We start from the raw sequence: 144,179 nt of genomic DNA, 5'->3' as shown, positions 1-144,179 counted from the left end.
TCACAAGCCAGGCCTCCATCTTCTGCACTGTTCTCAACATTATCTTCCAAGCTCCTACAAAACATCTGACAGAGCTCTTAACAATGAATGGATATTCAAGCCCAACGTTCCAAAGTCCTTCCACAGTCCTCCCCAAAACATGGTCAGGTTGTCACAGGAATACCCCACTCAGCTGGTACCAATTAGTCTTAGTCAGGGTTTCTATTCCTGCACAAACATCATGACCAAGAAGCAAGTTGGGGAGGAAAGGGTTTATTCGGCTTACACTTCCATACTGCTGTTCATCACCAAAGGAAGTCAGGACTGGAACTCAAGAAGGTCAGGAAGCAGGAGCTGATGCAGAGGCCATGGAGAGATGTTTTTTACTGGCTTGCCTCCTCTGGCTTGCTCAGCCTGCTCTCTTATAGAACCCAAGACTACTAGCCCAGAGATGGTCCCACCCACAAGGGGCCTTTCCCCCTTGATCACTAATTGAGAAAATGCCTTATAGTTGGATCTCATGGAGGCATTTTCTCAACTGAAGCTCCTCTCTCTGTGATAACTCCAGCTGTGTCAAGTTGACACAAAACTAGCCAGTACACTGGCAAATGCAGAAGTGGATGTTCACAGTCATCTATTGGATAAAACACAGGGTCCCAAATGAAGGAGCTAGAGAAAGTACGCAAGGAGCTGAAGGGGTCTGCAGCCCAATAGGAGAAACAACAATATGAACTAACCAGTATCTCCCCCCACCACAAAGCTTATGTCTCTAGCTGCATATGTAGCAGAGGATGGCCTAGTTGGCCATCAGTGAGAGGAGAGGCCCTTGGTCTTGTGAAGATTCTAGGCCCCAGTTTTGGGAATGCCAGGGCTAGGAAGTTGGAGTAGGTGGGTTGGAGAGCAGGGGAAGAGGGAGGGTATGGTGATTTTCAGAGAGGAAACTAGAAAAAGGGATAACATTTGAAATGTAAATGAAGAAACCTCTAATAAAAATAAATAAATCTGAGAGAAAGAGAGAGAGAGAGAGAGAGAGAGAGAGAGAGAGAGAGAGAGAGAGAGAGAGAGAGAGAGAATGAGAACCAATAGCCTGTTACCTTTATAAGGATGTTGTGGTCCTGTGAGTCCCTTTTAGTTCTTCATGTCCAGAATTCTCTTGTGGGGTTTCCTGAAATTCTCACCAAAACTGAAGATGTATAAAGTATAGTAACTTCAGTAAGAGCTAGCAATTGAGAAAGACACATGAAAGAGCAGAGTTTCTTTCCAGATTAGGCTGAAGCAGAGGGGTTTCATTTGTTCATCTTAGACAAAGGCCAACAGGGTGTCCATGGAAAAAAGGAGGGAAAAGAGTGAACATAACGACATAGCATATTTTTCTCAGAAAATCTTTGAGTATTTCTTCATTCATCTACTTCTCTGGAACTTACCTTATTTTTATGGGTTTCTAACAGTCTTAGAATTTGATTGCAAATATTTCATCTCAGAAGACTCAAGAAGCTTTGTGGGAAAAGCTTAATTTATGTGTTATCTGCATGAAGGGAAGCTCTAGATTCTTTAGAAGTGAATTAAAATTTAAGTTTATATAAAATTTAAGTTGATATACCTAAAACTGAAAATTTATTATAAGTCAAGCATCTTATTGAGTACTATATGTTTCTTAGTATGCTATGTCATCATAAAAGTCTTTGAACCTAATATCAGTATTATCCTAATAATTAGGTTCAGAATTGAGGTGACAACGCAAGAACTGAGAAATCAATGTATCTCAATGGCTTGCAGATAGATGGAAAGCTAGCAATGAAATGTAGAATGTTTCACCAGACTCAATATCACTCATTTTATATGGACATGGCAGACTTTTACCAAATACTACAAAAATCTATTTAAAAAACCCAATGACATTGAATATGTAGTCATAAACTGAAAGTTCCTTTTATCCAACATGTTTATTCTGCTGGTGTGATATTTTATGTACCAAGATAGGTACTAAAAACACAATAATCTGTATGCCAAATAGTTCCTGAGGGTACTGTTTGAGTCAGGCCAAGAAATAAAGCATTGCAGGTTAGTGTACACTATTCTCTTAGCAGATGATCAATGAATAACTTTTAACTGACACCATGGGTGATTAATATTTTATACAAATGCATGTTTGCTGGACATAAAGTGAACCCACGGAAAGTCAAAGCATAGCCTTCAACTAAAGAATCATGCATTTCTTTTAGAAACATGAATAGAAGCAATAGAAGCTTTAAACCAATATTGAGGATATATATATATATATAACCTATATATATATTTATAACCTATATACATATAGGTTTTAAAATACCTGGAGAAAAAATCATGAAAACAAAAAGGAGTGCACACTCCTAAACAACTGATAACAAACAAGAAGCAATGTCATATTTTACTTGAACTAAGCATTTATGTCTAGGCATTCTAAAACCCAACATAATATATATTCTTTTCAATTCAAATAACAATAGACAGTCAGTTTTAAACTCTAATAAAACAAGTGGAACAATATATGTTTGACTGTGTCATAAATTATAATTATTTCAATATAGAAAATTATTTGGTAAAAGAAAAACCACATATTATACAGGAGACATAAAAAGTAGAGATTAATTTCATTGTATTTTGTAGTAAAAAAAAGACTTGTTTAAGTTTTTTATATTTCGATATCAGGTATTTTTCTGTAAATATTCAAGCATAAAAATATAAGTGGGAAAAGAAACTTTACAGCAAAGAACCCTAAAGTTTCAGGAGTCTTGACTTTAGAAAAGAGTTCTCTACCCAAATTTGGAACCCTGTCTAGCTCAGGATTATTACCAGCAAAATGAGAACAGTACCTAGAAATCTGTAATTCTCACAGTGAGCAACATAATTCATTGTGCACTACCTCTGTTATACTTATTTATCGCTCTCTAACAGAAGAGTACTAAAAATTGTATCATGGTCCTCCCTTGGAGTTTTACTCAATTTTTATTTCAACAATCCTACCATGTCAGTTTATCTTTCTGTTATTCTGAAAAAAAACAAAAAACAAACAAACAACAACAACAAAACCCAAGAAATGTCTTAATTAACTTCAACAAAAGTTTTACCCATATTTCCTCCTTTCTGCCCATATCACATGTTGATTAAACATGATTCATACCATAATAAAATCGGTGTCTGTCTTACCATGTAAGTTTCTAAAGCATGAGATATCACACTGAATGGCAATAATACATTTATGTGTTATGATTTGCAAAGCCTATTGATGACATTTTCATATCTCAATTAGTAAAATCAAATTTACCAATTAGGATTAATCCCAGAGAAAGTGCTGTGCTTATTTTATGTCTTGCATGCACACATTAGCAGCTTGACAACACACCTAAAAGCACTAGAACAAAAGGAAGCAAATTCACCCAAGAGGAGTAGACGGCAGGAAATAATCAAACTCAGGGGCGAAATCAATCAAGTGGAAACAAGAAGAACTATTCAAAGAATCAACCAATCAAGGAGCTGGTTCTTTGAGAAAATCAACAAGATAGATAAACCCTTAGCCAGACTAACTAGAGGGCACAGGGAAAGTATTCTAATTAACAAAATCAGAAATGAAAAAGGAGACATAACAACAGATCCTGAAGACATCCAAAACACCATCAGATCCTTCTACCAAAGGCTATACTCAACAAAACTGGAGAACCTGGATGAAATGGAGAAGTTCCTAGACAGATACCAGGTACCAAAGTTGAACCAAGATCAGGTTAATGATCTAAACAACCCTATATCCCCCAAAGAAATAGAAGCAGTCATTAATAGTCTCCCAACCAAAAAAAGCCCAGGACCAGATGGGTTTAGTGCAGAGTTCTATCAGACCTTCAAAGAAGATCTAATCCCAGTTCTTCACAAACTATTCCACAAAATAGAAACAGAAGGTACTCTACCCAACTCATTCTATGAAGCCACAATTACTCTGATACCTAAACCACAAAAAGACCCAACAAAGATAGAAAACTTCAGACCAATATCCCTTATGAATATTGATGCAAAAATCCTCAATAAAGTTCTTGCTAACCGAATCCAAGAACACATCAAAACAATCATCCATCCTGACCAAGTAGGTTTCATCCCAGGGATGCAGGGATGGTTCAATATATGGAAATTATCAACGTAATCCAGTATATAAACAAACTCAAAGACAAAAACCACATGGTCATCTCGTTAGATGCAGAAAAAGCATTTGACAAGATCCAACACCCATTCATGATAAAAGTCTTGGAAAGATCAGGAATTCAAGGCCCATACCTAAACATGATAAAAGCAATCTACAGCAAACCAGTAGCCAACATCAAAGTAAATGGTGAGAAGCTTGAAGCAATCCCTCTAAAATCAGGGACTAGACAAGGCTGTCCACTTTCTCCATACCTATTCAACATTGTACTTGAAGTCCTAGCCAGAGCAATTCGACAACAAAAGGAGATCAAAGGGATACAAATTGGAAAAGATGAAGTCAAAATATCACTCTTTGCAGATGATATGATAGTATATATAAGTGACCCTAAAAATTCCACCAGAGAACTCCTAAGCCTGATAAACAGCTTCGGTGAAGTAGCTGGATATAAAATTAACTCAAACAAATCAATGGCCTTTCTCTACACAAAGAATAAACAGGCTGAGAAAGAAATTAGGGAAACAACACCCTTCTCAATAGTCACAAATAATATAAAATATCTTGGCGTGACTCTAACTAAGGAAGTGAAAGATCTGTATAATAAAAACTTCAAGTCTCTGAAGAAAGAAATTATAGAAGATCTCAGAAGATGGAAAGATCTCCCATGCTCATGGATTGGCAGGATCAACATTGTAAAAATGGCTATCTTGCCAAAAGCAATCTACAGATTCAATGCAATCCCCATCAAAATTCCAAATCAATTCTTCAACGAATTAGAAAGTGCAATCTGCAAATTCATCTGGAATAACAAAAAACCTAGGATAGCAAAAACTCTTCTCAAGGATAAAAGAACCTCTGGTGGAATCACCATGCCGGACCTAAAGCTCTACTACAGAGCAATTGTGATAAAAACTGCATGGTACTGGTATAGTGACAGACAAATAGACCAATGGAATAGAATTGAAGACCCAGAAATGAACCCACACACCTACGGTCACTTGATCTTCGACAAGGGAGCTAAAAACATCCAGTGGAAGAAAGACAGCATTTTCAACAAATGGTGCTGGCAAAACTGGTTGTTAACATGTAGAAGAATGCGAATCGATCCATTCCTATCTCCTTGTACTAAGGCAACTGATGATAAAGCAAGAAGCAGATAAGTTTCAGGGGTAGGTAAGAATGAGGCAATCAAACCCAGAATCATTGCTCAAGTACTTTAGCCCATCTGTGGGTTTCATAAAATGGAGAAATAGCATGGGCATAGAAATTCTGAATACTTTTGTTGTGCATTGTAAACAATAACATAACCAAAAAATATGTACAAAAATACTAACAATTGCTTCTAATTTGAATGACTATTGTTCAGCTAATGTTTAACAGTCTTGGCAGTAATGATGAGCCTTTACAGATGGAGCTTCTGCTATTCTTAGGAGACATAATCTCACAGAACACTCCCTGATCTCCTGGCTCTTACAATCTTTCTGCCACAGCCAACTCTGAAATACTTAAACAATTAAAGTGGGAGAAATAGTTTTCCCCAGGGAAGAGCACACCTATTGGTGATCTAATACTAAATATAATCCCTAAAAACATTCATACGAATGGCTTTAGAAGGACTAAACAAGATATACAGATATGCATGTAACAATAATTAATGAGAAAAGAGGCCTTGAATTTGAAGGAAAGGACCATAGAGGAGTACATGAGAGAGAGATTATGGAGGAGGGAAGGAGGAGGGGGAATGATAGAAGTATGATCTCAAAACTAAAGATATTTAAAAACTCCTTTCTGAATCTGTTGGTGGCCTTTTTGTCTTATTGACAGTGTCTTTTGCCTTACAGAAGCTTTGCAAATTTTATGAGGTCCCATTTGTCGATTCTCGGTCTTATAGCACAAGCCATGGCTGTTCTATTTAGGAATTTTTTCCCTGTGTCCATATCTTCAAGGCTTTTCCCCACCTTCTCCTCTATAAATTCCAGTGTCTCTGGTTTTATGTGGAGTTCCTTGGTCCACTTAGATTTGACCTTAGTACAAGGAGATAGGAATGGATCAATTCGCATTCTTCTCCATGATAACCTCCAGTTGTGCAAGCACCATTTGTTGAAAATGCTGTCCTTTTTCACTGGATGGTTTTAGCTCCCTTTTAGATGAAGTGACCATAGGTGTGTGGGTTCATTTCTGGGTTTTCAGTCCTATTCCATTGGTCTACTTGTCTGTCGCTATACAAGTACCATGCAGTTTTTATCACAATTGCTCTGTAGAAAAGCTTTAGGTCAGGCATGGTGATTCCACAAGAGGTTCTTTTATCCTTGAGAAGAGTTTTTGCTATCCTAGGTTTTTTGTTATTCCAGATGAATTTGCAGATTGCCCTTTCTAATTCGTTGAAGAATTGAGTTGATGGGGATTGCATTGAATCTGCAGATTGCTTTTGGCAAGATAGCCATTTTTACTATATTGATCCTGCCAATCCATGAGCATGGGAGATCTTTTCATATTCTGAGTTCTTTGATTTCTTTCTTCAGAGACTTGAAGTTCTTATCATACAGATCTTTCACTTCCTTAGTTAGAGTCACACCAAGGTATTTTATATTATTTGTGACTATTGTGATATTTGTGACTATTGTGTTGTTTCCCTAATTTCTTTCTCAGCCTGTTTATCCTTTGTGTAGAGAAAGGCCATTGACTTGTTTGCTTAGTAAGATGTTTTTCATAATAGTAAAACAACCCTAAATATTGAGGTGATAGAATTAGAAGGTAAGTACTTTGCAACATTAAAAGCTACAAGAGGGAAGTCTCTTGAATGAAATTGCTGCGTTATAAAGATGTCTGAGAGCTCTTTCCTTCTTCCCAGAAATAAATGGTGCAAGAGGAAAAAGGTCTATCAGGTCTATAATGCTATCAACAAAACCAAATACATTGGAGGTTACATTCCCTGTTTTGAGGACTTTTTTTTTTTTTTTTTTTATGAAACTGAAACCAATTTCTTTTTTGACTTTTTTTTAAAATATATTTTATTACGTGTTTTTCTCAATTACATTTCCAATGCCATCCCAAAAGTCCCCCATATCCTCCCCTCTCTCCCCCATTTCCATACCCACCCATTCCCATTTTTTTTTTTTTTTTTTTTTTTTTTTTTGGCCTTGGTGTGCCCTGTACTGAGGCATATAAAGTTTGCAAGTCCAATGGGCCTCTCTTTCCACTGATGGCCGGCTAGGCCATCTTTTGATACATATTCAGCTAGAGTCAAGAGCTCCGGGGTACTGGTTAGTTCATACTGTTGTACCACCTATAGGGTTGCAGGTCCCTTTAGCTCCTTGGGTACTTTCTCCAGCTCCTCCATTGGGAGCCCTGTGATCCATCCACTAGCTGACTGTGAGCATCCACTTCTGTGTTTGCTAGGCCCCGGCATAGTCTCACAAGAGACAGCTATATCAGGGTCCTTTCAGCAAAATCTTGCTAGTGTATGCAATGGTGTCAGCGTTTGGAAGCTGATTATGGGATGGATCCCTGGGTATGGCAGTCTCTAGATGGTCCATCCTTTCGTCACAGCTCCAATCTTTGTTTCTGTAACTCCTTCCATGGATGTTTTGTTCCCAATTCTAAGAATGGGTACAGTGACCCCACTTTGGCCTTCATTCTTCTTGAGTTTCATGTGCTTAGCAGATTGTATTATATATCTTGGGTATCCTAAGTTTTGGGCTAATATCCACTTATCAGTGAGTACATATTGTGTGAGTTCCTTTGTGATTGTGTTACCTCACTCAGGATGATGCCCTCCAGGTCCATCCATTTGCCTAGGAATTTCATAAATTCATTCTTTTTAATAGCTGAGTAGTACTCCATTGTGTAAATGTACCACATTTTCTGTATCCATTCCTCTGTTGAGGGGCATCTGGGTTCTTTCCAGCTTCTGGCTATTATAAATATGGCTGCTATGAACATAGTGGAGCATGTGTCCTTCTTACTGGTTGGAACATCTTCTGGATATATGCCCAGGAGAGGTATTTCTGGATCCTCCGGTAGTTCTATGTCCAATTTTCTAAGTTACCATCAGACTGTTTTCCAGAGTGGTTGTACAAGCTTGCAATCCCATCAACAATGGAGGAACGTTCCTCTTTCTCCACATCCTCGCCAGCATCTGCTGTCACCTGAATTTTTGATCTTAGCCATTCTGACTGGAGTGAGGTGGAATCTCAGGGTTGTTTTGATTTGCATTTCCCTAATGATTAAGGATGTTAAGAACTACTGTTTGTTTTTTATAAGTCATCCCACCTTTATTTGTTCTAGCACACCACACATACTAGGATATTGTTCTACCCCAATTTAAAATCTTCAGTATTTTCCCCACAGTGCCTGCCAACCTCATAAGAGCTGGCAATGTTACACATCAAGTGCTATTCAAATTCCAAAATTACCAATCCAGCCTTTCCACCAATTAATAATAAACACTATGCCATTATAATAGGAAGGAACTTATGAGAAAAATGTAAGAGAGCCAAATTTTCAAATACAATCTTTCCATGGAGTAGTTTGTCTTTAAGCATATCAGGTAAATTTATTATCTTTTCTTGGAACATTGGCAAGTTGTTGGAGCAGCACTCCTTCTTGAGCCCTGGGAAGTCTTCATTTGGTTCCAACTATGTCTACAAATACCTACTTCCCTTAAAAATAAAAAGTACACATATTGCATTGCATATTCCTTATCTAGCTATCAAATAACATAGAAGTTTTACTTCAGTTTCATCAATACCTAGATTAATAAGTTAGACAATTATTGCATGACTGCTAAAACAAACAAACAAAAACACAGAGATTACTTCCTTAAAAATTGAACCTATATATCATATGATTTAATCTAAACTCAGTTGAAACAGATAAACCTTGGCTCTGTCGATAGACAGTCTTATTCAGGGATGAACAGACCAAGTGGTTACTCAACACAAATGTGAGACCTGAAAACATATATAAATGTGACCTTATCCATACAGAGCAGGGTGTGCTGTATTTACATATTTAGGTGTGCGTGAATGTGTGTGTATGTAATAACAATCAATATAATGATTAAATGGGAGGATTTAGAGGAAGAAATGGGAAGTTGGGATACTGAAATTATATTAATCTTAAAAAATACCTTTAAATATAAAAGGAAATAAAAATGAAGAGGAGACACAAAATTAATAGATTCTACAATGTTTTTAATTTTTTAACACATCAAGAAACATTTCAACAGAAGAAATATTGTGAAGTAGAAAAGTACATGACATCAATTTATTTGTAGCATTTTGTAATGTAATACAGTATGTTCATCTACATATTAAATGTGAATGAACAATTAAAACCATATCCTCAAGTATATTTTATTATTTAAAATAATTTTGAATTTAAATGTGTTTTGTTGATTATTGTACAACATTCCTCAAGTCCTTTCAGACACTTTTCCCCTCTTCTACAATCAACTTTAAGTTCTTTCTGAAAAAACACACCAAAACCCAAGACAACAACAAAAACACTAAAATCAAGAAAACAAAATAATTACTTCCTTTGTATTATTAGAAAACAAAACACCACACTGTACTCAAATATGAACACACAAAAAAATGACTATGAAGTCTTTATAAGTTGGTTATCTACTCCTGACCATAAGGGCTACCCTGAACGTGTTAATACACTCAGTTTCACTCTATTAGAGAAAACTGAGCTTCCCTCTCCATACAAGTATAAGTGACAGTTCAGTTGTGAGCCTTTACTCTAAGAGCTACGTTTCATTCATTCATTCATTCATTCATTCATTCATGTGTAACAAAATAATATTTAATAACATGAAACAAAAATTATCACATCAAAGTTGGACAGAACAAACCAACAGTAAGAAAAGAGCCCAAGAGAAGGCAAAAGAATAACAGAACCACTTATTTTCACACTCTGGAATACCCTAAAAGCACTAAACTGGAAAACCAAAATATATATGCATGCAACAGCTACACAACTCATTGAAGATGGAGATTTTGAGCCTGTGCTTGGATAAAGCCTTCCCTCCTACGTATCGATATGCAAAAAGCATACTCTGCGTACTCTCAAAAGAGAATTGTAAACATTAAGCCAGCAACAAACCCTGCATCGACAATGGTTTACTGTCTGTAGGATACGCTAGGGCAAGTGTGGCACTAAGACTGGAGGAGTAACCAACCAATAATGGATTTGACTTAAGGCCCATGCCATGGGATGAAACACATACCTGACACTGCTTGGGTGATAAAGCACCTGGAACTTAATAGCCCAGTGTCTTAGGCTAAAAATAAACCCTGATCTGAAAAAGAAGTTGTGATAAAATGACTTCTAATGACATTCTATAATACTCATAGATCAATGCCTTGTTCAAACACAATGAGGGCAGATTCTTCCTGCAGAAGTTGAGAACTAACATAGAGACCCACAGCCAGACATGCAGAGAATGAGAAATTCACTTGTTACATTCAGCTATATATGATGTCTTTATCAAATCTTGCACCTTAGAGCTTCAGCTTCCACAGAAGAGGAGTCAGAAAAAGTTAAGAGCCAGAGGAGATAGTGGACATATAGAAAAACAAAAACAACAGCAATAGCAACAACAAACAAACAAAATGGTCCTCTAAATTAGCATGAGCAAAGTTCATATGAACTCACAGAGATTAAAAGAGTATGCACAGAGACAGCATAGATCTGTACCAGGTAAGCTAAGATCTATATATTATTTTGGAACCTGAAAGTGTATAGATGCTATAAGAATATACAAAAATAAATATTTATGGCCCTTAGTTAAGAAATGTCACCTTAGATGATGTGCCAAAAGGAACAAAAGAAAATATAGATTAATTAAACTTATTAAAATTAAAGCCTTTGCGCTGTCAACTAGAAACAAAAGAAACCACTAGATGGAAAAATATTTTCAAACACTGTATTTAATAATTGACTCACATCAGGAATATATAAAGTATTTGTTTAAACAAGAAAGCTCCTTGGAAAATGGGCAAGTGATTTTAATAGACGTTTCTCCAAGGAAGATGGAGAAATATGCAAATAGATGATAACTACATGGAAGGATTCTGAATATAACTAGTCATTAGAGATATGAAAATCTAAATCACAATTAGATACATCATAAATACAGGGTGGTGTTCAGGTCAGAATTTTCAGGGCTGAGAAAGTATTTGAGGAACCTATGTTTGAAGTGGACTTGATTTGGTTTACAGTTTTCTAGGTCTCAGTCTGTAATGGAGCAGAATGGTATGAGTCTGGTTATAGGTAGAGAGGGTGTCTATGTTCACAAACTCTTTCCTCACCCATTTTGGCACAACCAGTTCCACAGCCCACGTGGCAATGGACTCACATATAAGAAGCTCTTCTCCTTTAACTCTTGTTTTGTGGGAGTATACTCACACAAGTTCTCTGGAATGCTTAATAAGGACAGATTGACTTCTCAGTCTTAAACTGGCAAAGAGTTAACAATTATAGATGGATATAATGCAAACATTTATGGTGGTGTTTTGGGGATGGGGAAATCACTGGAACTTTATTATGTTGCTGGTGAGAATTTAAATTTATCAACTCCATTCCTGATTTTGAACACTCCAATATGAATATAAAAATAGAGTGTATGAAAAAAACCTATTTTCAATAAAAGAAAAATAAAAAGTTAAAAATTTGTGAATATTTTATTCATTACTAAATTCAAACCATTTGTACTTATATTCAAGTCTATTTGTATTGATTACCTGATAAAGAAAGGAAAATATTAGGGATTTTTTTTGTATAGCAAGATATTATTCTCCCTTAAAAGGAATGAAGTATTAAGACACACTATATTGTGCCCTGAAAACACTCTGCTAAGTGAGACATGTAAGTTAAAAGAGATAGTATGTTGTATAATTATATTTATGTGATATTTCTGGAACATAAAATAGTGGAGACATAAAATAGTTTCCCAAACCTGTAACATAGGAGAACTATAAGACTTATTTTGTGAGGAAAATCTATGAAAATTCCACTTGCCAGTGGCAGAATTATACTTCTGTCTATCCTGTGTTTTCAGAACATACAGCAGTGCACATCCCTCCACAAAAATAAAAAATTCTCCAGTTTTTAACCGTTGACATAGATATTGCCCATCTATTCAGAGTTGAATAGGTTTGACCAAGGTGAGCTATAGTCTTCAGAAATGCTAGATCTAATATTAGGAGGTCTGTTCATCACCAAAGTCTTTACTAAATACTTTAATCACCACCTTTAACAAGAGGGAAACTCCAAGAGTCCCTCTTAGATTCCAGAGTAGAAGTGAAAATGTAGAGAACTGAAGGGCTTTAAATTTGCCTGCGTCTGTGAAGGCACAGAGAAGCAGTGATGTCATCAAAGCTGATGTCACTCACCACTGACCACTTCATCCTTTACAGCACCTACAAGACAGAGAAGAAAAGGTAGAGTATCTCTCAGGGAAGACTTGTGACTTTGAAAGTCGTGCAAGGTCACTGGTAAGACACTCAAATGATAATAATTATTATTGAATGCATCTTGAAGGTAGGACACTCAGGGGAGCTTGTGGACCTTTGGCAGATGTCCATGTAGAAAGGTGGCAGATGGAGACTCATGGAATTGTTTAATTGTGCAAAATAAAATAGAAACCCCTCATAAAGTAATTTGTACCCAAATGTGCTCTTTGTATTGTTTTCAACCTGATTCAAAGTTAATAGTTACATATTTTCATTACATCAATTACTCTGGAAATAAAGGGAATGATGATTTCAAATATAGAGTTACATACATATGCCATCAAGTAAGTGTATTGAAATGAGCTAATTAAATGAATACTAAAGGGAACAACTGATTATAAACATTGAAAAAATATCAAATAGAGCTTCATCAGGCAAACATACTCAATCTAAAAAAAAAAAAAAGGAATATCTTTCTTTTGTTATTAAGCTATTGGCAAGATTTAACCACAGCTGCTCTGCAGGGAATCATTGACAATTGATTATTCTTCTTCGTTGCACTTCAAAAGGCAACCTGCTTAAAGTAAAGGCAGACATTGACTCAGTCAGAGTTTGCTTAATTATTTTGCTGTTTTCTTGGAGAGGTTTAAGTCGGTATTTTATAACACCAGATTCACTGGTCCTAGGGACAGAATTATCCATTCTATATAGTGATTCTAATTTTTCGGGAAAATCATGACCCATTGGATATCTTGAAAACAGCAACATTAATTTTAATTTGTCATATTGTAAGGTATAAATTGACTAGATGTTAATAGCATTCTTGAGCAATCAGTCCCACATGATTAACCTAAGAATTGCCAAAGCATTGTTTACTCTTCATTTGTATCTGAAGGAAAAAAAAAAAAAAGATGGGATGAGACAGACAGAGTTGGATTAATTTACTTTCTGTTCAGCATTAAAACTTGCCAGAATGATTCATAACTGTTTTTCCCTGATATTTATCATGACAAAACATCTTCATTTTGAAAGCAGCACATTGGGAAACAATTCAGGGCCAAGAGGTGTTCCAGGTCATGACAATTGAGCAGCATGGAAAATACCGTTGTGTTTTAGTCTTCTCACTTTTCCTCCAGTTAATAAAACGGGCAGAAGACAAGCCTTTGAAACCTTGTAAGAAATCTCTTTGAAAACCTGTTTGCTTTTTTTTTTCCTTAGTAAAGTCAAAATAACATAGCTTGTGGTTTTATCACCATCTAGTGGTGTTTTAACGCGACAGCAAGTGAAAAACGAAGTGAGACAAAGAAGCAAGGGCCTCACACACTGAAACTTTGCAGAGATTTTTTTGAGAGCCCTGCTCCAGACCCAATACTGATAAAGAAAGCTTTGGCACTGAAGAAGCCACTATGTAATGTGCTCCAATAGAACTCAAAATGTTTTACATCTGCTGGTAAGAAAGAGGAAAATAAGAAGTCATACCTTTCTTTCCTAAATGAGGTTGGAAAAACGCAAAAATATTAAGGTCATCTTCAAAAAAATCTAAATTGGTTTTGTTTTGTTATAGCAATAAATTAGAAAGCTGTAGATAATAAAAAATACAGGAGATTATCAAATTTTATTAAATTCCTTAACCAAGTTTCAAATGAGTAAGATTTTGTATCTAGAAGATTGCTGGTAGGTAATGTGTCCAAGCATGAGGATATGTGTTTCTGTCCTCAGTAACTCGGTAAAGAGCAAAGTGTGATGACAACTTCCTGTCACCCCAGTCCTGAAAGAACAAGATGAGCAGATACTTGGAATTAATGTCCAGGCAAAACAGAGAGCTTCAGAATGTCTTTCAAATATATGGTCCATCAGTGATTGAAGAAGATATTTAGTATCAACCTATGCTGTCCCTGCCTGTAGGAGTAAGCACAACTACACACACACACACACACACACACACACACAGACACACACACACACACAAAGTCATTTTTAAAGTAGAGAATGAAAGTCAAATAACCCCATTAAAAAATGGGGCTCAGATCTGAACAAAGAATTCTCACCTGAGGAATACCGAATGGCAGAGAAGCACCTGAAAAAATGTTCAACCTCCTTAATCATCAGGGAAATGCAAATCAAAACCACCCTGAGATTCCACCTCACACCAGTCAGAATGGCTAAGATCAAAAATTCAGGTGACAGCAGATGCTGGCGAGGATGTGGAGAAAGAGGAACACTCCTCCATTGATGGTGGGATTGCAAGCTTGTACAACCACTCTGGAAATCAGTCTGGCAGTTCCTCAGAAAACTGGACATAGTACTACCGGAGGATCCAGCAATACCTCTCCTGGGGATATATCCAGAAGATGTCCCAACCGGTAAGAAGGACACATGCTCCACTATGTTCATAGCAGCCTTATTTATAATAGCCAGAAGCTGGAAAGAACCCAGATGCCCCTCAACAGAGGAATGGATACAGATATTATGGTACATTTACACAATGGAGTACTACTCAGCTATTAAAAGAATGAATTTATGAAATTCCTAGCCAAATGGATGGACCTGGAGGGCATCATCTTGACTGAGGTAACACAATCACAAAGGAACTCACACAATATGTATTCACTGATAAGTGGATATTAGCCCAAAACTTTGGATACCTAAGATATAAGATACAATTTGCTAAGCGCATGAAACTCAAGAAGAATGAAGACCAAAGTGTGGACAATATGCCCCTTCTTAGAATTGGGAACAAAACACCATGGAAGGAGTTACAGAGATAAAGTTTCGAGCTGTGATGAAAGGATGGACCATCTAGAGACTGCCATATCCAGGGATCCATCCCATAATCAGCTTCCAAACACTGACCCCATTGCATACACTAGCAAGATTTTGCTGAAAGGACCCAAATATAGCTGTCTCTTGTGAGACTATGCCGGGGCCTAGCAAACACAGGAGTGGATGCTCACAGTCAGCTATTGGATGTATCACAGGGCTCCCAATGGAGAAGCTAGAGAAAGTACCCAAGGAGCTAAAGGGATCTGCAACCCTATAGTTGGAACAACATGATGAACTAACCAGTACCCCGGAGCTCTTGTCTCCAGCTGCATATGTATTGAAAGATGGCCTAGTCGGCCATCACTGGAAAGAGAGGCCCATTGGACTTGCAAACTTTATATGCCCCAATATAGGGGAATGCCAGGGCCAAAAGAATGGGATTGGGTGGGTAGGGAAGTGGGGGGGCGCTATGGGGGACTTTTGGGATAGCATTGGAAATGTAATTGAGGAAAATATGTAATAAAAAAATATTTAAAAAAGTAAAGTAGAGAATGAATACAGATGTTAGAACTGTTGATAATATAAAGAACACATTATAAATAACTATAGGGTCATTTTAATTTTATCATAAGACAGATTATAAGCAACATGCAATCTTTCAAAGCTTCCTGGCTCTAAGGTTAGCTGGAAATGGAATAAATTACTATCTACAGCTTATTTTCATATATCCATGCATATTTATATCTATCTAATAGTCATCATACAAAGCATGTTTGTACAGTTTATATACAAACTCTTGACCTGCACAGTAATTCTAACAATTCAATCTTATTTTTCTCATGCACAGTGAAAGAAAAATTGAGTACTGACAAATTAAAAATCTTTCTTGAATTTCATAAAGTAGTGTTGGGTCATGGACTCAAATTGTTTCCTTCTAACTTTTAAGGTGCATAAAGAAGCTCACTGGGGATCTGCTAGTGATGAGGTTTTGAGGCCTTATTGAGAAATTTAGCTGCAATGTAACATACATTATTGAAAAAAATCAACATTCACTTTGAGAAGATGTAGACAAGACATACCCACACATCGAGAAAATTATTGTTTCACCCTTTGTAGAATAGTTGTGACCTATTTCTGGAAAAATTTATCTCTATTATAGAAATTAAAATATAGAGTGTTTAATATATAGAAGAGTGAAGTTTTGAAGTATTCCTAATTTAGCATAGCTCTCAAATATTGGGATGTGCAGGGATGTGGTTCAAACTCCACATTTCTGGTCTGCAATGACAACCTCATAGCTGTCATTTAATGGGCTACACATAGAAGGATATCAGAATACTTAAATTTCATGAGGCTCTTTGTTGGTTTTTCAGATAATAGTTTTTAAACTGATCGTAGTTAATCTCTATTACGTTTTTGTTATATTATGTTATTATGGTCTCTGTTCTCCACAAACTTATAGAAATATTTTAGAAAAAAACACATGCACATAAATACATATTGTATAATGTAGCATTGTAAAATCCTACATAAGTATTATTCACATGTAAGAGAACACAGTGTCTTTTTTGGACAAATGTACCAGACATCCCAGCTTCAGGTTAGCTTACAAGTAGTGTTTTGGTTATTTTGTGAGTATCAATGACTCATTCCCTGTGAAAATTCAGAATGGCACTGTCTGTTGTCTGTAGAAACTAAACTGTTTGCAATTTTAGTGATTGGAAAGTAGAATAGGAAGTACAATATGCACTAGACTTTTAATATTTCCCATTATATTTGCTCTGATAATGAGAGAACCACAAAACTAGGGAGACCCTTCGAATCTTTGCTAAAATGACAAAACAAATGCAGCTGGATGTTGTCATTGCCAGTATCCCAGATACAATATGAATTCTAGTTCAAGACCTCACGATCCTCGCAATGAGTCAATTTGACTTAGATTTATGAAACTGTGCAAAACAACTGCCAGCACATAAAGATGGTGCCAATGATGTAGGCTTATAGCCTAGGTTATCTTGAATTAAACATAGAGATTTTTAAAAACCTGTGAATACTGACTGTGTGCCCAGAGTACTTACTGTAATGTTTGTTTACAAATTGCTTAGTAAATAAAGTAGCGACTGAGAAAGAACATGTATCTCCTCATGCCACACCACCTTCCAATCTTTAAAACATAAAATCTAGAGTCTTATAAAGTAGGTAATGATGCTACAATGCTTAAAAAAGGAATAAGATTTTGATGGGCCAGGGCTGTCATTGCTCTGTTGGTAAGAGATCTTATGACATAACCCTGACAATTTCCAGAAATCAAAGTGAGAGGACAAGTTCCTAAAAGTTGTCCTTTGACCTCTAGACATGCTTCTGACATTTGTTCATGAGCACATGAACATTCACACATAATACAGACACAAATACTTCATCATCATTAATAAGGATAAGAACATATTTAAAAATATTTGATAAGCTAAAGCAGTGAGAAGAAATGAACCATGATGAAAATTTCAGAGCTCATTGTTTTAGGATTACACATTAGATCACAGAAAAGTTTAGATTTCTTAATTGTTTGAGAGTCACATGTCAGTAATTGAAGGTTAAATCCATTCGGTGGAATATGAGTGCTAAAAGAACAGCTTTAGACATATATCTACAGGCAATATCGGATAAAAATGAAAGTTTGATGCAGTCTTCAATATTCTATAAAGCAGACGAGTTTAATTTGATGTGAAGTTATTTCAGAGGGCAATAGTGTAAGAGGCAGAGAAACCTGACAGGATAAAATCTTCAAGATGGTACAAACAGTTTAGAACTAAGAACACAGGAAATCATCAAAGGTAAAAACAATGTGTCTAAAATCTGTGGGATGATAAAAACAAAATTAGCAAGACCAAAAACTCTTCCTGAAAAAAAATTAAAGAACGAGGAGAGGAAGGCAGCAGGAAAGGACAGAGAGAACCACAGAAAGGACTATACAGTGAACAGAATTGGGAATGGAAGAGGAAAGGGGATGTTCAAGCATAAAGGGTTAGCTTACAGAATAAATATTTCCTGATCTTGAAAGAATGTTTGGACATTCATTTGAGAACTATAATTTGGAATTTGAAAACTGAAATGAATGTGGGATCCTGGCTTTTAGTGCTCTCCTAAATGGAAAGCAAAAATGTCCACGTAGAGAAAAAGAGGAAGATAAAGGACCTGCAAAGGAAACTGGGGGTGGGATAGAGGATGCTACACAGAATAATACTGGTAGGGACAACACTGATTCATGCAAAGTTAAAATAACAGTGCTTCAGTCAATACTTCAACTAGATCCTCATGCGCAGAATATAAAAGTATTTCTAAAACTGTCAAATATTCTCAACAGTAAGAATTCTAAATCGCATGGGTCAATTTAATTAAAACAAATAATCATTGAAAGAAATGTGGCTTTTTATCAAAATGTGTTTCCTTATGGTTTTAGTGATTTTAGGATCATACATAATAAATAATAATACATAATAAATCATCTATAGACTATAACTTTCAAAGTCACCATAAAGCCATTAATAACATTATTTCAAAGGTAAAATCAAATTTCAGAAAAAATAAATTGGTATCAATATACCAATGTTAACTTAAAATGTGTTTAAGACAGAATATGGTGAGTAATTTAAAGCAGCATTCTTCAAATTAGTACTTTATATTTTATAAAAGAATAACAATTGTCACAGTAATTTAGTCATTTAGCAAAGATAATGGTACATTAAATATTAGCAACACTGTAGTAATACACTACTCACATTGTTTCATTCTTTAAAACATACTGTAAACACACATTCAAATAAATTTTGTGTAGAAATTAGCACCTGCCTGTACCTTTTTAAATTTAAAAAGAGTTCTTGTGCATTAAGAGCTAAGGCATAAGTGCACAATATAGAAATAGTGTTCTCCAAACACTACAGGGCAAATGCACTTAAATATTCAAAGAAATCATGAAAGCATTCACAATACCTTCTCAAGGTCAGAGAAAAATTTGGATGGAGAAAGTTATAGAGTGGGCAAAATGGACCCATAATCCTAAAACTAGCTGAAGAGCCATTGGCATTTGGATAGGTACCGGTACAAGGAAAGTCAGTTTCCTTTAATGTGACCCATACATGAGGCAAGTCCCCACACCAAGACTAGCTAGGAAATGCAAACTGAACTCAATGGGAAAGAGCAAAAATAATATCAGTGTGCACTGTATAGGATGGGAGGTGGTAGTGTTGACAGAAAGAGTGGAACAGTTGGAGCATGAATATCTTCAAAATACATTGAATGGGATTCTCGAGGAATTAATACAAACATCGTAAAAATGGATAGATGGAAATCACTGTTCTTCTATCCACACAGTTCCAATACTTGGCACTGAACTTCACCCAAGCAAGAGTTTGGCACTAGGAAATGTGGAACATTTGCTCTTAAATTTATCCCTATAATTTACATGCTTTATAGGTAAAAGAAATTTATTTCCCCTCGGAAAATTTGTCTTTGAAATGTGGGAGAAACCAAATGACCTTTTCTCCTGTCACTGCTAATAAAACTTAAACCTGATTCATAGTACTCTCACCCCTCAAAAGCACATACCTGTTTTCAAACTCAGCTTGGTAATTACAACGGTAATATATACAACATATATTCATATGTGTTTTCAAATAAGTGATCATTGAGATCCCATGTCTGAACTTTGTCCTTCCTGGAGGCAGCATAGATTTTGCACCTAATTAAGTAGTGACTGCATGATGGATTAGCACACTCTCAATGATTTTCTGATTTAGTTGGCTAACTGAAAACTTCCACAGGGCAGAGTGCAATTTACTTGTGTGCCCCAATTAGCACTGCTAACTGGGGCACAAAATCGGCATAAAATTGAGCCCAGGTTTTTCCATCAGCCACCATTCAGAAACTGCAAACAGCCAACCCGACTCTGAGAGCAGTCTTCAGCAACCTTCCATCTCTTACTTGCCAAATCACACGGTAGTCTGTTGCTATCTGAGTAAGGATTTGTTTGTGGTTTACCATATAGTATCAAATGGGATTTAGTTTCTTAAGAAAACTGAGGATGGAAGACGTTAATACGGATCAAGAGGCAAGAAGGCATTGGAGTTGTTGGTATTGTTAACAGGTTGTGATTGTCAAAGTAGAATCCATTCAGTGACTTCTGTTGTAGATAGGGATATGCAAATGTGTAGGATATAATTTTGTACCTGATAGTGAATACCTGTGCTATATTTTCATAAACTAGTTGTTTGGAAGGCCCACAGAGCCCTGTAATGAACGTTCCTATCTACACTCTGCAGATTTTCTTTGACATCATTCATGGACTTTCAGAAGTCCATAGAGCCACATTCAAATAACAAGACTTTTTAACATATTTGTTTGCCAATTGAAAGTCCAGCATTTTTTAATCGAATATTTCATTTTCCTATTATTTATTCATTTAATAATAGACTTCAGTACAAACACATAGTAATGTTATCAAAAGGGCAAGGGTAATAAATGGCCTTATAAAGGAAAATCTGCCAACATTTCATAATGCAATTTGGGAATCCTGATAAAACATGACTGTGAATAAGACCTTTACAGACTGAGAACTATTCCTCATGAACCTATCTCAACTTCTCTTCAATTACACAGGCAAAGACAAACTTACCGTTGTTTCCCTAGTCCCAGCTGTATGTTGCCTTGTCTCTATGGTGAGGCATGATAGGGAAGCAGGAATATTTACAAGAGAAAGCCTCGTGCTCAAGGAAAATAGAAGAGCCTTCACATATGGCCAAGATACAATCAGTACCCTGCTCATTCTCTGACACCAACAGTCCAGCTTCACGTCAGGGCAAGGGTTTCATGGCATCACTTAAGCAACGTCATCTATTTATTCAAATAAATTGTAAATCTGGATGATTTCCCCTCAACTACAGTGTTCAAATAATGTCTTTAATCATTTTCAAAATTTTTCACTTTATGTATTTATTAAGCAAGTATGTAAATCAAGTTCAAGAAGAAGTCAGAGGATTTAAAGGTAGAATTGTAAAGAACATACATACTCACTGGTCCATAATGACAGCTAGAGGTAGAATAATGTTGTCTTGCCAAGAAAATATAGATTATATAAAGAGATGTAATGTGTTAAGAGGAGATGATCAGTTGTGTCTCATGGCTGTATTGATAGGTTAATATTTGTACTTTATGCTATCCTGACTATATAGTAATTTGCCAGTGAAATTACTCAGTTTGGATATCACATTTTTAGAGTATATGTTGGAGATAAAAGAAAAGAGACAAGAGTTGTCAGATGGAGAGAAAAAGAGAAAGAAGAGGAGAGAGAGGAGCGATGAAGACAAAGAAAAAGAATACTTTGTCAAAATTGGAAGAGAGAGGGAGTCCTGTAGATCAATTTCGGATATAATAACAACCAATCTATTTTTTTTAATCATACGGGCCACAAGTTGCTGATTAGTGGCTAGGGAGCACCATGGTTTTCTTGCCCCACCACCCATGCATTAGGAACATAAGCAAGTAACTACCTCAAGTTCTAAGGCCCAGATGTGGGTTTGTGTTTCCAAAGCAATTAGGTCCGAAAGTGTGCCACCTCCATAGACCAATATGAGGTTTCTTAGATGTATTTAACTATGCTTTAAAGACCCCTATTTGATGGCCTCTGGTAATCTCTGAATGGACACAGTATCATGGTCAACCTATATCACAATCCATACAAGTTTCAGTGATCTGTTTGTTTTTGTTTTAGTCACTCTGGTTTCCTTTTATATATTTAAAAACTCCATGTTTCATCTTTGAACAGCAATCAGAACAACTAGAATTCTCTGAAGGAGGAACTGTGTTATGTGTAAATCTTTTATAACTATAATTTAGTTTAAATTATAATTTAAAATTTATAGGCAGTAATACCTTCTATACAAAATAGGAAGACTAAAACATTTTCCTTTAAAAATTTTAATAAAAATTTTGTCATATCGCATGACTATTTTAAATTAGATATTTTCTATATATACATTTCAAATGCTATCCCGAAAGTTCCCTATACCCTCCCCCCGCCCTGCTTCCCTACCCACCCACTCCCACTTCTTGGCCCTGGCCTTCCCCTGTACTGGGGCATATAAAGGGGCCTCTCTTCCCAGTGATGGCTGACAAGGCCATCTTCTGCTACATATGCAGCTAGAGATACAAGCTCTGGGGGGTACTGGTCAGTTCATATTTTTGTTCCTCCTATAGGGTTGCAGACCCTTTCAGCTCCTTGGGTGCTTTCTCTAGCTTCTCCATTGGGGTCCCTGTGTTCCATCTTATAGATGAATGTGAGAATACACTTCTCTATTTGCCAGGCAGTGGCATAGCCTCATATGAGACAGCTATAACAGGGTCCCTTCAGCAAAATCTTGACTTTTTCCAATTGTTTTTCAAATCGTCTTAAGCCATTTCCTGCACAACTCCATCTTAAATTTGTGGTTCTTTTCTCTTCAACTACTTCTGATATACAAACACACACACACACACACACACACACACACACACACACATACATATTAGTTATATAAATACAGTCTAAAAGACAATTTAATATTTCATGTGAATGCGAATTCAGAACTGATCTCTTTGCAGTAGACAATCAACCAAGAAACTCATTTTCAGATTTTTTTTTTTACTTCAGTATTCTTTATTTGCCTGTAGTTCTTTGTCTGTGGATGGTGCTCTGTGATCTTTCTCTCTCAACATCAGGATGTCTATTGCTATAGCGTGATCACATGGAACTTAGTTACTATGTGTGTTACTAGGTTTTGTATATTTCTCTATTTTTTTTCATGAACTGTTTTTCTTTTACCTCCGGAATTCATTTTTATTAGATATTTTCTTTATTTACATTTCAAATGTTATCCTCTTTCCTTGTTTCCCCTCCAATAACCCCCTATCCTCTCATCTCTCCCCCGGCTCACCAACCCACCCACTCCTGCTTCCTGGTCCTGGCATTCCCCTACACTCTTGTTCAACCAGTGACTCTCCACAGTAATTACTCATGCTGTTCCACTTGTAATGCTTAAAATATAAACCAAACTTCCACTCACTATGAGGATTCAATGCACCTTGTTATGATTTGCAACAAGAAAAAAGTGTGTAAATGATGTCTGTCTGCATTTAGGTTGAGCGTTATGAACTGTGATTTGCAATTCTTATTCTTTACAGCCTATCTATACAGGTAAATCTCAGAATTAAAGCTTTCTTATCCATTTCTGGATTGGGCTAATGACTACATTTCTTTAACTTAGTTCAAGAAGATCTTTCCTAGGAAAGAGAGCATGTCATCTTCTCCATTGGCGATAATGGCAGGAATCCTATCAGCTTTTACAAATAATAATTAGCAGTAGTAATAATGGTACTATGGAGCCAGTGTTAGCTCTAATGACACCCTGAGTGAAACGAAGATCTGCCTTCCTCTCCATCCCTGTACTCAGTAGCTTGCTAATCAAGTGCTGGCAGAATGAACTGCAGTTTAAGTGGAATCATTATTTTGACTTAAATGTAAGTTCTTATGAGAAGACTGACAACCTTGGAAACTAGTCATTCATTTACGGACAAAGTAGGCCGGCCCCTTGCAGTGACAAGCTTGCTTCTCCTTCACTGACCTGCCAAGTGGCTAGAATAGTTTTCCAAAAGACCACATCTGGTAAGAAGAGACTCTCAATCATTAAGAGATAAATGCCTACCTGATCATAATCATGAGTGCACAAAAACTGAAGTTCATAAAGCCATGAATGCTATTTCCAGCATTTCAGATTTGGCTACCTTGAATCTCTGGAAAATGGCAAAAGAGAATTTATTTAAACTAAATATATACCATATGTATTAGTTCTTATTTTGTCTCCAAATTTGAGCATTTTTGAGGATCTAACATTCTATAGAGACTTATAGGAGAGTTAGAATTTATTTATTATGTAACATTCCAACTAGATATATCTTTTTTTTCCCTTTTTTCCCCTTTTTTTTTAATTAGGTATTTTCCTAGTTTACATTTCCAATGCTATCCCAAAAGTCCCCCATACCCACCCCCCCAATCCCCTACCCACCCACTCCCCCTTTTGGCCCTGGCGTTCCCCTGTACTGGGGCATATAAAGGTTGCAAGTCCAAAGGCCCTCTCTTTCCAGTGATGGCTGACTAGGCCATCTTTTGATACATATGCAGCTAGAGACACGAGCTCCGGGGTACTGGTTAGTTCATATTGTTGTTCCACCTATAGGGTTGCAGTTCCCTTTAGCTCCTTGGGTACTATCTCTAGCTCCTCCATTGGGGGCTGTGTGACCCATCCAATAGCTGACTGTGAGCATCCACTTCTGTGTTTGCTAGGCCCCCGGCATAGTCTCACAAGAGACAGCTATATCTGGGTCCTTACAGCAAAATCTTGCTAGTGTATGCAATGGGGTCAGTGTTTGGAAGCTGATTATGGGATGGATCCCTGGATATGGCAATCATTAGATGGTCCATCCTTTCCTCACAGCTCCAAATTTTGTCTCTGTAACTCCTTCCATGGGTGTTTTGTTCCCATTTCTAGGAAGGGGCAAAGTGTTCATACTTTGGTCTTCATTCTTGTTGAGTTTCATGCGTTTAGCAAATTGTATCTTATATCTTGTGTATCCTAAGTTTCTGGGCTAATACCCACTTATCAGTGAGTACATACTGTGCGAGTTCCTTTGTGATTGGGTTACCTCACTCAGAATGATGCCCTCCAAGTCCATCTATTTGCCTAGGAATTTCATAAATTCATTCTTTTTAATAGCTGAGTAGTACTCCATTGTGTAAATGTACTACATTTTCTGTATCCATTTCTCTGTTGAGGGGCATCTGGGTTCTTTCCAGCTTCTGGCTATTATAAATAAGGCTGCTATGAACATAGTGGAGCATGTGTCCTTCTTAGCAGTTAGCACATCTTCTGGATATATGCCCAGGAGAGGTATTGTGGGATCCTCCGGTAGTACTATGTCCAATTTTCTGAGGAATCGCCAGACTGATTTCCAGAGTGGTTGTACAAGCTTGGAATCCCACCAACAATGGAGGAGTGTTCCTCTTTCTCCACATCCTCGCCACATCTGCTGTCACCTGAATTTTTGATCTTAGCCATTCTGACTGGTGTGAGGTGGAATCTCAGGGTTGTTTTGATCTGCATTTCCCTGATGATTAAGGATGTTGAACATTTTTTTCAGGTGCTTCTCTGCCATTCGGTATTCCTCAGGTGAGAATTCTTTGTTCAGCTCTGAGCCCCATTTTTTAATGGGGTTATTTGATTTTCTGGAGTCCACCTTCTTGAGTTCTTTATATATATTGGATATTAGTCCCCTATCTGATTTAGGATAGGTAAAGATCCTTTCCCAATCTGCTGGTGGTCTTTTTCTCTTATTGACGGTGTCTTTTGCCTTGCAGAAGCTTTGCAATTTTATGAGGTCCCATTTATCAATTCTCGATCTTACAGCACAAGCCATTGCTGTTCTATTCAGGAATTTTTCCCCTCTTCGAGGCTTTTCCCTACTTTCTCCTCTATAAGTTTCAGTGTCTCTGGTTTTATGTGGAGTTCCTTAATCCACTTAGATTTGACCTTAGTACAAAGAGATAGGAATGGATCAATTCGCAGTCTTCTACATGATAACCGCCAGTTGTGCCAGCACCATTTGTTAAAAATGCTGTCTTTCTTCCACTGCATGGTTTTAGCTCCCTTGTCAAAGATCATGTGACCATAGGTGTGTGGGTTCATCTCTAGATATTTCTATCACAACTCAAATGATAATGGAGAGCCTAATAGGAAGAACAATGTATTGACACCCATTTTTTTTATTAAACTTCTTTAAAATGAACTTCATCTACTACAGTTCAACATGAATGAGGTAGCTATTCATTTTTCCAGTTTCCCATTATATTTCATAATATCTTTATAGTGTCATTTTTCCCACTGAATCATGTTTCTGAATAATATTTGCTCATTGGTACAAGTATCAATTCTATAAACAATAAGATGAAAATAGCTTTTCTACTGAGCTGTATGTGACTGATTGTTCTACACACCAGTTTTACATTTACACACATAGTCCTCAGCACAATCTGGTAACAATTATTCTGCTGACTATAAAAATTGAAGTTAATTTTGTAGTAATTTTACTTTTACTGAATCTCCAAAAATTTTAGTCAGTATTACGCCAAATTTGTAGATGGATAATTCCTAGGATGTTATCAAATTTAGCTTAGTTTAAAGGTATGTTTGAATTAAGCAGTTTTTCTCTCCTAGAACATTCACCCATTTTGATATTTTTATTGCTCTCTATAGGGGAATTTGACATCATCAGTTTTACCTTATCTATACATGTCCTTGTACATAGGCTAATGCCAGGTTACATAATTTTAGTATAACCTATTCTAAAATATTTCATAGTCAGAGACTCTTCATTCACTCTATTTTGGCTTCTTTCAAATTGGTGTTAGATATGTTTCTAATAATATCTTAATGAAGTCCTAAATAATCATTATTTTAAAAAACAATTCCTATCTAGAGATAACAATTTATCTAGAATAATAGTAAATCTTGAAAATCATAATGGGAGCTATGATAATCTGCCACTAAAATTATTATGAATTCTTCAATGACATCTGGCTGGTTCTCAATGTCCTAGTCAATGACACACTTCATAATTGACATTTTTACTACATGCTAACCAAATATTGGAGACTCTTGTACATTTTAGATAAATCATAAGTGATCATAATTGATAAACCTTCTTAGAGTTATGTAATAAATATGATGAGTAGTGATATATTGATTCTTAAAATAAATTACATAAACAATAATCAGTGTACCACACTGATTATTTTTACTCTTGGGTTCTTCAATAGTTGAAATAGAACAATGTTTCTCCAGAGCTCAAATTCTACCCCATGACATAGCAATTGCTGCCTTAACCACTTCTTAGCACAACTAGCTGATGAGGCATACATTCTAGGAGATAATATTTCTATTATAATAACGATCAATATACAAACCTACCTGCTACATTATAGCACCAAATACATCTATTTGTCTAATTAAGATATCTTTATGGCAAATTATAATAATTAATTATTTAATTTTTCTCATTTAGTTGCACTAAGGTATCAAAGTCATTATCAATAAAATTCCCATGCAGACAACCTAGGATTGAACCACAAAGTAATATGTACTTACTATTTTTGATTGAATGAAATTATAAAATATCTATTTCCTGGAAAAGTTAAAAATGTACAAACAAATGTTGCAAAGTCGTTATAATACTCAATTGAAAACAAAAAGAGTGATATATATTTTATTCAATTGTGATTCATCTTTCATGATTTTTTTCCCCAAATCATCACAGCTACCTAGAATTTTTGCTGGATAGAGGTGGTATATCTCATTATTATTTGTATGTAAGATTAGGTTTGCTGCCAGCCATGTCATTTACCAACCAAACATCTCTTGTCTTCCTAACCTGTCATTTTAGATTTCATTTGGTACATTGTTTTCTTTAAGAAGAGACAAACCCAGAAGTGCTCAACTACCAATTTCAGTTCTCTCTTAGAGCCCTCACTCCACACTCCCATGTCAAATTTCCACTCCTGTTCTCCTCCCTACCTCCTCTCCCACTGATTTCCGTCCCTTTATCCACTTCCCATGTATATCTTATGCCCCTTCAGGGTGAGGTTCCAGAGTCCTCCATTGAGCCCTCTTTGTTTGGATCTGTGGAATGTAGTAGCATGTTTATCCTGTACTTTATGGCTAGTATCCACTTTTAAGTAAGTACATACAATGAGTGTATATCTGGGTCTTGGTTTTGTTACTCAGGATTATAATTTCTGGTTCCATCCATTTGCCTGCAAAAAATTATGATGTCCCTGTTTTTAATAGCCAAATAGTATCCCTATGGTGTAAATGAACCACATTTTCTTTATCCATTTTTCAACTGAGGGACATTTGGTTGTTTCCAGTCCGGTTATTACAAATAAAGCTGCTATAAACACAGTTGAGCAAGTGTCCTTATGGTATAGTGGAACGTCTTTTGGATTTATGCACAAGTGTAGCATACAATAGCAGGGTCTTGAAGTAGAGCTAGTCTCAATTTTCTCAGTAATTGCCAGGTTGATATGCGGAGTGGTCGTACAAGTTTGTTCTCCCACCAACTTTGGAGTGGTGTTACTCTTGGTCCACATTTTCACCAGCATGTGCTGCCACTAGAGTGTTAATCTTAGCAATTCTGATGAGTATAAGGTGAAATATCAGAGTTGTTTTGATTTAGCATTTCCCAAAGACTAAGTATGTTGAGCATTTCTTTTAATAATTCTTGGCCATTTGAGATTCCTCTGTTGAAAATTCTCTGTCTCTGTATCCCATTTTTAAATTGGGTTATATGGTTTGTTGGTGTGTAATTTTTGTGATTTTTTTTTTGTATAATGACTTGATTTCCCTATACATCAATTGTTTTCTTATCACCCTCTGAAGTACTAAGTTTCTGCTACTAATACCCAGGATCTCTCTCTCTCTCTCTCTCTCTCTCTCTCTCTCTCTCTCTCTCTCTCTCTCTCTCTCTCTCTCTCTCTCTCTCTGTCTCTCTCTCTCTCTCTTTCGAGATATATATATATATATATATATATATATATATATATATAATTATCACTTTTCAAAATTTGTTTCCTTTAGATAACTCTTACATTTTAACTACTCAGTGAACACATTTTTACATCTTAAATAAAACCAATCCTTACTGAAACCAGAGTCTCAGGGACAGAATAAACTGGAGAGTGTAACTGAGACAGTGGTGATAATGTTAAATGTTTATTCTGTCAGCAATCTCTTATCTTATTTTGCACTGAAATGTTAATCATGCTGCACCAGGAAGGAGCTCAGATCTTTGCCTAACTCTTGAATCATACAACAATTATTAATAATTGGGCAGAAATTTCAGTTGAACCTTTATTTTTAAACTCAGAATAGAAATACATTTTCAGATTTCTCATCAAAACTCTAATTTTACAATGTAACAAAGAGAAAGTTGCTGAGTGCAGCAAAACATCTTAGTAGAAACCCAACTTCCTGCATCTTTATAGTTATTTCTATCTCGTATAAATTTTGACATATTTTATTTCTATTAGGTTTATTCATTTGTCTACATTATAAAATTTTGATCAACGACAGGAACAATTATGGGTCAGAATTTTGACTGTGGGATGGCAACCCCATCCCTCACTCGATGCTCTGTCTTTCTGCAGGAGGTGTGCTCTACAAGTTCCCTATCCCCATGTAGGGCATTTCATCTATGGTCCCTCCCTTTGAGTCCTGAGATTCTCTCACCCCCCCCCCAGGTCTTTGGTACATTCTGGAGGGTCCTTCCAACCTCCTACCTCCTGAAGTTGCCTGTTTCCATTCTTTCTGCTGGCCCTCAAGGCTTCAGTCCTTTTTCCCCACCCAATACAAGATCATGTTCCCCTCTTCTCTCCCCATCCTCTTTCCCTCACAGTTCCCTCCCTCCCTCCCCCCTTGTAGTTGATTTCTTCTCCCTCCCAAATGGGACTGAGGCATCTTTACTTGGGTTCTTCAACTTGTTGAGCTTTGTGAGTTCTGTGGACAGTGTCTTGGGTGTTCTGTACTTTTTTGTGGCTAATGTCCACTTATTAATGAGTATATACCATGCATGTCTTTTTGGGTCTTAGTTATTTCACTCAGGATGATATTTCTAGTTCCATCCATTTGCCTGCAAAACTCAGGATGTCCTCATTCTAAATAGCTGAGTAGTACTCCATTGTGTGGTGTGAACCACATTTTCTGTATCCATTCTTCTGTGGTGGGATGTCTAGGTTGTTTCCAGCTTCTAGCTATCACAAATAAGGCCGCTATGAACACCTACCCCTGTGGCATGGTGGGGCATCTTTTCGGTATATTCCCAAAAGTCGTATAGCTGGGCCTTTAGGGTCTGTGTTCATTCTGATATGATGCACACAACCCTAAAGAGACTGGAGGTCACAGGGTGTTTAGAAGTTAGGTAGGGTGGGGGGTGGTGGCATCCATGTGGAGACGAGGTGGGATTGGGAGGAGATATGGGATGGGGAGCAGATGGTGGGTGGATGCAGGGAGCAGGTAATCTAATATGGAGTGTAAAAATAAATTAAAAATAAAATTAAGTGAAAAAATGTGATAAAGAACCTGCAGCATCTTTTAATGAACACAAACCCGGAAGTCCACTACTGTATGTGTATTGGGGGCCTCACATCAGCTGGTGTATACTGCCTGGTTGGTGGTCCAGTATCTGAGAGATCTCAGGGGTCCAGGTTAATTGAGAGTGCGGGTCCTCCTACAGGGTTGCCTTCTTCCTCAGCTTCTTCCAGCTTCCCCCTAATTCAATTACATGGGTCAGTAGCTTTTGTCCTTTGATCAAGTGGAAATATCTGCATCTGACTCTTTTGGCTGCTTGTTGGGTCTTTTAGAGGGCAGTCATGATAGGTCCCTTTTTTGAGTGCTCCATAGCCTTAGTAATAATGTCGGGTCTCCCCTTAAGCTGGATCCTACTTTGGGGCTGTTGCTGGATTTTCTTTTCCTCGGGCTTCTCTCCATTTCTATCCCTGAAGTTCTCAGAGACCTCAACATAAAACCAGATACACTGAATCTAATAGAAGAGAAAGAGGGAAGGAGCCTTGAACTCCTTGACTCCAGGGAGTTTAGAGTTATGGTGGGGTGGATGTAGGGGAGGGGGTGGTAACATCTTGGAGAGAGGGCAGGAAGGGAGGAGGTATGGGATGTGAAACAGTCAGAGGATGGACCAGGAGGGCAATAAAATCTGGAGTTTAAAATAAATAAACCAATAAACAAAATATTTCTTTAAAATATGGATCCAATTGTCCAGACATGTGGCACTCTCATACTTTTCATCGGTGGAATATGACATTCCATATTTCTGGAGATGATGATTTAAACAGACACAAACACAGGGTTTTTTGGTTTTTTTTTTGTTTTGCTTTACAAAATATATTCTACATTTTTTCTATCCTTTTTAACCAAGATTTTACCAGTGCCATTTTTAGTAATTGTAGTTCTTTTAATATATACCTAACACTCTGAATTGTTCTTTGGTAGTGATGAATTTGAGCAAGTAAGGTAGTATGTGAACAATCTAGAGGCATTATACTTAGAATTTTTCAGGTCTTCATGATGAATAGACATCCTTTTATATATATATAAAAGGATGTCTATTTTTTATATATATCCTTTTATATATATATAAATATATATATAAAATATATATATATTATATATATAATATATATATATTATAATATATATATATGTATATATATATAAAATATATATATATACATATATATATATTATAATATATATAAATAATATATATATCCTTTTATATATATATAAAATATCCTTTTATATATATCCTTTTATATATATATATCTATTATATATATATATATGATAGATTCTACACTGCATCCTCAGCATGAAGTGAGCTTATATTTACCATGGGTATCTGGATGTCACAGTTCAAGAAAGCCCACAAAGCAATTCTGAACTTATTCTCTCTGCCAACACCTAATGTTGAGAAATTGAACTAAAAACTTTTTTTCTGTTCTTATATTTAGGATTATAATATAATTACAGTATTTTTCACTTCTCTTTCCTCCCTTGAACCCTTCTCATATACCCTTCTATACTCTTATTCAAATTCATAGCCATCTTTTCTAATTTTATCATAATATGTACTTATATATAATCATATATATAATCATATATATATATATATATATACATATATATATATATATATATATTCCTAAATTTAACCTCTTCTGTCTATATAATATAATATAACTTTTGTGGATGCTTTTTAGAGTATTTGGTACTGGAAAACCAATTGTTGTGCTATGCCCTATTTAAGACCACTACTCCTGCTTCCCGGTTCTCTCAGTTGTTCATGTAGGCAAAACGTCTCATGGGCATTTCATTATGCAGCTTAGCCTGATCATTACTATCTTCCTTGCCCAGTTCATATTCATGGCAGTCATGTTTGTGATACTTTGGAGTGTAGCTTCTGACATTACTTGGAGATACAATCTCATAGCAAACTTTCTCATCTTCTCTCTGTTAAAATATTTCCACTCCCTCTGCTGCAGTGTTTACTGACCCTTAGGTATGGGAATATATATATATATATATATATATATATATATATATATATATCCAATGAGACTGTCCTAACTATAAATTTTGATTGACTATTGTTTTCTGTAGAGGTCTTTATATGCTACAAAGAGAGTTTTCCTTGATGAAGGGTGAAGGTATAGACTTATCTGTGGAGAGTTATACTGATTTAGTAAAGTACTGTTGGTAGGTTCTTCAATAACTATGACAACAATGGTGCTAAAAGATTAGCTAGGTTTCCTATATCAGACATGTTTTTTCACTTGTTGAGTCAATCTTAAGTCCAAATAAAAAGCTGTTGGTTAACACCAAGGTATGTAAGCTACTATTACACATATAGGAATATCATGCCTTGCTGGCTGTTGATGTATTTTATAAGCATCATAGTTGTGTAGGACTGTTGAATGTTTCCTTCCTTTGAAATATTACACCGTGTTTTCTCAAAAGTAGATCTCAGGCAGAAATTATTTCAGTCAGTTTCTATTCAGAGAGGCCAACAAAGTGAAAAATCAGAGAAAGATTTGACAGAATGAGTCAGAGACAGGATAAACCCAACTTTAATGAGAACATACAGAAAAGAGAGGAGACTTAAGAGCACTGAGGGAGGGAGAATAAGTTTGGGTCTATACAGTTGAGTTCAGTCAGTTCTGCTGAGTAGAGCTAAGTTCCATGTAGTTCATTTCAGTTCATTCACTGAGTTTGGTTCAGTTAGTTCAGTTGAGTTTTGTAACTTCAGTTCATAGGCAGGTTTCTTTGAGGCTAAGCAGAGAAATTCAGTGAGAAAAGAGAGAACCCAGTTTGAATCAGTAGTCTTGAAGAGGAGTTTGGACCTGAATGTCTGAGTTGAACCAGCTATCCAGAGTTCTTAAAGAACTAGAAAAGTTGAGTTTATTCATGAGTATTCCTTCAAGATGACAATTACATCTGTTGAACAAAAATTACTTTTGTAACAGCTAGGGATCAATCAATAGCAAAAGTGTTCATGCTTTTGTTAGTTACTTAGAAAGCCTTGATGAAAAACTCAAAATATTAGGTCCTTTAGTTGTTTCTTGGCAAAAGCATTGTCAGCCCAAATGAGAGAAGTCCATTACAACTATATACATATATTTATGCACAGTATTATATGTTATGAAGGGTTGGATAAATAACCAATAGCATGATTGCTTATGACTTTATCACATATTCTTATTGTTATTTTACCATCTTCCTTCATTCTAATGTGTTCACTTCTTCCATCCTCCATAATGACCCTTCATTTCCCATTTTCTCAATTAGATCATTGGTTCCAAAGTTTCTATATTTAAAATATTTTATTAATTCTAGGAGAATTTCATATAATGTATTTTTATCATACTATCACTTATTCCTCCTCATAACTCCTCCCAGCTCCACCCCTAATACCCACATGGGGGATGAGTGGCAGGTCCTGCTCTCCCATACTCATCTGCATCTCCCTCAACGTTCAGAGTCCACTCTCTTGAGTACTGCAGCTCTCTAGGGGAAGGGTCAGTTCTCTTGATCTCATACCATCAGGGACAGTGCCCAACCATGTCTGGGTGAGAGATAGGACTCGCTCTCAGACATCAACATGTCTCCAGGCAGGGACCAACACTTGGCTTTGGTGGTAACAGACCCCTATTGCTGTAGGACCATAGACCCTGTCCCCACACCCAGTTTTGCTATAGTAGCAGAAAGTCAGAGGCTTCATACCAGACCAGGAGTCATTACAATGAACATTTCCAAGCAAAGAAATATGTATAAAAAGGGTATAGTGTGGGACACACTGAGGAACACCATAGCTTTCTCAATGAGTTGTTACTGTTACTGTTGTTGTTCTGGTTTGTGAGAGTGGTTGCAAGGATGGAGGACAGGGAGAGATGAGTGAAATTGGGGTGCACGATGTGAATATCATGAAGAACCAATAAAAATTTGAAAAATAAACTTGTTAGGGGAAACTATTATATTTAATTTTATCAATCATTTTATAGAAATAGGGATATTTTCAATTAGTTCATAAACAATAAAGAATGACATAAGGGAGAGTGGAAATTTATTAGGCAAATTTAAACAGCCTTTGCATATAAAGTAAGTAATATTCAAAATTAAGCACCATTAATTAGAAAGTGAAAATATTGACCCATTATTTTATATCTCACTGCATATACTTGCTGTAGTTACATATTTGTATGGTTATAATGGAATCCTTTGCCAATAATTCAAATAAGCTGGGCCAATTTCTGTTATTCCAGTGTTACAAGTGTTTTTCAAAGTGATGCAGTGAATTAAGGCACATTATGATACAAAAATACGGTTTGTAATATGGATAATGGAAACACAAAGGATAGAGGACTATAAAGAGAAATAAATCTCTTAAATAAAACTATGAAAACACAAACAGTAGAAGGAAATGAATAAAACCACTCCAGAGTGAAAAGTGGAAATAGATTCAATTAAAAAAGCTAAATGTAGAGGAAATATGGCTATGGAAAATGTAGGAAGTTGTTCAGGAATCTCAGAGGTAAGTTTCATAAACAGAATATAAGAAATACATACCACAATCTTGGATATTAAAGATATGATGTAAGAAATAGATACCCGAGTCAAAGAAAATGTAACATCTAATATATCCTGGCACAAAACATCGAGGAACTCTGAACACTGTGAAAAATCCTAATCTAAGAAATATAGGAATAGAGAATGAAGTACAAATCCAGGTCAAGGCCAAGAAAATAATTTCAACAAATTAAAAAACAAATCACTCAAACCTAAGAAGGAGATGTCTATCAAGGTATAAGAAGCATACAGAACTATAAGTAGACTGTACCAGAAAATAAGATTCCCTTGACCAATAATAATCAAAACATAAAATAACAGAATACATAATATTAAAAATTGCAAAGTTAAATAGCCAAGCAACACATAAAAACAGACTTCTGAGAATAACACCTAACTTCTCCAAAAATTATTCCATACTTAGACATAAAGCACATCTCAACAAATACAAGAAAATCGAAATAATCCCCTGTATTATATCTGACCACCATGGTAAACCTGAGTATCAACAATAAAGGACACAACAGAGAGCTTGAGAACTCATGAACACTTAACAATACCCAAATGAACAATGTCAGAGAGAGAGGGAACAAGGATATATTCTTCATATCCACTCAGGGCTCAGGGAAATTTGCAGAAAAATGTACAGAAAGATTGTAAAAGCCTGGACAGATGGTGGACACCAGGGAAACAAGGCCATCTAGAGTAAAAATAATAGCATATACTAGGGTTACAGAGACAGTGGCCATATGTAAGGGGCTCATAGAGGTCTAAGACAGATGGGGTCCTAGAACTGAGACAGGACATAGACAATGTAAAAGCAAACATCACCCTTATTTTCTCAGATGAAGTGCTGAGAGCTATACACAAACTGTGTGAATGAATACAGAGCTTGTGCTGAGCCCAGAGCATTCCCTTCTCTGCTCTAACTATTCATAGGCCTAAGACTAAAAGCTACTATCCTCTATACAATCTAATCTCCTCCATGCCTGGACCTTGAAGACTTTAGCTTCTAGCCTCCATCTTCTAACCTAGGTCTAGGGTCTAGAATGTTTAATCCTCTGAGACTTACTGATGAATAAACTCATGCTTTCCAACTCTTTCTGAAATGTGAATGATCGGATCAACTCATCTATGCAGGCTCACACTCCTCTTCAAGTTGACTGATTCAAATTGGCTTTTCCTGGCTGCTGACTGAATTGCTCTGTTTGGAAAGACTGCCTCAGAATTCCATGAACGAAATTTATTCACACTCAACTACTCTGCTTCGAACTCAACTGAATTGCATCGAATTAAATTGAACTGAATTCTCTCTCTCTCTCTCTCTCTCTCTCTCTCTCACTGCTCCTTAAGTAGTCTCTCCTTCTTGTCTGTTCTTATGAAAGTTGGTCTAGCCTACCTCCTACACATTCTGTCAAATCTTTCTCTGATTTATCACTTTCTCTGCTTCTCAATTATGTGTCATTGTTTGGGTTTAATGATGTTTACTAAGTGTATGATAGCAAGAGGGATCAAAATTTGTTCTAACAGCATGTATGTATTCTAGCAAGATCATTTCTTTGGATAGACCCCTTGCCAGAGCAGCCATGCTACTGGGTTAAAATTCCTCTATAAAACACAAGTCTCCATAACCAAATGCTAGATCTATTTGATAAATCATAGAAAAGGGAAAAAAAAGTTTTATTCTATGGAGCCTAACTGACTATATAGACACTTAAGGGCATATACAAGACCAACAACAAAAACAGATTCAGTGGCATTTTGGGAGGATGTTTGATCTCATGATGTTTTTATCTGAAAAGTTTTTTCTCTCCTTACCAATTTTTGTTTATATATTATGGTTTCTGAATTTTTTTTTGGTTTTCTCTGTGTGTGAATGTGTGTTTATGTCTGTATGGGGTTCTCTCTCTCTCTCTCTCTCTCTCTCTCTGATTTTTTTCAATGGCTTGTTTGTTTTGTCTTACTCTGGTTTATTTGTTTTTATAAGATTATTATTATTGTCATCACCATTTTTATAAAATTATTATTATAATTATTGTTATAGATGCTTGTGCTCAGAAAGAAACTGTGGATATTTGCATGGGTTGGGGAGTGGAGAGGATCTGAGAGAAGTAGTGAGAAGAGAAACTATAATCACAATATATTATATGAAAAATATATATTTTCAGTTAAAAGAAATCACTGGAAAGACATTTGTCTAATATTCCTCTGCAGCTTCATTTTGGGATTTAGCACACTATGGAGGAAGATTCATCCAGAACATTACTTTTACTATGGTTCCATTTTTCTATGAAAGACATAGAATATTTAAAAAGGAAAACAATCAAGATTGGGTTAAAAGAATTCTAGGTTAGAAGTTATATGGTAGAAATTCCATCACATGCATATTGTAAAAGAGCTGTAGGAATTTAGAAACCAAAATAAATAAATTCATTTATCTTTTAAACAATTTAATTTTGAATTTAACATGAAAATTTTGGTATACATCAGTTGTATTCAAAGGATTTTTCCAGCAACATTTTTCCCCTGACAGCCCAAGTGACATGCTCAAAGTTAGTATTAATAAGAGCCCAGGGTTCACTTTCCCTCCAACAGTGGTTCCCTTTCATGCAGAGAATGTGGAAATGCCACACTACTTGAATACTGAACCAAATCTCAGGGGCTCACTCTAGTACTACAACTCTGTGATTTTTCAGTCAGGAGGTCTAATTCAGTTTTATACCCTCTCTATGCCTTAATAGGATGACTCAATATTATAAATTGAGAAATGCATGATACTCTGCCACTTGGAGAAAAAAAAAAAACTGTAGCCCAGACATTTGTACTGTTCTTTTCATGTAAACAGAGCTAATCCTACACAAGCTCTCCAAGGTTGCCAAGGAGTGCCCTTACGCTAAACCATCACAGTTAAGTTGATATTCATTAACCTTATCTTTTGTGTTTAGAAAACAGCATTGAAAATCATCAGCAGATGAGTGTTCAGACTAAAGTGCTGTTGATATTTATTCTTATGTTTGCTTTGCTCTCTGGGGTCAAAAAACAAGCCAAAAAGCCCAGGAAGGCACCAAGGCAACGGGACCACGTCTATATAAAGAAGACTTTCATTAACCTTACTGACCCACCATAATTTCAAATGTCAGTAGCTAATCAGAGACTCGCTGACATCACCAATGGATAGAAAGGAAAGATGTCCTGCGGGATCTATCTTTTCTCTAAGTCTGAAATATATATTTATAACACCACAGGGTTACATTTGCTCTGAAGTAATAGTGGGAAAATTTCCCTTCACTATTGAAATACAAGCTTCTAATGCTAAAGTTAATGATTAATTTTGACAGAGCAGCAAAAACATTTATTTAAATGTCAGAAACTGACTACATTATTGGCTTATCTGGTACTAAATTCTCCTATGGCATTTTGACAACATGGGCAGCTGTAATGTTTGGCTGAGTAATCCAGGGATAGGGAGAAGGTAAGCTAAGCTATATTTCTTTTCTATAAAGCATTTCTATCCATGACTCATATTTATCTCAATGTTAAAATAAAACAGAATAAAGTATTCTCTGTGTTGAGTTGCTACAGTTACCAATATAATAAAATATCTAATAATGCATCTATTATCAGAGAAATTATCTCAAACACACCCCTGAATGTTTACATAAAGTTGAACAAGCCCCAGAGAAATGGAAAATAGCAATCTACAAAAGAAGAGTAAAATTTTTCAATGTACATTTTTTTTGTTTGATAATCCATGTAAAACCGACCTTTTAAAATATGTAAAGTATTTTATGGAGTAGGAATTATAACAACTCAGTAGGTAAAAACACTCTCTCTGCAAACATGAGACTTTGTCTAAAGGTAATAAGGCTCATAATGACAGAGGGAGACACTAACATCCTATTCTAAATGTGTGGGGACACATATTTATACAATACACACACATCTAACTGCATACACAAAACAATACACACACACACACACACACACACACACACACACCTCTTAAGTAATGTTACAATGTAGGTTCAGGGAGAAAACCATAATGTACAGAGATTTTAGTGTCCTCAATGAATTATCTAGTAGTTGTAGACAAATGAACCAATCTTTTCATGGATATTTTAACATATACAAAGAACTACTCTTGGTTTCTAAAAAATTACTTTAGTTTTCAAGTAAATTTCACTAAATAATATTTCTCCTGGTAGAAAACTCTTGTGCATTTGTTTAAGTTAACCTTATCCTCATTCATCATGGAAGAAAGGGAAAAGAGAATCTGGAAACATCTGATACTAAATAAAAATCTGCATTTAATTCGGGCTAATTCATCTCAGTTAAAACTCCATTAGTAAACCCTTTTCCATGTTTTTCTTTCCAGAGCACCTCTTACTTATAGTCAAGCACATCAGATTCCTATGTGGAAGGTTCCAAATAAACAATAGGTAAATTTTAATTGTGTTCCATTCTATGTAACATATTACCGTCGCCCTTTACTTACCACTAAACATGAATCATCTCCTTGTCTAGGGTAGAGTTGCAGAAAACACTTCCTACTCATTAATGACTATGTGGCTGCTTGGTTAGCACATAATACCACTGTATTTGTATTCAAATAACATTAATTTTCCTTAATAATGACTCCAGAGTGCAAGAAGAGTGGTGACTTTTAAAATATTAAATGAAAGCCATTAAGTACTTGTTTAAATTGCACAGATGAAATCTCTCTCTCTCTCTCTCTCTCTCTCTCTCTCTCTCTCTCTCTCTCTCTCTCTCTCTCTCTCTCTCTGTCTCTCTCTGTCTCTCTCTCTCTCTCTCTCCTCCATCTATGTGTGTGATATAATTCATGTGTGTGTGTGGAGGTAGATGCTCATGTACATGTGGATACAAGAGGATATTTTTTGTACTGGTACTTAAGCACCACATTATTTTTTTAAGAAATAATTTCTCCTTTGCCTGAAACTAACCAAATTTGTCTATTGTTAATAAGGTAAGGCAGTTTGTACATCATTGAGAAAAAAAAAAGAATCTTCCGTACTGGAAAATGAGAAGAAAGTAAAAGAAACACATGTTCTTGTATCTCAAGGAGAAAAATTAGATCCACATGTATAATATATGTTTAGAAAAGATGCAAAAATGCATTAAATTTGTGCGTATAAGAAAAGAATGGTATAGTGTTTTGGTTGCTTTGTTCTGATTGCAGTGCTATGGGTCAAGCCCAAACCATAGACCATGTAGGCATGTGATATGTGAATTGTACCACAATATCTCAGAAATATGTCCTTTCAATGCATTTTGTCAGAAAGCAATCTATCATATGAACAGAGCTTTCACTCACATATATTACTGTAGTATATCGGTATATTTGCATCATTTTATTGTTTTAATTTCTTATTGAAATTAATTTAATTGAAATAAAAATTAAGATGTGTAAGTAAGTATGTAGAAGAAAGCAGTACAATTAAATAGTATTCTGAACTCCCTGTTGTTTCAGACAGATACCAGGGGTCTCAGAATGTAAGTAAAAGTAGAACTAGAGAATCTATTAAAAAAACTATATTTTATACTTTAAAACAGTTTTATTGGTAAAAACTAAAAGGGAATCAGAAATGAATCTTGTGTTCATTGACATTAAATTTCTACACATGAGCATAGGGAAGAAGAGAAATAACATAAAAAAACAGCCAAGGCAAAAACAAATAAAATTCTATAAACTTAAATACTAGTGAGTGTATTAACACATAATTTGTAAAATTATAAATATTCTAAACCAAATATGAAAATTTTACACTTAAGTCTTCACTTTCTGTGAGATCTCTCTCTCTCTCTTTCTCTCTCTCTCTGTCACACACACACACACACACACACACACACACACACACACAGACACCACAGTATACATATGTACATATATACACACATAAAGGTATATAAATAAATAAAACGTGATAATTTAACTCAACTTCTTTATACTAATCTGGATGAGATTAAGCTCCTAAATCTAATAGAACTGCTCATGAACTATCAATTTAAAGGTTTGACATCATTTTATTCTGTAAGTCAGCAGTGATTCCATTTCTGTTGTTGTAACACATTGAAATGCAGCCACATACACATTTTCAATTGGACTCATTTGAAAATCCATGCTATTAATCGAATCTAGAAATATATCATTCTTAAATAGAGTTCAGCATGTGCCTATTTTAGTGCCTTGACATTTGTCTAATGATCAAAATCGCTATGTGAATGAATTAATCTCCCTGGGATTCTGTTGAAGAATGAATCCAGTAAAATAAAATGTGTACTAACTATCTGTACTGAGGTGATCTGCCTTCGTTGAGGCACTGGGGTACTCTTTACCTTATGACATAAGTCGCATGCTTGCCACAGTTTGTGTCAGCTATAAACAGGTTTCTTTATATGGTATCTCTTTTATTCTGTGGGTATTTCTACTACCAAGAAATAAAACTAACCGAATCTGAGTTTAGAAACATATCGTTGGATGTGGGAAAGTCAAGTATACAAGACTGATATGTATTAAGATTTTTTTTTAACTTATGATCAGTATACGTATTTTTAAAAATAGGCTTCATTCAAAGAAACTATTTGAATCTATGGAACATTTATTAAAGCCTTTGTTCAAGCAGAAAAGTACACTTTAATTTTCATGCTTAAACATCCAGAAAAGACAGGCTAACAAATATATATTAAATAATCTATTTAGAGTCCTCCTTTGTCTCCACTTTTCTCTAGTCCCTTAAATATATGTGTGGATATCCACATGGGATAATTTGTGATGTCAAATGTATTATGATTTTTAAGCCTTTGCAAGAAAATACCATGTATTTTTCTGAGAAAATAATAAATGTGTCATATATAGTATACCACTGATTCATCTTAGTCTAGTTTCTCAATGGAATACTTCACTATTTAAAACATTATAAAAATTTGGATATTTCATGCATAAAGTTGCTGATTATCTAAACTACAGCATGACATTGCAAAGGTGAAACTGAGTCGCCCAACTCCAAAATGTATTGCCTTATATAAAAAAGAGATAATAATATGAATGAGTATAATAATTTTCACGTAGAAAATGGGTTGTTGAAATGTGTTGTCCACTGATACTTAAGTTTTGTGGTTTAGGTTTTTTTTTTGTTTTTTTTTTTGCTCTTATATTTGAGAGTGGCTGAATTTAAGCATAGTTAAAAGGCAAACATCCTTATTTGCTTATGGGTTATGGAGAAAAGGGTCATTTTCTTTGAAGTAGAATCTCACTATTGTTGAGATATAACAGATTACAGCTGTTATTGGTCCAGAACTGGTTGTGTATACCAGGCTGGTCTCAGACTCAGAGAGATCCAGCTAGCTCTGTCTTCCAAGTGATGCCCTTGATAGCACACTAGGCTTACAGATGGTTGTTTTAATACAAGTATGTACTGTTGAAATATACAATGTAATTAAATAGTGTGTTACCAGCATAGTTGTTAATGCAGCTTTTATTTAACCTAGACAACTCGTACAAATTTTTAGAGAACTTGTAGAGACCATATCTAGAGGTTAGGCATGGCCACTGGTTGAGGCATCCCACCCTTCTCAAATTTTTAACCCAGAGTTCTCCTGTCTAAAAGAAATACAGGGCCGGGCATGGTGGCGCACGCCTTTAATCCCAGCACTCGGGAGGCAGAGGCAGGCAGATTTCTGAGTTCGAGGCCAGCCTGGTCTACAGAGTGAGTTCCAGGTCAGCCAGGGCTATACAGAGAATCCCTGTCTCAAAAACCAAAAAAGAAAAAAAAAAAAAAGAAAGAAATACAGGGACAGAGAGTTGAGCAGAGACTGAAAGAAAGGCCATCCAGAGACTGCCACACCTCGGGATTCATCCCACATTCAAACACAAAACTCAGACACTATTGCTGATGCCAATAAGTGCTTGCTGACAGGAGCCTGATAAGGATGTCTCCTGAGAGGCTTGGCCAGAGCCTGACAGATACAGATGAGGATGCTTGCAGTGAACCATCAGACTGAGCAGGGAGACCCCAATGGAGAAGTTAGGGGAAGATCTGAAGAAGCTGAAGGGGTTCCCACAGGAAGAACAACAATATCAACCAACCAGACCCACCAGAGCTCCAGAAGACTAAATCACTAACAATAGAATACACATGGAGGGACCTATGGCACCAGCTTCATATGTAGAAGAGGATGGCCTTGTCTAGCATCAAAGGGAGGGAAGTCCTTTTTTCTGTGAAGGTTTGATTCCTTAGCATAGGGGAATGCTAGGGCTGTGGGGTAGAAGTGGGTGGGGGAGCACACTCATGGAGGCAGAGGGTGTGATGGGGGGGGTTCGGAGAAGAAATCGGGAAGGGGGGTAACATTTGAAATTTAAATAAACAAAACAAACCAATACAAAAATGTTAAAAAATTAGAATCATATTCAGAGAGAACTGGAATGGCTCTCATTTCTCAAGGTTCAGCTCGAGTTTATCTGTTTTTGAACAGATTATGTACATATCATTTAAATTGCTGTCCTACCACCTAAACATATGCAAAACCTTCAAGATTTAAAACATAGTTTTCAATACCCTGAATCCACTGCTTTGTCGGGATGATAACTAGCTCCTATCTCTTTTTAAAATCTTTTCTACAAAGGAAGTATATCATTGTTCCTGAACGATGGAAATATCTAGCTAATTGTCTGCATTGGACACAATTTACTTCCAAGGACCTTATTAGTTAGTAATAAAGGACATGCTTCGGTTTTGAAATGAATACAGAGATAAATACAGGGATATACTTAGACAAAGAATATGTACAGAATCAAGTGTGGTTTTTGTTTATTTGTTGTTGGTTTTTTTATGTCTAGTTGCCCTAAGATGACTTCCTAAAGTATTTATGTGACACACTTTCCCTTCCTCTTTGTTAGCACTTTTATACTCTAAAAGTACAATTAAGGCCTATTTTATTTTTCTTTATTCTAAGCTCACAAAGAGAGTGCTTTCTCCCTCTTTGCTAATGTTGACATTAATTTCCTTATAAAATACATTCTTTCTTTAAAAGCTCCACTGAGAAAGACATTTACATCCCTTCACTACTCACACTTATTTCAGCATTAAAATTCCTTAAATTACCCCTTGTGCTATTTTGCTGATGACCCTTACAAGTTTGTAAACAAATGCATTTGTTTTCTATATATTTATGTTTTTGCCTTCTGAACAGAGTGAAAATGACCCTAGAATCTTTATCGTATTCTCAACAGGCTTTGATGATACAATTAAAATACAAAGTAACCAGAAGTTAAATTATCAATAAGAGTCATTTATTTTGCATTTTTATTTTAAAGAATACTTAAGAGAATTGTGATGAATTAGCAGTGACAAACTACTTGCAGGCTGATTTTGTGTGGAGAGTTTAATTAAACATTGCAGCTGTTTATCTCTATGGTGATTAAATTTTCATATGTAAATTACATGTATTAAGATCAAGATACTTATGTAAATGTCATTTGCCTTAATGTTTTGTGTTACCATTATTAGTCATCAGTTTACAATCTTCTTGTATCACAATCTTTTGTCATGTGATACATTGCTAAGACTAGTCGATTTAGATGGTAGGAATACTCAAGTTTATTTTGTATTTTTATCTACAACCTAAAGTTTATCGTGCAATTTAAATATATTACAGATAAGAAAAATCTAAATCATCTAGGAGAAACAGCTGTCTTCATTCAAATTCCATCTCATAAAGAATGTGTTTTCCTACCTAAATATACATAAACAGGCTGTTATGAAAATACCAACAAACAAAAACAATAATTGTGTTTTCCAGAAATACATAAAGTGTAGGCAGGAGTATCACATATAGCATGGCATGTGCTTTGGAGCTGGTTGTTATCAGTGTGACACTGTAGTCAGTTAAAATCACATTGCATGGCTCCATGTATTGATTTAGTTGGGCTTTTGCTTCCCAGATGAAGTTTTCATTCCCTAGAAAAAGGGAAAGAGTACTCAATGTAAGATTTGAGATCCTGTTGCTGAAGAAAGCCCACACTTCAGGCACAGACCTGGGAGGAATAGTAATGGGACTGACTTGGAAGTCTCTTATCTGTTGTCTACCTCTCATAGTATAGGAAGGTGCTGTGCAAGCTTCCAAGAAAGAAAGTAATCAGTAGTCCTACCCAGATGTTAAGCCTGACAGTCACAGTAATCAACCCAGTAAGATGTCACCAATGGTGCAGTAGTGTTTATATCTTAGCTTTCACTCATAAATGTAGAATTGCACTAAAGGTTTGCTCAGGACAAGGGCATTCATTCTTGCACAGCAAATCCAGCCAAGTACCCATGAATGAATAGCTCATAGATCCTAGATGAGAACTGTAGCTATTATTTTTATAAGTCAATTCAGTTTCTAACTGTATTTTAAACACTTATCCTTGTACTCCAAGATAAGAATAGCTCTCACCTCTTATCAAAGATGCTTCTTCCCTAAACAGGTGAAAATTAATTCAGACATTCACAACTGCTCAAAATGAAGACAACAAGTTGATGGAGGGCTCACAGACACAAATAATATATGTCTAACACAGCATTAACACCCATGGCTTGGGGAGCATTCTGGGAGAACAGATGGAAACAATACAAGAGCCAGGGGACAAAAATGCCTAATGTTAGATGTCTTCTAGACATGACCAGGAAGTAACACCCACGAAATGACAACAATGTAGTTGCCTAAAGAAGCCTAAATACTGACCAAAGCAGTTAATATGCCAAAGGGGGTTAGACATGTCCACCAGGCTGAATACCTACAGGAATCAATTTTGTAATCAACTGTGAATGAGGAATGATCAATTTTCTCCAATGAAAGGATGCTTGATGCGTTATCTAAGTCTCTCTCTCTCTCTCTCTCTCTCTCTCTCTCTCTCTCTCTCTCTCTCTCTCTGTGTGTGTGTGTGTGTGTGTGTGCAATACAATCTAGAGACCCACGGTCTGTCTAATGTCCTGCCAATTTACCATCTTCCCAGAATCTTTTCACTTTCCTCAGTGCTATAATTTGGATGTGTTTCTTTCCATGGATCAAGTTCTAGAATCTGAGTGTGGAAAGTAGAGGAATATTTAAGATTCATGGTCTCAAACAGGGCTAAATTATGCCATAAGAATTATTCTTACAAGGGTCTAACAAACTTTTAATGAAATTTTGGTTAGTTCTTTTGAGAGTGTCTTGTAATGAACACTCACTCCCTGAGTTTGGTCCTTTATATGTACTGCTTCCTTTTCTACTTATCACAATGTTGTGGCCTAACAATGAATCCCAAAACACTATGCTCTTTAATATCTAAGCCTGTTATAAAGGTAAGTATACAACTTCAAACTCTTTTTTGTAACAGCAGATAATGGACTGAAATAGTCAAGACCCTCACTATGGATCTTAGATGAAAACCCCAGAATTAATGTCATGATGCTTAGCTTTTTTGGTCGCTATTTGGAACTCATGGGTTGTGAAATAATGTATTTATTTTGTCATACAAGTAGCAGGAAGAGACCATCTGGCATGCTGTTGATGGATGAAAACAGGCATTTCAAACTGTTGAGGGAACATAATACCCTACAAGAATTACAATGATAGCTGTCAAGAAGATAATACCAGTGACTGCAATAAGTTCCCTAAGGATTCTTTAGAAGTCAAAAGAACGACAACAACAACAACAAGAAGAAAAGATTGTAATGAATAAGGAGAGTAAGCAAAATAAATAGTCAAGGATAAGACAAAGTATTAACTCAGGCTCTGAGATCAAGGTCTAGGTACTAAAGGCAATGACTAGGTTTGGAATTGAACAATATTTTCTTAGTGGAATGAGAATGTAAGTCACAACATAGAAACAGATGTAGTTTGCAGTAGAATAGCTGTGGCAGATATGTTAGTCATCTCCAAGAACTTACTGTTGTTCATTTAGCAGCAACAAGCATTGGGGTTATCTTCTGAAATTTATACCATTCCTCCCACTACAGGTTGGTTGGATTGAGGAAAAGGGCACCTTTTTTCTTATCATTATTTCTGATTTTAAGGCAAATATTTAGAAGAAGTGGTGAATATTGGGCTGCAAAATTGGGCTCTCATCCAAGTATCACTTTCCTCATGACAAAATTACTGATAGAAATAACTTAAGAAGACAATATTTACTTTTATTTATATATATATATATTATTCATTATTTTATTTATTTACATTTCAAATGTTGTCCTTCTTCTTAGTCTTTCCTGCACAAAGTCCCCATCACATCACACCCCTTTTGCTTCTAAGAGGGTACTTCCAGACCCATCTACCCACTCCCACTTCACCCCTTTAGCATCCCCTTTGCTGGGGCAACAAGCTCAATAGGACCAAGAACAACCCCTCTCACTCTAAGGCAGTCGTCTATATATGGGAGCCATGGACACACTCATACATATTCTTTGGTTGGTAGTTTAGTCCCCGGGAGGTGTCTGGTTAGTTGATATATTGTTGTTCTTCCTGTGGGGTTGCAATCCCCTTCAGCTCCTTCAGTCCTTCCCATAAATATTCCATTGGGACACCCAGGCTCAGGCCTATGGGTGGCTGTGAGTATCTACATCTGTCTTAGTTGGTGCTGACAGAGACTTTCAGAGGACAGCTACACCAGGCTCCTGTCTACAAACACTTCATGGCATCAGCAATAGTGTCAGGGTTTGGTATCTGTCTCTGGGATGGATCCCAAGGTAGAGTGGTCTCTGGATGGCCTTTGCTTCAGTACCTGCTCCATTTTTTGTCCTGGAGTTTCCTTTAGACAGGAATAATTCTGGATTACACTGTTCTATAACACTCCCTCTCACTATACTTTATAGATTTCAGTTTAGTACTTTTTTGGTACTCCTAGATTTGTGAACAAGTGAGCTTATCTTCTGAATCTTCCATCTGTCCTTGGAGATCTTTTACCTCTGCTGGGTTACCTTGTCCAGCCTTGGTGTGGTATTTATTTTTTTAATCTCATTATATTTTATTTTGTAATGTTTAATTGTTTGCCCTTAGAAGCTTGCTCTTTCCTATTGAGAAACAGAAAAGGAGTGTATCTGGGGATGATGGGGTTGGGAGGGACTGAAAAGACTGGAGGGAGGGGAAATTATAAACAATATATACCATATGAAAAATAATCCACTTTGAATAAAAGGAAAAATAAAAATGAAATTCACTCACTGGTTTACTCAGAGAATTACCTCTTAAGTTGAATTCTGTATCTAGACAAATTAACAATAAAATATCACAAAAACCAATAACTGTTTAAAGAATATAGTGCAAGTTTTAGAATATGTTTGATATAGTATGTACATATAAATAAAGGCCAATAAATGTCAATGCTTTTTCACAGGTTATGTATGAACCTGTATCAAATGAGCCTAGTTATTTTAACATTTGTGATATGGAGCAGTAGTTAAAGTGCATTTGGTGCTCTTACAGAGGACCTGCACTGAGTTCCTATGATGACTTCATAACTACCCTTAACTACTTCCAGGAGATCTGATGTCCTCATATTCCTATGCATATTTCAGGTGTGTACATGGTATATACATATACATCTATGAGGCAAAGCATTCAAAATTGTGAAATGAATACATCTAAATAAGTATTTAAATGATGAAAATGGTTGCAGACATTGCAAAAGCTCTTCTGGAAATTCTAAAAATCATTTTTGGGTTAAAAGATAAATTTTATTTTTAAATTTTTTTGAAATAGCTAGTTATTTAAACATGATTGAGTATGAGTACAAGTCACTTTAAACACATCAAAGATACACTTAAAACAATTTACTTCTTTAATTTTTTATGAATCATTCCATTTGTTTATATCTCCAGTGATATCACCCTTCCAAGTTACCAATCCACAAACACCCTATCCCACATCTGCCCTCTCCGCCTCCACTTTGCATCCATGAAAGCTCCTCTATCCACCCACCCTCTCCTGCTCCACTGCTCCAGCATCCCCCTACTCTGGGGAATCAAACCTCCACAGGACCCAGATCCTCCCCTCCCACTGATGTCAGACAAGGCCATCCTCTGCTACATATGTGTTTAGCTCTGAATGCCATTTTTCATAGGATTATTTGGTTTTCTGGATTTTAACTTCTTGAGTTCTTTGTATATTAGCCCTCTACTGCATATAGGGTTGATAAAGATCTTCACACAGTCCGTGGGTAGTTCTTTAAGTAATAACAATAGAGTTTTCTTCAAAAATCAAATACCAAAGAAAGATATTATAGGAATAGAAAAATAGTTTGAAAAGTAATGAAATTGGTTACCAAAGCAAAACCATTAAAGAAGTTTCTAACAAGAGGAAACTATATGTCAAGAAATGTCATTATTTTAACAAGACAGAGTGATGTTTTATTTTAAATCAATTAATATACTTATATGTAGTTGTTTAAATAAATATTAAAAGAAAATTTATTTAACTCTTATCCAGCAAGCTAAACAAAGAACCCTTTTCATAAAATATCCACAACTTTTCTCAGGTTATTTCCTATGATTTCATTATTTACTGAGGAACATCAAGATATTCTACTTGAAAAAATATACATGTTATATAACATTTATATGCTATAATATAACAATTAGATTAAAAATAGAAAAAACAATATTTTCTGTTGTGGGGCAATGGGCTATGCACAGACACCCTGTAACATATAATTATTGTTTACCAGGTAATCACATGTCATTATATATCAATCACTCTTCCAATTCCTTTTTGTTGCTTTAATAACACTTATATTAGAGTTCCTAAATTGTAGCAAATTCATTTTCCTTAGAAAACTAAACAATGAGCTCTTGGGAGTTTCTTCCTCCTATTGGGTTGCCCTGTCCAGCCTTGATACAAGGGCTCTTGCTTTGTCTTATTGTATTTTGTTTTGTTGTGTTTAGCTGTTATCTTTTGCAGTCCTGGCTCTTTCTGAAGAAAACTATGGTAGTGAGGATCTGAGGCAGAGGGGAGGCAGAGGTGGCTGGGAGCAGTGCAGGGAAGGGAAACTGTGATCTGGGTGTTTTCATATAAAACAAAAATCTATTTTCAATAAAAATAAATGAAATAAGCAATTGTGACCTGTCACATCAGCATTCTGTCAGTTGGTAAATCTATAAGTACATCATTTCATAATTTCCTGGATTAAGTTCTTCCCCATGATGCAAGTGTTATTAAGCTCTTCTGTAATAATTCAAAAATAGATATGCTTAGGCTCATGTTCTGTAATTAATAATTCAATGTTTTTCTATGTTTTATTTGATTTGGAAATGAACTAATTGTTCAGTGAATATCCATTATTTATCATAGTAAAATTCAAAGGATGTAAAAAGATATTTACTAAGCTATTTTTTAAGTTTAATTGTAAAAAGTATAATTATGTTTGGAAAGTATACTCAGGAGCCATTTTGCTTCTGACTTCTATTTAAATCACTTCCTCTTAACAATTGTTTGGATTACTCATGAAGATTTTATGAGCTATTAGACAAAGCTAGTTATCATCTCAAAGCCTGCTTCAAAGTGTTATAATAGAATGTCCACAGCAGTCATGCAAAAAACAAAGATGCTAAACAATTGAATACATGTGCAGTTTTGTTATACAGTTGGGCTGAGTTCAGGTTTGTATTTATTTGAACACTTACTTTATAGCTCTGCAATATTAAACATTAAATTATGATAATACAATTATCTGAGCGTTAATTTTACTTAGGTGTCAAAACACCTTCCCTTTTATTCAATTTTTGTAACTTGAAATTCCATCTTAAATTAAATTGGCAGACTTAAAGTAGTATTCATTCATCATATGAGACCCTGGTTTGTGTGAGTTTTGACTCTATTCTTTTTGTATATGTTTGAATGTTGTGAAGAAGGGTCAATTTATATAAACATTTATTTGCTTAAAACTAGGTAGTTAGAGCTCCTTATCAAATTCTGGAATTAAAACACATCACACATATACAAACTGCACATGTATACTCATAAAAACACAAAGGATATTTGAGAGTCTTTGTTCTTAATTTTAGCTTTGTGGATTTAAATGATTCCTAAAAATTTGTGCTACACTCATAAATCAGTGCCTTATTCAGCTATCATCATGCAATAAATGGGAACAAATAGACACCCAGAACCAGAAAATGTTCAGAGTGGAACACTTCGAATACCTGGAAACACTCAGTTCCAGATGGGATGTCCCCATCAAATTCTTCCACTAAGGGATCAGGAAATTCTAAGGAAGAGGGGACAGAAAGATTTTAAGAGCTGGAGGGAGAGAAAGACATGAGGAAAGTAAGGCCTTTTAAACTATAGAATATATGAATTCACAGAGACTGTGGTAGTATATATATATAGGACCTACATGTAAGTGGAGGGGAAGGGAAGAGGGTTTTTTCTTTTTTACCACATTTTTATTAGATATTTTCTTCATTTACATTTAAAATGCTACGGCAAAAGTCCCCTATACCCCCCACCCTGCTCCCCTACCCACTCACTCCCACTTCTTGGCCCTGGCATTTCCCTGAACTGGGGCATATAAAGTTTGCTAGACCAAGGGGCCTCTCTTCCCAATGATGGCCAACTAGGCCATCTTCTGCTATATATGCAGCTAGAGACACGAGCTCTGGAGGTACTGATTAGTTCATATTTTTGTTCCACCTATAGGGTTGCAGACCCCTTCAGGGAAGAGGGTCTTTGTGGGATTCAGTGGGAAGAGTGGTAGTTAGAATATACTGTGAAAAAAATCCATTTTCAATCAAAGAAAAATAGAGGAAAACAGAGTAAAAAGAAAAGGAGTAAGAATGTTGTGCTTTATCACAGTAAATCAATTAAATTTGTTATATAGGTTCTATAGGCATTGTGATGTAACTCTCTTAAACACAAACTTTTAACAAGTTCATATTGTCATGGATCCACAAATATCATTATATCTCATACTTCCATAGAAAAATTTCTCTTACTATTAATAAAGAAAATATATAATAAATATAAAAAGAAGAATAGCTAGCCTAGTTTGGTTTGTAAGAAATGTCTTGCTTTGGTGAACTCAGGTGGGAAGACTTACCCTGTATGTGAGTGGTGCCACTATTTAACTATGCTATAGACTGAATGAAAATGTGTCAGTACAACACAAGGATGCAATGTGACCAATTACTTCAAGTCCCTGCTACCTTGGCTTCCTTTCAGTGATGGGCCGTAACCTGGAATTGTGACATAAATAAACATTTTCTCTCCAAAGTTGCTTTGGTTGGAATAATTTAGAATAGCAAAAAGAATGAAACTAGAGACTCTTTAGGATTTATTACAACATATTTCAGGCATTACAATATATTTCTTGTATTTTCTTCTTGTTGTGACTTTCGTTCATCTGTCTGTTTTCTAAGGACTTATTTTATGTATGAGTACACTGCTGCTGTTTTCAGACTCACCAGAAGAGGGCATCAGATCACATTACAGATGGTTGTGAGCCACTATATACTTGCTGGGAATTGAACCCAGGACCTCTGGAAGAGCACTCAGTGCTCTTAACTGCGGAGCCATTTCTCCAACTCCTGTCTGTTTCCTAACTTATATTTTATAAATAAATACTGTTTATTCTCAAATAGCCAGTACTAGTTTTGGAATACTACATTATACTTATGGACTTACTTCTCATTCATAAATATTAACATAAAAATGATTAACTTGTATCCAACTTAATGACTATCCCTTCCTCTTGATCAGTAATATTTATGGAGTCTGTTCTAATGTTCCAGTCCTTCATCTTCTTCAGCTCAATGGTCCGGAATCTATCTTTTGGTCTCAATATTAGTTCTTGTTTCTAGTATATGATTTCAATTTGTTTCATAATATATCTATAAAATCAGTGTTACTTAAGAATACAAATAAATTACACTAACAAACAAGTATAAAATTATAGCTATAGATTTACAAAAATAGTTATACTTTTAGAAAATATGCCAGGGCCAAAAGAATGGGAATGGGTGGGTAGGGAAGTGGGGGGCGCTATGGGGGACTTTTGGGATAGCATTGGAAATGTAATTGAGGAAAATATGTAATAAAAATATTAAAAATCAAAAAAAAAAAGAAAATATATTCTGGTTTTATATGCAAAATATTTACACATTCATGCATATATTTCCCATAAAACAATTCATTATTTCAAAATTGTTTATTTTCTTTCTACTCACATGTGTATTCTTTTATAGCATAACATTTTTCACCTTCTGTTCTTAAGAAATCTACCCTCAAGTAAACATATTCCTAATCCAAATATTTTAAAATTATCTCACCATCTTTACTGTTTCTCTCTATCACCTTAATATATCTACAAGGTTATATTTAGGTAACATATTTGGGATTATTAAAAATAAATTTTCAAGTCAAAGATCAATTAATAACCCTCACAATTTTTTATTGTACTCTTCCCCAATCACTGTATAACTTCTCCATAGACTTCTATTGGAATTGTACTTAATGTTTGCATGAATTATAAAAGTCTCTTTATTTCAATATATACAAACTTTGCTTATTAAATCAGGAATATTTTCTAATAAACTTGTATAAGTTTCTAATTCTTATTTCAATAGCCCTCATAATTTTTCTAATCAATTATTTTTTATATTCCTTTTTATAGTTATAGAATTTTCTCATAATTTCCTCAAGTCAAGCATGCCAATTTCATAATCTCATATATGATACATTAGTATGCTATGATAGTTAATCTTTTCTGTTAATACTTCTGTCTTAGAGTTTTACTGCTGTGAAAAGACACCATGACTAAGACAAGTCTTATAAGGAACAACATTTAAATGGGGTTGGCTTACAAGTTCAAAGGTTCAGCATCTAATCAGGCATGGCACAGGAGAGGTTGAGATGAGAGTTTTACATCTTGATCTGAAGGCTGCTAAGAGTGTTTCACAGACAGCTAGGAGGAGGTCATTTTTTTTTAAAGATTTATTTATTTGATGTATATGAGTACACCACTGCTCTCTTCAGACACACCAGAAGAGGACATCAGATCCAGTTACAGATGGTCTTAAGTAACTATGTGGTTACTGGGAATTGAACTCAGGACCTCTGGAAGAACAATCAGTGTTCTTAACCTCTGAGCCATCTCTCCAGCATAGAGGAGGTCTCATTGTTGACCTCTACAATGACAGACTTCCTCCCCCAAGGCCACACCTATTCTAACAGGGCCATACCTCCTAATAGTGCCTCTCCCTGGGCCAACCTTGCTCAAACGACCACAGTATTTCTCTGTGGGAAGTCTCCTAGGTGATATACCATTGGGTGTGTATGGGAGTTCAAGAAGGACCTTCTGAGGAGGAAAGACAACCTAAATGTGAGTTGTCCCAAAGTATAGACTTATGTCCCAGATTGAATAATCAAGGGAGGCAACCTGTAAGGCACCAATATTGGTGCCTCCCTCCTCCATAACTGTGGAGTATACTCTCATGATACTCCCATCATGATGACCCTACCTTTGTTCTGTGAACAAAATTAAATTCTTTGTTTAGTTGTTTTTTCCTCATTTATTTGATCTTAACAATTGGAAAGGTAAATAATAGATGTAGATTTTTTTTCTTATCTTCCCAGAAGGAAAGTTGCTTCCCATCCTCACTACAAGTGTCCATAGGGTTATGTTACCTCATTTGCTATTTTAAATTATACTTAGGATTAAAAGTAGGATATTAGATGTATAAATAATGAAATTATTTACATGATAAAATAATTTTTATAGGGGGTTTCTGTGAGAATCCATATCAGATTTTTAGATTAACATTCAAGATTACCATACATCCTTTACATTCATAAGTTACTATATATTTATTGTGCTGTTTTCATTCATATGTCACATGTTCCCTCCCCTCCTGCTGCCTTACATGTTTCCTCCAAATGATTGGTTCCATTTCTTTTACCAATGAGTCCTCAGCATTATTTTCTATATTTAAATTGAATTAGCATACATATTTTACACATAAATAAAAATTTTAAAACAGAGAAAAAATATTTACCATTTCTACATCGATTGGAACATCTTGTGTTAATGAAACACTTATTTCATTATCTCATCTTTCATATCATAATTTCAATTGTTATCTTACATTGAATATGAAAAATTTTGTAAATAATGCAGAAATTAAAAACAAGAAAGATGAAACCGAACTTAGGAACTTAGTCTGCACAGGTGAGAGTGTGCACCACAGAAGCTGAGAGCTTCTGTGACCTGCCAAAGCAACACAGCTTCTGGGAAAGGTCCTGTTTTGGGCCTTCATCTTCGGCCAGGAGGAGGTCCAAACGCCAGATATCTGTGCACCTTACCTGTAAGAGGAGAGCTTGCCAGCAGGGAGTGCTCTGACCACTGAAACTCAGAGGAGAGAGCCTGTCTCCTGGATCTGCTGATAGACTGTAACAGAATCACCAAAAGAACAATCACTAAACACAGACAATTATAACACCTAACTCCAGAGATTACCAGATGGCGAAAGGTAAACATAAGAATCTTACTAACAGAAACCAAGACCACTCACCATCATCAGAACCCAACACTCCCACTTCGCCCAGTCCAGGGCAACCCAACACACCCGAAAAAGCTAGACCCAGATTTAAAAGCATATCTCATGATGATGGTAGAGGACATCAAGAAGGGCTTTAATAACTCACTTAAAGAAATACAGAACACTGCTAAAGAGTTACAAGTCCTGAAAGAAAACCAGGAAAACACAACCAAACAGGTAGAAGTCCTTAAAGAAAAAGAGGAAAACACATCCAAACAGGTGATGGAAATGAACAAAACCATACTAGACCTAAAAAGGGAAGTAGACACAATAAAGAAAACCCAAAGTGAGGCAACGCTGGAGATAGAAAACCTAGGAAAGAAATCTGGAACCATAGATGAGAGCATCAGCAACAGAATACAAGAGATGTAAGAGAAAATCTCAGGTGCAGAAGATTACATAGAGAACATCGGCACAACAATCAAAGAAAATGGAAAATGCAAAAAGATCCTAACTCAAAACATCCAGGTAATCCAGGACACAATGAGAAGACCAAACCTACGGAAAATAGGAGTGGATGAGAATGAAGATTTTCAACTCAAAGGACCAGAAAATATCTTCAACAAAATTATAGAAGAAAACTTCCCAAATCTAAAGAAAGAGATGCCCATGAACACACAAGAAGCCTACAGAACTCCAAATAGACTGGACCAGAAAACAAATTCCTCCCGACACATAATAATCAGAACAACAAATGCACTAAATAAAGATAGAATACTAAAAGCAGGAAGGGAAAAAGGTCAAGTAATATATAAAGGCAAGCCTGTCAGAATTACACCGGATTTTTCACCAGAGACTATGAAAGCCAAAAGAGCCTGGACAGATGTTATACAGACACTAAGAGAACACAAATTCCAGCCCAGGCTACTATACTCAGCCAAACTCTCAATTAACATAGATGGAGAAACCAAAGTATTCCATGACAACACCAAATTCACACATTATCTTTCCACTAATCCAGCCTGTCAAAGGATAATAACAGAAAAAAAAAAAAAAAAAAAACAATACAAGGACGGGAACCATGCCCTAAAAAAAACAAGAAGGTAATCCCACAACTAACCTAAAAGAAGACAGCCACAAGAACAGAATGCCAACTTTAACAACAAAAATAACAGGAAGCAACAATTACTTTTCCTTAATATCTCTTAATATCAATGGACTCAACTCCCCAATAAAAAGACATAGACTAACAAACTGGATACACAAACAAGACCCAACATTTTGCTGCTTACAGGAAACTCATCTCAGAGAAAAAGATAGACACTACATCAGAATGAAAGGCTAGAAAACAATTTTCCAAGCAAATGGTATGAAGAAACAAGCTGGAGTAGCCATTCTAATATCTGATAAGATGGACTTCCAACCCAAAGTCATCAAAAAAGACAAGGAGGGGCACTTCATACACATCAAAGGTAAAATCCTCCAAGAGGAACTATCAATTCTGAATATCTATTCTCCAAATACAAGGGCAGCCACATTCATTAAAGAAACTTTAGTAAAGCTCAATGCACACATTGCACCTCACACAATAGTAGTGGGAGACTTCAACACACCACTTTCACCAATGGACAGATCATGGAAACAGAAACTAAACAGGGACACAGTGAAACTAACAGAAGTTATGAAACAAATGGATTTGACAGATATCTACAGAACTTTTTATCCTAAAACAAAAGGATATACCTTCTTCTCAAAACCTCATTGACCACATAATGGGTCACAAAACGAGCCTCAACAGACACAAAAATATTGAAATTGCCCCATGCATCCTATCAGATCATGATGGACTAAGGATAATCTCCAATAACAAAATAAATAATAGAAAGCCAACATTCACGTGGAAACTGAACAACACTCTTCTCAATGATACCTTGGGCAAGGAAGGAATAAAGAAAAAAATTAAGGACTTTTTAGAGTTCAATGAAAATGAAGCCACAACATACCCAAACTTATGGGACACAATGAAAGCATTTCTAAGAGAAAAACTCATAGCTCTGAGTGCCTCCAAAAAGAAACTAGAAAGAGCACACATTAGCAGCTTGACAACATACCTAAAAGCTCTAGAACAAAAGGAAGCAAATTCACCCAAGAGGAGTAGACAGCAGGAAATAATCAAACTCAGGGGCGAAATCAACCAAGTGGAAACAAGAAGAACTATTCAAAGAATCAACCAAAGGAAGAGCTGGTTCTTTGAGAAAATCAACAAGATAGATAAACCCTTAGCCAGACTCACTAGAGGGCACAGGGAAAGCATTCTAATTAACAAAATCAGAAATGAAAAGGGAGACATAACAACAGATCCTGAAGAAATCCAAAACACCATCAGATCCTTCTACAAAAGGCTATACTCAACAAAACTGGAGAACCTGGATGAAATGGAGATGTTTCTAGACAGATATCAGGTACCAAAGTTGAATCAAGATCAGGTTAATGATCTAAACAGCCCTATATCCCCCAAAGAAATAGAAGCAGTCATTAATAGTCTCCCAACCAAAAAAAGCCCAGGACCAGATGGGTTTAGTGCAGAGTTCTATCAGACCTTCAAAGAAGATCTAATTCCAGTTCTGCACAAACTATTCCACAAAATAGAAACAAAAGGTACTCTACCCAATTCATTCTATGAAGCCACAGTTACTCTGATACCAAAACCACAAAAAGACCAAACAAAGATAGAGAACTGCAGAACAATGTCCCTTTTGAATATTGATGCAAAAATCCTCAATAAAGTTCTTTTTTTTTTTTTTTTTTTTCGAGACAGGGTTTCTCTGTGTAGTCCTGGAACTCATTTTGTAGACCAGGCTGGCCTCGAACTCAGAAATCCTCCTACCTCTGCCTCCCAAGTGCTGGGATTAAAGGCGCCACCACGCCCGGCTGATAAAGTTCTTGCTAACCGAATCCAAGAACACATCAAAACAATCATCCATCCTGACCAAGTAGGTTTCATCCCAGGGATGCAGGGATGGTTCAATATAAGGAAATCCATCAACATAATCCAGTATATAAACAAACTCAAAGACAAAAACCACATGATCATCTAATTTGATGCTGAGAAAGCATTTGACAAAATCCAACACTCATTCATGACATAAGTCTTGGAAAGATCAGGAATCCAAGGCCCATACATAAACATGATAAAAGCAATCTACAGCAAACCAGTAGCCAACATCAAAGTAAATGGTGAGAAGCTAGAAGCAATCCCACTAAAATCAGGGACTAGACAAGGCTGTCCACTCTCTCCCTACCTATTCAACATTGTACTTGAAGTCCTAGCCAGAGCAATTCGACAACAAAAGGAGATCAAGGGGATACAAATTGGAAAGGAAGAAGTCAAAATATCACTTTTTGCAGATGATATGATAGTATATATATGTGACCCTAAAAATTCCACCAGAGAACTCCTAAGCCTGATAAACAGCTTCAATGAAGTAGCTGGATATAAAATTAACTCAAACAAGTCAATGGCATAAACAGGCTGAGCAAGAAATTAGGGAAACAACACCCTTCTCAATAGTCACAAATAATATAAAATACCTTAGCGTGACTCTAACTAAGGAAGTGAAAGATCTGTATGATAAGAATTTCATGTCTCTGAAGAAAGAAATTAAATAAGATCTCAGAAGATGGAAAGATCTCCCATGCTCATGGATTGGCAGGATCAATATAGTAAAAATGGCAATCTTGCCAAAAGCAATCTACAGATTCAATGCAATCCCCATCAAAATTCCAACTCAATTCTTAGAATTAGAAAGGGCAATCAGCAGATTCATCTGGAATAACAAAAAACCTAGGATGGCAAAAACTCTTCTCAAGGATAAAAGAACCTCTGGTGGAATCACCATGCCTGACCTAAAGCTGTACTACAGAACAATTGTGATTAAAAATTGCATGGTACTGGTATAGTGACAGATAAGTAGACCAATGGAACAGAATTGAAGACCCAGAGTTGAACCCACACACCTATGGTCACTTGATCTTTGACAAGGGAGCTAAAACCATCCAGTGGAAAAAGACAGCATTTTCAACAAATGGTGCTGGCACAACTGACTGTTATCATGTAGAAGGTTGGGAACTTATTCATTTCTATCTCCTCATACTAAGGTCAAATCTAAGTGGATTCAGAAACTCCACATATTACCAGAGACTCTGAAACTTATAAATGAGAAAGTAGGGAAAAGACTTGAAGATATGGGTATAGGGGAAAAATTCCTGAATAGAACAACAATGGCTTGTGCTGTAAGATTGAGAATCGATAAATGGGACCTCATAAAATTGCAAAGCTTCTGCAAGGCAAAAGACACCTTCAATAAAACAAGAAGACCACCAACAGATTGGGAAAGGATCTTTACCTATCCCAAATCAGATAGGGGACTAATATCCAATATATATAAAGAACTCAAGAAGGTGGACTCCATAAAATCAAATTACCCCATTTAAAAATGGGGCTCAGAACTGAACAAAGAATTCTCACCTGAGGAATACTAAATGGCAGACAAGCACCTGAAAAAAAAAATGTTCAACATCCTTAATCATCAGGGAAATGCAAATCAAAACAACCCTGAGATTCCACCTCACACCAGTCAGAATGGCTAAAATGAAAAATTCAGGTGACAGCAGATGCTGGTGAGGATGTGGAGAAAGAGGAACACTCCTCCATTGTTGGTGGGATTGCAAGCTTGTACAACCACTCTGGAAATCAGTCTGGTGGTTCCTCAGAAAATTGGACATAGTACTACCAGAGGATCCAGCAACACCTCTCCTGGGCATATATCCAGAAGATGTTCCAACCAGTAAGAAGGACACATGCTCCACTATGTTCATAGCAGCCTTATTTATAATAGCCAGAAGCTGGAAAGAACACAGATGCCCCTCAACAGAGGAATGGATACAGAAATGGATCATAGGGCCCCTAATGGAGGAGCTAGAGAAAGTACCCAAGGAGCTGAAGGGATCCGCAACCCTATGGGTGGAACAACATTATGAACTAACCAGTACCTCGGAGCTCTTGACTCTAGCTGCATATGTATCAAAAGATGGCCTAGTCGTCCATCACTGGAAAGAGAGGCCCATTGGACATGCAAACTTTATATGCCCCAGTACAGGGGAACGCCACGGCCAAAAAAAAAAAAAAAAAAAACTGGGAATGGGTGGGTAGAGAATTGCGGGGGAGGGTATGGGACTTTTGGGATAGCACTGGAAATGTAATTGAGGAAAAGATGTAATAAAAAATATTTTTAAAAAAATCATAGTCATGATATATTAAAATGTCATACTTTAAAAAAAAAAGAAAGAAAATGTGGTACATTTACACAATGGAGTACTACTCAGCTATTAAAAAGAATGAATTTATGAAATTCCTAGGCAAATGGATGGACCTGGAGGGCATCATCCTGAGTGAGGTAACCCAATCAAAAAGGAACTCACACAATATGTACTCACTGATAACTGGATATTAGCCCAGAATCTTAGGATACCCAAGACATAAGACACAATTTGTTAAACGCATGAAACTCAAGAAGAGCGAAGACCAAACTATGGATATGCAATGGTGTCAGCGTTTGGAAACTGATTATGGGATGGATCCCTGGATATGGCAGTCTCTAGGTGGTCCTTCCTTTTGTCACAGCTCCAAACGTTGTCTCTGTAACTCCTTCCATGGGTGTTCTGTTCCCAATTCTAAGGAGGGGCATAGTGTCCACACTTCAGTCTTCATTTTTCTTGAGTTTCATGTGTTTAGCAAACTGTATCTTATATCTTGGGTATCCTAAATTTTGGGCTAATATTTACTTATCAGTGAGTACATATTGTGTGAGTTCCTTTGTGATTGTGTTACCTCACTCAAGATGATGCCCTCCAGGTCCATCCATTTGCCTAGGAATTTCATAAATCCATTCTTTTTAATAGCTGAGTAGTACTCCATTGTGTAAATGTACCACATTTTCTGTATCCATTTCTTGAGCACCGGGGTGCCTTGCAAACTTTATATACCCCATTACAGGGGAACGCCGGGGCCAAAAAGGGGGAGTGGCTGGGTAAGGGAGTGGGAGGGGTGGGTATAGGGGACTTTTGGGATAGCACTGGAAATGTAAATGAGGAAAATACCTAATAATAAAAAAGGAAAAAAAAAGAAAGATAAAACAACAGTCAACTAACAATACCATGATTATTAGACATTTTCTCTTCTCAATTTTTCCCTATCGTGCATCTATTTAACTATGGTTATAAGTTTATAAATCATGTTTTACAACTCAGTTTCTGTATAGACACTGAGATCCAATTTTAATAAAGTTGAATTGCATGTGGCAAACTTAAAATTTAATACATCCCAAATTTTCAAACTGCTCAATTTAAACTATTTGTATAAAGAGTTCAAATATAAGATAATTTGTTCAAAAGACTGGTTTGGAGCTGAGATGAAAGAATGGACCATCTAGAGACTGCCATACCCGGGGATCCATCCCATAAACAGCCTCCAAACGCTGACACCATTGCATACACTAGCAAGATTTTGCTGGAAGTACCCTGATATATTGCTGTCTCTTGTGAGGCTATGCCGGAGCTTAGCAAACAGAGAAGTGGATGCTCACAGTAAGCTATTGGATGGATCACAGGGCCCCCAATGGAGGAGCTGGAGAAAGTACCCAAGGAGCTAAAGGGGTCTGCAACCCTATAGGTGGAATAACAATATGAACTAACCAGTACACCCCGGAGCTCATGTCTCTAGCTGCATATGAATCAGAAGATGGCCTAGCCGGCCATCATTGGAAAGAGAGTCCCCTTGGTCTTGCAAACTTTATACGCCTCAGTACAGGGGAACACCAGGGCTAAGAAGTGGGAGTGAGTGGGTATGGGAGTGGGGTGTGAGGGTATGGGGGACTTTTGGGATAGCATTGGAAATGTAAATGAAGAAAATACCTAATAAATAAAAAAAGAGAATGAAAAAAAGACTGTTATAGACTATTGGTCACATAATCTTTACATACATACATAGCATGTTTTATATTTGAAATTATTGTTTACTGCTCTCCTAGCCATTGTTTTATTTCTGTGCAGGGGAACCACTACAAGGAAGCTCTTTTTAAAAGAAATTTATTCCTTATTTTATTTATTTACACTTCAAATGCTATAATTCTTCCCAGTTTCTCCTCTGCAAACTCCCATCCCACCCCCCTCCTGCTTCTATGAGGGTGCTATCCCACCAACCACCCCATTCCCATCTCATTGCCCTAGCATTCCTTTATAATGGGGCATCTAGCTTTCACAAAACCAAGGGTCTCCCTTCTCATTGATGCCAGATAAGACCATCCTCTGCTACATATGCAACTGGAGCCATAGGTCCTTCCATGTGTACTCTTTGGTTCATAGTTTAGTCCCTGGGAGCCTGGGGCTGGGGGTGGAGGAGACTCTGGTTGGTTGATATTGTTTCACAGCTCCATCAGTCCTTCTCCTAACTACTCCAATGGGGCCCTCGTGCTTAGTCCAATGGTTGGCTGCAAGCATCCACATCTATTTCAGTAAGGCTCTAACAGATCCTCTCAGGAGACAGATATATCAGGCTCTTTTCAGCGAGCACTTCTTGGCATCAGCAGTAGGTACTGGGTTTGGTGTCTGCATATGGAATGAATCCACATGTGGGGCAGTCTCTGGATAGCCTTTCCTTCAGTCTCTGTTCTACTCTTTGTCCCTGTATTTCCTTTAGAGAGAAGCAATTCTGTGTTAAAATATTTGAGAAGGGTGGGTGGTCCATCCCTCAACTAAGAGCCATGCTTAATCTCTCCATATGGTCTCTGCAGGTTCCCTCTCCCCTTTGTTGGGTACTTTAGCTAGTGTCATCCCCATTGGGTCCTGGGAGCCTCTTGCTTTCTTAGCATCTGGTACTTAATGTGGGCTGCCCTGGTTGCACAACTCTGTTCAATTTCCTGAACCTCTGTACATCTGCCTATCTCCTCCCACACCTGAACCTGCCCCCCTTTTTCTCTCTCCTGCTCTTCTCTTACCCCAAGTTCCTCCTACCCTCTATTTCCCATGGTTAAGTTTTCCCCCTTCTAAGTAAGACTGAAGCATCCACACTGTATTCTTTCTTCTTGAACTTCATATGGTCTGTAAGTTGTATCTTAGGTATTCCGAGTTTTCATCCTAATATGCACTTATCAGTGAGTGTATACCATGTGTGTTCTTTGTGTCTTAGTAACCTCACTTAGGATGATATTTTCCACTTCCATCAGTTTGCCTAAGAATTTCATGAATTCATTGTTTTTAAAAGCTGAGTAGTACTCCATTGTGTAAATGTACCACATTTTCTGTATCCATTCCTCTGTTGAAAAACATCTGGGCTCTTTCCAGCTTCTGGCTATTTTAAATAAGGATGCTATGAACATAGTGGAGCATGTATCCTTGTTATATTTTGGAGCATCTTTTGGGTATATGCTCAGGATAGAGGAAAACATTTAACTGGGCATGGATTAAAGTTCATAGGTTTTGTCCAACAGGAAACATGGCAGCATGACATGAGACAAGGTGCTGGAGAAGGATCTTAGAGTTCTTCATAGATATTTGCATGTTACAGGAAACAGGAAGACACTGGGCTTGGCTTGATCATTTAAAACAACAAAGCCCACCCCCCAGCGACACACTTACTCCAACAAGAGCACACCTCCTAATCCCTCTTAAGTAGCACCACTCCCTAAGGAGCAATCTTTCAAATATATGAGCCTATCAGGATGTTTCTATTCTAACCACCACATCTATACTCTTATTTCAGCAGTAATCATAAGTCATAAACTACTGAGTTTTTATTTTTGTTTTAACCAAGTCACACGAGTATCACTTGCCATTTTTTATTATTATATTTCAAATGATTACGTGCAAGATAAGGTCTCAAAAGGGCATCTCTATCATGACAATATCTACTTTCAAAAAAAGCAATTTGAGTTTCTCAAAAAAATAATTGTAATATTAGTTTTAATGACAAAAACAAATGACTACTGAAGAACATCTACATTATTGTCCTAGTCTAAATGAAATTAAAATTAATCTCAGTCATGTATGTAGCTTAACATATCTTCATAACTCATATTCGTTTTAATGAGATGGATGTAATTAAGCACCAGAGAAAGTGCTAGATTAAAATGCTTCAAAATTTATATTTGATAAAGAAAACTGATGAAAAATAAAACACAGTCATGTATGTATAGAATTATGTAGATTCCTGTAAACCATTTCTGATACATTAGTTTCTTTACAAATATTGATATGTAGGTATAGCTGTGGTGATTTTTTTCTATTATAATGAAAACCAAGTTGACTTAAATATTATACATTATACATTCATTCTATTAATTTTTGGCTAATTTGTGAGAAGCATTACAATGCAAGCCAGGAAATAATTTAGATATTAACCAATTACCAAAGGATAATTAGAGTTTTTAAGATAACAAATCCAACAAAAAATGTTCCTAGTGAAAAAGTTTAACTACATTTAGTCAGGAGACCCAAAAAATGATCCAATTGTATAAGCTAAATTTTTGCTACATCAATAATTTCTCTGAATAGTCAAATTAAATATTTATATCCTAGCAGAGTGTTGAAGAGATATATTTCTTTGTTTGTATTCCTAAATATGGGTTATTTGTTTTCTATGTGTACGTTAATAATTAATCAAATAAAAAACAGAATAAATTTTATTCCTTCAATTGATATATACTGCAATTGTTCCATAACATTATCATAGGGATCTATAAGCACAGAAAAATATCCTTGTACAATCTAAAGCCTGAAATGGTATCATGAAAAGAAAGAAAAGTTTACCCTAAAACAGAAAAGAGAAAGAATGATCAAGCTACAGAAACTGTACAGAGAAAGCATTGAAAAGGAACAGCTGTTATTAGCAATATAAATGACAAAGAAAAACAAAACAAGGCCAATACAAATAGGAGTCTCTTCAACTATCTAGAAAAGGAATGAAAATTATCTTTTGAAAATACAAGATAGATATTCTAATATTCAATATCATAAAGTATTTGTGGAGATGTTCATGTAGAGGACAGTGATTTCTGCAGGAGTAGATTGTTCTTGGCAAGAGGCCACCCAGAGATTCTTAAGCTTCTTCCAGAGGAACAGCCTGGAGCTGCAATACCAGTGGCTTCATCTACTCTGCTGCAACAGACAGGGAATTAAAGTCTCTGATCCCCAGATCTTCATTTTTAAAGTAGGAAAATAATACTTATTTTGTAGTCATGATATGACAGTAAAGAGAAATAAAGCAGACACATACTGCACTTAGAAATCAAACATGCCAAATTATAGTAACAGACATGAGATATGATTATAACTTTTTTAAAAAAACTGGTTCAGAACAGTAAAGTCCTAAAAGTGACACGGTGTTCTATTTTATTTACAAAATGTTATATGGTAATACTCTCACATAATACAGTTATATAAATGTGTAACTCTTCTTATTCTTCATTCTTTTTATTGCTTTGTTAGAACTATACAAAGTACCACGATTAGTTTAAACAATTGGAAGTTATTTTCTTACACCTTAGGAAATGGGAGATCCCACCCTACCATGGTGCCATGGCTGCTTACCTATAAAATTGTTGAGAGAGAGAGAGAGAGAGAGAGAGAGAGAGAGAGAGAGAGAGAGAGAGAGAGAGAGAGAGAGAGAGAGGATGCATACATATATGCATCACATTCACACACATGAACAAAAAATAATAAGTTAGGATTAGAAGTTGCTCAGTGCTTGAAGTACTTCGTGTGCAATAAAATATAAGCGCCAGGTGGTCTTTGAGGCCTGCCTGTAATTCCAGAATCAGAAGGAGACACAACAGTTCCCAAATTGTGTAAGAAAATGTCCCCACTTAAGTGGCCTGTGAGCAGCAAGTCAGGAAGCATGTTCCTCATGGCCTATTTCAGTTCTGCTTCCAGGTTTGGGTCCTGTTTAAGGTCTGCCATGACATTACTTGGTAATGTAGGGAAAAGGGACCTCTTTTCCTCTCCTGTTTATATTTGATCACGATGTTTTATCATAACAATAGAACCCTCACTGTTTTATAATAACACCACCACCGTGAAGATCTCACTTAAATAGACAAGTATTTAAAGGTCCATGTTCAAATTTACTCACATAATATGCTACTGAGTGATAAAATTTTGAGCAGACAGATATTATAAACCTAGTAATATTAGATATATGCAGAGTAACCTTTTAGTGTAACTGCATAGTGCATTAAATAATAAGCATTGACATTATTGATAATAATAACTGCAAATTCTGAAACCCTTTGAACACCTTTTATATCAAAAGTCTACACTGAGAGGGCTGAAGAGTTAGCTAACCAGTTAAAAAAAACCTTGTCTCTCTTGCAGTGGAGCAAAGTTAAGTTTCCAATGTCCCATGGTAGCTCACAACCATATGTAACACTAACACCAAGAAATCGAACACCCACTTCTGACTTCTGTAGATACGTCATATTAAAGTATTCCACTTCATATATGCAGGCAAAACACTGAAAGGGGTAAAATAAATGTTAAAAAAATAAGCTGTTATACAAGTAACATTTTTTGTACTCAGAAGTTTTTATTTATGTATGTAGGAATTCACACACACACACATGAACAATAACAATAATAAAATAAAAAGATACCATGATTTTAGTGAAAGTAAGGCATAAGTGCAGGAGTGGTATATAGAAGAGTTTACAGGGAAGAAAAGAAAGGTGAGAGTGATGATATTATATTATAATCACAAAATTACAAATGTTTAAAAATAAAGTCCACACTGAGCATGTGAAATCTTGCTTCTTTTAAATTAAAAAAAAACAATTAAACAAAAATTCCAAATCGAAGGAAATACTGATTGTTCCAAATTCATGATATATTATAATTATTGGTATATTCATAGTACATATTGCTTTCTAACAATAACTTGTCCAGAATTTCACATTGCAATAATCCTGGATGGAATCAATATCTATTTTATAAATTGTAATACAGTTAATTTTAAAAGCAAGTGAATAACAATTCTAAATTATTTACTTTTGTAATCTACGTAGCAATGATGAATCTAAAGTTCAATTTCTCATGAACTAAGGTAAATTCTTTCAAGTACCAAAAGAATAAACTATATTCCCACATTATATATTAAGGCAAAATTTCAGGCCTAATAGTAAACATAACAATATACTTGGTCATAGAATTATTCTTACAGAAAATCAACACTGAAAATAAAGATTTTCATCATGTATAAAACTACTCACTTTACACATATCTACATAAAACATATCTACAGCATGAGACAATTCCTTGCTGGATCAAAATCTATAACATGAGACTCTTTTCAGCCTCTTTTGGTTTTTCTTCACAAAACATACCAATAACTTATTTCACAATTCCATATTTGGAAGGAAAAAGACTCAGAATAGCCAACAACCAAATTTCAGTGTACAAAATTTCCATTACTGAAGTTCAAATACTCAAAAATTGGTCTTGTGTGCATGATCTCATTTCAAGTAATTCAAGTAAATTAGAGTCCATACAATTACATCAATCATTGTCTTACCTGCTGTAAGTAAATACTGCAAAACTGCACAATGACAAAATATCATAGTGTCTCCATTCTTAGAATTTATTTATTTATTGAGCAAAAGTTTTCAAAACTCTAAGACTTTAAAAATTTAGTAATCAGAGCAGTGTGGTATTCATGAAAGAGCACAAAAGATGGCTAATAAAACAGAATAAGAAGTCTAGAAAAGCCCAAATAAACATAGAACATTTAGAAATAAATAAAGGTCATTCAATGGAGAAAAATTAGTTTTATATTTTAATGGAGTTAAGCATTAGACATTCACAAAAAATAAATTAATCTCATAAATATAACATCTTTAACAAAAAGTGATTTAATCATGGAATAAACTTTAAAACACAAAAGTATAATGTTCCATAGCTCAGAAGAAAACCTAAAATGACTGATTTGAAAAGGACATTTTAGATGTAGTACCAAAATCATAAATGAAAGAAAATATTCATAAGTGAGAGATCATTAAAAGATGTAAGGTTCTGCTTGTGAAATATCGTGCAGAGCTGGTGCCATAGCTCAGTTGGTACTGTGATGGCCTAGCATGCATAAACCCCAGCATTAGTCCACAAATATAATCCCAGTGCCAAAGAGGTGGAGGTAAGAACGCGAGAATTTCAATAAAACGGGAGCCAGCCCAAATACATGAAACCCTATGAAAAGAAAGAAAAGAAAGAAAGAAAGAAAGAAAGAAAGAAAGAAAGAAAGAAAGAAAGAAAGAAAGAAAGAAAGAAAGAAAGAAGGGAGGGAGGGAGGAAGGAAGGAAGGAAAAGTAAGAAGAAGGGAAGGGAAGGGAGGGAAGGGAAAGTAAATGAAAGAAAGAAGGAAAGGAAGTAAGAAAACAAAAGGGGGGATAAAATTAAAAGAAACATAGGCACCAGGAAGAGCTAAAAACATAAAACCAAAATCTTTCTATCCTCCCTCTGTAGAACTTTCTTTTCCACCATACTCCATAGTCCAGCTCTACTTTCCTGATCCTGATCCTGATCCTGATCTCCCTCTCTCTCTCTCTCTCTCTCTCTCTCTCTCTCTCTCTGTGTGTGTGTGTGTGTGTGTGTGTGTGTGTGTTCAGTTTCAGTGTCTCTATTGAAATCTAAAGATAGAAACCACAAACAAGAAAAACAAGTTGTGTTTATCTTTCTTGGTCTCTGCTAACCCATTGAGAACAGTACCTTCTATTTCCATCCATTTAACTAAAATTTCAAGATTTTATTTTTATTTACAGCTAAATCTCTATTGTGTATAAGTACTGCATTTCATTATCAAGACTACAGTTGAGGGCATTTAATTTGCTTCTTTTTCCTAGGTATTGTAAAGAGAACAGCAGTGAACATAAGTGAGCAAGTATCTGTCAAGTGGGATATAAGGCTCATTCCAAGATATATATATACAAGATATATACCACAATAAAATTAGAAATAAGAAGGCTTTCAAGGTCTTTGGACATAAGCCAAGGAGTGAGTGCCATAGCCAGTTCATGTAAAGGACCCACTTTTAGTTTTTGAGAATTGCTCACAAGGGTTTCAAAGGGGGAAGATGGAGAAATACAGAAGGAATGAGAAGAAAAGGAAAATAGCACTATGGAGTTCTACAAAAGTTGTAGAGAACTATGCCATTTTATAAGTTTTATGTTTATAAGTTATGTTTATAAATGCAAGTTATATTTAGTGGGATTACAATAAAAGAACCATACACTAGCAAGAATTCCAGTGTCTGTTATTCCAGTGTCCCCCTTCTTTTGAGGCGGAAGTCCCAAACAATATGTGCATCTCCATTGTCTTGGCTTCCTCCCACAACTTAAAGCAATAGCTTATAGCTGAAGAACAACTTACTTTAGAAACACCACTTGAAGAATTTGAGCAATATCTGGCATGGGGGCTTCCTTTTGAGGACTGTTTCTCAGACTCAGAAAATACTATGCAAGCTGCCCAGACTTAAACGTGATTGGTGGTCTTACCCACCTGTAAAATCTATGAACAACACTGACTGGCCCTGAAAGATATTTCTGATGGTATAATAGGGGACAAGTATCTTGAAGATAACAAATGGCTGCATAAATAGACATAAAGCATAGTCAATAAGCATATTCTTGCCTATAACTGTAAAGCCAACCAATTACCCATGGCTGCAGAGTTCATAGTTCCACAAAGAGAAATCACAACTGCTTCTTTCTGCAACCAATAATATATATATATATATATATATATATAATATAAATATATATATAGCCAAAACTCAAAGATAGGTGAAGTTTCCACCACTCATTAAGAATTATATTTTTGTAACAGAGAACATTGCAAATATCCATCACTTGTCAAAACACACAGAAAATGTGTCCGTGAGTCTCCTAACACTAACTAAATCATCTGCACTGCAACTCCTACAGTAAATGTCAGATAAGGTAGAGGAAGAAGTGTGGAAATATTGTAACAGCCAGAAAACCAGAATGTCTGCTGCTAGATAGTGCCTTGTAGATGCAACAGGAAATCTACCCTTACAAAATCTAAATACTATGGTTATCTAAACAATGCTTGAATAAGAACATTAATTGATATGTCATTTTAGATACACTTAGATTAAAACTAAAGAGCAATCTATAAATGGCTGTTGAAAGAGAGGGAGGATCAGATAGAGGACTAATATCCAATATATATAAAGAACTCAAGAAGGTGGACTCCAGAAAATCAAATAACCCCATTAAAAAATGGGGCTCAGAGATAAACAAAGCATTCTCACCTGAGAAATACCGAATGGCTGAGAAACACCTGAAAAAATGTTCAGCATCCTTAATCATCAGGGAAATGCAAATCAAAACAACCCTGAGATTCCACCTCACACCAATCAGAATGGCTAAGATGAAAAATTCAAGTGACAGCAGATGCTGGCAAGGATGTGAAGAAAGAGGAACACTCCTCCACTGTTGGTGGGATTGCAAGCTTGTACAACTACTCTGGAAATCAGTCTGGCAGTTTCTCAGAAAATTGGAGATGGTACTACCGGAGGATCCCGCAATACCTCTCCTGGGCATATATCCAGAAGATGTTCCAACCGGTAAGAAGGACACATGCTCCACTATGTTCATAGCACCCTTATTTATAATAGCCAGAAGCTGGAAAGAACCCAGATGCCCCTCAATAGAGGAATGGATACAAACCATGTGGTACATTTACACAATGGAGTACTACTCAGCTATTAAAAAGAATGAATTTATGAAATTCCTAGGCAAATGGTTGGACCTGGAGGGCATCATCCTGAGTGAGGTAACCCAATCACAAAAGAACTCAAATGATATGTACTCACTGATAAGTGGATATTAGCCCAGAAACTTAGAATACCCAAGATATAAGTTACAATTTGCAAAACACATGAAACTGAAGAAGAACGAAGACCAAAATGTGGACACTTTGCCCTTTCTTAGAATTGGGAACAAAACACCCATGGAAGAAGTTACAGAGACAAAGATTGGAGCTGAGACAAAAGGATGGACCATCTAGAGACTGCCATATCCAGGGCTCCATCCCATAATCAGCCTCCAAACACTGACACCATTGCATACACTAGCAAGATTGTGCTGATAGGACCCTGATATAGCTGTCTCTAGTCAGACTATGCCGGGCCCAACAAACACAGAAGTGGATGCTCACAGTCAGCTATTGGACGGATCACAGGGCCCCCAATGGAGGAGCCAGAGAAAATACCCAAGGAGCTAAAGGGATCTGCAACCCTATTAGTGGAACAACAATATGAACTAACCAGTACCCCCAGAGGTCGTGTCCCTAGCTGCATATGTATCAAAAGATGGCCTAGTCGGCCATCAGTGGAAAGAGAGGCCCATTGGACTTGCAAACTTTATATGGCCCAGTACAGGGGAACTCCAGGGCCAAAAAGTGGGAGTGGGTGGGTAGGGGGTGGGGGGTAGAGTATGGGGGACGGTTTGGAATAGCATTGGAAATATAAATGAGGAAAATACCTAATAAAAAAAGGGAAAAAAAAAGGAGAGAGAGGATCAAAGCTTCCTGGTTGTTTATCCAATACCAAATGATGACCATGTACATGTATACATACTAGCAATACTAAATGGGCTAAGATATATATATATATATATATATATATATATATATATATATGACACATTATATATAGGTAAATGTGTGTGTGCATATTGCAATAACAATTAAATTAAAAAGAACAAAAACTCAAGAACTTGAGAGCAAGTGAGGGAAGCACTAGGTTGAATGGGGTGGAGATAAGGACTGCAGAAATGAAGGAAATTCAGTCATTCTACATAGGTTTCTCAAAAATATTTTAGTTTTCATTTTTTAAAAATTGTTACACTATAGTTTTTCTCTTCTGGATCCTCCTAGTTCCTCCTCATTCCCTACCTATACAACTTCATGTTCTTATTCACTTACAAAATGAAAAATTACTAAGAAAAGCAGTAATAACATCATGCACATAAATTAAATTGTCAATAAATGTAGACAAAAATGAATAAACAAAACAAAACAAACAAGTATATAAAAAAAAAAACAAGCAGGGAATCTATTTTGTATTGGCCAACTAGGAATTGTAGTGTGGTTGGGACACTCACTGACACAACACTGGAGAAAATTAATTTTTTCTTTCTCAACAGGCATCAACATTAACATGAATTTTTAACTGATGAGCTCAAACTTAGGAGAACTTGTCTCTAAATCATCATTGTTATAGATTTTTTAAAATCCAGATATACACAGAACTTTAAAATTCTATTATAAGAAACCATTTAAACACTTGAATTCAATAATGAAGGATACATGTCTGTAGACAACTCAAGAAAGAAAACACAGATGGCAAAAAGCATATGTAATATTGTTGAAAGTACTTGTTATTAGCATTTTTGTAAAATACTGAAATATTACTATAAATTTATGAAATGGTTATAGTATGAAACTCAGATGGAATCTTGTACTAGTGAGATATCAGATTAGGTCCTGGAAGGGACACAATATAATGTAACCACTTTACATGATTAAAAAATGGCTTCTTACATAGCTAAAAAATGTTATTATATAATCATTCTTTCTAGACAGTCTAATTAATTGCAAAATATATTCACATAACACATATGCCTAATATTTATAATGGATTATTTTATAATTGCCAAAATATCAAAGGTGTCCTTTAAAGGATCAGTTAGTAAGTAAACATTACTATGGGGCAGTATTTGTTTTTAATTGGATATTTTATTTATTTACTTTTCAAATGTTATCCCCTTTCTCAGTTTCTCCTCTACAAACCCCCTATACTATCCCCTCTTACCGTGCTTCTTTAAGGGTGCCCCTCCACCCACCTACCTACTCCCACTAAGTGGCCCTAGTATTCCTCTACACTGGGGCATCAAGCAGTCACAGGACCAAGGTCCCCTCTTATTGATGCTAGATAAGGCCCCTTCAACTCCTTCAGTCCTTCTCCTAACTCCTCCACTGGGGTCCCTGTGTTCAGTCCAATGTTTGGCTGCAAGTATCCACATCTATACTGGTCAGGATCTGGCAAAATCTTTCTGGAGACAGCTGTCAGCAAGCACTTCTTGGCATCCACAATAGTATCTGGGTTTTGTGTCTGCATGTGGGATGGATCCCCAGGTGGTGCAGTCTCTGGATGGCCTTTCCTTCAATCCCTGCTCCACTCTTCATCCCTGTGTTTCCTTTAGACAGGAACAATTCTGGTTTAAATTTTTGGAGATGCGTGGGTGGCCCCATACATCAACCACATGAAGGAGGGACATGCCTAAGCTCTGGAGGTGCAGTATGTTTTAATAAACAAACTTTATGGGGAGAAATTATCCACCTTTTTAAATAAACAATCCAGTTGTAGATAATTTACTATGCAACTGCTTGTGTGACATTCTGAAAAGTCAAACCTATAATGACAATAAAATAATCAGGGGTTCAAAGAACTAACTGGATATAGTGCAAAGGATAAATAGGAGTGGAGCATTGCTGTGTGTGTGCTGTATTGATACATGTAAATATTATGCATTTCCTAAAATCACAAACAGTACAACCAAAAGTAACATTCAGTGTGTGTTTTAGTTCACAGTAATTAATTAGCATTGGTTAGTCAAAAGTGACAATATGTCAAAGTGACTAAAGATGTTAGTAACACGAGATCTAGAAAAATGTCACTGCAGGTTTGTGAGTATGTGAAATCAGTCTAATCTAATGATATTTTAAAAAAATATGTCTATTAACTTAATAAATTGTGTGGACTTGAATGATTTTATTATATCATAGAACAATTCTCAACCATATGGTAAATATTTCCAGACCAATAAAATTCAAGCAATCATAGCCATATGTTACCTACAATTGATGTATGAAGGGCAACATCCTTAATCATCAGGGAAATGCAAATCAAAACAACCCTGAGATTCCACCTCACACCAGTCAGAATGGCTAAGATCAAAAATTCAGGTGACAGCAGATGCTGGCGAGGATGTGGAGAAAGAGGAACACTCCTCCATTGTTGGTGGGATTGCAAGCTTATACAACCACTCTGGAAATCAGTCTGGCGGTTCCTCAGAAAATTGGACATAGTACTACCGGAGGATCCAGCAATACCTCTCCTGGGCATATATCCAGAAGATGTCCCAACCGGTAAAAAGGACACATGCTCCACTATGTTCATAGCAGCCCTATTTATAATAGCCAGAAGCTGGAAAGAACCCAGATGTCCCTCAACAGAGGAATGAATACAGAAATTATGGTACGTTTACACAATGGAGTACTACTCAGCTATTAAAAAGAATGAATTTATGAAATTCCTAGCCAAATGGATGGACCTGGAGGGCATCATCTTGAGTGAAGTAACACAATCACAAAAGAACTCACACAATATGTATTCACTGATAAGTGGATATTAGCCCAAAACTTAGGATACCCAAGATATAAGATACAATTTGCTAAAAGCATGAAACTCAAGAAGAATGAAGGCCAAAGTGTGGACACTGTGCCCCTTCTTAGAATTGGGAACAAAACACCCAGGGAAGGAATTACAGAGACAAAGTTCGTAGCTGTGATGAAAGGATGGACCATTTAGAGACTGCCGTATCCAGGGATCCATCCCATAATCAGCTTCTAAACGCTGACACCATTGCATACACTAGCAAGATTTTGCTGAAAGGACCCAAATATAGCTGTCTCTTGTGAGACGATGCCGGGGCCTAGCAAACACAGGAGTGGATGCTCACAGTCAGCTATTGGATGTATCACAGGGCTCCCAATGGAGAAGCTAGAGAAAGTACCCAAGGAGCTAAAGGGATCTGCAACCCTATTGTTGGAACAACATATGTACTAACCAGAACCCCGGAGCTCTTGTCTCTAGCTGCATATGTATCGAAAGATGGCCTAGTCGGCCATCACTGGAAAGAGAGGCCCATTGGACTTGCAAACTTTATATGCCCCAATATAGGGGAATGCCAGGGCCAAAAGAATGGGAATGGGTGGGTTGGGAAGTGGGGGGCGCTATGGGGGACTTTTGGGATAGCATTGGAAATGTAATTGAGGAAAATATGTAATAAAAATATTAAAAATTAAAAAAAAGATACAAGAAATGCATAATATTCTTAAATACTTACAGAGTTATTCACAAATAGAACCCACATATTGTCTTTGTAAAGTAGACATAAAGTATTTTAATGTTTCAAAAGATAATGAAAAAATGCAATGTAATATTTTAATTAAAATATTTAATAGCCAGGTAGTTGTGGCACACACCTTTTCTTCCCAGCATTTGGAATTCAGAGACAGGGAGATCTCTGAGTTCAAGGTCAGTCTGGTTAATGTGAGTTTCAGGAAAGCCAGGGCCTACAGAGAAAAACCCTGTCTCAAAAACATTTACTAAAAGATAGTTTTTAAAGCAAGCCTAATAGAATATTTAAACCTGGCTCACATGCCTAGTCCACACTTACCACAAATGTCTGGTAAGGGTTAGAAAGTGTGGCTTTGTTGGAGTAGGCATAACTTTGTTGAACTAGGTATGCCACTATAGTAGGCTCAGTGTCTCTGTGCCCCTCTGTCTGTCTCTCTTTCCTTGTTTCCCTGTTTCTCTCTGTCTCCCTCCCTCCCTCCCTCTGTTTGTTTGTCTGTCTCTGCCTGCTGCCTGTGAATACAGTTATAAAGCTCTCAGACTCAGGTCTACCTCCTTACGGCCATACTTATTGGAATGATAACCATGAACTAATCCTCTGAAATTATAAACCACATCAAACTGAATCGTCTTTCATAAGACTTTCTGTGTTCATGGTACTTCTTTTCAGAAATAAACATTAATTAAGAAAGTTATTAAATATCTAGAAAACAACACAAGATATATAGCACAATAAAATTAGAAATAAGAAGGCTTTCTGGTTACATTCACCAACAATCTAGAAATATATAGAGATCGAACTTAAAAACTAAATAAGACATTAGGAGACTTGTGTGACAGGGCTAAAGTGTATATCTAATTTGTGTTTAATGGAAATCAATAAGGATGTTACTCAAAAAGTAAAAAGGTTAAATACCACATGATTTAGATATACCGCTCAGGTATATTACCAAAATATTTTACATCCCTCTCTAAATGTATCTGATCATACATATTCACTGTTGTTCTTGTCATAATAGCCAAGAAACAGAAATAGTTTATATATCCATCAAGTGATTAATGTATGATGAAAATATGGTATATTTGTACATTATAAAATTATTCAGCTTTGGTAAAAAATCAAAATTATGAAATTTGCAGGTAAATAGGTGAATCTGGAACCAATCATCCTGGGTGTGGCTAACCAGACCCAATGTCACACTTCCTATTATTCATACATGTTAGCTTTGAATCTTCAGATAATTTTGTTATATTCCAAAATTTGATAATAGGAACCTGTAGCTAAAGATAGCACATAGTTAAGTCATAGAATTTGATAAAAATCTTGGTAATATGAACCTGAAAGTTTCACATGTACTGCCTAGCTCTCAAAGTGTGGAGCGTTATATACAAGGCCTCAGAGAAGAAAATGGATTAGCAGTTCTACCCAGGTGTGACTTCTGCAACCTACAATCACAGAGCCTATTGGACAGGCCTGCTGGTACATTAATGGCATAGATATTATAGAAATAATTAGATTGTGTTCAAGTTCTACTCCAGAAGATGAAAAAAATACCTGGCAGCCTTATCTGGCTAAAAACCTATGATTGGACAGAATGTAGGTCCTTGAGGAGGAATGTAACACTATCACTGTGCTGATAAATTTACATGGTATTTTACTGAATCCTAATAATTAATGTTGTATCCCTAGATAAATTTATCCCTCAATTCTTATTTGAGAAGCTCCTATATGAAATGGATAGAAATTAACTACTGGTCAAAGTGCCAAGACAAAGAGACTACAAAATGATCAACCCTTAATAGAATATATGTAGAGAGAGAGACAGAGAGATAGAGATAGAGATAGAGAAATAGATAGATAGATAGAGATAGAGATATAATATGGTACATATATTTATACATATGTATATACACACTTATTCACATTATATATATTTATATATACATATATACTATATATACACACACATATATACATGCATGCACACTTATTCACATTATATATATTTATATATACATATATACTATATATACACACACATGCATACATATACACATACATGCTATACACTCATTTCAAGGCTCAGGCAGGAAAGAAGAGAAGACAGAAGACATGTAAGATCTAGAGGGAGTGGAAGACTAAAAGAAACATCTACTGGACACATCAGGGCAGATGTACACAGTGGTTGTGAGACTAAGCACAAAGCCAAGCAAGGCTGACAATAATTTTAAATAACTGATAAAATTTTTAAACTAAAAAGAAAGTTAACAACACAAAATATCATTTGAATAAAAAGTGGTAGGCAACTTTTTTAAATATAATATAAATCAAGAGCACTTAATAAACTTAGCAAACCTTATTCATGGAGAGTGGAGTTACACAAATAGTCTTACATAAAATCCTCCACCAACTGCCTGCAAAAAGTTAAATGGGAAATGAATAGTCACTTTTCATAAAGACATATATGTGAGTGAGTGAGTGAGTAAGTGAGTGAGTGAGTGAGTATGTGTGTGTGTATGTGTGTGTAAAACAAAGGAGAACAGTCATGAATTTGAAAGAATGTGAGAGGGTATGGAAAGGTAGACTATATGAAACAGCACAAAATGGTCTTGAAAGGCTGAAAGAACACAAGGGTGTATAGAGGAAAGGGTCAACCTAGGAAAGTCTGGGGGAATGAATATGATGAAAACATGTTGTACAGAGTTGAAAACTCTCAAATAACTGACAAAATTTTAAACTATAAAGAAAGTTAACAACACAAAATATCATTTGAATAAATAATGGTAGGCAACTTTTTCAAATATAATATTATAAATCAAGAGCACTTAATAAACTCAGGAAACCTTATTCATGATTTAAAAGGAACCAAGCAAATCAGTAAAGCATGAAATAATTAATTAGCTATTAAAGGGAAAAGTTAAAGCAGCTAATAATTATGAAAAGGTTTATCTGTAAATATCAATAATTAACCAGAGATACCAATAATAGGTTGAGTTTTTCCCAACAGTAAACATAAAAGTGAAGATCATGGGGAGGGAGCCTCAAAGAAGCAGGGATTCAAATGAGAAAAAAAAAAGCCAGTCCTAGGATGTTTGTGGTGAACACTCTATCCTAGAGATGGCTGCAGAAAGAGAGCTGAACATTGCCAATGTCAACATATACATTCATGTGGAAAAGAGAAACATTTGTGCTGTCCCATCCCTAGAGAAAAAAACCTGCAGGCAACCAATGTCTGCTGGGAGTGGAAAAAGTAATGCATCCCAGAGATGAGTATCCTTACCACATACACACAAACAAACAACAACAAGAACAGACTAAGTACATTGAGTGTGTGTGTGTGTGTGTGTGTGTGTGTGTGTAGACAGACAGATGAGAGGGAGAGGGAGAGGGAGAGGGAGAGGGAGAGGGAGAGGGAGAGAGAGAGAGAGAAATGGATAGAGAAACACTGATATAACAATAATAAACATAGAAAAGAGGTTATTGAATTGAGAGTTGCAGAACATGAGAGGGCTTTGAAGCTGTGTAGCTGGAATAGACAAGAAAGAGGAAAAGGGTATAATTTTATTCCAATTTAAATCGTTCAGAAAAAATGAAAAAAAAAAAACAAATAACATAAAACAAAAACCAAAAATGAAAGCATTGTTATATGCTGCTAAGTGGAATGACATTCAGGACACTCAGCTAAGCGAATGAAGACACTATAGAGCAGCACAGTGGCTCTCATCCTTCCTAATTCTGTGACCCTTTAATACAGCTCACCATGGTGTGGTGACCACAACGATGCAGTTATATATACTCCTACTTCATAACTCTCATTTTCTACTGTTATGAATTTTAATGTAAATAATTTGGAGACAGAGGATTGCCAAAGGGATTGTGAATCAATGGTTGAGAATGGCTGAAAAACTCAAAACTTAACATGACAGCTATTCAGATTATTAGCAAAATCAACAAAATTATTGCTTTTAAAAGTAAGCTGTTACTTCAGGAAAGTGAAAAATAAGAATTTGAGTTGTTAAACTCACCAGCGGTTGATTCTGGGAAGGGACAAAACTCAAGGAGATTATTAAATATTTAATGCAAGTTTTCTTTAACAAACTTGGATTTTAGATTACTGTCTGTCAAAGAGAGAAAACTCAAATTGAACAACTCTGGCTAATAGGTTTAGGTGAGCTTTAAACCTATGAATTTATATTGTAAATTTCTGTAGAGGAAGTCCAGCAGTGATGACACAAGAAATAAGATGTTGATAAATCCATATAATAAATAAAGACTCTTAGAGAAGTAATTGAACTTCAGTCAGGTATAAATACAACTTCTACCTCTGTAGTACATTGGCTTGAAAGAAGAAATAAATCACTTAAATAACACAAAATGATTATAAACTCTAGAGCGTAAAATATAATTTACTGTCTAGTCAATGACTAGTCAAAGAGTTGTTATTATTTTATATTAAAGAGTTTGAGAGAGATTTCATGGCTGGATGTAATGTGTAAACATTCTTGAGACTGTAGTAACTGCTGTCCCATGTGCTTCAGATAATTGGAGTAATTCAAGTATGTGCTTAGTACACGAACTAATAACAGAATAATGGATTTATTTTTAAATTTGGTTGAAATTGTGGCCACATATATTTTTTGTTTTGCCTTTAAAAAGTACTTAAAGTACATAGCAATTATATGACAGAAATCTATGTTTAGTTTTAAAAGTAACAGCAAAGAAGAATCAATATTAATAAAAACTGAGATTAAACCTTGTAAAATGTAGGTTTTGGATGCTGAGTACACATGAGGGTGTTAAACTTGCCCTCCTGTTTGAGGAAAAGAAGGAAACAATGCTATGGGCATAGGTGCCACTATACATAAGCAGAGTGTTGCCATTTTGTCCGGCTTACATAATTGAATGATTGTTTAAATTTGACTTTATGCTTGTATTTTAAGTATGAGAAGTTATATTTGTTGGCAAAATGTAGATAATTTTAAGGGAAATGTCATGATCTGGCACGGCTCTTGCGTCTGCCTTACATGTCATACCACTGATTATGTTAGCTGAGATTCTCTTGACATCTTCCCATTAGCAGAGCTGTCAGAAGCTTCACCTTTGGTATCATCTACTCCAGGTTTTAACATGTCTGATTATCATCATTATTAATAATTACAATTTTGTAGAACTTGATCATTTTAAGTCATAACAGTGTTCATTCGGCAAACATTTACACCGTGTCTAATATTTGCCAGGCCCCATTTTAGGCACAAAACAGAGATGGGAGTGGGGGGGATCTCTGCTGCTAACAGAGCCCAGAATATCACCTTTGTGCAGAAACAATCTCAAAAGTGAAAAGTGCGTGTTCCAGTAATAATTCTTGAAATAATACATGACTTCTTTTTGTCTTCAAGATATCCAGTTGTCATTTTCTATGAATGACCAGTATCGAACACTTTGACAAAAAAGAGAAATTTTAGGCTTTGGATCCTGAATAAGTACACCCCAATATCAGCTGAAGTAATCATGCATAGTGACTATATTTCCTCTTTTTCATGTATAATCAACAAAAGCCTTGGATGTGGGGATTTAGACCCAGGATGTGCAGGCAAGGTAAATATTTAATATACTAAAATGGACCTGGCCCCCAGGTTCTCCCAGCATCCCTCAGTCACTACCTTGTACAAGACACAGCTGGCGTGACCAGCCCTCTACTCAGAACTTTCCAGGCCAGATACTGGGCTTGCTCTCACCCACAAGCTCTTCACTATACAATCCAGACAGTTTGGTTCTCTCCCTCCTCCTCCTTCTCCTCCTCCTCCTCCTCCTTTTCCTCCTCCTCCTCCTCCTCCTCCTCCTTCTCCTCCTTTTCCTCCTCCTCCTCCTCCTCCTCCTTCTCCTCCTTTTCCTCCTCCTCCTCCTTTTCCTCCTCCTCTTCCTCTTCCACCTCCTCCTCTTCCCTTCCTCCTTTTCTCTCATATGTGCTCTCTAGTTCTCTCTCTCTTTTCTGCTTTTGTCTTTCTCTTCCTGCTCCCCTCTGTCTTCCTCTGCATGGCAACTTCACTGATCTCCTTCTGTGTAGTCAGTGAAGTCATCTGAGAGCTGCTACCAATAAAACTGCTTTTGAGACAGGGGGGTGGAGAGGGAGAGGGAAAGGGAGAGGGAGAGGGAGAGGAAGAGGGAGAGGGAGAGGGAGAGATTTTAGTGGATGACAACTTAAAATTTTCTTTCCAGTTTATATTTTAGAAATGAAAATTTAGTCATGTTATTCTTCCATAGGTGACAAAACTGAGCACAAAACAGAAATCTTTTGATTAATTCACAAACCCAGAAGATAATAAGTGTAGAAACCAAATACAATGCTTAAATCCAATCAATATTTCTTCCTCCACAATTATTCCAGTACAAAGGAAAAACATAATCAAAAACAAAAATAATAGAAATTTCATTATTTCCAAAATAACCTAGTTCCTCAAATTTCTCTCACATGAACAGATTAGGTCTTAAGTTTTATGTTCAAAGAGGAGATAATGAATAAAGAAGCTCTGTGTGTGTGTGCGCGTGCGTGTGCGTGTGCGTGTGTGTGTTCAAAGGCTGTTAGAGGTGGTGATGCTATGTAGGTGTTGGTCCACAATCTGCTTCTGTTAAGTAATATCAATAACAAATGAAACAGAGAAATCAAAGCCCATGTTGCTATCATTGACAAAGCTTCGGGTTTATATGTTACTAACTGAGTTACTCCCGACACAACAGCTCACAATTCTGAACTTGGAAAGGGAATGGAGACGAAATGACATGTCCATCTGACCTGAATCCTCTGGCTGCATGGTTTCATCTGTCTAACTGGTAGGAAACTGAGAGCACTTAGCTGTACTCTGGACACTGTGTGAAAGAAGGACACATTGAAAACTAGAGAGCTAAGAGCTGTTTGTATATCTGTCTGGCAGTTTTCAAGTTCTCAAATATTCTACATTAGTGTTAAAACATTAACATGATTAATCAAAAGGGATAGCTTCAGCCCCCACAAACTTCTTTCCTTCAAAAAGTCTTAAGGAAAGATTTTTCTCTCTACATTTTAATGGAGTAATTAGCTAAGCAAATAATTTGTTCAACAACAGTTTATTAAATAGCAAGTGTGGAGGAGCTTTTTGAGTGGAAAACTGCAGTGTTGTGTAAGATTCAAAGATCTTTGTTCATTGAAGGCTCGTTCTGGGAGCAATTAAGCACACTGTTGACTTTGTAATATACTGACTCACATGATTTTCAGAAAAGTTTTTAACTGGGTACATGTTACTGCCTAGATTACAAACCACTACTTGTTCTCCTTTACGATACCCTACAGGGATATGTAAGATTAATAACATTATCTCAGGGAATGCAAGATGACCCAGTGAATATAGGCACTTGCTATTAAGTGTGACCACCTGTATATGATCTCCAGAAATGGCAAGGCAGAATGAACAGATCCCTAAAGGCATCTGCTCAGAAATGCCCCAACATCCACAAAAATTACATACAAGCTTAAAAACCCATCAATTTACTTTAGGAATTAAAAACTGTCTATTTTCAAGAATAACAACCTTAGCCTGTACTTTCTGAGGTTCTATCATCATTACTCACGTAAGTGTAATTGCTAATATGTCTGTTTTCTGAATACTGAACTAGGTTTTGAAACAGAAAGTAAAGGTAACATAACCCTCAGCCAGCCAGAAGCCAGGTGCTAGCCTAGGTTAAAGACCTTCAAGTCATTCCAGGCTCTGAGCACATCTCTACGAAGCAGGGACTGCACTAACTGGCCTTTGCTGGGTAGTGTTGATGCTCCAAACTGAATACTGACAATGCCTTGTAAAGTATCACTTTCCACAACATCTAATTATATCTATGATTTAGTATACATTTTATGAACTCCTTAATGCTACAGCCTTAACTCATGTGAAATATTTTTTATGTGTAAATGCATAGTTTTATACATTTGTTGTAATAAACATGCTTATTTCTGTTGTTTTAAGCAATATTCTTTTGCCACCACACCACTTTTAAAGTTTTTAATATAGCATTGCTTATTTATGTTATTTGATGACTTTGCATATGAGCATCCCAGACTTCTCTGTCTTCATAGAGATGCTCATTTCTATTCTTATTCGATTTGGCTGATTTGTGCTAAATTTCATAGAAGAGTGTACGGACTTGAGCCTTGAGAATCTGAAAATGCCATTAGCTTGTTTTACGCCAACTGTAAGGTGTGGAGCTATAGAATTCCCAATTTCTAATCACCCCCTACGAACTCTGTAAATGTTCTTCTTCTGGGTAACACTGAACTGTTTTCCTCATACTTCAGATGCTAATCAACTGCATTGTAGACTTAAAGAAACTTTTGGTTCCTCAAACTCCAATCGCACATTTCCATGGTTACTGTCACCTTGTGGTTTCCGTAGGCTCTCTGGTGATTCTCTTTAGTTTTTCTTCTACAAAACTGATTACAATCACTAAATGTTTCAGCTCTTTGCTACTCTAATAGGTTCAAATGCTGCAGAGCCATTTTCTCTAAATTTATTTTCTTACCTCTTAAAGAGTTCTTTTGTGTGTCCAGGATTTGTATATTCTCAACTCATTTTTATAACTTAACTTCATTACTCTATAACTTCAGAATTTCATAACTTAAAATTTATTTCAGGTTCATAGGGGAAATCGTTTGTTACTCTTTTCATTTTAGTATCCTGCTTTCTTGCTACGTTGTGTGTTGCAATTTCCCCTCTCTTCAAATGTTCCACACAGCTCTATGCTGATACAATCAGCACCAGAATTAAAATCACTACACCACCTTGATTATGAGAAAATTACCTACATATGTGCAAAATTAAAATGATTTAGCAGTTTACCTTAAAAATAATCTTACAACCAGAATGATTGTTAAACCTCTGTAGATAATTTTTAAACATTAGCAACACTTGTAGAAAGTGACAGTCAAATGAAGGTTCATATGCAAGTACACTTGTATACTACTAGGGTTTGAAACATTTACATAAACTTTATGGACTAAAATCGAAACACATAAAGCTATATGTGTACTTTCATTAAGGCTATGAATGTATCAATTCTTGTTATATTTTCTTTATACAAATTGTTTTTTTGAGCAGATTCATTTTGTTGATGTAAAATACTAAATTCAAACACATGAAAACCTTAAAACCTGGACTTTTTGAAGTGTGAGATTTGGGAGGGGTTGTTACAAGTAGAATATTTTTGCTCCATTTTTGTTTCACTGTTTTCTATTTTGTTTATAACAAGCACTGTCTCTACATAACATAAGCCTGATATGAATACAAATCAAATCTACATTGTAAAATTAAAATATAGAAAAAGGATTTGAACCAACTGAGAATTTTTCAAACATGAAAATACTTGATGCAAAAAAAAATGTTTATTTTTGTAATTTTGGAATTTCTTATAATATTGAAAGGCCAATGTCAAGATCAATTACCCTTAATGCTCTGTGCATGTTTGAGGTATATGTTAAGCTAACTACACTTCTTATAACATTTATGGATATTTGTTAAAATATTTATTTTAAATGACTAGCAATATCATTAAAAACACTTAAATTCTTGTGCTGTGACTTACTTTAATCTAGACCATTTACTGGACTCCAATATTCACTTGTTGAAAATGTTTAATCCTATTATCTTATTCATAGTTATTACTATTTTTAATAGAAAATCTGGCATTTCCCACAATAAATATTCAGAAATCTTTTCAACAAGTACTTTGCTCTCTAGTTTCATAAACAATCATTTCTTTTGGTTATGGGGAAGGAGGGTTGATACCAAGACAGCTAGATATGAACAACTTCAATGGTGTAAAGATACATTGGAGAAAGAATTTTTCACAAACTCAGGATGTAGATAAAGGAAAGTTGACTTTCATAAACATAATGTAACAACCGCCTAATGTCCTCAGTTTTAATAGTACTTGTCATATAACTATGTTCCAACAACATTCCTAATTAATATATACCATTATTTTATAGATAATAGTTTTAAGATAAATAATGTCAGTTTTCCATTATTGTTTTGAACCACCTACTTTCTATTTTAAAGTTGCCAGTGTTTATTCTTTATTATATCACTACATGACTTGAGAATGGACAATTATAGATCCAATAAAAACGTAGATAAATAACAGAATAGTGTGGTTTTTTGACAGACTATGTGTCCCCAATAAGCTAAATATGACAGAATTGTTGATTTTGTGACTTAACAGAGGTCTGGAGACAACTTCCTGACTATTAAAGCACCACAATCACAAATGTGGGATCAGAGTGTGACTGAAACCATCTCTGTCAACATCAGAATCATCTTTAGGAATCAGAAGAAAGGCTGACCTAAAGCTCCTTGGAAAATAATTATATAGCTGTTTTTTTTTTTTTTTATTACATATTTTCCTCAATTACATTTCCAATGCTATCCCAAAAGTCCCCCATACCGCCCCCCACTTCCCTACCCTCCCATTCCCATTCTTTTGGCCCTGGCATTCCCCTATATACACATAATAATCAGAACAACAAATGCACTATATAGCTGTTTAAAAGTACAATGAGTTGTTTTTTAGAGAACAAATTTTTAGATTACCAATTGCACTGTGTTGCCACATGAGGGCGCAATGTTACCAAAAATGTGATTGCACAGCTGCTGGCTTTAGCCAGGAAAGTTGCTTTGTTCCATTTTTCTATATACTAAAGTACAGAAACGGGGTTGTCAGAATAAATACTTGTTGTTAAGAAAAAAAAATAGTTTAGAATTTGCCATAAATGAATGTGTGCTCTCTGTTTAACCAAAGTAACGAATCACACACACAAAGGCATCTTTATTCTATGTATGGATCTACATAAAGTGTTACACAAAATACAGGCAATAAATGACCTACCCTGTCGTGGGAGAGGGAGCTGAGAATGTGTTCACAGTACATCAGCATCTCCTTGGCCAACAGACTCCAACTGTGTGAGAGTCAGGGCAAGAAAACAAAGTTGTTCCTCCTTGAGTAAATCTCATGGATCTTAAGATCTAAAGAGCATTCTTACAGGATTACATTAAAATTACTATTGCTGCAAACATCAGTATATATGTGAATTTTTAGTACATTATAATACTCCTTGACTACAGTATCACTAAATTTTGGAAACAGCTCAATTATGTAATATTTATATACTAACTTTAAATTTTTGAGGTAACATTTTCATACACATTGAAGATACAATAAAAATAAGGTATACAATATATATTTATATACTATGCAAAGTGTCCTTGCTCTGTGAGACAAGAGAGAGTAAAAGTTACAGTACTTTTACTTCGCTGCTAACTTTCTGGGTTTTTTTCCCAACAAGATGTAACCCGTTTGTAGGTGCACAGTTCACAGGCGTAAAAGTAAACAATAAGTCCATTTCCAGATGATTTGCTTGAAATGAACACACTTCGGAGGTAATTTTTAAGGCAGAAAAATATCCTGTAAAATATAGTCAAATTGCTAATTATGTTTCCTACGGGAAATAAGTATATAATGAAGCCACATTTTCAGGTAGTTAGTCATAGTGGGTGGGGAGGCATATCAGCATGGATAGATCTGATCTATCTTATCAGATCTGATAGATAGATCTATCTCAGTCTCAAAGGTCCAAAGCGGGTTTGTGTTCATGAGCTTTATGTAGTGATTTTAATGAAGACAAAAAGTCTCCAGTGTCAAAAGTGTGAACACTAAGAAAAAGATGATGCTTCAAGATGAGTTTGGCATGGGATGCAGTGCTCTATAGAATAACATTTATATCTGTAAAATACAAAACCTGATATTTACATTGTAGTCATGTAACATATAGTATGCAGAGATATTATGCACACATGTATCTATGTATTACATACATATATGTATGCATAGAAACCTAATATGTAGCTACTAGAATAGTGCTGAGTGTCACATATACTTAATAATGGAGAAGTTATAGATTGTTAGAATTCATGAAAATGTGAAGCCCTTTTATTTACATGTCTCATGTGTCGGGACGTGGTTGTAGCTATCTCCAGATCAGAAAGTTTCCTATTGACTGTCAGAGACTAAGCAATTTTAAAGAGTAATTATATAGCATATTGAAAAGAGTGTTTTAGGCATTCATCCTGCATTGGTATTATTCATCTATTACCACTATTTTTTCCCTGAAGATTTAGAAAATCTACTCATATTAAGTTCAATTTATTTTTGTTAACACCTTAACAATACAAGATGCATTAATTTGCTTTAACTTTCTCAATTTATTACTCTAGTGTAATTATGATCTCTAAATTATTTTAATGCATTTTAATATCTCCTTCATAATCTTCTTGATATAATATTGTTTTTCAATTACCTTTTTCAAAAACATGACTTAAAATTGAACAGGCTGTGCTAGTGTAGAAAAACAGAACAATTTTGTACATTTTCCTCTGGAACACATTATTGTGAGCCAGGATATATTTTTCCTATATTACCCAAAATAATGAACATTTTAATTTTGACTTCTGTTTTGAGAATGCAAAATAAATATATTCTTTCTTCACTTTCAACCCTCTAAATCCTCTCATATACAACTCCCTATTCTCCTTGAAATTCATGGCTTTTTTCTTGTAATAGTTATTGCATGCATATGAAGAGATGTTCCTAAATGCGACCCCTTTTGTCATAATATTTGTATAATGTTACATGTATGCATTCTTTTTCATGTCTTACTGTTAGTCACTAAACAGCTGTAGGGTCATATTAGGCAATCCATATAGGGTATTGCATTCACTGGCTGCATCTATTTGTATGATCTCATTTCCTTCTACATTTTATTTTGAGAGAAGGTCCCTTAAGTTTCTCTGGCAGCCTTTGTATTTTCTTATGGTCATCCTGCTACAACTTCTCAAGTATCTGGAATTTCATGCTTATACTACCAGTACAGGATACAGTAATCTAAAAATCTTAGCTTAATTTATTTGTATATAGATGCATTCATTTAGAAGTGATTTATGCAAGTCTACTATGAAATAACATTACTGCAAAAGGCATTGGTAGATCAATGAACAAAATATAGAAGTCGTTATTATTCCAGTAAAGAAGAAATTCTGCATATGTACATTTCTCATAATTTAGAAAATTACACACAAAGGTTATTGCACATGGACCTTGGAGAGTGGTGAGTTTTCAGGGTGAATACAAAACCATTGGCCAGAACTCAACACACTGTGAATGCCTCTTTGTATGGAAAGCCATTCCAATAATCCCAAGTACTTTCTGGGCAATTTCCCATCAAGGAAAGAGGAAGATGAACTTCTGGACATGATAAACTTCAACCTTAGGTAGCAGGATTTCCCAACCTTAAGGTGTGCCTTCCATATCTATTCTTTTTTAATTGTGAAGGGAAAAGCAGCTGTAATAGTCAACAGTTAAATGTGTTGTCTTCATGGCTAGTCTAATTAATATAAGAAAGCATTGAGAATATAACTATAAGTAATACAGGAACAAAAGCAGGAAGCCATCTTAGTCATGATGACCATTCAAAAGGTCACTTAAGAGATCTTTTCTATCTATGCAAATCATTTGACCATTAATGGAGAAAATATGACACATTAAAGCAACATGCACCAGGAACTTCTAGACAACCAAAATTATGTTTGAGCTATAAATAATCAACAGTAACTTTATTTTATACAACTATGGTCCTCAACTCACCCATCTTTGGACTGATCTAATATCTTTGCTATAATATTAGTAGTTTTAGTAATATCAAGCAAGCCATTGTTGAAACGTGTCTTTGTATTTCAGCAACTAGTTCTAGGATAGGCAACATCCCACTGTATAAAAGCAGGATGAGTAGAATTTTCAAAAAGAGCACTCCATACCAAAGGCAGTTGCTTACTAAAGTGAAGGGTGTGATTAGAGGTGGAATTGTAATAAGGAGTGATATAAGTTCATTGAAAGCATAAAAATGTGATAGAAAAAATAACATTGACAAGAGCATCCGGGGAAGTCCTAAAATATGGGTACAAGTAGACCCCTTGTTACTTGTGCACAGGGCTTGTGAGTGACACCTATGCAAAAAAAAAAAAAAAAAAAAAAAGGCCAGAAATAAAGGAGTCTCCTCTGATATGAAGAAGATTGTTTCTGTTGACGGATGTGTACCAAATAAATCCAGAGGATATTTTCTAAACTCTTAGCAGCATTATTCTAGATAGAGTAATATCAACTTTGGTAAGCAATACATCAGGTACCCCCTTCTATCCTCATACAACTATAGATCCCACTGTCCGAGCTTTCTGAAGAGAACTTCATCATGCTCAAATTGATATTATCGTGTTTGGACTGATCAGTTAAATTAGTCCAACCAAAATATGCACCATCCATGTTACTAAGTGTTTGTAAATCACCTGTCCTCCAGACTTGCCCTAAATGATAAGATCAGTCTGTAGCATAGCAAAACAATGGCATACTGTCTCCTACCACAGGATATCAGAGTGCGATTCTATTCCCTGTGACAAAAGACATGATGCTTCTGTATTGACGAGCTGTGGGTTATCATGCATTAGAGTCTGTATGCATAACAGTATCATTTTTGGGTCATTACTATACTAACCTTGCTGTTTCCCCAAAGTCTCCACTTGATGAGTTAAAGTTCTGATAGTTCCCAAGATACTAGCTTGTTTTTCCTTTTGGGCTGTCTAATGGTGTGCATTATCAATCTTCACATGGTTCATTGGTCCAGTGGTCTCAGGGATGTTTTCCAAAGTTATCTAAAATTTTGCTAATTTTCTGGAAAAGCATAACCTCACCCTGGATGCTATCATTGAGTCCTTCCAATTGATTAGTTTTTAGTTCTTTTCACTTGCCATATACTTAGGCTGTACCTAATTTAGGGGAAAGGGTTTGGGGGCAGCTGATAAAGTATTGTCCTTGATTTAAAAAACAAAGTTTTGAAAATTTCAAGTTAGTATAACTAAAAAATAGAATAGTATGTGTGAATATATATAGGTGCATAGTTCCTTTCATTATTAAAAATAGCCAATTAAGTATTTGATGCCACTTTATAATAATGTGACACCGTGGATAGCGAGTGGTTTAAGTAACATGATTAATATTAAAATGCCTTAAATTACTTGCTAGTATAGAAAGGACCATTATTAGCACTTAGATATAATTAGAGTCCTAGGATGGAAATGTATAAAGAGCTACTTGAAAAAGTCATGTTCCATATATAACATAATGGTATTTTTCCTCCAGTTCCAGGGCTTCATGTCTCTGGCTGTGCTCTGTAGCTGACTATATGTAAAAAGGCATGATGAATGCCTGTAGTAAATTTCAGCACAGTTTTTTACATATCTGATAGCAGAGAAGATCCCATATATAGACAGGTATAGTTTTAGATGTCAAGCTGATGTCTATTTATTATTAATTTTGTATTAGAAACAGATAAAATAATGCTTTTATATCATAAAATAGTGCCTCTAATAGAAAATAGGCCTATGTGACCCTCCTTTTATTACTTCCCTTGCTAGAAACTGGTGACTTCAGAACAAGAACAGTCAGAAAACTTAAAGGTATATACAGTTTAATTAACAACGGTCATTAACTTTTAAAGATTTTAAAATAAGCATTTTGGCATAAGACTTAAGGTGTTTAAAATTACAGGCAATTTTAATTTTGAACTCAAGAAGACTCTTCTTTTAGGTAGCAGGATATTGACAAGGACCTGAATAATAATCACAGAACATCCTGAAGGAGAAAGTCATTGAGTGTTTCCATGTAAGCATAGACGTAGATATACAGCTGATATTGTAAATGAAACAAAAATGTGAACAATAGCAAAGCCTAGCAATCTCATAAAAGAGAAACTTGCCGGAAAGCTTTAATTTTTATTACATTTTGTAGACTGTCTGATGCAACAGATTTTCAGGTTGTATCGATGTGTTGTTAGTTTCTTTGCTGTGAGGAAGCACTGTGAGCACAGCAATAGTTATAAGGAAGAGCACTGAATTAGAGCTGACTCAATGTTTCTGAGGTTACTTAACTGGCATCAGCAGAAGGCATGGCTGTACGTAGGTAGACATAGTGCTGGAAGAGAATCAGCAGAAGGCATGGCTGTACGTAGGTAGACATAGTGCTGGAAGAGAATCAGCAGAAGGCATGGCTGTACGTAGGTAGACATAGTGCTGGAAGAGAATCAGCAGAAGGCATGGCTGTACATAGGTAGACATTGTGCTGGAAGAGAAGCTTAAGCGTTCTACAGTTAGATCGGCAGGTGACAGGAAGAAAGAGTGACACTTGGCCTATCATGCCATTTTAGATAAACATCATTTGTTTTAATTACTTGTTTTATTTATACTAAATAGAAGGCTAAATAAAGCTTATGCTTGTGAAAGAATTACATTTGAAACCTCAAAGCCCACCCCAGTGACACAGTTCCTTCAATAAAACCATACATAATTCAACAAGGCCATACCTCTAAATAATATGACTACATAAGAACCCATTGGGGGCCATTTTCATTCAAACCACCACAATCAAAAGTAATTTTAGGCGAACAATTTTTATTTAATGTGTCCTTGCTTTAACCCTTTGGGCCTCCTAGAAAATTTGAGAAATATGTAAATATGTTTGCATTTACTTAACCTCTTGTCATGCAGAAGAAATATCTTTAAAACCTTTGTTATTCTAATTTATCACTATTTAATTTTTTTAAAAAATCCATCTCAAATCTATTTATATTGTTAATTAAGTTTTTCTGCTGTATAAAATATGTAACTTTGAAAAATGAAGTTTTAGTAATAAAAGATAAGATGATTTTTTTTATTTTTAATGCTGCTATTAAAATAATGTTTCAGTTAGCTATTAGCATCATCAGAGCTCTAAGAAGGAAAAATTGGAGCAGAAAATATTGTATAAGCAGCCTTTATATCAATCGTTAATCATTTTAAATGTCAGTTTTGTATATCTCTAAGGATTTTGATGTGCATCGATTAAGTCCATGCCATTTTTGTTAAACATTATTGGTTTTACTTACTTGCTTTATTTATACTTAATAAAAGGCTAAATAAAGCTTATGCTTGTAAAAGAATTACATTTATATTATAATGGCTACAAGTATGACTTTGAAAAATTAAAGAATTCGACCATTTATAATGTGACTGATCACAACTTGCATATCTTAGTTACTTTAACAGTTTTTATACTAGCACCTTTTACTAAATTAGGATTTTATAGTGTTTTTCTCGATTGAAGATCCCTTAGGATTAAAATGAAATTTTAAACTATAAATGTAGTCTCAAAGAGCACAAGACTAGACCTGTTTTAGAGTTAGTTTCTGCTACTCTGAATAGACATAAGGAATTTAGAACATATTTATTAAATACATCTTATTTATCAAACATACATTATTTAAAATTTTTCTATAGGTCTAGCATTAGAAAAGACACAAATAGGCACACAGTTAGCAGAAACATAGGGATTAGTCATAAAACTCTAAGTTACTTTTTGTGGGTGAGGGAAAGGACTGATACCCTGAGGACCAGCAGAAAGAATGAAAACAGGCAACCTCAGGAGGTAGGAGGTTGTGGAGACCCTCAAGAATGCACTAGAAATCTCGAAGATGAGAGACTCTCAGGACTCAAAGGAAAGGACCTTACATGAAATGCCTGACAGTAGGTAGAGGGCACTTATAGAACCCTCCTCCAGCAGAAAGACAGGGCATCAAATGAGGGAGGGGCCTTACCATCCCAGAGTCAAACCTCTGACCCATAATTGTTTCTGTCTGAAAGAACTGCAGGAATGGAAATGAAGAGAAGCCTGAGGAAAAGAAGGTCCAGCTACAAGCTGGGATCCAAAGTGGAATCCAGCTCAAGGGGAGGCCCCAAGGCCTGACATTATTACTGTGACTATGAAGCACATACAAAAAGGGATCTATCATGACTGTCCCCTGAAAGACCCAACAAACAGCTGAAAGAGTCAGATGCACATATTTGCACCCAAACAATGTACAGAAGCTGCTGACCCCTGTGGTGGAATTAGGGAAAAGCTGGAAGAAGCTGAGGAGGAGGGCAACCCTGTAGGAGGACCAGTAGTCTCAATTAACCTGGACACCTTAGATTTCTCAAACACTGGACCACCAAACAGGCTGCATACACAAGCTGATATAAAGTCCCCAACACATGTACAACAGAGGACTGCAAAAGGTACACCTAACCCTCAAGAGACTAGAAGCCCCAAGGAGTTTAGAGGTCTATTTGGGTGCGTGGTGGGTGGTGGGGACATCCTCATGGAGACAGGGGAGTGGAAGGAGGTATGGGATGTTGAACAGTTGGAAGGTGGACCAGAAGACAGGGAATAACATCTGGAGTGTTAAATAAATAAATAAATAAATAAATAAATAAATAAATAAATACCAGGAGACAGGGAATAACATCTGGAGTGTAAAATAAATAAATAAATAAATAAATAAATAAATAAATAAATAAATAAATAAATAAATAAATATATTATAAACTACTTTTTGATAACCTGAGTACTCAATTTATCACTTTGGAAATTTAATATTATACAAAAATCCATCCTAATCCAAAATATCTTGGAGGCATATTATTGCGTTCTTAGTCTAAAAAAGAAGATACACTAATAAGCAGGGATTTATTAGGCCTAAGATATTTTATAGGTGTTGTCTGAATTGGCTTATACCACATGGTCATTTTAATCAAGATGATGATTTCATAAAGTGGCACATACTTTATAACCTTAGTAAAGATGACTGTCTTCCATATGGATATTTCTATCCTGATGAAGTCATCAGTTCAGATAGATGAAAGCCATAGGGTTGCTATTCAAAATGTCTGTTTTCTATGATGTAAAAGATTTATTTTTCTAAAAAAGAGTTGAATCATATAATATAATACCATAGCATATTAAAATAACCTATATAGAGATTTTACTATCAGCCTTTTGCTACATGTTTTAAGCTAAAATTTTATAGATTTTTTAAAAGATTTTACAAGATATTTAATCATACCCACTAAAGTTATAAATCCTGAGAAAAAGACTTTGTCTAGAAGAGTAAGGTATAGTGATCCTTCATGTACTGATTTATATATAAAATCAACTCGAACGCAAAATGGCTTAGAAATATTCAATAAAACTGATTGATAATCGTGAGTTTAGATTGTTGAGCTGTACAACCCTAGCAGGGATACATTCTCTTTTTGAAGATAGAGAATTTGTATACAAAACATACACTTTTTGTCCTTTAGAAGATCCATCTGTAACAGTATTAATACCAATCACTACGAGAATTTTAGATATAATATTAGGCAATACCTGTTAGGTATCTTTAAGAATATCTTAACTTCTTCTTGAGATTCATAAAGTCTAAAAGTTGTATTGCGGGTATTCCAAGCTTTTTTGCTAATATCCACTTATCAGTGAGTATATACCATGTGTGTTCTTTTGTGACTGGGTTACCTCACTCAGGATGATATTTTCTAGTCGTATCCATTTGCTTGTGCATTTCATGAAGTCATTGTTTCTAATAGCTGAGTAGTACTCCATTGTGTTAATGTCCATGTTCTGTATCCATCCCTTTGTTGAGGGACATATAAATTGTTTCCAGCTTCTTGCTATTATAAATGAGCATGCTATGAACAGAATGGAGCATGTGTCCTTGTTATATGTTGAAGCATCTTTTGGATATATACCCAGGAGTAGTATAACTGGGTCCTCAGGTAGTACTATGCCCAATTTCTGTGCATTCACTAGACTAATTTCCAGAGTGGTTGTACCAGCATGTAATCCCACTACCAGAAGAATAGAGTTTTTCTTTATCCACATTGTTATCATCATCTGCTGTCACCTGAGTTTTTGATCTTAGCCATTCTGACTGGTGTGAGATGGAGTCTCAGGGTTGTTTTGATTTTGCATTTCCCTGATGACTAAGGATATTGAACATTTCTTAGCCATGCAATATTCTTCAGTTACGAATTCTTTGATTAGCTCTGTACCCCAATTTTAATAATTTATTTGGTTCTCTGGAGTATAGCTTCTTGAGTTCTTTGTATATATATTGGATATTGGCTTTCTATCAAATGTAGGATTGGTAAAGATCTTTTCCAAATCCGTAGGTTGCGATTTTGTCCTGATGACAGTGTCTTTTGACTTACAGAAGCTTTTCAATTTGATGAGATCCCACTTGTCTGTAGTTAATCTTAGAGCCTGGGCCACTGGTGTTCTGTTCAGGAAATTTTTCCCTGTGCCAATGTGTTCAAGAATCTTTCTTAATTTCTTTTATAATAGATTCAGTGTTATCTGGTTTTTGTGGAGGTCTTTAAACCACTTGGGCTTGAACTTTGTACAAGGAGATAAGACTGGGTAAATTTGTATTCTTCTAAATCCCAAGCACCACTTAAGCCAGCAGCATTTGTTGAATATGCTGTCTTTTTTCCACTGGATGGCTTTAGCTTCTTTGTCAAAGATCAAGTGACCATACATGTGTGGGTCCATTTCTGGGTCTTAATTCTACTCCACTAAACTACATGTCTGTCTCTGAACCAATACCATGCAGTTTTTTAAATCACTATTGCTCTGTCGTAAAGCTTGAGGTCAGGGATGGTGATTCTCACAGTGGATGCTTTAGTCCTAATTAGAAGGAGGAGCAAAATAATTATAGGAGACAGAGGGTGGGAAGGACTTGGGAGGAAAAGAGAAGGGGGAGAACCAAAAAGGGGGCAGGGTCAGGAGTGGGAGAAGACTAGGGAGATGTACAGATGGTAAGGAAATTGAACAGAGGTATGTGGCGATGGGAGAAGGGGAACAGAGGTAACCAAAAGAATATCCCAGATTCCAGGAAAGAAGAGGCTCCCAGGACCCAACTGGGATGACACTAGCTTAAATATCCAACAAAGGGGAAAGAGAACCTGTAGAAACAATATGGAGATGTTAGGAATGTCCCCTGGTTGAGGGATGGGGCCACTCACCCTTCTCAAAAGTTGTAACCCAGAATTGCTCCCGTCTAACATAAAAACAGGGACAAAGAGTGGAGGAGAGACTGAAGGGAAGGCCATCCAGAGATTTCCCCCACCTGAGGATTCATTCCACATGCAGCCACCAAACCTAGTCACTACTGGTGATGCCAAGAAGTGCTTGCTGACAGGATCCTTATACAGTTGTCTCCTGAGAGGCTCTGCCAGAGCCTTACTGATACAGATGCAGATTCTTACAGCTAACTATCGGACAGAGCATGGGGACCCCAATGGAGAAGTTTGTGGAAGAACTGAATGAGCTGAAGGGGTTTGCAACACCATATGAAGAACAACAACATCAACCAACCAGATCTCCCAGGGACTAAACCACCAATCAAAGAGGAACCCATGGCTCCAGCTACATATGTAGTGAAGGATGGCCTTATCTGGCATAAATGAAAGGGAAGGTTCTTGGTCCTGTGAAGACTTGATGCCCCACCATAGGGGAATGCTAGGGTGGTGAAGCAGGACTAGATGGGTGGGGGAGCAACCTCACAGAAGCAGGGTGTATAGGTGAGATAAGGTGTTTACAGAGAGGAAACTGAGAAAGGGGATAACATTAGAAATGCAAATAAATAAAATAGCCAATGGAAAATTTAAAAAAAAAATAAATCTTACCAAGAGGATCTTTCGGATAGAGATTATTTATAAAGTCTGAGTAACATGCTAATAAAACCTGCCAATTATTTATTGTAGAACAAACAATCAATCTGCATTTCATTTAATGGAACAATAATTTCATTGGGTCTTTATCAGTCAGTGATTAATTCTAAAAGCCAGTGCTTTACAGCAGCTTTATTTAATAAGTTAATAACTTGCTCTGCTTCAACTGTTACATTTCTAGTAAATTTAGACAAGTTTTTAGAAAGCAACAAAATGAGCATTGCTCAAACCTTAATAGTGACAGTCAGAGTGTGTCTTATTGACATAGCTAAAAATTACACATTTTACTTTATTTTATTCCCATGAAAGTTAAGTATTCATTTAAGCATTTATTAGATAGGCATGCAGGAGAATGTCATCCATATGCTGAATACCTACATATAATGGTATACTGGTATAATGGTATATATTAGTACACTGACCAATATCTCAGAAAATTAAAACACTGCTGGCTTATGTACTTTATGTCTTGGTTGTAATGGTTCTTGTACTAGAAACTGAGCCCATTTTATTTTTTCCCATGAAGGGACCACTGACCAATTTATAATGAGTTATTACTGATATGGGAGAAATCAAACACAAACAAATGAAAATCTAACAACCAACCAACCAAACAAACAAACAAAAAAGTTAACTTTGAGGCTGCTGAGTATAGTTAATGCTCCAGGAGACTGGGCCCATCCCAACATCCCTAGGAACTCAGGTGTTGTAGAGGCATCACTTTGAATCCCAGCAGCTAAAAGGCATTGGAGAGTGTCCTGCCATTGAGTTCCAGTCAGATTTCTTGGGAAGATGAACCCCAAACATGGTTTCAAAATTGTATTTCGCTAAATCTACTGAGACCTGCAGAAAATTCTTCTCTCTCTCTCTCTCTCTCTCTCTCTCTCTCTCTCTCTCTCTCTCTCTCTGTGTGTGTGTGTGTGTGTGTGTGTGTGTGTGTGTTATAAACACACACACACATATAAAAAATAATTGACTGGGATTTTATCTCCCCTTTACGGTCTCCCTTTACATTAGTTGATATGCATATAATGTTACAGAACTGGTGGTCTGAATATTTTGTTTGTATAAATCTTAACAAACATTTCAAAAATTGTACAAAATGATATATTCCAAGAAAAATCTATATTAATTCTGCTCTCTCAGTAAAGGTCATGGACACTTTTCACTGAGAGGCCAACATTTTCTGCTCCTAATTTCTATTTAAGGAAACCGTTTCTTACTTTCTCATAGGAGCAAGACCCACATTTAGGGGCCAGGTCTTTGGGTCCCTGCAAGCATGATGCCTGGCATGGAAACAATCCATGAGAGGCAAAGAATGAAACCTCAAGCCAGCACTAGTTTAATGGGTGCTTGGTCAAAAATGTCCAGAGTTTGACCAAGAAGGTTATTAATCTTACACGTTTAAATGGGGTAGTATGTTGGAAAAAGTCTCCATGTGATGCTTATCACAACAAAGTTTCAGAGATAGCTACAGCAAACATTCTTCAGAATGCACATGTCTAGAGCAAAACATCTGTTACTTCCCCATAATAATGGGCTCTTGTTTACAGAGAAACACTTTTCACAGTGATGGTCCAAAGAAGGATTTGTAATAAGGATGAGGATGGGTTCTGTTACTTGAGGATGCAAAAGTACATTGGGAGAATTTTCATGAGGATGGGATCTATTCACGGAGAGACAAGGATTAGGACCAGTGCCTATTTCAGGATTTGCGTAGATTTGGGTGAAGTCTCTCTCCATAGATAAGAAAAAGATGACCAATTTGTTAGACAGCATCTACTTCAGCCTTCTGGGTGAACATTTCTTTACTTGTAGAACAAAGCCTCCTTGATTATCAATTGTGAATTTTCTAATGCTTTCTGTAAGCTTTGTCACTTACAGAAAAGGATTCTAAATAGAAAATACATACTTGAAGCTTATAATCTTTATATATTTAACATGCAGCTGGGCCACCTTGGGCGCAAACTTGGAGGACTCTCCACTCCCCAGGCCCCCTAACATGCCCAGGATCTTAGGGTCACTGGTGAGTTGAACACAGCATCTGTTCCAACACCACCAGGAGTGCCTGGGACCAGAAGGAGCAAGGACGGAGGAACCCTGCCCAACTTCCCCAACCTAAAGAAAGAGCTGCCCATGAACATACAAGAAGCCTACAGAACTCCAAATAGTTTGGACCAGAAATGAAATTCATCCCATCACATAATAATCAAAACACCAAATGCACAAACCAAAGAAAGAATATTAAAAGCAGTAAGGGAAAAAGGTCAAGTAACATATAAAGGCAGACCCATCAGAATTACACCTGATTTCTCTCCAGAGACTATGAAAGTCAGAATATCCTGGGTAGATGTCATACAGATCCTAAGAGAACACAAATGTTAGCCCAGGCTACTATACCCAGTAAAACTCTCAATTACCATAGATAAAGAAACCAAAGTATACCATGACAAAACCAAATTTATATAATATCTTTCAAAAAATCTAGCCCTTCAAATGATAATAATGGGAAATCTCCAACACAAGATGGCAAACTATACCCTAGAAAAAGCAAGAAAGTAATCTTTCAACAAACCTACAAAAAAATAACCACATGAACAGTATCCTAACTCTAATATCAAAAATAACAGGAAGCAACAACCACTCTTCCTTAATATCTCTTAATATCAATGAACTTAATTCTCCAATAAAAAGACAGACTAACCCACTGGCTAGGTAAACAGGACCCAACATTTTGCTGAATACAGGAAACCCACCTCAGTGACAAAGACAGACACTACCTCAGAGTAAAAGGCTGAAAAACAATTTTCCAAGCATACCTAGAAGATGCTCCAACATGTAATAAGGACACATACTCCACTATGTTCATAATAGTCTTATTTATAATAACCAGAAGCTGGAAAGAACCCAGATTTCCCTCAAAAAAGGAATGGACACAGAAAGTGTGGTACATTTACACAATGGAGTATTACTCAGCTATTAAAAACAATGAATTTATGAAATTCTTAGACAAATGGATGGATCTGGAAGATATCATCCTGAGTGAGGTAACTCAATCACAAAAGAACACACATGATATGCACTCATTGATAAGTGGATATTATCCTAGAAGCCCAGAAGCTCAGAATACCCAAGATACAATTCCTAAACCACATGTAAATCAAGAAGAAGGAAGACCATAGTGTGGACACTTCAATCAATCTTAGAAGGGGGGAGCAAAACTGCCATCGAAGGAGTAACAGAGACAAAGTGTGGAGTAGAGACTGAAGAAATGAACATCCAGAGACTGACTCATCTGGGGGATCCACCCCATATACAAGCACCAAACCCAGGCACTATTGTGGATGCCAACAAGTGCTTGCTGGCAGTAGCCTGATAGAGCTCTCTCCTGAGAGGCTCTGTCAGTGCCTGACAAATAAAGAATTGGATGCTCACAGCATTGGACTGAGCATATGGTCCCCAATGAAGGAGGTAGAGAATGCACCTAAGGAGTTGAAGGGGTTTGCAGCCCCATAGGAGGAATAATAGTATGAATTAGCCAGTACCCCTAGAGCTCCCAGGGACTAAACCATGAACCAAAGAGCATACATGGTGGGACTCATGGCTGCAGCTTCATATGCAGCAGAGTTTGGCCTAGTTGGACATCAATGGAAGGAGAGGCCCTTTTGTCCTATGAAGGCTCTATGCCCCAGTGTGGGGGAATTTCAGGGCCAGAAGTGAGTGGGTGTGTGAGCAGGTGGGGAGGAGGGAAGAGTTTTTTTTGGAGGGGAAACCAGGAAAGGACATAACACTTGAATTGTAAATAAAGAAAATATATTTAAAAAAAAACATGAAATGTTTGCCTTTCAGGTGTGTTTTCCCTCACTCAAGATAATTGTTTGTAGCTCCATCTATTTACCTGAAAATATTTAATATTATTTTTCTTAATAGGCAAATATTATTTACTATATAAATGTGTCACATATCCATTATGCATTCATTAGTTAACAGACCTTTAGGATGACAGTGGCTTGACTTTCACTGGGAAAATCAGTGAAATCTAAGATGAAAATTTCAGGGTCATCTTTGATTTTAATGCTAGCTCTGTGTTTGAGAGGAAAGTACACAGTAGTACTCTCCCAATAGTTCATAATCAGACACACTTGAAGGCTTATCTTAGTATTTTTATCATTTTAATGTAAAATATCCTCCATGGGCCCATATACTAACAACTTAGTGCATAGTTGGAGGATCTTTACTGAGAAGGTCTGGTAATGATACAAGGGACTTAACAGGAGAGAGTTGGTTAATGCAGACAGGTCTGGAGATGTTATGACCCTCACTCCTCTGGTTACTATATTTGCTTCCTGTTTAGAGTAGAAAGAATAAATACTCTTCCATTGTATGACTCGGTCACCATACTTTTCCATCCAAGAACATGGAACCAAGAGACAAGAGTAAAAATGAACAGTCGTTTTATTAAGCTGTGTCTGTTTAAAGTGTCAATACAGTTCTGTAATATCATATTCCTGTAGAAAACTACCAGCAATAAGACAATGGAGAAAGAAACAGTAAAAACTAAATGTAAAGTGTGCATAACTTTTCCAGATTAATTACTATTTGGTAATAACAAGCATACACTCTTTCATGTTTAATCTCAGAATTACTCAGCAAACAATCACTTCTTAAAACATGCCCATGGCTCTAAACCAAGAACTAATGAGATACATTAAGAAATATATAAAACTCAGAATATTTGTGATGGAACTTAATCTGAAATCTTTCTTCCTGAGGTCTAGCTTTCATGATGCCAGAAACTACTGTGTAAGCTGCCAAGAGAAGGAAGCCATCAATAGTCCTATCCAGCTGTGATATCTATGAATTATAACAATGACTATCATGGCAAGCTATCCCGTACAATATAATAAGAATACTCATATCTTAGCAGTTACAAACCAAGCAAGCTCAGGTCTATGAGACCAGGGATCTTAAAGGAGAACACACTAAGACGTCCTTACTAAACTCCATAATTCCTGGCTATATTCTCAAAATTAACTTTATACCCACAGATAAGTATAGTTCTTATCCTTCATCATGGAAGTATTACTTTACAAAAATATGGAATGTTAAAAGTATAACTGGTCACAGTTCAATGAGAGATTGTGAGGGGTTCATCCCCAACTGGTATATCTGCTGTACAACTCCCACAACTAAGACAAAATCACAGAAGAGGGAGCAGAAAAATTACCAGTACTCAAAATCTTTTGTGAGATTGTGCCTCATAGAAATAATGTGGAAGGTACATTAATACCTCTAGAATATGCTTAAAAAATTAAAAATAAAAGACCTGAACAGAGACTAAATAATAATACTAATACACTAAGAGAGAAGGGAGAAATTTCATGGAGATCAGCCTATAGAAAACATAGTCCAGACAAGAAATGAATGGAGAGTCGGAGGACAGTGACCTGCCCTGCAGGGAGCGCCATCTTGGCTCCGGGACTACGCCGAACTTAGTCTGTACAGGTCAGAGTGGGGACCACAGAGGCAGACAGCTTCTGGGACAGGCGGGAGCCACAGAGCCGCTGAGGCAGCACCCTTTTGGGGCCGCAGACTTCCGGCACCCTCCCAGCCGGAGGACAGAGACCTGCCCTGCAGAGAGCGCCATCTTGGCTCCGGGACTCCGCCGAACTTAGTCTACAGGTTAGAGTGAGGACCACAGAGGCAGACAGCTTCTGGGACAGGCGGGAGCCACAGAGCCGCTGAGGCAGCACCCTTTTGGGGCCGCAGACATCCGGCACCCTCCCAGTCAAAGGACAGTGACCTGCCCTGCAGGGAGCGCCATCTTGGCTCTGGGACTCCGCCGAGCTTAGTCTGTACAGGTCAGAGTGGGGACCATGGGGGCAGACGGCTTCTGGGACAGGCGGGAGCCACAGAGCTGCTGAGGCAGCACCCTTTAGGGGCCGCAGACATCCAGCACCCTCCCAGTCCGAGGACAGTGACCTGCCCTGCAGGGAGCGCCATCTTGGCTCCGGGACTACGCCGAACTTAGTCTGTACAGGTCAGAGTGAGGACCACAGAGGCAGACAGCTTCTGGGACAGGCGGGAGCCACAGAGCCGCTGAGGCAGCACCCTTTTGGGGCCGCAGACATCCGACACCCTCCCAGCCGGAGAACAGTGACCTGCCCTGCAGGGAGCGCCATCTTGGCTCCGGGACTCCGCCGAACTTAGTCTGTACAGGTAAGACTGAGGACCACAGAGGCAGACAGCTTCTGGGACAGGCAGGAGCCACAGAGCCGCTGAGGCAGCACCCTTTTGGGGCCACAGACATCCGGCACCCTCCTAGCTGGAAGACAGTGGTCTGCCCTGCACAGGAGCCCTCTGCCTCAGGAGCAGGGAGCACATCTTGGATCCAGGACTCCACTGAACTTAGGAACTTAGTCTGCACAGCTGAGAGTGTGTACCACAGAAGCCTACAGCTTCTGTGACCTGCCAAAGCAACACAGCATCTGGGAAAGGTCCTGTTTTCCGCCTTTTTCTTCGGCCAGGAGGAGGTCCAAACCCCAGATATCTGTACACCTTCCCTTTAAGAGGAAAGCTTGTCAGCAGGGAGTGCTCTAACCACTGAAACTCAGAGGAGAGAGCCTGTCTCCCAGGTCTGCTGACAGAGGATACTCAGAATCCCCAGAAGAACAACCTCTGAACAGAGACAACTATAACAACTCCAGAGATTACCAGATGGCTAGAGGTAAAGGTAAGAATCTTACTAACAGAAACCAAGACCACTCACCATCATCAGGACCCAGCACTCCCACTTTGCCCAGTCCAGGGCACCCCAACACACCTGAAAAACTAGACCTGGATTTAAAAGCATATCTCATGATGATGGTAGAGGACATCAAGAAGGATTTTAAAGAACTACAGGAGAACATGGCTAAAGAGTTACAAGTCCTTAAAGAAAAACAGGAAAACACAACCAAACTGGTAGAAGTCCTTAAAGAGAAACAGGAAAACACATCCAATCAGATGATGGAAATGAACAAAACCATACTAGACCTAAAAAGGGAAGTAGACACAATAAAGAAAACCCAAAATGAGGCAACACTGGAGATAGAAACCCTAGGAAAGAAATCTGGAACCATAGATGCAAGCATCAGCAACAGAATACAAGAGATGGAAGAAAGAATCTCAGGTGCAGAAGATTCCATAGAGAACATGGGCACAACAATCAAGGAAAATGGAAAATGCAAAAAGATCCTAACTCAAAACATCCAGGAAATACAGGACACAATGAGAAGACCAAACCTACGGATAATAGGAGTGGATGAGAATGAAGATTTTCAACTCAAAGGACCAGCAAACATCTTCAACAAAATTATAGAAGAAAACTTCCCAAATCTAAAGAAAGAGATGCCCATGAACATACAAGAAGCCTACAGAACTCCAAATAGGCTGGACCAGAAAAGAAATACCTCCCGACACATAATAATCAGAACAACAAATGCACTAAATAAAGATAGAATACTAAAAGCAGTAAGAGAAAAAGGCCAAGTAACATATAAAGGCAAGCCTATCAGAATTACACCAGATTTTTCACCAGAGACTATGAAAGCCAGAAGATCCTGGACAGATGTTATACAGACACTAAAAGAACACAAATTCCAGCCCAGGCTACTATACCCAGCCAAACTCTCAATTAACATAGATGGAGAAACCAAAGTATTCCACGACAAAACCAAATTCACATATTATCTCTCCACGAATCCAGCCCTTCAAAGGATAATAACAGAAAAAAACCAATACAAGGACAGGAACCACGCCCTAGAAACAACAAGAAGGTAATCCCTCAACAAACCTAAAAGAAGACAGCCACAAGAACAGAATGCCAACTTTAACAACAAAAATAACAGGAAACAACAATTACTTTTCCTTAATATCTCTTAATATCAATGGACTCAACTCCCCGATAAAAAGACATAGACTAACAAACTGGCTACACAAACAAGACCCAACATTTTGCTGCTTACAAGAAACTCATCTCAGAGAAAAAGATAGACACTACCTCAGAATGAAAGGCTGGAAAACAATTTTCCAAGCAAATGGTCTGAAGAAACAAGCTGGAGTAGCCATTCTAATATCAGATAAGATTGACTTCCAACCCAAAGTCATCAAAAAAGACAGGGAGGGGCACTTCATACTCATCAAAGGTAAAATCCTCCAAGAGGAACTATCAATCCTGAATATCTATGCTCCAAATACAAAGGCAGCCTCATTCATTAAAGAAACTTTAGTAAATCTCAAAGCACACATTGCACCTCATACAATAATAGTGGGAGACTTCAACACACCACTTTCACCAATGGACAGATCATGGAAACAGAAACTAAACAGAGACACAGTGAAACTAACAGAAGTTATGGATCAAATGGATCTGGCAGATATCTACAGAACATTTTACCCTAAAACAAAAGGATACACCTTCTTCTCAGCACCTCATGGTACCTTCCCCAAAATTGACCACGTAATTGGGCACAAAACAGGACTCAACAGATACAAAAACATTGAAATTGTCCCATGCATCCTATCAGATCACCATGGACTAAAGCTGATCTTCAATAACAAAATAAATAATAGAAAGCCAACCTTCACGTGGAAACTGAACAACACTCTTCTCAATGATACCTTGGTCAAGGAAGGAATAAAGAAAGAAATTAAGGACTTTTTAGAGTTCAATGAAAATGAAGCCACAACATACCCAAACTTATGGGACGCAATGAAAGCATTTCTAAGAGGAAAACTCATAGCTCTGAGTGCCTCCAAAAGGAAACTAGAAAGAGCACACATTAGCAGCTTGACAACACACCTAAAAGCACTAGAACAAAAGGAAGCAAATTCACCCAAGAGGAGTAGACGGCAGGAAATAATCAAACTCAGGGGTGAAATTAACCAAGTGGAAACAAGAAAAACTATTCAAAGAATCAACCAATCAAGGAGCTGGTTCTTTGAGAAAATCAACAAGATAGATAAACCCTTAGCCAGACTCACTAGAGGGCACAGGGAAAGCATCCTAATTAACAAAATCAGAAATGAAAAAGGAGACATAACAACAGATCCTGAAGACATCCAAAACACCATCAGATCCTTCTACCAAAGGCTATACTCAACAAAACTGGAGAACCTGGATGAAATGGAGAAGTTCCTAGACAGATACCAGGTACCAAAGTTGAATCAAGATCAGGTTAATGATCTAAACAGCCCTATATCCCCCAAAGAAATAGAAGCAGTCATTAATAGTCTCCCAACCAAAAAAAGCCCAGGACCAGATGGGTTTAGTGCAGAGTTCTATCAGACCTTCAAAGAAGATCTAATCCCAGTTCTTCACAAACTATTCCACAAAATAGAAACAGAAGGTACTCTACCCAACTCATTCTATGAAGCCACAATTACTCTGATACCTAAACCACAAAAAGACCCAACAAAGATAGAAAACTTCAGACCAATATCCCTTATGAATATTGATGCAAAAATCCTCAATAAAATTCTTGCTAACCGAATCCAAGAACACATCAAAACAATCATCCATCCTGACCAAGTAGGTTTCATCCCAGGGATGCAGGGATGGTTCAATATACGGAAATCCATCAACGTAATCCAGTATATAAACAAACTCAAAGACAAAAACCACATGGTCATCTCCTTAGATGCGGAAAAAGCATTTGACAAGATCCAACACCCATTCATGATAAAAGTCTTGGAAAGATCAGGAATTCAAGGCCCATACCTAAACATGATAAAAGCAATCTACAGCAAACCAGTAGCCAACATCAAAGTAAATGGTGAGAAGCTTGAAGCAATCCCTCTAAAATCAGGGACTAGACAAGGCTGTCCACTTTCTCCATACCTATTCAACATTGTACTTGAAGTCCTAGCCAGAGCAATTCGACAACAAAAGGAGATCAAAGGGATACAAATTGGAAAAGATGAAGTCAAAATATCACTTTTTGCAGATGATATGATAGTATATATAAGTGACCCTAAAAATTCCACCAGAGAACTCCTAAGCCTGATAAACAGCTTCGGTGAAGTAGCTGGATATAAAATTAACTCAAACAAATCAATGGCCTTTCTCTACACAAAGAATAAACAGGCTGAGAAAGAAATTAGGGAAGCAACGCCCTTCTCAATAGTCACAAATAATATAAAATATCTTGGCGTGACTCTAACTAAGGAAGTGAAAGATCTGTATGATAAAAACTTCAAGTCTCTGAAGAAAGAAATTATAGAAGATCTCAGAAGATGGAAAGATCTCCCATGCTCATGGATTGGCAGGATCAACATTGTAAAAATGGCTATCTTGCCAAAATCAATCTACAGATTCAATGCAATCCCCATCAAAATTCCAAATGAATTCTTCAACGAATTAGAAAGTGCAATCTGCAAATTCATCTGGAATAACAAAAAACCTAGGATAGCAAAAACTCTTCTCAAGGATAAAAGATCCTCTGGTGGAATCACCATGCCGGACCTAAAGCTCTACTACAGAGCAATTGTGATAAAAACTGCATGGTACTGGTATAGTGACAGACAAATAGACCAATGGAAAAGAATTGAAGACCCAGAAATGAACCCACACACCTACGGTCACTTGATCTTCGACAAGGGAGCTAAAAACATCCTTTGGAAGAAAGACAGCATTTTCAACAAATGGTGCTGGCACAACTGGTTGTTAACATGTAGAAGAATGCGAATCGATCCATTCCTATCTCCTTGTACTAAGGTCAAGTCTAAGTGGATCAAGGAACTTCACATAAAACCAGAGACACTGAAACTTATAGAGGAGAAAGTGGGGAAAAGCCTTGAAGATATGGGCACAGGGGAAAAATTCCTGAATAGAACAGTAATGGCTTGTGCTGTAAGATCGAGAATTGACAAGTGGGACCTCATGAAACTACAAAGCTTCTGCAAGGCTAAAGACACCATCAATAAGACAAAAAAACCACCAACAGATTGGGAAAGGATCTTCACCTATCCTAAATCAGATAAGGGACTAATATCCAATATATATAAAGAACTCAAGAAGGTGGACTCCAGAAAGTCAAATAACCCCAGTAAAAAATGGGGCTCAGAACTGAACAAAGAATTCTCACCTGAGGAATACCGAATGGCAGAGAAACACCTGAAAAAATGTTCAACATCCTTAATCATCAGGGAAATGCAAATCAAAACAACCCTGAGATTCCACCTCACACCAGTCAGAATGGCTAAGATCAAAAATTCAGGTGACAGCAGTTGCTGGCGAGGATGTGGAGAAAGAGGAACACTCCTCCATTGTTGGTGGGATTGCAAGCTTGTACAACCACTCTGGAAATCAGTCTGGCGGTTCCTCAGAAAATTGGACATAGTACTACCGGAGGATCCAGCAATACCTCTCCTGGGCATATATCCAGAAGATGTCCCAACCGGTAAAAAGGACACATGTTCCACTATGTTCATAGCAGCCCTATTTATAATAGCCAGAAGCTGGAAAGAACCCAGATGTCCCTCAACAGAGGAATGGATACAGAAATTATGGTACATTTACACAATGGAGTACTACTCAGCTATTAAAAAGAATGAATTTATGAAATTCCTAGCCAAATGGATGGACCTGGAGGGCATCATCTTGAGTGAAGTAACACAATCACAAAAGAACTCACACAATATGTATTCACTGATAAGTGGATATTAGCCCAAAACTTAGGATACCCAAGATTTAAGATACAATTTGCTAAACGCATGAAACTCAAGAAGAATGAAGACCAAAGTGTGGACACTGTGCACCTTCTTAGAATTGGGAACAAAACACCCAGGGAAGGAGTTACAGAGACAAAGTTCGTAGCGGTGATGAAAGGATGGACCATTTAGAGACTGACGTATCCAGGGATCCATCCCATAATCAACTTCTAAACGCTGACACCATTGCATACACTAGCAAGATTTTGCTGAAAGGACCCAAATATAGCTGTCTCTTGTGAGACGATGCTGGGGCCTAGCAAACACAGGAGTGGATGTTCACAGTCAGCTATTGGATGTATCACAGGGATCCCAATGGAGAAGCTAGAGAAAGTACCCAAGGAGCTAAAGGGATCTGCAACCCTATTGTTGGAACAACATGATGTACTAACCAGAACCCCGGAGCTCTTGTCTCTAGCTGCATATGTATCGAAAGATGGCCTAGTCAGCCATCAATGGAAAGAGAGGCCCATTGGACTTGCAAACTTTATATGCCCCAATATAGGGGAATGCCAGGGCCAAAAGAATGGGAATGGGTGGGTAGGGAAGTGGGGGGCGCTATGGGGGACTTTTGGGATAGCATTGGAAACGTAATTGAGGAAAATATGTAATAAAAATATTAAATAAATAAATAAATAAATAAAAGTTTAAAAAAAAAAGAAATGAATGGAAAGAGAGGAAGAATTAGCATTTCCCATGCATGAGCCCCCTAACTGGTTATCCAATACAAAGTTGCCATCTCTGAAATTATATAGACACAAACCACTGTAAAAAAAAACTTTGCAGGTCATATTTACATATGTACTAATATACATGTAACAATCATGATCAAAGAAAAAGAGGGTATCAATTTGAGGGGAAGAGAAAGACTCACTGGAGAACTAGAAAGGAGGAGACATGAGAGGAGGTGGAGGAAGGAAAGAGAAGGAGCAAAGTGAAAAAAATTAAAAGTTTCTAAAGACAGTTGAGATAAATGTGCCTGTAGAGGAATTTTAATCCAGAAACATGCTACTCTGGTTGGAATACAGAGATGTCGTTAGTACACACGTTTAATCCTACATAAGGTGGGTAAAGTTACTTTATAGATGGAAAGTGACATCTAAATGAGGAGCAGAGAAAGTGGCGAATCAGAGAAAGAATGAGTCAGAGATAGGACAAGTTGAACTCTCACAAGGACATACAAGAAGAAGAGGAGCTCAGTTGAGTTCATGCATGTTGTGAAGTCATTTGAGTTAATCAGTGCAGAGTGGGGCAGTTCACTTCAGACTGGAAAGGCAGCTGGGGGGCAGTTCTGTTCAGTCAGTTGAGAGAGCTGAGTTGAGCTCAGTGAGTGCAGTGCAGTGGAGTTGAGTTCCTTTGAGAGGCCATCCAGTTCAGTGCAGGTCAGCAGAGGCAGTTGAAGCCAGAGAGTAAGGAGACAAAAGATTAGCACACATTGTCAGAGTTAGTTTGAGGCCAAACAGAGTAATTCAGTGAAAAACTGAGAGAAGCCACACAGAATTAGTTATATTGAAGAGGACTTTGAGCTACAACAGCTGAGCTGCACCAGGCAGGCAGAGTTCAGCAAGAATTAGAAAGGGTGAGCTTATTCAGCAGTAAGCCTCCAAGAAGACAGTTACATCAGGCAAAAATTACTTTTACATCCCATTCCCTAATTTGGTAAAATTAAGATCCTAGATGTTAACCAAATGTTAAATGAATGTTAGATGAACACAAAAGAAGTATGTCAAACTGAAGTAGTATAAGTAGCATACGTACTAAACAAGAACTACGTGTCTTTGCGTTTCATTTCTTTCTAACTTAATACCATTACACAGTTACCTATCCTAGCTTTAGTATTAATATTCTAAAGTTAATCTCAGAATTGAATTTTCTTTGTTGGTGGTAGGTTTTTTTTGAGGGGTTCCAGATACAAAATTACTCTTAGTGAATAAAGTAATATTCAAAATAACTTCTTGAATTCTATCTTAACACAATTTGATAAAGCTAGAAGTATTCGGCCAGAGAACACTGCAGGATGATCCCAAGAGTCCATGTGAACAGCACACCAAATACGGTCATGAATAGGTAATCAAAGAACTAAGGACAGACACTTTAAAAAATTGTTAAGTTACAGGAATACGAAAACACAATAAACCAAAACTGATAGGAAACTACTAAAATAAAACAAAAGAGAGGTTGCCTCTATTAGGTTCTTGTTTTGAGACACTCATACAGGCTGCCCAGGGCAGCAGGTAGGATAACTGCAAATCTTTACCTCTTCCCTACTTCTTCTCTTAATCCAATTGCTCTACTATATCCCCAGGTCTGCAATAAACCAACTCTTATAGCCTCCCTTCCACACTGTCCCTCCATCTCCAGTAGATCTAACAAATCTTTCCCTTCAAATATTTCCCCCTCACATCATTGCTTTATCACAGCCCATCAAGCCCAGCGTAAATTCCTTAGGAAGGCTCAGGCAAATCCATCCAGGGAAGCAGAGAGTAACTGCAGATCTTTACCCCATCCTCCATTTCTATAAATCCAATCCCCACTCTCATTCAAAGCTCTGTAGCAAAACACCTACTGCTCCCACTTCTCTGACCTGTAATGGATTACTTAGACCTTCTCCTCCAATCTTTCTTCACTTCCAATCATGGCTTTATCCTTACTTTCACCTCAAGCAGGCATTCCCCAAGAACCTAAAAGCCACCCCTTCCAGGGAGGCAGGGAGGCTAATTATCTATTTCCACCTATACGCCTTCTTGGCAGAATCTAATACCCTAGTCTTATTCCCAGCTTTGAAGAAGACAACCTGCTTCAGTGCCCTTCCCTCAAGTTCATATCTCAAGTGGATCATAAGGATTTTCCCCTCAAAACTTTCTTCTTCATGTTCTTCTCTTTATTCCAGTCCTCATCTTTAGCAGACATTCCCTAGGAACCTGTATCATAATAAAGGATGATTTGACATTAATATTGTATTGTACAAAAGTAGTTGATCCTGCTTATAACCATTGACACTAAATACAGTATGTTTAAAAGATAGGTGTCATGACTTTTCCACCATGGGAGAACAGAGTTATCACAATATAAATGTGCAGGAGACATACTCTTAAGTATGTATGTTGAGGAATGTTTAGAAAAAGGAAAGAAACCTGACAATTCAATTTAATATCCAAGTCTCTTGGTCCAGCTCATCTCAGAAACCTGGATGAGAAGATAAATAATAAAAAACTCAAAGAAAAATAAATGGTTGATCATAAGTAGAGACATTGCACACTGTTTTATATGCTTTAAGAATGTGGACATCTAAACAATTAACAAAAGGTTTCTTATCTATTCCCTCCCTGTCTCTTCACACATCAAGCAATGTTAGATATTCAAGATGACTGACAATCAAAGCAATGCAAGTAAAAACAGCCCTGAGATCCAATTTTCATCCAAAATCATTTGCATTATCTGTAACATGTGACATTAATTAGGGAGGTTTGGCATTCTGGTACCAGGATGAGAGATTTATCTTTTCATTCTTTCAACTTAATAGTTAGTCTTTCATATAATAATTAAGTTTCTAAGAAGTTTTTCTAGTCATCTGACTGCCCACTAAATAGCTTTGTGCTAAACTTGCCACATAAATGACTTCACATTTTGCTACTATCTCTGGGAAGAGAAAGAGTTTATGGATTAAAAACCTTTAAGTTGTGAGAATGTTTTGATAGATTTGTTTTTTCTTCAGTAGTTCAAGATCAGTAGTCCTGAAGGATGGGATCTGTATTCTTCAAGATTACCCATGTCCAAAGTGGTGGAATAATTATCATTATTGCTCTAATGTGAATATGAATTAATTGAGGAGCCATAGGTTTCTGCATTGGACAGTGTTTATTCCTGGACCAAGAAACTTATAAAAAAAATAATGGAAGAAATCCAGTTCACAGAAGTCTTAAACACAAAACACACTGAAATGGCTCTTACTGTAAAATGGTCAAATCAATTGTGTATACTTAAAAGCAAGTTCAATAGAACATAAACTACAATGATATATTCTGTAAATTTTTCTTTTGAAAAAAAGAATTCTGATCCTAAATCAGCATAGTCTACTACTCAGTTTTAAACTGGGCTTTTGGAATCCATATAGGGTCAACAACTCAATCTGAGAATCATAGAACTTTGCTATAGTGTAAGATTAGTGACCATGCAATGACAAAGTTTGGCTCAAATGCTAGCTAACACATAACAAACCCTAGGTATTTCTGGCTTGCTTGCCCATGTTGCATAGCACAACTTCACTGCAGAACTGGTCCTGCCCAAGGAACATGTGCACTTCACACTGTGCATGCTGTCATGCCACACATCGTCAGAGAACATGGCCTGAAATACCTCGGCTCAGATTGGACTCTGATGTGCCATGAACTGCTGTGTTTATATTGCACATACAAAGTTTTCTACTCTAAAAAAACACATAATGGTTTACTTGTGAAAAACAAGATATTTAACTCCTCACCATGTATCAAATTAGTTTATATTTGGATTGTAATGTCAGAATGTTTGATTTTTTTTAAATTGCTTTTTAAAAGTTCTAAATTGAGTTTCATTTTTTAAATTGTTAAATAAATTTCACTTTTGGTACAGAGATTCCAGTAATTTCTGAAATGGCCCTAAACATACTTCTGACACCTTATAATATGTACATATACAAAACAGCATTTTCCAAACTGATGATCGTAAAATCAAAATATTGCTGAATTCTGAACAACATTAAATATGTTGTACCTTTTGCAGGATTAAATATCCCACAAAGATGTAATCATTGCTATAAAAATAAAAATGCATCTATCTCATTATACAAAATTGGTTTGTCCTTAATAAATGGTAAAAGTATATGCATTTCAAAGAAATCATTTAATGTCTCTATGGTGTAGTGGTTGAGATATATACTCTTGTTTATATACCTATACATAAAATTTTCTCACAATGAACAGGATTATAGTGGGAAAAGTTTAAGAAGCCCAGATATAGTATATATAACTAATTATATACACTTGAAGGTACACAAGACTTTCATCATTGGATCACAGTTACATAGGTCAATTTCAATTGGAATGTAGAATATGTCCTTAAACTGAGTTGATTGAGAAATTAGTGGCAAAAGAAACATCACACATGTTGAGGTGAAGGAACCACCTTACAAACCACTCAAACACCAATCTCAGTCAAATAGGAATGTCTTATTGAACACCGCAGCCCAAGAAAAATAAATCAGGGCTACAGAACAGACTAGGTAGCTCACTGTGACCTAGAGTTAGGATCTTATATGGCTTTAAAAAGCCTGAGATCTACAAACATCTGTGCAAGTTACTTCACAATCAGGATTTAGGAAGGGAAGATTTTTGTTGTTGCTATGGTTCTTGTTGTTATTGTTGTTGGGGTTTGTTTGTACATTTTTCCTTTCCCCATTGGTCACTGGTTGAGATATTCAACTGTGGCAGGGGATTTGCCTTGTCTAACGTTCAGGTCTTAACTTGTCAACCAGGATGTCAGTTACTCATGTACATGTATCTTTCTGCCAAGTAGGATATCAATTATCAGGGAGGTCTTAGGAACTTAAACTTTATTCTACCCCTACTCAAAATAAAAGTATTATTTCAAATAGTTTCTTATATTGGTACAGGAATCTCTCTTATGTTGGAGTACATCCAATGGAAAGCTTATAAAACCAAATGCCATAAAAAGTTCATACACGGGTGTAGGAAGTACTGATAGTTAGTTGGGTAGTGTCCAAGCTTATCATGGCTAACTATACAAAGCATTCTGACTTCTGTTGTGATTGGTTTCCAAGGTCACAGACCATAATAGAATATATAATCAACTTGGTCTAGTAAAAATAGAAACAACCTATGAGAAAGTTTCCTTATTATATTGGTAACTACAAAATGCCAGGACCACCAGATATCAATTATCTAGGCCTTAACCTTTTACCTAGGCCTTAACAATATAGTCTTTTGAGCCTCTTGATTAGATTCACACTCATTCTTCTAATATTTTATTAAAAATAAGCACATTTGATATGCCTAAAATATTTGAGGATGATATTCTCAAGTTCCATCCATTTGTCTGTGAATTTTTATGAAGTCATTTTTTAATAGCTGAGTAGTATTCCATTGTATAAATGTACCACATTTTCTGTATTTATTCCTCTGTTAAGGGATGTCTGGGATCTTTCCGGCTTCTGGCTTTTATGAATATGGCTGCTATGAACATAGTGGATCATGTGTCCTTATTACATGTTGGAGCATCTTCTGGGTCTATGCTCAGGAGTGGTATAGCTGAGTCCTCAGGTACTACTATGTCCAATTTTCTGAGGAACCATCAGACTGATTTCTAGAATGGTTGTACCAGCTGGCAATCCTCAGTGAGGGTAGTCACTGATAAGTGGGTATTAAGCTATGTAGCCTCCCACAAGCCTGAAGCAGGCTGAGCCAGACCTTGACTCTCCTTACCACTAAGGAGAACACCTACCTAGGGTGGAGCCTGCCTCCTTGGATCACTCTATTGTTCTGCCATTGCCTCTGCTGCTACCTGCTGGGAGTCGGCCTAGCTGTTCCGGAATGGGCTTTCCCCTCTCCTTTATAAAGCATGTCTATCATTAAAAATTTTAACCTTGAGCAGACTAGCTTGTCTTGGTTCCATTATTTCTTTAACCGCCTAGATTCCCTCTTCTCTTCCAGTTCCAAGATGCCTTCCAGGCTAGAACCCAGACATGGGAGCCGCAGGCTGGCCCCAACAATTTGGCGAACCAACATGGGACCTGGGAATGGCAGAGAACATTTGGAAGAAACACTGCTGGTTTGGAGCTCCATGGAAGAAGAAAAGAATTAAACAATATTCATACCTGAGAAGGTGTGGTATGGGCTAACTGGAACAGCGCTAAACCCGCACGCTGGATTCATTTAGGTTCTGCAGTGAGTTATCAGGAACTAGGAACTCAACAGGCAGGTAGTTGGCCACAGCTTCCAGAAGATGATTTTTTAGGGGAGAGAAATAAAAGGTTTAATAAAAGGGATTTAATAATTAGGCGGATAGGCCACAGTCTGAAGCTGCATCAGGCGGGAGGAAAATGTTCCAGAAGCAGAGAGAAATTTTAGGAGACGCCCTGCCTTTTTCTCTCTAGCTCTTATGGCAGAAGTTCTCTGCCCTCTTTGTGTTTTTGTCTAAGGTCTTATCTAATGTCTGGTGCACCAGTCTGTTCACGTGTTCAATTCATGTATGTTTGTGTCTAGTCTGAATGAATGAATGTTCTGTGTTTTCATGTTGGAAGATAAAAGATGACTAAAACTTTCTCTGCTGGTATAGCAAAGCCGAGAGTGGCAGCCTCATGATTTTGGAGTGGAAAAAGCTGATAGATGGTTTTGTCCTAAGAAAATTCTCTGCATTCATGATTATAGCATTTAGATAATGACAAAGTGTTGTTTATTTTATAATTATAGCTAGAAAAAATTAATATTCTCTGATTGGTCTAAGTAGCTGCTTCATTTGTTTTTTTTTTTTTATTGGTAATGTGCTCTGCATGTTTTCACAATCACCTCATACGTTATTGGTTAAAATTAAATAATGTTACATTGGTAACAGAAAGATAGCCTTAAATTGGCAACTCAGGAGTCTTTTTTTTTTTTAATTTTTTATTAGGTATTTTCCTCATTTACATTTCCAATGCTATCCCAAAAGTCCCCCATACCCACCCACCCCCATCCCCTACCCACCCACTCCTCCTTTTTGGCCCTGGCATTCCCCTGTACTGGGGTATATAAAGTTTGCAAGTCCAATGGGCCTCTGTTTCCAGTGATGGCCGACTAGGCCATCTTCTGATACATATGCAGCTAGAGACAAGAGCTCCGGGGTACTGGTTGGATCCTATTGTTGTTCTACCTATGGAGTTGCAGTTCCCTTTAGCTCCTTGGGTACTTTCTCTAGCTCCTCCATTGGGAGCCCTGTGATATATCCAATAGCTGACTGTGAGCATCCACTTCTGTGTTTGCTAGGCCCCAGTATAATCTCATAACAGACAGCTATATCTGGGTTCTTTCAGCAAAATCTTGCTAGTGTATGCAATGGTGTCAGCATTTGGAAGCTGATTATGGGATGGATCCCTGGATATGGCAATCACTAGATGGTCCATCCTTTCATCACACTTCCAAATTTTGTCTCTGTAACTCCTTCCATGGGTGTTTTGTTCCCAATTCTAAGAAGGGGCAAAGTGTCCACACTTTGGTCTTCATTATTCTTGAGTTTCATGCGTTTAGCAAATTGTATCTTATATCTTGTGTATCCTAAGTTTCTGGGCTAATATCCACTTCTCAGTGAGTAAATATTGTGTGAGTTCCTTTGTGAATGGGTTACCTCACTCAGGATGATGCCCTCCAAGTCCATCCATTTGCCTAGGAATTTCATAAATTCAATCTTTTTAATAGCTGAGTAGTACTCCATTGTGTAAATGTACCACATTTTCTGTATCCATTCCTCTGTTGAGTGGCATCTGGGTTCTTTCCAGCTTCTGGCTATTATAAATAAGGCTGCTATGAACATAGTGGAGCATGTGTCCTTCTTACCGGTTGGAACATCTGGATATATGCCCATGAGAGGTTTTGCAGGATCCTCCTGTAGTACTATGTCCAATTTTCTGAGGAACCGCCAGACTGATTTCCAGAGTGGTTGTACAAGCTTGCAATCCCACCAACCATCAACAAGACAAAAAGGCCACCAACAGATTGGGAAAGGATCTTTACCTATCCTAAACCAGATCGTGGACTAATATCCAATATATATATAAAGAACTCGAGAAGGTGGGCTCCATAAAATCAAATAACTCCATTAAAAATGGGGCTCAGAGCTGAACAAAGAATTCTCACCTGAGGAATACCGAATGGCAGAGAAGCACCTGAAAAAATGTTCAACATCCTTAATCATCAGGGAAATGCAAATCAAAACAACCCTGAGATTCCACCTCACACCAGTCAGAGTGGCTAAGATCAAAAATCCAGGTGACAACAGATGCTGGCGAAGATGTGGAGATAAAGGAACACTCCTCCATTGTTGTGGGAAAAGTTCAACATCTTTAAATCTACATTGAGATTCCATTTTACACCTGTCAGAATAGCTAAAATCAAAAGTGCAAGTAAAAGCTCATTCTACTGAGGACAAGAAAGGGAACACTGTGCCATTCATAGTGGGAAGACAAACTTTTACAGCCACTACAGAAATCAATTGGCCATTAGCCTATCTCAAGACCAAGCTATACCACTCTTGAGCATATTCACTAAGCATGGTTCATCCTACCACAAGGAAAGTTGCTCAACTATGTTCACAGTAGCTTTATCAATAATAAATAGAAACTGACAACAACCTAGATGTCCCTCCACCAAAGAATGGTTGAAAAATATGGTTCAATTACATAATATTATTATTAATCATTTAAGTACAATGAAACATGCAGGAAAATGGACAGAACTTGATAAAAATCATCCAGAGTAAGGTAATCCAGACCCCAAAAGAAAAATTGTATTTATTCACTGATAAGTGGACATTAGCTATTAAGTACAGAATAATCATGCTACAATTCTTAGACCCAGTGATTATTAATAACAAGGGATCAAAGGGGGATGAATTGATCTCCCTGAGAATGGAAAATAGAATAGATTTTGCAGGTAGACTGGGGAGATTAGTGGGGATGGGAACATGAGGAATCAGGCATTAGGAGTAAGGGACAGAAGGATTGTATTGAGAGAGGTGACTGGAATTGGGGGCATTCGTATGATGATATAGAAACTTAATGCAGTAGAAACTCACTGGAATCTGTGAAAATGACTATAGGGAAGAATCCTAGTAATGGAGCCGGAACCAGCCATTTTCTATAACCAGGCAAAGCTCCCAGTAGTTTGAATGGGATATCAACCCAAGCATAAACCTGTAACCTACAATTTGTCCTCCCTTCAAAATTTGCTGGGGTAATAATGGCACAAAACTTATGGGAGGAGACAACCAATGACTAGTACAACTTGAAGCTTACACCATGAGAGAGAAACCATAAATGATACTGCCTGGATGACCAGGAACCAGAGAATCAGCAGCCCAATGACCCAGGATAGACCCAAACCCTACTGAAAAGCAGTCAATGAAATGACTCAATGGTATATTGCTGTACTCTTTAGTAAGTGTCCAGCTCAGGTATAAAGACTCTCAACCAAATGCCTGCAGATTGGACGAAAAAGGATTTTAGGGCCAGCAGGATTGAGGACACCAAAAATATACCCCACAGAATCAACTAATTATGGTTCATAGAGGATCCCAGAGGTGGAAGTGACAATCACAGACCCAGTATTGGTCTGAGCTAAGATCTCTGCAATATGGCATTATTGTATAGTTTGGCCTTCATGTGGGTCTCCTAACAGTTGAAGTGGACAATGTTGCTTGTGATTGGGATCCTTTTCTTCTACTGGTTTATCTCATTAAGCTTTGATATGAGTATTTTTGTCTAGTCTTTCTGGAACTTGTTATGCCATATTTGGTTGATATACCTGAAAGGTCTGAGTCTATGCAGCAAGTTACAAGACAGCAAAGGTTATGCAGAAAAATCCTATCTCAAAACAAAACAATATGAGTAATAACACTAATAAATAACTAGAAACTTTTGAGAGAGAGAGAGAGAGAGAGAGAGAGAGAGAGAGAGAGAGAGAGCAACCAAACCAAACCACAGTCCAGTGAACACCAAGATATGATAAAAATAAGAGTTGAAATATGTTGTGGATAGCCCTGGAGTTGCTTCTGTGTTGATGCTAATTCCTCTATCCTAGGAGGGACTGCAAATGAGGAGTGGGTCACATAGTCAGGTGAATTTTTGTGAATAAAAGAGGCAATCACTAGGTGAGTAGGTGGGACTTCCAGGTTGGACAGAGGAAGAGAGGTGCAGGAGAGAGGCCCTTTGGGACCAGGATAGCATGAGGATAAGATGTAGCTACAAGTGTCTCCTGGTTTCATTGGCAGAACTGACAGAATTCACCACCAGAGAATTTAGATTTAATAAGCCTTACAAAATTAGGATTTTAGTTGCTGCACACAGCAACTGAGTTACAAGTCATTTCTAAACTAAGTTTGTGTTGTGTTTTCCTTCACAAGGTGGCTCATCTGGGTTCAAGAGAGAAAAGTACTGTGGCAAAGCTTGTGTTTGCCTGAGTGTACCACAAAGGCAGTGTGGGATCTGAAGCATGGGGTTGACATGGTAACGACCCACCAGTGCCAATTTAGCAAGCTGGGTGGAGATGTTCCTGGAGCACCTGGCCAGAGAGTCTCCATGAGATAAGAAGAGACTGGTCACTGGTCAGAACACTGGGGTAGAGAGTTGCCAGCGCAAGTGCTGTTTGTTTTTTAATATTTCCCGCAACAGAAATTAATGAAATAGGAAACAACAAAATAACAAAAAGTGTGCATATAACAAAAAGCAAAAACAGAATTGCCTCATATATGAAGTGTGGTTTTTTTTTTTTGCTGTTGTTTTGTTTTGTTATTTGTTTCTTTGTTTTTGAGAAGAAAATATAAACAAGCCCAACTATTCAAAATACAGGAAAAAAAAGAAAAGAAAAGAAAAGAAAAGAAAAGAAAAGAAAAGAAAAGAAAAAGAAAAAGAAAGCAAAGGGCCCTTCCAGTCCCTGTCAGCACCTGGGTAGCTTGGGCTCTGAGTCGACTGACACCCACAAGCTACCCACAAAACCCGCAAAGGGATCTTAAGACCTCTGGTGAGTGGAACACAGCTGCTGCTCCAATACAATCATGCGGGACCCGAGACTGCATTAATTATGGAAGGAGAAAAAACCCGGCCTGATCAGGGGCACAAGTCCTTTCCGATCCAGGCCAGCCCAGGGGTACCTTGGGCATGGAGTCTGCAGACACACTTAAGGTATACACAGGACCCTCCACGGGATCTTAAGACCTCTGTGAGTGGATCACAACTTCTGCCAGGAGGCAGGTTCGAACAACAGATATCTGGGCACCTTCCCTGCAAGAGGAGAGCCTACCTGCAGAGAGTACTCTGAACACTGAAACTAAGGAGAGAGCTAGTCTCCAAGGTCTGCTGATAGAGGTTAACATAAACACCTGAGGAACAAGATCTAACCAGAGACAACTACAACAACTAACTCCAGAGATTACCAGTTGGGGAAAGGCAAACATAAGAATCTTACTAACAGAAACCAAGACGACTCGCCATCATCAGAACGCAGCACTCCCACCCCACCCAGTCCTGGGCACCCCAACACACCCGAAAAACTAGACCCGGATTTAAAAGCATATCTCATGATGATGGGAGAGGACATCAAGAAGGACTTTAATAACTCACTTAAAGAAATACAGGAGAACACTGCTAAATAGGTAGAAGACCTTAAAAAGGAAGCACAAAAATCCCTTAAAGTAATGCAAGAAAACATGACCAAACAGGTTATGGAATTGAATAAAACCATCCAAGACCTAAAAAGGGAAGTAGATACAATAAAGAAAACCCAAAGTGAGGCAACACTGGAGATAGAAAACCTAGAAAAGAAATCTGGAAACATAGATATGAGCATCAGCAACAGAATACAAGAGATGGAAGAGAGAATCTCAGGTGAAGAAGATTCCATAGAAAACATCGGCACAACAATCAAAGAAAATACAAAATGCAAAAAGATCCTAACTCAAAACATCCAGGAAATCCAGGACACAATGAGAAGACCAAACCTAATGATAATAGGAGTAGATGAGAATGAAGATTTTCAACTCAAAGGGCCAGCAAATATCTTCAACAAAATTATAGAAGAAAACTTCCCAAACCTAAAGAAAGAGAAGCCCATGAACATACAAGAAGCCTACAGAACTCCAAATAGACTGGACCAGAAAGGAAATTCTTCCAGACACATAATAATCAGAACAACAAATGCACTAAATAAATATAGAATATTAAAAGCAGTAAGGGAAAAACGTTAAGTAACATATAAAGGCAGGCCTATCAGAATTACACCAGACTTTTCACCAGAGACTATGAAAGCCAGAAGACCCTGGACAGATATTATACAGACCCTAAGAGAACACAAATGCCAGCCCAGGTTACTATACCCAGCCAAACTTACAATAGATGGAAAAACCAAAGTTTTCCATGACAAAACCAAATTCACACATTATCTTTCCAGGAATCCAGCCCTTCAAAGGATAATAACAGAAAAAAAAAAAAAACAATACAAGGACGGAAACCACACCCTAGAAAAAGCAAGAAAGTAATCCCTCAACAAACCAAAAAGAAGACAGCCACAGAAACAGAATGCCAACTCTAAAAACAAAAATAATAGGAAGCAACAATTATTTTTCCTTAATATCTCTTAATATCAATAGACTCAACTCCCCAATAAAAAGACATAGACTAATAGACGGGCTACACAAACAGGCCCCAACATTCTGCTGCTTAGAGGAAACCCATCTCAGGGAAAAAGACAGACACTACCTCAGAGTGAAAGGCTGGAAAACAAATTTCCAAGCAAATGGTCTGAAGAAACAAGATGGAGTAGCGATTCTAATATCCAATAAAATCGACTTCCAACCCAAAGTTATCAAAAAAGACAAGGAGGGACACTTCATACTCATCAAAGGTAAAATCCTCCAAGAGGAACTCTCAATTCTGACTATCTATGCTCCAAATGCAAGGGCAGACACATTCATTAAAGAAACTTTAGTAAAGGTCAAAGCACATATTGCACCTCACACAATAATAGTGGGAGACTTCAACACACCACTTTCATCAATGGACAGATCGTGGAAACAGAAACTAAACAGGGACACAGTGAAACTAACAGAAGTTATAAAACAAATGGACTAAAATATATCTACAGAACATTTTATCCTAAAACGAAAGGATATAGATTCTTCTCAGCACCTCATGGTACCTTCTCCAAAATTGAACATATAATGGGTCACAAAACACACCTCAACAGTTACAAAAATATTGAAATCTTCCCATGCATCCTATCAGACCACCATGGACAAAGGCTGATCTTCAATAACAACATAAGTAATGGAAAGACAACATTCACTTGGAAAATGAACAACACTCTTCTCAATGATACAAGACTGTTTAGAGTTTAATGAAAGTGAAACGACAACATACCCAAACTTATGGGACACTATGAAAGCATTTCTAAGAGGGAAACTCATAGCTCTGAGTGCCTCCAAAAAGAAACTAGAGAGAGCACACACTAACAGCTTGACAATACACCTAAAAGCTCTAGAAAAAAGGAAGAAAATTCACTGAAGAGCAGTAAACAGAAGGAAATACTCAAACTCAGGGGTGAAATCAACCAAGTGGAAACAAGAAAAACTATTCAAAGATTCAACCAAAGGAGGAGCTGATTCTTTGAGAAAAACAGCAAGATAGATAAACCCTTAGCCACACTCACTGGAGGGCACAGGGACAGCATACTAATTAACAAAATAAGAAATGAAAAGGGAGACATAACAACAGATCCTAAAGAAATCCAAAACACCATCAGATCCTTCTACAAATGGCTATACTCAGCAAAACTGGAAAACGTGGATGAAATGGACAAATTTCTAGACAGATACCAGGTACCAAAGTTATGCCACGATCAAGTTAATGATGTAAACAGTCCCATATCCCCTAAAGAAATAGAAGCAGTCATTAATGGTCTCCCAAACAAAAAAAGCCCAGGACAAGATGGTTTTAGTGCAAAGTTCTATCAGACCTTTAAAGAAGATCTAATTCCAGTTCAGCACAAACTATTCCACAAAATAGATGTAGAAGGTACTCTACCCAACTCATTCTATGAAGCCACAATTACTCTGATACCTAAACCACAGAAAGATCCAACAAAGATAGAGAACTTCAGACCCATTTCCCTTATGAATATCGATGCAAAAATACTCAATAAAATTCTCAGTAACCGAATCCAAGAACACATTAAAATAATCATCCATCCTCACCAAGTAGGTTTTATTCCAGGGATGCAGGGATGGTTTAATATATGGAAATCCATCAACATAATCCATTATATAAACAAACTCAAAGACAAAAACCTCTAGATCATCTCATTAGATGTGAAGAATGCGTTTGACAAAATCCAACACCCATTCATGATAAAAGTCTTGGAAAGATCAGGAATTCAAGGCCCATACCTAAACATGATAAAAGCAATCTACAGCAAACCAGTAGTCAACATCAAAGTAAATGGTGAGAAGCTGGAAGCAATTGCACAAAAATCAGGGACTAGAAAAGGCTGCCCACTTTCTCCCTACCTATTCAACATTGTACTTGAAGTCCTAGAGAGAGCATTTCGACAACAAAGAGAGATCAAGGGGATACAAATTGGAAAAGAAGAAGTCAAAATATCACTTTTTGCAGATGATATGGTAGTATATATAAGTGACCCTAAAAATTCCACCAGACAACTCCTAAACCTGATGAAAAGCTTCGGTGAAGTAGCTGGATAAAAAATTAACTCGAACAAGTCAACGGCCTTTCTGTACACAAAGGATAAACAGGCTGAGAAAGAAATTAGGGAAACAACACCCTTCTCAATAGGCACAAATAATATATAAAACCTTGGCATCTCTCTAACGAAGGAAGTGAAAGATCTGTATGATAAGAGCTTCAAGGCTCTGAAGAAAGAAATTAAAGAAGATCTCAGAAGATGGAAAGATCTCTCCTGCTTATGGATTGGCAGGATCAACATTGTATAAATGGTTATCTTGCCAAAAGCAGTCTACAGATTCAATGCAATCCCCATCAAAATTCCAACTCAATTCTTCAACCAAGTAGAACGAACAATCTACAAATTCATCTGGAATAACAAAAAACCTAGGATAGCAAAATCTCTTCTCAAGGATAAAAGAACCTCTGGTGGAATCACCATGCCTGACCTAAAGCTTTAATACAGAGCAATTGTGATAAAAACGGCATGGTACTGGTATAAGGATAGAAAAGTAGACCAATGGAATAGGATTGAAGACTCAGAAAGGAACCCACACACCGATGGTAACTTGATTTTCCACAAGGAAGCTAAAACCATCCACTAGAAAAAAGACACCATTTTCAACAAATTGTGCTGGCACAACTGGTGGTTATCATGTAGAAGAATACGAATTGATCCATTCCTATCTCTTTGTATTAAGGTCAAATCTAAGTGGATCAAGGAGCTCCACATAAAACCAGAGACAGTGAAACTTATAGAGGAGAAAGTTGGGAAAAGCCTCTAAGATACTGGCACAGGGGAAATATTCCTAATAGAACAGCAATGGCTTGTGCTGTAAGATCGAGAATTGACTAAATGAACCCCATGAAACTGCAAAGCTTCTGTAGGCAAAAGACACTGTCAATAAGACAAAAAGGCCACCAACAGATTGGGAAAGGATCTTTACCTATCCTAAGTCAGATAAGGGACTAATATCCAATATATATAAAGAACTCAAGAATGTGGACTCCAGAAAATCAAATAACCCCATTAAAAATGGGGCTCAGAACTGAACAAAGAATTCTCACCTGAGGAATACCGAATGGCTGAGAAGCACCTGAAAAAATGTTCAACATCCTTAATCATTAGGGAAATGCAAATCAAAACAACCCTGAGATTCCACCTCACCAGTCAGAATGGCTAAGATCAAAAATTCAGGTGACAGCAGATGCTGGCGAGGATGTGGAGAAAGAGAAACACTCCACCACTGTTGGTGGGATTTCATGCTTGTACTTGTACTCTGGAAATCAGTCTGGCAGTTTCTCAGAAAATTGTGCATGGTACTACTGGAGGATCCCACAATATCTCTCCTGGGCATATATCCAGAAGATGTTCCAACTAGTAAGAACGAAACATGCTCTACTATGTTCATAGCAGCCTTTTGTATAATACCCAGAAGCTGGAAAGAACCCAGATGTCCCTCAACAGACGAATGGATACAGAAAATATGGTACATTACACAATGGAGGAGTACTCAGCTATTAAAAAGAATGAATTTCTGAAATTGCTAGGCAAATGGATGGATCTGAAGGGCATCATCCTGAGTGAGGTAACCCAATCACAAAGGAACTCACATGATATGTACGCACTAATGAGTAGATATTAGTCCAGAAACTTAGACTACCCAAGATACAAGATACAATTTGCAAAACACATGAAGCTCAAGATGAACAAAGCCCAAAGTGTGGACACTTTACCCCTTCTTAAAATCGGGAACAAAACACCCATGGAAGGAGTTACAGAGACAAACTTTGGAGCTGAGATGAAAGGATGGGTCATCTAGAGACTGCCATACCATGGGATCCATCCCATAATCAGCCTCCAAATGCTGACACCATTGCATACACCAGCAAGATTTTGCTGAAAGAACCATGATATAGCTGTCTCTTGTGAGGCTATGCAGGAGCCTGGCAAACAGAGAAGTGGAAGCTCACAGTCAGCTATTGGATGGATCATAGGGCCCCCAATGGAGGAGCTAGAGAAAATACACAAGGAGCTAAAGGGATCTGCAACTCTATAGGTGGAACAACAATATGAACTAACCAGTACCCCGGAGCTCTTGTCTCTAGCTGCATATGTATCAAAAATGGCCTAGTCAACCATCACTGGAAAGAGAGGCCAATTGGACTTGCAAACTTTATATGCCTCAGTACAGGGGAACGCCAGGGGCAAAAAGTGGAAGTAGGTGGATAGGGGAGTGGCAAGGAGGGTATGGGGGACTTTTGGGATAGTATTGGAAATGTAAATGAGGAAAATACCTAATTAAAAAAAAAAGAAAAATAGAAAAGAATTCGTAAAGTAAAGAGAAAAGAGAAAATAGAAAATTCCACGAACAACAAAGTAATATAGAACATTAGGAAATTTAAAAAAAAAATCTATACTAATTAAACTGAATGCTTTTCAACAGTTATTAATCTAGTATTCAAGAGGCAAAAGTATTGAGATTGAGCTAAGCCTGTTATAGAGAATTCTAGGAGAGCAAAAGCTATTCAGAGAGACCCTGTTCAAACAACTCCTCCTTTCAAAAAAAAAAAAATTTTAAGTTTCCAAGCTTTGTTTATTCTTTTTTTCCCAGAAGTTTGACTTCATATTGTAACATAAATTGTAGATTTAGCTTCCAGTTTCTTTTCTTTTTTTTAAATATTTTTATTACATATTTTCCTCAATTACATTTCCAATGCTATCCCAAAAGACCCCCATACCGCCCCCCACTTCCCTACCCACCCATTCCCATTCTTTTGGCCCTGGCATTCCCCTATATTGGGGCATATAAAGTTTGCAAGTCCAATGGGCCTCTCTTTCCAGTGATGGCCAACTAGGACATCTTCTGATACATATGCAGCTAGAGACAAGAGCTCCGGGGTACTGGTTAGTTCATCATGTTGTTCCAACTATAGGGTTGCAGACCCCTTTAGCTCCTTGGGTACTTTCTCTAGCTTGTCCATTGGGAGCCCTGCAATACATCCAATAGCTGACTGTGAGCATCCACTCCTGTGTTTGCTAGGCCCCGGCATAGTCTCACAAGAGACAGCTATATTTGGGTCCTCTCAGCAAAATCTTGCTAGTGTATGCAATGGTGTCAGCGTTTGGAAGCTGATTATGGGATGGATCCCTGGATATGGCAGTCTCTAGATGGTCCATCCTTTCATCACACTACCAAACTTTATCTCTGTAACTCCTTCCATGGGTGTTTTATTCCCAATTCTAAGAAGGGGCATATTGTCCACACCTTGGTCTTCATTCTTCTTGAATTTCATGCGTTTAGCAATATTGTATCTTATATCTTGGGTATCCTAAGTTTTGGGCTAATATCCACTTATCAGTGAATACATATTGTGTGAGATCCTTTGTGATTGTGTTACCTCACTCAAGATGATGCCCTCCAGGTCCATCCATTTGGCTAGGAATTTCATAAATTCATTCTTTTAATAGCTGAGTAGTACTCCATTGTGTAAATGTACCATAATTTTTGTATCCATTCCTCTGTTGAGGGGCATTTGGGTTCTATCCAGCTTCTGGCTATTATAAATAGGGCTGCTATGAACATAGTGGAGCTTGTGTCCTTCTTGCCGGTTGGGACATCTTCTGGATATATGCCCAGGAGAGGTATTGCTGTATCCTCCGGTAGTACTATGTCCAGTTTTCTGAGGAACTGCCAGACTGATTTCCAGAGTGGTTGTACAAGCTTGCAATCCCACCAACAATGGAGGAGTGTTCCTCTTTCTCCACATCCCCGCCAGCATCTGCTGTCACCTGAATTTTTGATCTTAGCCATTCTGACTGGTGTGAGGTGGAATCTCAGGGTTGTTTTGATCTGCATTTCCCTGATGATTAAGGATGTTGAACATTTTTTCAGGTGCTTCTCTGCCATTCGGTATTCCTCAGGTGAGAATTCTTTGTTCAGTTCTGAGCCCCATTTTTTAATGGGGTTATTTGACTTTCTGGAGTCCACCTTCTTGAGTTCTTTGTATATATTGGATATTAGTCCCTTATCTGATTTAGGATAGGTAAAGATCCTTTCCCAATCTGTTGGTGTTTTTTTTTTTTTTTTGTCTTATTGATGGTATCTTTTAGCTTGCACAAGCTTTGCAGTTTCATGAGGTCCCACTTGTCAATTCTCGATCTTATAGCACAAGCCATTGCTGTTCTATTCAAGAATTTTTCCCCTGTGCCCATATCGTCGAGGCTTTTCCCCACTTTCTCCTCTATAAGTTTCAGTGTCTCTGGTTTTATGTGAAGATCCTTGATCCACTTAGACTTGACCTTAGTACAAGGAGATAGGAATGGATCGATTCACATTCTTCTACATATTAACAACGAGTTGTGCCAGCACCATTTTTGAAAATGCTGTCTTTCTTCCACTGGATGGTTTTAGATCCCTTGTCGAAGATCAAGTGACTGTAGGTGTGTGGGTTCATTTCTGGGTCTTCAATTCTATTCCATTGGTCTATTTGTCTGTCACTATACCAGTACCATGCAGTTTTTATCACAATTGCTCTGTAGTAAAGCTTTAGGTCAGGCATGGTGATTCCACCAGAGATTCTTTTATCCTTGAGAAGAGTTTTTGCTATCCTAGGTTTTTTGTTATTCCAGATGAATTTGCAGATTGCACTTTCTAATTCGTTGAAGAATTGAGTTGGAATTTTAATGGGGATTGCATTGAATCTGTAGATTGCTTTTGGCAAGATAGCCATTTTTACAATGTTGATCCTGCCAATCCATGAGCATGGGAGATCTTTCCATCTTCTGAGATCTTCTATGATTTCTTTCTTCAACGACTTGAAGTTTTTATTATACAGATCTTTCACTTCCTTAGTTAGAGTCACGCCAAGATATTTTATATTATTTGTGACTATTGAGAAGGGTGTTGTTTCCCTAATTTCTTTCTCAGCATGTTTATTCTTTGTGTAGAGAAAGGCCATTGATTTGTTTGAGTTAATTTTATATCCAGCTACTTCACCTAAGCTGTTTATAAGGTTTAGGAGTTCTCTGGTGGAATTTTTAGGGTCACTTATATATACTATCATATCATCTGCAAAAAGTGATATTTTGACTTCATCTTTTCCAATTTGTATTCCTTTGATCTCCGTTTGTTGTCGAATTGCTCTGGCTAGGACTTCAAGTACAATGTTGAATAGGTATGGAGAAATTGGACAGCCTTGTCTAGTCCCTGATTTTAGAGGGATTGCTTCAAGTTTCTCACCATTTACTTTTGATGTTGGCTACTGGTTTGCTGTAGATTGCTTTTATTATGTTTAGGTATGGGCCTTGAATTCCTGATCTTTCCAAGACTTTTATCATGAATGGGTGTTGGATCTTGTCAAATGCTTTTTCTGCATCTAACAAGATGACCATGTGGTTTTTGTCTTTGAGTTTGTTTATATACTGGATTACGTTGATGGATTTCCGTATATTGAACCATCCCTGCATCCCTGGGATGAAACCTACTTGGTCAGGATGGATGATTGTTTTGATGTGTTCTTGGATTCGGTTAGCAAGAACTTTATTGAGGATTTTTGCATCAATATTCATAAGGGATATTGGTCTGAAGTTTTCTATCTTTGTTGGGTCTTTTTGTGGTTTAGGTATCAGAGTAATTGTGGCTTCATAGAATGAGTTGGGTAGAGTACCTTCTGTTTCTATTTTGTGGAATAGTTTGTGAAGAACTGGGATTAGATCTTCTTTGAAGGTCTGATAGAACTCTGCACTAAACCCATCTGGTTCTGGGCTTTTTTTGGTTGGGAGACTATTAATGACTGCTTCTATTTCTTTGGGGGATATAGGGCTGTTTAGATCATTAACCTGATCTTGATTCAACTTTGGTACCTGGTATCTGCCTAGGAACTTCTCCATTTCATTCAGGTTCTCCAGTTTTGTTGAGTATACCCTTTGGTAGAAGGATCTGATGGTGTTTTGGATGTCTTCAGGATCTATTGTTATGTCTCCTTTTTCATTTCTGATTTTGTTAATTAGAATGCTTTCCCTGTGCCCTCTAGTGAGTCTGGCTAAGTGTTTATCTATCTTGTTGATTTTCTCAAAGAACCAGCTCCTTGATTGATTGATTCTTTGAATAGTTTTTCTTGTTTCCACTTGGTTGATTTCGCCCCTGAGTTTGATTATTTCCTGCCATCTACTCCTCTTGGGTGAATTTGCATCTTTTTGTTCTAGTGCTTTTAGGTGTGTTGTCACGCTGCTAATGTGTGCTCTCTCTAGTTTCCTTTTGGAGGCACTCAGAGCTATGAGTTTTCTTCTTAGAAATGCTTTCATAGTGTCCCATAAGTTTGGGTATGTTGTGGCTTCATTTTCATTGAACTCTAAAAAGTCCTTAATTTCTTTCTTTATTCCTTCCTTGACCAAGGTATCATTGAGAAGAGTGTTGTTCAGTTTCCACGTGAATGTTGGCTTTCTATTATTTATTTTGTTATTGAAGATCAGCCTTAGTCCATGGTGATCTGATAGGATGCATGGGACAATTTCAATATTTTTGTATCTGTTGAGGCCTGTTTTGTGACCAATTATGTGGTCAATTTTGGAGAAGGTACCATGAGGTGCTGAGAAGAAGGTATATCCTTTTGTTTTACGATAGAATCTTCTGTAGATATCTGCCAGATCCATTTGATTCATAACTTCTGTTAGTTTCACTGTGTCCATGTTTAGTTTCTGTTTCCATGATCTGTCCATTGGTGAAAGTGGTGTGTTGAAGTCTCCCACTATTATTGTATGAGGTGCAATGTGTGCTTTGACCTTTACTAAAGTTTCTTTAATGAATGTGGCTGCCTCTGTATTTGGAGCATAGATATTCAGGATTGATAGTTCCTCTTGGAGGATTTTACCTTTGATGAGTATGAAGTGTCCCTCCCTGTCTTTTTTAATGACTTTGGGTTGGAAGTCAATCTTATCAGATATTAGAATGGCTACTCCAGCTTGTTTCTTCATACCATTTGCTTGGAAAATTGTTTTCCAGCCTTTCATTCTGAGGTAGTGTCTATCTTTTTCTCTGAGATGAGTTTCCTGTAAGCAGCAAAATGTTGGGTGTTGTTTGTGTAGCCAGTGTGTTAGTCTATGTCTTTTTATCAGGGAGTTGAGTCCATTGATATTAAGAGTTATTAAGGAAAAGTAATTGTTGTTTCCTGTTATTTTTGTTGTTAAATTTGGCATTCTGTTCTTGTGGCTGTCTTCTTTTAGGTTTGTTGAGGGATTACCTTCTTGTTGTTTCTAGGGCGTGGTTCCTGTCCTTGTATTGGTTTTTTTCTGTTATTATCCTTTGAAGGGCTGGATTCGTGGAGAGATAATGGGTGAATTTGGTTTTGTCGTGGAATACTTTGGTTTCTCCAACTATGTTAATTGAGAGTTTGGCTGGGTATAGTAGCCTGGGCTGGAGTTTGTGTTCTTTTAGTGTCTGTATAACATCCGTCCAGAATCTTCTGGCTTTCATAGTCTCTGGTGAAAAATCTGGTGTAATTCTGATAGGCTTGCCTTTATATGTTACTTGGCCTTTTTCTCTTACTGTTTTTAGTATTCTATCTTTATTTAGAGCATTTGTTGTTCTGATTATTATGTGTCGGGAGGTATTTCTTTTCTGGTCCAGTCTATTTGGAGTTCTGTAGGCTTCTTGTATGTTCATGGGCATCTCTTTCTTTAGATTTGGGAAGTTTTCTTCTATAATTTTGTTGAAGATGTTTGCTGGCCCTTTGAGTTGAAAATCTTCATTCTCATCCACTCCTATTATCCGTAGGTTTGGTCTTCTCATTGTGTCCTGTATTTCTTGGATGTTTTGAGTTAGGATCTTTTTGCATTTTCCATTTTCCTTGATTGTTGTGCAGATGTTCTCTATGGAATCTTCTGCACCTGAGATTCTCTCTTCCATCTCTTGTATTCTGTTGCTGATGCTCACATCTATGGTTCCAGATTTCTTTCCTAGGGTTTCTATCTCCAGTGTTGCCTCATTTTGGGTTTTCTTTATTGTGTCTACTTTTCTTTTTAGGTCTAGTACGGTTTTGTTCATTTCCATCATCTGTTTGGATGTGTTTTCCTGTTTTTCTTTAAGGACTTCTACCTGTTTGATTGTGTTATCCTGTTTTTCTTTAAGGACTTGTAACTCTTTAGCCATGTTCTCCTCTAATTCTTTAAGTGAGTTATTAAAGTCCTTCTTGATGTCCTCTACCATCATCATGAGATATGCTTTTAAATCCAGGTCTAGCTTTTCTGGTGTGTTGGGGTGCCCTGGACTGGGGAAGTGGGAGTGCTGGGTTCTGATGATGGTGGGCGGTCTTGGTTTCTGTTAGTAAGATTCTTACGTTTACCTCTCGCCATCTGGTAATCTCTGGAGTTGTTATAGTTGTCTCTGTTTAGAGATTGTTCTTCTGGTGATTCTGATTACTGTCTCTCAGCAGACCTGGGAGACAGGCTCTCTCCTCTGAGTTTCAGTGGTTAGAGCACTCTCTGCTGACAAGCTCTCCTCTTAAAGGGAAGGTGTACAGATATCTGGTGTTTGGACCTCCTCCTGGCCGAAGAAGAAGGCTCAAAACAGGACCTTTCCCAGATGCTGTGTTGCTTTCTCAGGTCACAGAAGCTGTCAGCTTCTGTGGTGCACACTCTCACCTGTGCAGACTAAGTTTCTAAGTTCGGAGGAGTCCTGGATCCAAGATGGCGCTCCCTGCTCCTGAGACAGAGGGCTCCCGTGCAGGGCAGACCACTGTCTTCTGGCTGGGAGGGTGCCGATGTCTGTGGCCCCAAAAGGGTGCTGCCTCATCGGCTCTGTGGCTCCATCCTGCCCCAGAAGCTGTCTGCATCTGTGGTGTACACTCTCACCTGTGCAGACTAAGTTCCTAAGTTTGGGGGAGTCCAGGAGCCAAGATGGCGCTCCTGTGCAGGGTGGACCACTGTCCTCTGACTGGGAGGGTGCCGGATGTCTGCGGCCCAAAAGGGTGCTGCCTCAGCGGCTCTGTGGCTCCCGTCTTTCCCAGAAGCTGTCTGCCTCTGTGGTGCTCACTCTTACCTGTGCAGACTAAGTTCCTAAGTTCGGGGGAGTCCCGGAACCAAGATGGCGCTCCCATGCAGGGCGGACCACTGTCCTCCGGCTGCCAGGCTGGTTTTCTACTTCCCTAACTAATGCAGTCTCAGCAGAAGCTGTGTTCCACTCACCAGAAGTCCCAAGATCCTGTGGCAGGTGTTGTGGGTAGCTGGTGAGTGTCAGCCGACCCTGCTCCCTAGCTACCCCAGTGCAGGTCAGGCCGGAAGAGGCTTGTGGCTCTACTCAGGCCGGTTTTCTGCCTCCCCAACCAAAGCAGTCTCAGGTCCTGCGTGATTGGACTGGAGCAGAAGCTGTATTCCACTCACCAGAAGTTTCAAAATCCTGTGGCGGGTGTCGTGGATAGCTGGCGGGTGTCAGCCGACCCTGTGCCCTAGCTACCCCTGCATGGGTCAGACCGGAAGAGGCTTGTGGCCCCACTCAGGCCGGTTTTCTGCTTCCCTAACTAATGCAGTCTCAGGTCCCACGCGCAATTGGATTGGAGCAGAAGCTGTGTTCCACTCACCAGAAGTCCCAAGAACCACCACTCACCAGAAGTCTTGTGAGTGGACCACAAAAGCTGTGGTCCATAAAATTATAAAATCACAATAAAATGGACAAATTTATAGATCTGCCCAAACCACAAAAATTAATCCAAGAGAGTTCAAAACCTAAGGTAGAAACATAACAATGAGAAGTTGGAAGCAGTAATAAAACTTTCCATTGTGTGTGTGTTTCTTTGTGTGTGTGTGTGTGTGTGTTTGTGTATAACAACTCACTCCAGGCCCAGATGAATTCATAGCACAATTATACTATACTTCCAAAGATCTCCAGCCAGTCCTTTAAAACATTATTTTTAAAAATTAGAAAGAGAAGGATCAAGCCAAAACTCCCATATAGTCAGTATTATTCTAACACCAAAACCAGGTGTCTTAGTCAGGGTTTCTATTCCTGCACAAACATCATGACCAAGAAGCAAGTTGGGGAGGAAAGGGTTTATTCGGCTTACACTTCCATACTGCTGTTCATCACCAAGGAAGTCAGGACTGAAACTCAAGCAGGTCAGAAAGCAGGAGCTGATGCAGAGGCCATGGATGGATGTTCTTTACTGGCTTGCTTCCCCTGGCTTGCTCAGCCTGCTCTCTTATAGAACCCAAGACTACCAGCCCAGAGATGGTCCCACCCACAAGGGGCCTTTCCCCCTTGATCACTAATTGAGAAAATGCCTTATAGTTGGATCTCATGGAGGCATTTCCTCAACTGAAGTTCCTTTCTCTGTGATGACTCCAGCTGTGTCAAGTTGACACAAAACTAACCAGTACACCAGCTAAATATTCAGTAAAAAAGTAGAGCTATAGTGTATTACATTATAGCATACTTCCATGTTGACCATAGATTAGAAAACTCTCAATAGAAAGCATGCAAATTGAATTCAGAATGCAGTCATGCATCAAGAAAACTACCAACCATGTCCAAGCTGGCTATATTCTAGGGATGTTTCAACGTTTACAAATTAGTAAATATAATAACTCACATAAATGTACTTATATACAAAAATCACATGTTCATCTCAATTAATACAGAAAAGAAAGAAAGAAAACCTTTGAGAAAATACAGAACAACTTCATGGTAAAACTCCTAGCCTGAGTAGAATTGGAGGAAACATACTTCAACATAGTCAAATTGATATGTAAGAAACCAATATCAACATATCCTAAACAGACAATTATCTAAAGTAATTCCACTTAAATGAGAATTAAGTAAAGCTGTCCACTTTCACATTTTCTTTTTTTTTTTTTCATTTTTTTAATTAGGTATTTTCCTCATTTACATTTCCAATACTATCCAAAAAGTCCCCAATACACTCCCCCCCCCAAATCCCCTACCCACCCACTCCCACTTTTTGGCCCTGGCATTCCCCTGTACTGGGGCATATAAAGTTTGCAAGTCCAATGGGCCTCTCTTTCCAGTGATGGCCGACTAGGCCATCTTTTGATACAAATGCAGCTAGAGTCAAGAGCTCTGGGATACTGGTTATTTCATAATGTTGTTCCACCTATAGGGTTGCAGATCCCTTTAGCTTCTTGGGTACTTTCTCTAGCTCCTCCATTGGGGGCCCTGTGATCCATCCAATAGCTGAATGTGAGCATCCACTTCTGTGTTTGCTAGGCCCCGGCCTTGTCTCACAAGAGACACCTATATCTGGGTCCTATCAGCACAATCTTGCTAGTGTATGCAATGGTGTCAGTGTTTGGAAGCTGATTATGGGATGGATCCCTGGATATGGCAGTCTTTAGATCGTCCATCCTTTCATCACACTTCCAAATTTTGTCTCTGTAACTCCTTCCATGGGTGTTTTGTTCCCAATTCTAAGAAGGGGCAAAGTGTCCACACTTTGGTCTTCATTATTCTTGAGTTTCATGCGTTTAGCAAATTGTATCTTATATCTTGGGTATTCTAAGTTTCTGGGCTAATATCCACTTCTCAGTGAGTAAATATTGTGTGAGTTCCTTTGTGATTGGGTTACCTCACTCAGGATGATTCCCTCCAGGTCTATCCATTTGCCTAGGAATTTCATAAATTCATTCCTTTTAATAGCTGAGTAGTACTCCATTGTGTAAATGTACCACATTTTCTGTATCCATTCCTCTGTTGAGGGGCATCTGGGTTCTTTCCAGCTTCTGGCTATTATAAATAAGGCTCCTATGAACATAGTGGAGCATGTGTCCTTCTTACCGGTTGGAACATCTTCTGGATATATGCCCAGCAGAGGTATTTCTGGATATTGTACTCAAACAACTAGCTGGGACAATAACAAGAAGAGTAGGGAATTAATGGATTACAACTAGGAATAAAAGAAGCCAAGCTATTCTTATTTACAGATGATGTGAGAGAAGAAATAAGACATCCCCAAAATTCCTATAATTAATTTCAAGAACTATAAAGGATGATCAGCAATATAGGAACGTACAAAATTACTTTTAAAATCAATAAATTTTATGAACAACAGTATCACAGAAAATATGTCATGGGCATATTCTCATTCACATGAGCTTTAATAAAATTAAATATACAGGAAGAACCCAAAGCAACTGAGGAGGTAAAAATCTCTACAATAAAACCTTTCGATCTTGAAAGAAAGTGATAGGCATTATAAAATTAAATGACAGACCATGTTTATAAAATGATAGAATAAATATTGTGAAAGTGGCCATTTTATAAAAACCATTTACACATTCAGTGCAATATCAGTCAAAATTCCCATATCATCCTTCATAGAACTAGAGGGAACTATCCTAAGATTCAAATTTAACCATAAATGAACCCAGGAAACAAAAACAATTCTGAGTGACACAACAATGCAGGAGGAAATGCCATTCCAAATCTCAAGATATGTTAAAGCATGACAACAATAGAAATAACTTAAAACACATTTGCAGACAAATGCAGAAAATTTGAACAACCACATATGATATGGCATACATTTAACAATAACAATTTAACTTCTGAAAAGTTTTCCAAGAACACACAATGGAAAAAGTTATTTTTAAAAATTTATTTATTCATTTTATACCCCAATATCAGCACCCCTTCTAGGAGATCATTCCCCATTACCCCATTCTATTCTCCTCTGAGAAAGGGGAGAGCCCGCACCAGTACTATCACCACTTCAAGTCACTGTAAGATTAAGCCCATCAACTCTCACTTAGGCTAAAAAGGTTGGCCCTGTTAGAAGAGAATCCATAGGCAGGCAACAAATTCATGGAAGCCCCAGCTCCAGTTTTGCAGGAACCTCATGAAGACCAAGCTGAATATCTGCTACATATCTGGGGGAGGGAGCTGGTTCCCTTTTTGGTTCATGGTTCAGTCTCTGGGAGGCCCCAAATGTCCATGTTATTTAATTTTGATGGTCTTCCTGTTGAGTCCTTGACCTTTTTGGGTCCCTCAGCCCATCCCTCAATTCTTCCACAATACTCCCCAATCTCCAACTAATATTCAGTTGTGGGTTTCTGATTATGTTTCAATTGACTGCTAGTTACAGCCTCTAAGAGAACACTTACAATAGGCTCTTGGCTGAAAGCATGGCAGTATCATTAATAGTTTCAGGGATCATAGGACACATATGATAGGTTCCTGTGTATAAGAATATTGAGTACCTCAGCCATTCGGTATTCCTCAGGTGAGAATTCTTTGTTTAGCTCTGAGCCCCATTTTCTTAATGGGGTTATTTGATTTTCTGGAGTCCACATTCTTGAGTTCTTTATATATATTGGATATTAGTCCCCTATCTGATTTAGGATTGGTAAAGATCCTTTCCCAATCTGTTGGTGGCCTTTTTGTCTTATTGATGGTGTTTTGCCTTACAGAAGCTTTGTAATTTTATGAGGTCCCATTTGTTGATTCTCGATAAAACAGCACAAGCCATTGCTGTTCTATTCAGGAATTTTACCCCTGTGCCCATATCTTTGAGGCTTTCCCCCACTTTCTCCTCTATAAGTTTCACTGTCTCTGGTTTTATGTGGAGTTCCTTGATCCACTTAGATCTGACCTTAGTACAAGGAGATAGGAATGGATCAATTCGTATTCTTCTACATGATAACCGCCAGTTGTGCCAGCACCATTTGTTGAACATGCTGTCTTTTCTCCACTGGATGATTTCAGCTCCCTTGTCAAATATCAAGTGACCATAGGTATGTGGGTTCATTTCTGGGTCTTCAATTCTATTCCATTGGTCTACTTGTCTGTCACTATACCAGTACCATGCAGTTTTTATCACAATTGCTCTGTAGTACAGTTTTAGGTCAGGCATGGTGATTCCACCAGAGGTTCTTTTATCATTGAGAAGAGGTTTTGCTATCTTAGGTGTATTCACTGGTTTTGTGTGTCAACTTGACACAGCTGGAGTTATCACAGAGAAAGGAGTTTCAGTTGAGGAAATGCCTCCATGAGATCCAACTGTAAGGCATTTTGTCAATTAGTGATCAAGGGGGAAAGGCCCCTTGTGGGTGGGATCATATCTGGGCTGGTAGTCTTGGTTCTATAAGAGAGCAGGCTGAGCAAGCCAGGGGAGGCAAACCATGGCCTCTGTGTCATCTCCTGCTTTCTGACCTGCTTCAGTTCTGGTCCTGACTTCCTTGGTGATGAACAGCAGCATGGAAGTGTAAACCAAATAAACCCTTTCCTCCCCAACTTGCTTCTTGGTCATGATGTTTGTGCAGGAATAGAAATCCTGACTAAGACACTAGGTTTTTTTTTTATGCCAGATGAATTTGCAAATTGCCCTTTCTAATTCATTGAAGAATTGAGTTGGAATTTTGATGAGGATTGCATTGAATCTGTAGATTGCTAAAAGTTCAGCATCTTTAATCATCAGGGAAATGCAAATCAAAACAACCTGAGATTCCACCTCATACCATTCAGAATGAGTAAGATAAAAAAATTCAGGTGACAACAGATGCTGGTGAGGATGTGGAGAAAGAGGAACACTCCTCCATTGTTGGTGGGATTGCAAGCTTGTACAACCACTCTGGAAATCAGTCTGGCGGTTCCTCAGAAAATTGGACATAGTACTACCGGAGGATACAGCAATACCTCTCCTGGGCATATATCCAGAAGATGTTCCAACTGGTAAGAAGGTCACAATTTCCACTATGTTCATAGCAGCCTTATTTATAATAGCCAGAAACTGGAAAGAACCCAGATATAGCTAGCTGTCTCTTGTGAGGCTATGCCGGGACCTGGCAAACACAGAAGTGGAAGCTCCCAATCAGCTATTTAATGGACCACAGGGCCCCCAATGGAGGAGCTAAGGAAAGTACCCAAGGAGCTAAAGGGGTCTGCAACTCTATAGGGGGAACAACAATATGAACTAACCAGTACCCCTGGGGCTCATGTCTCTAGCTGCCTATGTATCAGAAGATGGTCTAGTCAGCCATCATTGGGAAAAGAAGCCCCTTGGTCTTGCAAACTTTATATTCCTCAGTTCGGAGGAACGCCAGGGCCAAGAATTGGGAGTGGGTGGGTTGGGGAGTGGGGGGACTGTCTGGGGGACTTTTGGGATAGCATTTGAAACGTAAATGAAGAAAATACCTAATTAAAAAAAAAGAATATTGTGTATCATTAACAATGACAGGGATTAGTTTTTGCCCATGGGATGAGTGTCAATTTGGATCAGTCATTACTTGCCATTCCATCTTTCTTTGATCTGTATTTGCTCCTGCACATCTTGTAGGCAGGATGCATTTTGGTCAAAGAATTGTGGGTAGATTACTGTCCTTATCCCTTCCCTGTGATTTCTTCTTGGCTATAAAAACTAGCCTCTTCAGGATCTATACCCTCCACTGCTAGGAGTCTCAGCTAGAGTGGTCCACCTAGACTCCGGTGCCTCCCCAACCCTGCCCCAGGTCTTTGGCACATCCTAGAAATGTACCCTCCTACTGCCAATTTCTATTCTCTCTTCCCTGCTCTCCCTATAACTGACAATATTCCCACAGTTACCTACTTCCTTCTCCAGGCCTTCTTCCACACTTCTGAACCTAAAGCTTTACTACAGAGCAATCATATTAAAAACTGGATGGTATTGATATATCATCTTGAGTGAGGTAACCCAGACCCAATAGGAAATGCTTGGCATGTACTCACTTATAAGTCAACCACTCTATAATGCACAGACCAAAATAAGTCACATATCAAGGAGGGCCAGATGGAAGATTGTTGAATCTTTCTCTGAAATGGAAATAAAATCGATATTGAAGTTGAATGGAGGAAAAAAATTACATTTTAAATATGGTGTTGGGAAATCTTCATTTTCACATGTAGAAAAAAGATGAAATTTGGTGAAACTCAATAACCTTTTCCAACTAATTTACCACAAATGCTTCAAACATTTTAACGTGAAATGCTGAAACTACTTGAAGAAAGCAGGCAGTACCCTACATGATAGAGGTTTATGAAGGAATTTCCTGAATAGAACTCTATTTGCCCCAGAATTGAGGCCAGAAACTGATGGTTGATATCATAAAACTACAAAGTGTCTACTCAGCTACAGAAACAATCCTTTGAGTTATGAGGGAGCCCACAGAACATTCCTTGGCAGCCATACATCTGATAAAGCATTGATGTCCAAAATATAAAAGAATAAAACAAATAAACAAACTAAAACCCCAATGCAAACAAACAAGCAGTAAAGCAAAGTTTAACAAAGAGGGTCCCATTCAAAACATTAGCTTGGGGCCTGACATATAACTATCAAAAGAAAAAGGAAAACGGTTCCTGAAATGTCTCAAAATATTCCTCCCTTATGCTCTACACCTCCACTGGGCCAGATAAGCAAGTCTGTCCCTTTCCCCACCTCATAGTCTGTAGGTCTCCAGGAGATTTGCCATAACCAATGACATGGGTGAGAATCCTGACCAAATAACCACTCCAGCTCAGACCTCCCATGGAGCCCAGCAGATATGTGACCCCCTCCCATCTGCACAAACCCCATCTCCCTTCCAGTCTACACCTCCACCAGGCCACATAAGTGTGCTTGCCTCTCTTCCCACCCCACAGTGTGCAGGCCTACCAAGAGATCTGCCATAACCAGAAATATAGGTGTCTATCTCTGTCACAGTAGATCAGTATAGCTTCTCCTTTCCCATATCCTACAACCTGCTGTGTTCCCAGGTAGTCTAGCATAACCAGAGACACAGCCTACCTGTCTCTCAGGACATCTGTCATAACCAAGTCATGGGAGCATTGTCCTAACCCAGGGACTCTTGAGTCCTGTTATATCTTGATGTATCTTAATGCCTGTTATAACCGAAATGTAGGAGTTCTCCCCAAACCAGATGCAGCACAGGCTGTCTTCCAGAAGGCCTGCTCTAACCCATGTCACAGAGCTCTACCTATCATCAAGGAGGCAGTCTTAAGAGTTAACACCAGAGATAATGATATGCCAAGAGGCCAGCGTAAGGACATAAACAACAGAATCCCATGTAATTGGGCATCATCAGAAACCAGAGCTCCTACCACAGCAAGCCCTGGATACCCTAACGAACCTGAAAAGAAAGATGTTGACCTAAAAGCCCATCTTGTGAGGACAATACAGGCGTTTAAGGTGGGTAAAAATAATTCATTTAAGGAAATACAGGAAAACATAGGCAAACAGGTAGGCCTTAAAGAAGAAACAAAGAAACCCCTTAAAGAAATACAGGAAAACATGATCAAACAGGTGAAGGAATTGAACAAAAGTGGTCCAAGACCAAAAATCAGAAATAGAAATAATAAAGAAATCAAATATGGAGGCAACTTTGGAGATGGAAAACCTGGTACAGATACAGACCCAAGCATCAACAACAGAATAGAAGTTATAGAAGAGAGAATCTCATGTGTAAAACATACCATAGAAGATATTGACACAACAGTCAAAGAAAACACAAAATGTTAAAAGCTCCTCCCCCAAAACATCCAGGAAATTTGGAACACAATCAAGGCACCAAAGATAGGAATAATAGGAATAGAAAAGAACAAAAATTCCTAGTTCAAAGGGCAAAAAAAATCTTCAACAAAATCATAGAAGAAATCTTTCTTAATGTAAAGAAAAGATGAGATGACCATAAACATACAAGAAAACTACAGAATACCAAATATATTTGACCAGAAAAAAAAATCATCCAGTCACATAATAATCAAAACACTAAATGCACAGAACAAAGAAAGAATATTAAAAGCAGTAAGAGAAAAAGACCAAGTAACATATAAATGCAGACCTATAAGAATTATATCAGACTTCTCAACAGAAACTCTAAAAGTCAGAAAATCCTGGACATATGACATGCAGACCCAAAAAGGACATAAATACTAGCCCAGGCTACTATACCCAGCAAAATTCTCAGTCATCATAGATGGACAAACCAAGATATTCCATAACAAAGCCAAATTTAAACAATATCTTTCTACCAATCTAGACCCACAGAGGATATTCTTGGAACCTACTTCTGAAGGATTCCAGCTTATAAAGAAGACCAGCTGAAACAACTGGCCTTGTGGCACTGAACAACTACTAGATTTTTTGACTTCCCATTCACAGCTGCTCATTGCTGGGTTATTTGACTACAGACTCTAAGTCATTAGAGGAAATTCTCTTAATATAGAGAGAAGTTCCATAAGTTCTCTGCCTAGAGACTAATACAAACAATATTATAACTATATACCTAAAATTACATCTAATACATCGAAGTCTATGCATATGTACATATATAATACATGGAATGTGCTAAGACTTAGTTAAAATATTAAGGCCTAGATGGAATATTAACCTGGGTAACTGATAACTGGTGGGCCTGCCATTTTGTGATGTTACTATTATTATAAGGAAACTCTCATGTGTTGTCTCTACTGTTACTAAGAAACTTACTCATCCTGAAGTTCATTACATATGCTGTTATATTCTGTGTCCTTGGAAACCAATCATGATGGAAGACTATAGAACTGCTTTCTATAGTTACCCACAATAATCTTAGACCAGAACCAATCATTCAAAAGCACTTCCTGCACCTGTGTCTAAGCTCTTATACTGCTTGCTTTTATAAGCTGTCCCTGGGATAGACCCCAACATAAGAAAAGCACCTGCATCAATATAAGAACTATTTGGAATAAGACCTTCATTTTGAGTAAGTAAAGTTTAAGTTCCCAAAACCTCTCTTGGGACTGGCATCCTACTTGGTAGATAGAAATGTATGTAGGTAACTATCATCCTGGTTGACAAGTTAAGACATGAATGCTAGACAAGACAAGTCCCCCAGATAAGTGTAAAACAAAGACATGTGTGGTTCTGAGTTTCCACCTCACCACTGACATGTTGGAACACTGCCAATATGCAGCTCAGTGGAGGCAAAAGTCAGTCTAAGATAGGGGTTCCAGACTGTGTTTCTTTAGTGAGAAACAGAAAAGGCTCTGACAAAGTCTGTGGTTCTCAAACTCCTGGGCATGCAGACAACTCTGAGAATCTCAAGGAGTTGAGAATTGGTGCTCCCGTCCTCCTGTGCACACAGACACTGCTGGAGCACTCAAGGAGTTGGAGACAGGGAACATGTGCCTGCTATGAGCCCCACAGTATGGGGTATTGGGGGAGGGAGCATGCAGCAGATTTGGCTTATCTCAGGGTAAATGCCTGAAGTGAGTAGGGGCCTTCTTCAGGTTAGGCATGGCTTTGTATGATAAAGCCCTCCACCAACAGTAGTCTTTGGTGAAGGAGACAAACCTTGTTTGTCCAAACCGTTTTATTAATGGCAGATGAGTGTGCATATG

Source organism: Mus caroli, unplaced genomic scaffold (genome assembly GCF_978045245.1).
Source record: "Mus caroli unplaced genomic scaffold, Mus_caroli_1 scaffold_2, whole genome shotgun sequence".
NCBI classification, from domain to species: domain Eukaryota; kingdom Metazoa; phylum Chordata; class Mammalia; order Rodentia; family Muridae; genus Mus; species Mus caroli.
The sequence above is the reverse complement of the archived record's forward strand: the minus strand, read 5'-3'. Positions refer to the sequence as shown.